This window comes from Sebastes umbrosus, chromosome 8 (assembly GCF_015220745.1).
Source record: "Sebastes umbrosus isolate fSebUmb1 chromosome 8, fSebUmb1.pri, whole genome shotgun sequence".
NCBI classification, from domain to species: Eukaryota; Metazoa; Chordata; class Actinopteri; order Perciformes; family Sebastidae; genus Sebastes; species Sebastes umbrosus.
Genome location: NC_051276.1, coordinates 1626542 through 1770720, shown reverse-complemented (window position 1 = coordinate 1770720; position 144179 = coordinate 1626542). Strand labels below are relative to the sequence as shown.

General features: G+C 42.3%; 1 protein-coding gene and 1 long non-coding RNA gene across 3 annotated transcripts; both read right to left on the bottom strand.

Moving 5' to 3' along the window:
* Window positions 1-22702: 22702 nt before the first annotated feature.
* LOC119492664 lies at window positions 22703-24602 on the bottom strand. The gene is made up of 4 exons (XR_005207831.1): window positions 24409-24602; window positions 24198-24316; window positions 23345-23459; window positions 22703-23020 (listed from the first exon to the last, which is right to left on the bottom strand). It is a non-coding gene; the product is annotated as an uncharacterized LOC119492664 (long non-coding RNA).
* Window positions 24603-27151: 2549 nt separating this feature from the next.
* On the bottom strand, window positions 27152-140576 carry efna5b (ephrin-A5b). 2 transcript variants are annotated; one of them, XM_037777259.1, is made up of 5 exons: window positions 140452-140576; window positions 51956-52248; window positions 34874-34939; window positions 34414-34494; window positions 27152-31695 (listed from the first exon to the last, which is right to left on the bottom strand). In XM_037777259.1, exons 1-5 carry the CDS (start codon window positions 140574-140576, stop codon window positions 31568-31570), a joined length of 693 nt encoding a protein of 230 aa, XP_037633187.1. In that variant the 3' UTR covers window positions 27152-31567. The 2 variants fall into 2 exon arrangements, with proteins under 2 accessions (XP_037633187.1, XP_037633188.1); XM_037777260.1 differs by lacking the exon at window positions 34414-34494.
* Window positions 140577-144179: the final 3603 nt, after the last annotated feature.

Genomic DNA, 144179 nt, shown 5'->3' with positions numbered 1-144179 from the left:
AGCTTGTTTCAAATGCACAATTTCTGAATACGGGCTGTGTTTATTTCTCTGTATATTGAGCGTTTTGATCGTTTAACAGTATTTATATAGCACATAAACCTGCTTTATAATATAAAGGACATGAAAATCTCACTTTTTACAATATGGGACCTTGAAAAAAACATCCATACATTTGGCTGTACTGTACTGTATATTCCAGATGAGGAAAAACAAGAAGTTGCAACTCATAAATTAGGACGTCTACTGTGAGGAAAAACAAACTCTTACGTCCCGCTTGGTAGTGCTCTCATTTTGCGGTGATGTATTCAGCACAGCGATGTGATTGCAAAATCCCATCTCGTTCTTCCAGACCCTATAAAAAGCGAGTATGACGGCGGCAATACTGATGTGTGACTGTATGGCCCTGAGCGCACCACCAGGTGAATGTCCCAGAAAAGCCAGAAAACACAATTTTGCTCTGAACTGGGGATTCTGTGGCCTCTTTCCGAGAAAGGGAGAGAAAACCTACAATTTCATTCATGCCTGTGGAATTCCACACATATTTCCTTTTGGTTTAAAAAGAAAGAGGGATGAATCAGTTGGAAGCTGGAAATGAAGCGTAAGGCATGATATTGACCTGTCTAGGTATTTCTTTTTGAGAAATGAAAAGCTTCCCGTCCCAGCGTTTTACACTGTACCTTGGTTTGGAATTTATTGGATTTGTTTTTAAAGGAGACCCTATAGGTGAAGGGAAAGAGACAGCATGACAATACTGGGAGTGAATCCACAACAAAAGCATTGCTCTGTGACCTTGAGATGAGGTGCTGGCACTGTGCATAGCGGGGCCACAAGAGAATGAGGGGAAGATCATAACTATTAAAGAATATAAAGCCATGAAAGAAGCGAAAGAGCGGGGGTCTAAATGTGGATGCATGTTTGTGTGCCTTTGTGGAGTGGGGGCTGGACGAGAGCTGAGGGGCTTGAGTGGTACCCCTCATGAAAAAAAAAAAACTCTACACACCTCAATTAGTGGTACTTAACAGGGCTCTAAGAGAACCAGCCTGAAAGCAGTTGAAGTGGTTCAAGCGAGGAGGAACTAGAGGAAAATCAAAGACATTTTTAAGCAGAAGGAGGCCGTATATGCTTTTATAGCCAGGCCTAGGTTTTTAGTTAGTGGGAGGGCCATGTGATGCTCGGAGTAAAGCTAGATACAGGCTCTGAAAGCTTTTTACGATGATACGGAAAGTAGATTCTATCGTACCAGTGTGTTCTAATAGGACCCACATTACCGCCATGGCAACAGAGACGCCAAATATAAAGTCGCAAAACAATACGATAGGAATATAATTGAGATCAGGAGGAAGGAAAAAAGGAAAAGTTCCCTGGATGAAGTGTATCATCTGAAGTAAAAGACTAGTTTGTGGTGTACAGTGGAAGAGCGTTCTCCCCCAAAGGAGCTTATTATCCACATATAGACACATCACTTTCCTTCTGAATGACATAGAAGATTGGGGCTAGCTAGAGTAGATCTCTCTCTCTCACACACACACACACACACACACACACACACACACACACAGACTGTTTTAAAGCAGACATACTACAGAGAGTTTCCACCATGTTTGACCACCCTGCTAATCTAAGATGATGAAGTGTCGGTTGCTCTCTGCTGTGGGAAACACATGTGCGCGAGTGTGTACATTTCTGGGTGTGTTTATACAGCTACGTGTGTGTGTGTGTGTGTGTCCTAATCTATTTGAATCTTGCTTGTTTCCTCACTGTAAATAATTGCTTGCCAAGAGAGGTTGGTTTTGGGGTGTTTTCCCTTTCTTTCTCTTTTGTAGATTTAGTGACAGGGTTTAAACGGACCTCAAACAGCCTCCTTTGGAATGTTGGATCTAGAGTTTTATTGCATCTACGGGAATGGCTGTCTGGATGAATGACCTTAAATACAACCTTTGGTGCTAAGGGTCAACAGGTACTTTCCCACTGTATCACTAGCCGAAGGAGATTCGTGTTCAGGGAAATGATCTGTTCTTGACCCAACAACTCAAGCAGGGTGGTTTTAAGTTGTTGCGGTTCGTACAACTCAGGCCAGTGAGACTCGCTGGGTTACAGTTGCATGCAAAAAATCTCAGTCATATCAATTTTGGTTTTGCATTTGGTGCAAAGTCAGACTCGCACAAGGTTGTTGGAACATTTTGATCTCAACAAAAACATGCCCACTATTGACAAGATTATGTAAATCAATATTGAGATTATTGCTTGTTCTGTATGGACAACACAATCTCACTTCCATCTCCTCAAACACCACTTGGTCAGCGCCCCTCGGCATCGGAGACCAACGCACTGGGTACCCCTCGAGTTACTTTTGGACAAAACGGTTGCGGCGTGTCAATATACGCTCGTCACATGCATTGTGTCCTTTCAAAATAAACTTCCGTTTTCACAGGAAGTTAGATTTAGGCAACAAAAAAACGTAGGTAGGGTTAGGAAACGGTCGTAGTTGAGGTTAACTTCACTGAGTGGCGGCTCACGTGAATACAAACGACTCACATGACTAACGACTGACGTGACAAACTAAGTCAATGTTATTTTTAGTTTCACACACACCGGTCTCCCTCCCGCCCGCCCTGAATGGACTCTCATACCACGTCACTTGGTCCGCGCAATCGGCTGTATTTGACGAGCATGGAGTGAGACCGGGTAAATATGGAAGTAGCCTTCTGTTGATCAATAGAGAGCCGAAGTCACGCCCCTTCTGGTGGACCCCATGCAACCTTATTTCAGAAAAAATATGAACGGTAGTCAATGGAGAGAGATAAATATTATTTTGTTCCCGTTTGAATTGTGCCATGAATCACACATATGATGTTTGTCAATTTAAAACATAATTCTTCAGGTCAAGAAAGTCGTACTTTGTCGTAGAATTATTTAGTTTGATGTGAAACTGCTCAGTGAACTACATCTGTCGTCATGCACAATATACATCACCAACTCTAGCTAGCTAGCTAACTTAGCTATGTATGTTCCACGCACAAATGTAAAGACACAGACATTGTAGCTTCAGAGAGATGCACCGATACCAATACCAGTATCGGGTTTCGGGTCCGATACTGTGCTCATGTACGCGTACTCGTAAAAAACGGCTCTGATACAACAGCCACATACCACTTTACAACAGTGTGTACTCTTTCTAACGGTTAATCTCTCGTCACCATCTTTCGGGTCCTCAAGCTCCACCTCCCCGACGGTGCAGGCGAGACGGGCCGGTGGTGCGCCCGGCTCCGCTGCTGCGCCCGGCTCTGCTAAGCCAGGATCCCACCTCAGCCGGTGCGCGCCGGCCCTCACTTTCATTGCGCCATGGGTTTTGCTCCCTCTGACTCGCGTGTGCATTAGACTCCTTGGTTCATGTTTCAAGACGGGTCGGGTGGGTTGCCGACAACGCCACAGACCCCTGGCGCCCTTTACATGAGCCGCGGTACGATGCGGTGGGGCCCCGGTCGTCAATCGCACCGGGAACAGGGCACACCGGGAGCACGGAGCCCCGTCGCGGTGTGGCGAGGTCCGGGCAGGGAGCACTGTAAAGCTGCTGCCGCGAGCCACCTTCAGCTAGCTGTTAACGAGGGTCTTTTGGTACAGAGAAGTACTCGTAACGGTACTTGATATCTCGGTGAGTACCCAAATGTAAGTACTTGTACTCGTACTCGGTCTGAAAACAAGTGGTATCGGTGAATCCCTAGAGACGTCACTACGCAACTTTTGGGTGTGTACTCTTTCTAATTCCGTATTTTCACAGTCTGATACTGCAACAGTTTTACAACAAACTGAGACTTTCTTGAATTGCAAAATTAACTTTAAAAATGCCAAACATCATATGTGTGATTCATTGCGCAATTCAAACGGGATCATAAAAATATTTATCCGTCTCCGTTGACTACCGTTCATATTTTTTTTTCAAAATAAGGTCCCATAGGGTCCACCAGAAGGGGCGTTACTTCGGCTCTTTATGGACGTCGGGGTTATTCCTTTTCATTAGATCATTCAGTTTGTGGACAGGAATATTCATTTAAATGATTTACTCATGGCAACTGGGATAATGTCAGAGATTTGCCGGTTATTAAAAACTGGATATGAGACTGAACTCAGACAGGACCTTAACCATATTATGACCAACAGTTGAGTTACTCCGTACATGTAGACATAACCATACAGTCACACCCTCCTGAACTGAAATCCCTCTGCAGTGGAGCAAGCATGCTTCTTAGCAAATTAAATCTGAAGGGAGGAATATCATTATTTCCATTCAATCAAAAGGCTTATCAAAGCAACATGCTGTAAACCTAGCGTTCACATCGCCATGTAATCATCTAAAGCGAAAGAAATCTGATTTGTTTTTTCAAATCTGATATTTCAAGCTTATTTTCCACACTGTCATGTACAAGTGAGCAGAATTAGTGCGGTGGAGTGGTGCAATTCTTTCCGGCCGCATCTCCACTGGTTATTATTATAGGCACTACACAGGCATGCATCCTGCTACAGAGGAGATTTAAATCTCACTCTGAATCCCAACGCAGCAGCAGACTGGTTTTGCTTTTGTTTGACTCTGTATGACTGTTGTTTTCAAATCATTAAGATATATTCATGTTGTTTACCACTCAAGTCACAGTTTATGACCAAGCATCACAGAGACTAGAAATATTTATGAGCCCATATTCCCACAAATGTGACTTGTATTACATCTGAAACCACATACAACAATAGCTCATTTACAGTTTGAAATGACTGGATTTCTGCCACTTCTTTTCTGACAATTGTAGTTGTAGAGTTTCCTGTGTGATGTGGATATATCATGTTACTTTTGAGCAGCAAGGTGACTAAATGGTTAGCACTGTCGCCTCACAGCAAGAACGTCCTGTGTCCAAATCTCCGAGTGCAGTTCGCATGTTCTCCCTGTCTTCACATGGACTGACAATCTGTTCATGATATTTCCCAACCTTTAGCCCAGTGAATGCTGGATCGGCTCCATGCCACCTGTGAACCTCAATAAGTGGGTGTAGAGAATGGATGAATGAACAATTAATTTCTCTGCACACCACCTGATTAACAAGCGCCTCCAGTGAATACAGTTTGGAAATGAATGATTTGCTTTTTACTATTCTTAAAAGACCTTCACTGCATCCCTTTTTGTCTTTTGGATGACTGTGGTCTGCTCAGTTTAGTTGGGTCATCAATCTCCATCAGGAGAGTCTTTCCACTTGTTTCATTGGAAATGCTGCATACTTAATGGGCATTATTTGAAAACTAAAGGGTTGCATTGCTCTAAGTGGCCAAGATAGAAATAAATGAACTGAAAACACCATTATCTGGAGGAAGAGAATAAAAGGCTTAAAGGCTGTTAGACCCAAAATAAAGCAGGAAAAAAACACTTTATGTGGCCAACGACTTTATTTCTTTCTGTATGCATGCTATGCTATGGTGCACATAAACTGATCATTTCTATAATCCTTTCAGGATTAGAGCTCTTTTAAGACTTGACTGTTTGTGATTATACCCCACGCAGTCAGCTCTGCCTGGCTCAGCCCAGAACATGTGTTTAAACACTTCATTGAGAGTTTCCATGGTCGCTCTGGCTTCCAAGATGAACTGCGATTCTGGCTTTTTTTAATGTCCCCTAATAAAAATTCACAGTAGTCCATTTATCTCAAATGCTGGTGTGTGTGTGATGTGTGCCACAGCTCTGCGGTGAGATCCAGGGAGCGTTTTTTTCTGTTTTTGTCAGGCTTTGACACAATACTTTCAATCCTTCCCAGGTGAACTAAAATTTAGTTCAGATCTCTGCTCATGCCCACCATGGTAAAGACACCCTTAAGCTTTGGTTATACTTGCGCGAGACACCATGGCATGGGCCTCCGTAGATGGAGCGTGCACTACAAGCGTGCACAGAGGCGTTTATGCTGAGCATGTTGTTCGTTGCAATATGCTCCAAAACGCCAGTAGGCGTACAAACAAAATATTCTGTGGATAGCAAGAAGTGCACCAGAAATGCAAGTAGGCCGTTTGACAACAGTTGTAAACACTAAACACCAACGTACCACCAAACATTGCATTTGTGTGTACTGTAATTATTACTTACCTCCTAGTCAAAATGACTTTTTGTCTCTCGGTGCTTCCCCCCGGGCCACCACTTATTCTTTGAGACCTTTTTTTAACTCTCATATTCTTTCACAGCCTGCAGCAAAAAGCCTTTTCTTTCCTCAGAGTGTCGCCTATTTCTTTCCAAGTATTTAATGTCATGTGACTGTCCCTGTGGTCTCTCTCACCTGTTTGGCCATTCTTCCCTCGATGGCGTCCATGTTGAAATGAAAAGCGCAGACCGCACGAAGTTACAAAAATTCCGAGGCGGAGCCTTCGCACACCACGCGAAAGCAGTGATGACATCATTTTCTGGCACGTGCACCTTGCACCAGCTTCACTACGGGGAGCATAAACCAAGCTTCACTGTATTACCACTTTCACACCAATGACCAGGGTTGGACCAGGGTTTATCCTACCCTGGTCCAACCCTCCTTTTGTCAATTCAACCCAAGCCAGTCAACCCGGGTTAAACCCTGGTCAGGACAATTCAGATACGACCGGGTCACAAACCGGGAGCAATGCATACCAATTAGCTCAGGTGATAGAAAGGGGGGGGGGGGGGTTACACCTCTGGAGGATTATAGAGAGAGGAGATGATAGAGGCATCATCAATTTGAGCAAAAACATAAAATGTCACAGAATGATGCATGTTTTTGGGATACAGTGTAAATATAATACACACAGCAATTTTAGCTTTATAAAATATATACATAATATATGTATGTATGGAGCTGTAATGTATGCAAAAACATACAGACAACATACATATTTACAGTATCTATTCATCAACATGAACCTTTTTTCCTCTGTCTATCTACAGAACCCATTTATCATATATCAGACCACATTGTGTTATCTAATATGATGATATAGGCAACATTTACAAACGGATTAGACACTTCTGAAAACGGAAATGTAGATTTCACTCACTCCACAATCCCAGCATATATTTGCTTCATATAGTAGACCTATTGAAGTTTTTCAGCTTGACATGAGGCAACTGTTGGATAATGTAAGAACTTGTCCAAATGTAATAAAATTAGTTTATATTTGATTTAGTTTGCTAATAGCTCCATAATATAATGCACTGGGACTGGGTTTGAGAGAACAGGCGACAGATGGATCTTTAGCAGGTTTATTTTGAAAGATAAAAGTTGAAAAATGTAACGTTATAAATAGAAGATGTGTAAACACGCTTTAAAAACAGATGTGCGTACAGCTGGCGGGAACCGTGAGGTGGTCGGTTTATTATTAACGTGGTGTGTTTCTGTGTAACGTAACGGTGGATGTCTCTCTCATTCAGCAGCCTTGTTATGTTCGTTTAACGTTTCACTACGTTGTCCCTCACCGTCCCGTCATCTACCGCTTTTTTCTTCCTCACCGCGGACGGTCAGGACTAGAGCTCCTACACCTCGATGTCTCGCCACACATGTTGTTCTCGTTCGTCGTTCACCTCCGGTGTGTCTGAAAACATTCCTGCTGCTGTCCCGCTGTTTGTTTCTGAGCCACGGCAATCTGTGACAGTTACGTCACGGACTGTGCGCCCTCATTTGCAACCGAAAAGGTTTGTCCCGCCCCGTTTGTTAGCGACCCTGGTCCGTGCAATTCACATCGACATCGACCCTGGTCCGACCCTGGTCTGACCCACCTCTCGACCTGGGTCGCAAAGGCGAGTCGATCAACGCGGGTTAACCACATTCATACACACAATGAACCCTGGTTCAACCCTGGTTGAGTCCTCGATGTGAAAGGGGTACAAGATAGGGACCACACACACAAACACAGCATTCTCTCCATTTTATTTGTTACTCTCTTCTTGTGCCCACGTTCCCTACATCACCATATTCATGTTCATTGATTTTGCAATATTAACATGATGTCTGTGATAGAAAAAAAAAAATCAAAGCTATATAATAAAACCAGTCGAGTGATGTAAGTCTGATCAATACTGTCGAGACAGTGGATCACAGACAGCCTGAAACTAAACAGCTTTAATGGCGTTTTGGGAGAAATAACATCTAAGGGCACTTTGCCTTTGACATCTGGGTATTATTCATTGTTATTACACTTATTTATTATCCACTGAATAAACTTTTAGACACACAACACATTAATGAGAGCATGGAGCCTTTTTTCTGTTCTGCATCAGTAGATCACAAAGGTTTATACGTGGCATATGGATTCTCACTCTTAAAGTCAAAGGTAACGAGAAGTTACCATTTTGTTATGCAATTAAAGTGACACCAAATATATGTTTTTTTTTCTGTTGTCACATCTGAGATAAATAATCGAGTAAATGAGCTTTGCTGTGCGGGGGGGGGGGGGGGTGAAATAAGGAAAAATCAATAACACTATTATAATTCAGGGAGCATGAGCGTTATTTAGAGGGAGAAATGAATATAAGTCATCTACCCTCAGGGACCAAAGCCAGATGATATCATTGAGAGCCTGTTGACGTCAAGCATCAGCATCAGCTTCAGCAATATAAAAGCAGGGTAAGTAGCACGAACTGCCAGAGTTCATTTGTATAGTGTATTTCTGTTTACATTATGCAAATAAGGGAGTGAACTTGATGGCATGCAATTCAGTAGTCCCAGGCCCCCAGGAGGAGCACTGGTCGTTGATGATCATTTTCATAGTGGCCAAACGGCGGTACTACAACTCTCGTGTCCATCACATGATGCCATTGGGCCCAAAAAAACTATTTCCCATAGACTTACATTGGGAAAGAGAAGACTGTAACTCAGCGGATAATTCTTTTGGAGGTGAACAACTTCCCAGCATGAACACTCTAATAGTCCTTATTTAAATCATGAGGTCCTAAAAGTTGTAAAACGCACTAATAGCTGAATCCAGAGTTATTTCCCTTCCTCCGTTCATGTGAATGAGACCCAGACCGAGGCTGGAGCGAGGGCTGGGAGGCGAAGTTAGAAAGCCGTGACGACAGTGTGACGGCTGTGACATCGTGACTCAGTGACCGAGCCATGTGACCCAGCGGACTCTACTGTGCCTGCTCCGTGGGCCCAATGGATGCGGAAGATCGCCGGAAGATCCAGGTACATTAAAGGTCCCATATCATGCTCATTTTCAGGTTCATACTTGTATTTTGTATTTCTACTAGAACATGTTTACATGCTGTAATGTTAAAAAAAAACTTTATTTTCGTCATACTGTTGGCCTGAATATACCTGTATTTACCCTCTGTCTGTAATGATACGCTTTAGTGCATTTCAATGGAATTGCAACGGAATTGCGTTGCTAGGCAACAGTTTGGGTCCATGTTTACTTCCTGTCAGCTGATGTAATTTCCATACACTGCAACAGGAAATAAACTGGGACACATTTAGAATGTTTACGTTTAAAACCGTGTAATGATCTATATATTGTATAATGGTGACATCACAAATAGACAAATGCGCAATTTCTGAATAAGGGCTGTGTATTTCTCCGTATATTGAGCGTTTTGATAGTTTAAAAGTATTTATACAACACTTAAACCTGCTTTATAATATAAAAGACATGAAAATCTCATATGCCACTGAGCAATTTTCATAGGAATGAACGGGGCCCCGCCTCCAACGCTGTATCCAGTTCTCTTAATACATCCATGAGAAGTCCCCTTTCCTACAAATCATTACTTTTTTTATACATTATCATTATTATACCTACTCACTGCTTTCATCACTGAAATGTTGCCTGTAGACGCACTGAGATAACCTCGACATGGAATCTGGTCAAGTTGACCAAAGCCAAGCCATGCTGTTTAGTCTCTCACATAATTCACACTACACAGCTCTCAGTGGAACACATGGCTCTTACAATGAAAATAAGCTTGTTCAATTTCACCGAACACGGAGGGTCGTACCGACTCAATTTAACCACAGTGCTACGTACATGAGCATCTGAGGGGGGGGCAGAAACAAAGAAGAGTGGTTATTGGATTGTTTGGTATCTGGTTTCAGCGACAGACGCAGGGGATAAATTACTTGTGTGAAACGTTGGTGCCATGATTTGATAGTCTTTTCATGTATTACCACTGTGCAATTTGATGTAAGAAATAAAACAACAGTTACTTCTGTTACAGTATGATAGAAAACAAAATATGCTACACTGTAGCCCTGCACAGCTCTTGTCCAATGATGTGAATTCTGTAATAAATGCCGTAGGGCAGAAAGGACAGAGAGCAAACATGTAAGTACGCTATGTGTGTGTGTGTGTCTGTCGCTTACTTGGAGCATTGTCTCTATTTCTATTAGGTCATTTACGTCATTCATTCATAATATTATAGAAACCACCGCCTGAATTTTACCTCATCTCACGGCTTTGTAGAAACTTTAATTTCCTCAGAAGTTTCCTGGAAAGCATTATGTAATTTGGTGCTAATTGTGTGTAGAAATGGAGACAGTGTTTAATTGGTACACTTCGATTTAATTAATTCCAGTTAATTGCTAGTGTAACCAAGAGCGTCTTTTAGTCAGCGAGCAGCAGGTCAGCTGAATATATTCTATAAGAAGGTGATATTTGTTTACAGGCAAGCATACAATTCAACATACAGTATGTAAATAATAAAGTTCCCACTAATAAATCAATAATGAATGGGCTTAAATAAAGCAGATATTCCTCTGGAAATCAACATCTGCTCATCAACACAACTAAATTCAACTGTATATCGACAAGTAACATTGAAGACCTTTTTAAGACCACGTTGTATTGTATTTTGCTGTCATACTGGCAGAAGTATGTAGGGAAATTTGTATAAATGAAAATAAGTCGTAGAATTACTTTAAAAGACCAGTGTGTAACAATTAGGGGGAACTATTTGCAGATATGGAATATTATATTAATGAGTATGTTTTCGTTAGTGTATAATCACCTGAAAATAAGAATCGTTGTGTTTTTGTTACCTTAGAATGAGCTGTTTATATCTACATAGAGTGCGGGTCCTCTCCACGGAGTCCGCCATGTTGCACCGTCATGCTTCCACAGTAGCCCACAACAGACAAACCAAACTGTGTTAACTTTTCCTGCTTGGGCCGGAGTCGGTAAAGTTACTCTCTCCCGTTGACGCCGCCGCTCTCTCTTTCTTGCTTCACCACTCACTTTCCACATACACACACATACACACTGGCTCTGCTCCAAATGGCTCTTAAGAGGGCCATTCACCTTTTTTGCCTTGGTCACCGTAGCTGTCCAACACACTCGGCACACTGGAGAGGCTTCAGATGATTGCAATCTGTTCACCTCACCGCTATATACCGGCAGATCCTACACACCGGACCTTTAAGTATATGAATTTGGTGTTTTGCTACGGTGTTAAAAAGTCCAGAGCACCTCCGCTTTCAGTGTTGACGTAGACCCAAACGCAATATTGAGTTTGGGTATTATAATACTGAGAGATGGCCGGCGTCTGTTGTCAAATTTTCATTGCAGCTCGATGTTTTTCACATTTGTTTACGTTGATGTGCGATTATAACGCTTTGATTCCTAATGCCCTTAATTTTAACGACTTCATACCAAGGCAGCATCAAGCTTCATACGGACTCCCCTCTGGCTTCAACCAGTATTAAACATAGTATTGTTAGTATCCATCCATACCCCCATCGAAGCAAAGTGGAGCGGAAATAGGGTAGTATGATAGTCACCATGGAGATAGTGATGCGCTTCATGGATGTGCTCGGATGTGCTCAAGTAAATTCTGACCGGAATGGAAAACATTTATTTCGATTGTGGTTCCGATCTCCTGCCGAGCAAAAAAAAATAAACTCAAACGACCCTCTTGATTATTTGCAGTTAACTAAACAGTAGAGCATTACTTTTAAGACCTATTAAATCCTATTTAAAACAAAGTCAGACCTTCTTAGGCCCACTGTAAATTTCAGATAATTTAATTCAAAACTGTTTAAAGACCCACAAAGACCCACTTCCTCTATTTCCCTTACAATAACTAACAAATTGCATAGTTCTTTTCAGAAAGAAGGCACTATAATTGCAGGTAAATACAATTGTGTTGTTGCTACCGGCTGGTCCACCTGTTTCTGTTTCATTATGTAGTAGTGTAGTATGTCATACTTTTTTCCAGTATATAGCCTAGACCAGGGGTCAGCAACCTTTACTATCAAAAGAGAAATTTTAGGCAAAAAAAAAATAAATAAATCTGTCTGGAGCCGCAAAACATTTGATCATTGTGATGAAGGTAACACAGTTTATAGTCTCAGTATATAGTATATAAGTCTAATGCAGTGAGGGCCAAAGAGACAATGTACTACAAAGTATTAGGGCCACATTGAGGGGAAAAAACATCTGAGATTTACAGAATAAAGTCATAATATTACGAAAAAAAGTCATAACTTTACGAGAAAAAAAGTTGTAATATTATGAGAATAAAGTCATAACTTAACGAGAAAAAAAGTTGTAATATGAGAATAAAGTCATAACTTAACGAGAAAAAAAGTTGTAATATTACGAGAATAAAGTCATTTCTTAACGAGAAAAAAGTTGTAACATTACGAGAAAAAAAGTCGTAATATTACGAGAATAAAGTCATAACTTAACGAGAAAAGAAGTCATAATATTACGAGAATAAAGTCATAACTTTACGAGAAAAAAAGAAAATAACACGTAAAATTACTATATCACAATATTATGACTTTATTCTCGTAATACTACCACTTTTTTTCTCGTAAACCTATGACTTTATTTTCTTAATATTATGACTTTATTCTCAAAATCTCAGATTTATTTTTTTCCCTCATACTCCGTCGTACCATAGACCTACAACAATGATAAATAAAAATGAAAATGTAAATAAAAAAACAGTTATTAATTTCCATTATTATAAATCGTCGAAGAAATAGATGCCCTTGTATTTGCAGTTTGCAGTTTTACAGTGAAAGTTTTTTTCACACCATGTTTATATAAATAAGGAGGATCAATACTTCTAAAATATTCTTGTCGGTCAAGTTGCAAGTTCCTGAGCAGAGTCTTTGGGTGGTTTCTCTTCGAAATATCATGTCTGTGATCTTCGCATACTGTACTACACTTTCAGATCCCGGCAGGGGTTTGTGGTTTTAGCCTCACATTACCACAGTTCACTATGCTTTTATGTGGAATTAGTAGCTAAGCCTACCTAAGAGGTGCCCATTTGCCTGCTTAAAGCACATCACCCTGCACACCTTTGCTATGTCATCATCCACCTACCCAGCAAACCCACAACCATCCCAACACATTCTCAACCACTCACTCAAAAGCTTAAACACACACACAGGCTTCAAGTGCACAAAATCAAATACACACACAGGCGTGCGCACGCACTTCACTCAACAGCCACATTCCAGGTGGGTTAACTCATTTAATTTTCTGCATCTAGTGCTTTGGGTGTCCTTTGTCCTTGACCCTGTTGCCGCTGGTCACCACCCCCCTGCCAAGGGGCCTGCCTGCCTGGCATATTTATAACTAGGCAGAAGAGGGACAACAACACTCACACCAAGTGCTAAAAAAAACACAGGCCATAAATCTGGGGATCTGCCAGTCATTGTCCCATTTTCAATAATTACACCAAATCAACACAAAAATAGCCACTCTATTGACGGGATAATGGAGGAGGAGTGCTGCAGGTTAAACAGAATAAAATGCGGCTCCAGCTGGAAAGAGAGTTCTGTGATGGTGACACATCCAAACATATCAACTCTGCATGGTTTTAGTCACATGAGTCATGTCCTTAAATAAAAAGCTGAAAGCTTACAAGTGCCATTACATAAAGCCCCCTCATAAACAGCAAATACATTTCAAAATGTAAAATATTGAAGATACCACACATCCTGTCAATGAGTTTTTATTGGTTTCACACCAGGTCAGTCCAAATTGTTCAGGTTTCTGCACTCTTGTCGGTGTGATCACGTTACATCAACAATGTGAAACACCGACATGACTAATCCTCCTACACCCCATCCCAAACTTTTGTATCTGACCATAAGGTTATAGTCATGACAGGTACTGAAGTGCACAGCGTTAGCTCTCACAGTGTATGCAAAATCCCTGTCATATCTGCTGCCCACACACCAAGCGGGGCCTACTGCACCTGTCAGATAACATCTGTTCATCTGTCCTCTGTCTTCCTGTGCTCTCTCTCTCTCTCTCTCTCTCTCTCTCTCTCTCTCTCTCTCAGTTAATCTCTTATAAGTATTTCTGGATTCAATTTTCATCTCTAGAACTGAAAAAGGCTATAACTTTTACACTTGTTTTTTATACCATCATACAAAAGCGTGTTAAAATATTTGTGATACGACCCGTTTGCTTTTCCCCGTACACACGCTGCTCGACATGAGTAGGGCTTTCAGTAAACTAAATAATGCAGTGTGATGTGATATGATAATTGCTCTGTTTCAACAACCTGCATGGAGGCTTGCAAGAGCGTCCAGATGTAAAATGCTGATAATTAAATCCCCACAACAACAGGACAGGACCCCATGAAAACAACAGTTGCTTTACACTTTCAGCTGAAATTGCTCCCGTAGGTATTCCATGCAGTGTGCAGAACTACATTATTTTTCCTCATTAGGTACATTGTGTATTATATAGTTATGGCCATAATGGTTCCAATGAAGCACCATTTTAGAAAATACTTAAAGACTTTTAACTTAAAGTTTCTGTTTTGTAGTACCAGAAGGATGTTAATACTGTAGCCTTGCCGCTGGTTTCATCAGCCTTACCTTCCCAGTGAAGACAGAGATTTTCAACACTTCATGAGAAATGGGTAGCAATACATTTAAATGGCTTAAAATATTGCACTAGTTCATACGTCCTTGATCTATCTTGCACAACATTCAGATAGATAGAGATAAAACACATCCAGCATTCAGTAATAAAATATATATGTATTCAGCTTTTATACCACACCAGGGATCTCACACAAGGATATGGAGTAGCCAGCCAGAGGGAAAAAGTAGCCAGCTAGGGGGTCCGGCTCCGTAAAAGCACAAATTTGGTTCCTCTGGCACATTCTAATGCTACTCTTCCATCATATACTGTACACTGATCTTAATTATTGCATGTCTTAATGAGTTTGCCTACCCGACGGTAAACATGTAGTGAATTATTGTAAAGGAGAATTAGGCTTCTTGTGCGGTTTAGTCTGTAAATAGCTATTAATATCTAAGATCACGCCTATTCCTTTATCGATCAGAACTTTTGTAATGTAGAATTATTAGACCTTATTCGTTAATATTTATCGTTTTATTGACACCTTGACTGTAAGGTTTATCAAGACATGCCACAATGATCGTAAATATATTGTTTTACTTGAAACATTGGCAACTGAAATAAACAAGACTATTTTAAGGGGGAACATGTTTTTAATCCCATGTGTCATCTAGCCGAGGTCTTGGTTTTAAATTAAAATATTTATAATATAAACCTATGCCAGAAATAACAAAAGTGCAGTGTGATTAAAGATAATTAATTAATTTGCTCATTAATTAAGCCCATAAACGTCAGTGTGGCGTATATTAAAAATGCAGTACTTTTTAATGCTTACTACGCAATCGTCAAGTTGCTACCACCCGTCTAATGAGGATATCCCTTGTCTGTGTTGTCTGTTAATTTGTTTTGTCATCAATTATTTTGCTAATATTTGTTTTATTTATTTTGAATATTTGTTAACACTCAAGACGACTCCACGCTCTCTACACGGCAGGACACAACCTCTCAGCTGAGCATTCATATAGAGCATGTGGGGGGGGCAGGACTGATACAGACAGATTTCTCCATCATCATGCTCACGTTGTTTTGAAGCGGAGGCTAGTAGTCGTAAAATGTACACGCATAGTGAATTGCAACTTGTTAACAACAAATATTTTATTCGAATCAAAGATTGATATAATAAAGTAGCCGACTTAAAGGAGCAGTTGTCTGTTTGGCCAGCAGCCGGTGCTTATGGAAAGCTCTGCTACATGTATCCACTGCGTTGAAAGTGACATACATACTGCTATCGAGGTATTGTATCCCTACTGCTGCAGAATGACTTTGCCATTCCTTTAGTGTTTGTTCTGAGGTCACTCATACTGTAAATGTGTATGCCTACACCCAAAGCATGGTGACATAGTGAGGCTGACCGCACATCAGATGGGACAACTCGTGTACTTTACTTTGGCAGTACAGGCAGACATTCAAGGCCATATTTCAATGTTGACCTTGTGACCCCTGATATTTAGAATTGACCCTCAGCAACCAGACTAAAAAGTCAGGGGTCAGCAAAGGCGCCAGTCATGTTAGGATCTGACTTCAGTGAAGACTTGCTGTTGCGGGTGCCTACAAAGCAGAAGAAGGCAGATCAATATATTTGTTTGTCTTTATTATGACTCAAAATATCCAACTGATGTTGTGTCATATTGATTAATAACACAAAAAAAACTCTTTAACCTGTCAACAAGCAATTTCTGATTCTTACATAGAGTCCCTTTAAGCATAATGTGAACTGGACCAAGTTCTTTCCAACCTTTCTTATAAAATATCATTAAATAAAAATAAGGATCTAATATTAGAGTGTGTGTGTGTGTGTTTAGGTGAAAAAGCAGAGAGAGGACAGCAGGGAGGAACAGAGAGCGGCGGAAGTTAGCATGATCATGCAATAGTCATTTGCATGATCTTTGGTAATATTGACATAGCCTCAGGCTTTTGCTAAGAATACAGATCATAGAGAAAACTGAATAATTCCCCATAATGTGTGTTCACTCTGCCAATTCAAGATTAATAAATGCACTTCTATGGTGCATTAAAACTACCATATAAGGTAGAGCTCTCACAATGAGCTTTGCCTTTTCCCTTAATTAATGTTAACAGAAGCACTTCAGGAAAATTATATTTAATAAGATCCTCTAAGAATGTGATTCCAAATGCTTAATCTGGAAAGTATTAAGCCATAACATATTCACTTAATCTTTTTATTATACTGTAATTATACAAAAGTGTTAACCATAAGTAGCAATAAAATCACTTAGGACAGAGTTGATGCAAACCCCTATTCCACATTATGATTTGATTTTCTCTTATGATGGTTTAGCAATGACATTCTCAGACACCTCATATCTTTCAAGTTATGTTGAAAATAAAGTGTGGAGTAGTGGAGATGTATGCTCCTGGAACATCTGCTTAAAGCTGCAGTGGGTAGAAATGGAGCAAATATGATTTAAAAAGTTATTTATAAATGGTCACTATATACTGACAGTAGTACATGAGACAGGTAATCTGAAATAAATCATGTGCATCTGTGTCCTCCGGTGCTCCTAATGACACCTGCAAGATGTCACAGACCGGAGGAAAACAAGCAGTAACAGCTGATCTGGAGTCTGCCGTGCAGCTTCCGTCTATGAGAGCCACGAGTTAATCACTCGAGAACTCCGACCATTTCTCGCCTCAAATGTTTTCAGAAACTTCTTGTAGTGTACTGTTTAGCTGTCAAATTAGAAAGTTTATCATTTGGCAGCCATGTTGAGATCAGTTGAGGAAGTATCAAGCACCGGCCACCAGCCGGAGCACAGCCTGGAATCTGAAATGACCTGTGATTGGTCAAAGTCTACCGTATATTTTTTACAGCCTGAAAACAGAGCCATGAGGAGCTGCAGAAGCCTAGTTATCTGTTAAAACACTTGAATTACAATATGCTGAGAGGTTATTGTGGGATTTTTGCCCAATGATGCTTTAACGAGGTGAGTTGTAAACTCTATCACGTGCCTGTATTTGGCAAGACAGCCACAATTTGCACTCTCAGTCAGGATAAGCAGTTGGTGTGAACCATGAGTTTGGTTATATGACCTCTTCTGGCAATGCAATCCGAATCTGTTCTCATATCCAATATATTGAAAGCTATTTTCCTGTCTTCACAATTTGGCTGTTGTAAAATATGCTGCACACAGGTGACCGATTCTGTTTCTAAAGGTAACACGATAACTAACTATGCTGCTAAACAAGACGCGCTTAACTCATCTCCTCAGTCCCTCCTCCTTTGTAGTTATATCTCCAGTTAGTGATATAAATATCTTCTACAATCACCCAGCAGCAAAGCAAAAAGTTTTGAGGATATAGGAAGTTGTAATCTCCTTTCATTCCCAGAGCTCAATCAATTCTCAGGACAGATAGAAAGAATGGATTGCACGATTAAGGAAAAGCTCTAAACTATGCAGGTTTAAAACAGCCAGATGTTTTGTCTTCAGTGCTATTTTCTATCAGAGGTACACCTAACAGAAGTCCTAATGATGTGCTATATCCACTGTATGTCCACAGGTGTCGCTGACAACTCACCCTGATATGAACAGAGAAATCTCTGAATGACTATGTGCTGACCAACATTGTTAGACAAAATGATCACTTGCAGGTTTTGGCAGGCCTGTCAGAGGCAGGACAAGAGGATACTCCTACTTTAAAGTCAGGAGGTGCTGTGTTTGTTTTTGTGTTTGGTTGTTGTTGAATTTGTGTCACTTTATTTCTTAGATGGAGAGGTCCATACCGAGTGCTGCTAACCACGAGAACCGCCCTAAAGGTGGAAGAGAAGCCAAAGTGGACCTGTGCCACGAGGTGCGTGAGAGATCCACACGGGGGAAACGAGTGCACGGAAGTTGCCAAAAAGCTGTTGTGGCTGGAGGAATGTCCCCATGTATGTCCCCAGGTGGAGTTCCTTAATTGTCATTCCTTAAGGAATGACAAAGCGAGAGGATAACCTAATTCCGAGGACTCAGTTGATTGCGAGGCAGACTAGTATCTTAGTCTTTCACACACGGATCAGAGTGCTTTGGCTGCAGCACCACTGAAGGACAAAATAAACTTCACAGAAGAAAACAAAGTTTATTACTGGGCATCAGGAGATGTCAAGAAGCGTAAGAAACTGAGTCTTTATGATACTGCTAAACTGGCTATGCAAATTATGATGGACTATTCCAGTAACAGAGTGTTAGGTATGTTAATAATTGCCAACTTCAGCTCACTAATCAATGGTGACTCAAGTTGCATTCACCTTATCGGATTGGGACAGTTGGGTGATGAGTTCAACGAGACTAACCAAAGTTGTAGTTTTCCAGGTCATCACTTACCTCCTTTCCCAGAGTGAAGCGGCTAAATCATTGAACTTCAGTGATAATGATTGTGCTCTACATAAGGTACTGTGTTATCGCACATAATACAGAGGTTATTTTCAACACACCATCAAACTGATTCTTGAACAGACTAATTGATCATCTAAGACAGGCTAGCAGGGGCCACACAGGGAACGTCGGCGGCGCATGGCAGCGGAACCTGTTTTTGTTTTTTTTATCTCGGCGTCCATGTTAACAGGTTAGAGCAGCCACACTGCCCAAGTGAGAAGCGCAGCTTAGGTGTGGTTCGGCTGCGTGTCAGCTGCGTCTCATCTAGGCCCAATCCCATTGTCGCCCCTAAAGCCTTAAGCCCTGAACCCTCAAGGACTTGACTGACGTCACCTGGTAAGTGCTTGATTGTGAGAGGCTGCAAGGGCTTGAAATGGTATAAATATGAATGGGACGGCACTTTGCAGCAACATATCACGTTACTTTGACGACGCCAAGGTTTAGGTTTTTTATGTTACGTTTTTTACTGCCTATTTGAATGTCTTCCAGGCTCTTGCTTTACAAGACTAAAGGTACCTGTCAAAAAATCAATTTACCTGTTTTTGTCAAGTAAAGTGAAGTTTGTTTTTGTTAAGTAAAATTAAAAGAACTAGGTGATGAATAAACCAGGTGTGTAATATAGTCTAATGCTTGCATTCCTCTGATTTCATGTGTTTTTTTATGTACCATTTATCCTTAAAATGTTAATGTTTCTGTGTAAATTTAACTATGCCTGGCTGAACACACATGTGCCGTCCTCCTTCCCTTTACACTTCCGGGCTTCCCCTGGTAACCGTGGTAATCCTGTGTTTAACATCGAAACACTTTGTATTGTGGGTAATTCCCTCAGGCAAAGTCTGCAGAAATGTGGACTTACAGAAAGTGTTCATAAAGGGCTCAAAATGTCTGCGAGAGAGCCCTCAATGACTTGACGATTTGACAGTGTGGCAGCCCTAAACACTCAAGGTGTTTGTGGGAATGCACCTCAAAGTCTGTGAGTCTGTGAGTGTGGACATTGGGATTGGGCCATAGAGATTCAAGGTCTTGCCTTTATTTACCGCGTGCCGCGCCGCGTGCAGTTCACAGCAAGTATATTGACATCATACCAGCAACATACTGTAACTAGTATATACATAGAATACATCACATACAAAAAGTATTTTACATTCCTGTCTCCATTTCAATGGTATACTATAATTTTTTTATTTTATTTATAATGATGTTTATAGTATGACTTTCTTAAAATATTTTTTTATTACATGCTATATTATATCCTTTCATGAAATGTTTTAAGACATACTATACTATGTTTTTTTCTGTACATTTTTCAACATATAATAATAAGACTATTTCATGAAATACTAAACTATGACTTTTTCAACATACTATTTTTATTTTTATGACATACTATGCTATGACTTTTTATGAGTTTTTTTCCACATGCTATTTTATGACTTTTTAAAGATTTTTTTATGGCAGACTATACTGTGACTTTTTACTATATTTCAATGACATACTGTACTATGACTTTTTATGACATTTTTATGGCATACTTTACTATGACTTTTTAAAAATATTTTTTATGACATACTATATTATATCTACTCATAACATACTATTATATCACTTTTTGGGACATTTTTCAATATACTATAAAATGGCTTTTTTATCACTTTTTTGACATGCTATACAGTCCATTTTTTTGACAGTCCATTTTTGGACTTTCTTGACATATTATACTATTACTTTTTGACTTTTTAAGACATACTATACTACTACATAACAGCCTAATGAGGGACTAGAGTTTAAAATTAGCAATAGCTATAAACTCTGTGCAGCACGTCTCATGCCCTGTATTGGAACTATGTTAAATTGCATCGTTCCTACCAAATCAAAATTCAAATCAAACAAACGGTAGTATTGCTTCTTTTTTTTCTACATATTAGACTATGACTTTTTTATAACTTCTTTCAACATACTAAATTGTGATTACTTTATGACTTTGTCTTACTTCTTTCAACACACTACACTGACTTTTTCTACATATTATTATTATAAGTTTTTTTGACAAACAATGCTATAACTTTTTCTTTTACTTTTTTAACAGACTATACTGTGACTTTTCTTTTTTTACTTTTATGGACAGACCGTAACTTTTTTTTATTGTTTTGTGATATTATACTATGAGTTTTCCTTTACTTTTTTTGACATACTTAACTATGACTTTTTTGTCACATTTTACTGACCTTTTTTTTGTTACTTTTTTGACACAGTTTACTATGGCTCTTTAATGAGTTTTTTTCGACATACTATGCTATGCCTTTTTTTTGATGAACTATACTATGACTTTTTTCGACCTATAATACTATGACTTTTTTTTTTTTTTACCTTTTTCAACACATTATATTTGACATTTTTTTGACATACTATACTATGAATTTTTTTTAACTTTTTTTACACACTATAAATACGTTTGTTTTTTTTTTACCTTTTTCAACATACTACACAATGATTTTTTTTTACAGACTACACTATAACTTTTTGTTTTAATTTTTTTACAGACTATACTATGACCTTTTATTAAAACTTTTTTCGACATAACTAAACTATGACTTCTTTCTACTTTTTGGACATACCATAGTATGACTTTTTTCAACATATTATACTTTGACTTTTTTGACATACTATACTTTTACTTTTTGACGATTTTAGACATACTATGACATATTTATGACTTTATCGAAAAAATATAGTATGTATATTTTTAACCAATCCGCACTGGAACCAGCACAAATTTCACAAATAGAAGAGAGCGCTCACTCTCCATGATTGTGCAACACACCATGATAAACAGTGTGAATATGGCTGGGGCCGTAAGAGTATGACTTTTTAATGCTATGTTTTAGGGCATACTATATTATGAATTTTGTATGACTTTTTTATGACTTGTTTTATGACATTCTAACTGTAAAGTGTATAAGTTTATTCATCTGTTAATTTTAATTACTAGTCATTTTACTTATTTTCAGTCATTGTGTGTAACATTTTCACCAGCTTGTCATCAAGGGCAGCAGGGGTTACAGGGAGGGGTGAACTTTTCAATTTCTGCTTTTAACAATTTTTTCCATCTATGTAGCATAATTGATTTCTTTTATGGACTATAAAGTTAATTACCAGCAAAATCAGCTTGGGCTTTATGAAATAAAGGAGTTTAATTCTAAGACTGAAGGACATCAGTTATCTTTTAAAAGTAAAGTAGATGGAGTTTGTATGTTTCTATGTCATAAAATATATGAATATTACTCAAACTGCAGACCAAAATGGTCTTTACATTCATACTGGCAATTATAATGTGTAAAGTATTAGCGTCTGATTTTTTTATTGTCGTGATGTCTTGTTACAGACCGAACCTTCCATAATTATGCCTGGATTAATGAAAAGATTGAACGCTAACTCAAGCTGTCTGCTCATCTGATCTCAGACATACTGCATTCTCATTTGAAATACAATATGATGCTATCAAGAGCAGGAGTGATAATCCGCCCAAAGACACATTTGCAGAGATGACGGCTTCCAAGAAATTGCGAAAAGAGTGACGTGAAATATTGTCAGAGGAGGACAGTCTTGAATTAAGAATCAGATTAAAGTTATGGCGAGCTTCATGAATAATGCAGCCAACATTTATTTCCCAGGAAGTCAACTGTAAGACATCGTCTTCTGGCCAAGTCTCCCTGCTCTCAGTCCTCTCTACATTTCATCCACACCAATAATGATGGATGGCGTTTTAAAGTAAACTAATTAAGCCAGAAAAAGAAAATGAATTGTGACAATATTTCATTGCATCAACATCATAATGGTGCAAGTGTCAGACTATTTCTTGCCATCAAAAAATTAAAAGCATAAATCAAAGGTTATGAAGGCTAAAAAGGGAGACTGGGTTTGAAAGTTATTGTTTTAACAGGATGGCAAAATCGTTACAATCTAATTTATGACCCCAGGGCAAAGACTTTTCTATGATCTAGTGTTGGCATGTCAGTGTAATATCCCTGTCATCGCTTTTGCCTCATTCATTCAATGGGCACTGGCAGGAAATACTTTCATTTCGATGGCACACTTACTCTGAGTGGAACGAGCTGCTCAGGAGATGACCAAGGCCCTCTCCCCTCTGGCAAAACTGGTAAATTGGTGTGCTCAAATTCACCAGCAGTACGCCACAAATATAGCTCATCCATTCTGTGAGGGAGGAAGCAGATCGACGTGCAGGATATAATTCTGACTCTGGTATCTGATTTCCACATAGCAAAATCCTCCGCGATAATTCAATTATTTTTTCTCCAAAAATAAAGGAAACTCGACTCAGTGCAGTTTGTATGAATCCACACCCCTGAAGTTTATTTGACAATGCTTTTGACGCCGGAATTAAATGTGATATCAGCTTCATCAGTGGAAAGAACAACTGTCTGATCAACACTTTAAATAGATGTTATTGAATAATCTACACAAAATGTGCCATGTAAATTTTATTACAACCATGTGACACTTGACAAACTAATTAGTTTTTCTCGTAGACAGTTTTGCGTGTTGGATTGTTTCAAAGCAAACAAGCCACCCACTCTTCAGCGTTCTGTTGGTTTCACGGTGAAACCTTTGGGTCACTTCTGTGAAATTAGCTGTCACTTAAAATGAGGAAATCTTCATTTCTGCATGTGTGAATACTTACTGTAACACATCAGACATGGTGTGAAACACTGTGTGAAAAACCTGCTGTTTTCATAGCTCTTCATAGCATCTGACTGCCTACACACCACACTGAAAACAATCCATCCTACTGTAGTTCACATATCACAGGGACCTTTTTTCCCCCCAATTCAGTTAAGATTTGAAAATGAGACTACAATATCAGACATACAAGCTTGATCCATTAAAACATACAGTCACACAAAGCATGTGATCATCAGTCTCAGTTCTCACCTTGCACCATCACCTTTTTCAATCTCTGTCTCATTTCCCTTGAAGTTGATATTTTGTAGTAGCGTCACATCTTCCTGTAATCCTCCTCTGGATTGGCTGCAGCCACTCATCTCTCAGCCCTGAAGGTCACCATGTGAGAGGCATCAGTAAAAGAAAATGACCTGCGTGAAACACGTTGCTGTAACCTCCACCTGAGCTGAGGGTAACCTACCTTGGATTCATGGGAAAACAGGCAGAGAATAGCTGAGGTTGATAATTGATTAAAAAACACTCGTACAAATAAAACATCTTTTAAACCTGCGTGTACTGCAGATCATTTCCCAACAAAAGTGTTTCACCTTATTGTTTACAGGATGTTGCGTTCTAGTATTTAAAGGTCCCACATCGTGCTCATTTTCAGGTTCATACTTGTATTTTGTGTTTCTACTAGAACATGTTTACATGCTGTAATGTTAAAAAAAAAACTTTATTTTCCTCATTCTGTCACCCTGAATATACCAGTATTCACCCTCCGTCTGAAACGCTCCGTTTTAGCACATTTCGACGGAATTGCAACAGAATTGTGTTGCTTGGCAACAGCTTGGGTCCATGTTTACTTCCTGTCAGCTGATGACATTAACATACACTGCAACAGGAAATAAACTGGGACACATTTAGAATGTTTATGTTTAAAACCGTGTAATGGTCTAAATATTGTATATTTGTGATCACAAATGGACAGAAATCCTGACGGCTTGTTTCAAACGCACAATTTCTGAATACGGGCTGTGTGTATTTCTCCGTATATTGAGCGTTTTGATAGTTTAACAGTATTTATGTCGCACTTAAACCTGCTTTATAATATTAAAGACATGAAAATTTCCCTTTTTACAATATGGGACCTTTAAAGCCTGAGATTGAGGCAGCTGATTTGCCTGATTTATTTAGTGGAAATTCTGCAACTCATTCATACATTCTGCAAGCTCGAGATCTGTGACTTTGTGTTTTCTCTGAGGTACTGACTCTGCAAGTACAATGAAAGTAACTGAGACATTTGGTGCGTATTGATCAAACACAGCTGAGTGTGTTAGATACATTCCGCCTGCTTTGACAGAGACAAGGTGTTTCAAATAAATATGTTTTGTGCTGATAAATCTGCTGTAAAACAATGTGCTGAAGGCTTTGTTAAAAAAACAAAAAAAACGTTTTTTCTCCAGCCAGCATTTTCTATTTTATTTTCACTTCCCTCCATAATTATTTCTATTTTTCTTTCTGAGCTTGTTCTTGAAATATGTCAAAGCTGTCATAAATCATAAATCCTGACCTTGAATTCAGTTCCAACTTTCTAACCCAGTAACACTGTGACATTCCACAGTGTGACGGAGACTCTGAAAATGTATTCAGCTTATCAGTTATTTCTGGCACAAGCAGCCACCCCCCCAACTCCCTCTCAATAAATATGGGGTTGACTAAGTTGATATGCCTCGGAGGCATTTTAAATATTCCCCAAAAAATATCTATTCATAAAGCGGGGCAACATAATTGGGTGATTTATGACCTTTTCACACCACTGGAGCGATTAACTGAAGACATCATTCAGAGCTGTCAATCAAACTGATTGTTCACATGGAAACGAAACACCATGCAGCCAATGAGGGCGCCAGCTGACTTGAGAATGATGCCTTCAAAAGCCTTTCACTATAAAGTGGCCTCTTCAAGACTGTCAGTTACGTTGTTATTGTGTTAAGATAAAACTTCTTCTATCAGAAAGCTACACTGGCAGAAAGAGAAATAGAATCAAAGGCACAGGTGAATCTGTGCACATTCATGTTGCCATCTCAAGGGCGACATGGTTTCAGCTGAACGCCATCTCGTCCCCGTGCCCTGCGCTCACTCACCGCTGGTCACAGACCTTGACTATGTTCATAGCTTAATAGCACATCTTCACATGAAGCTATCATTACCTCAGATTTAATGATCAGGCGCGGTGATTTGTCTTTATTGGTCTTCATAGACACACACACCTGCATCTCCAGAGCCTTCCTTTGGTAATAACAGCAGGAAGAACAACTTGACACTAATTGGCTCATCGAGTCGAGTGTGTTCATGCATAAAGCATTTCTTCTTCTAATGCCTAAAAAAAAGTAGCAGCTTTGGAAAAAGGATGAGATTGGAGAGGATCGCATCCTGGATGAGATTTCATGACTTTTTTGCATCGATACGTTTAACACTACTTAGTCTCCACTGTAACGCACAGTGGCGCTGAAAAAAGCCTTTCAGACCATATCAAGCCTCCAAGAATCCAGTTCTTTATTTATCCACTTTTCTTTCAAATCCATCTATTTATATGTCATATGGAGAGTAGTGTTTGTATTCTGTAAAGTCAAATTTCACTGATCTTTATAACATCGCTCCAACTGGCTTATCAGGAGCCCCCCCTTTCCCCTCCCTTGGTCCTCAGGGCTTGCTGGCTCTCAGTCTAATTACCAGAGATAATGGAGGGTGAAGCTAAATGGCGCTGATGGGGTCCAGCAGAAGGTTATTAGGTGTCCTCATTAGAGCCCGACTGAAGTGAAAGGAGGTTTAAGGTCTTATTCTGATCCTGACGGATGGTGTTCCTCTCGGTCCGTCTTCAGAGGGTGTGATTCCACAGCGGCTAGGCAGGGGCACGGATAGGGAGATACATAAAAAGGGGAGAGTGTGTGTGTGTGTGTGTGTGTGTGTGTGTGCGTGTGTGTGTGCGTGTGGTGATGGGGCATCCAATTTGGCACATGATGAGACCTGATTGTACCTGAGCGAAAGTTGTATGTTCATTTGCTGTATTAGTTACAGTAGGGATGTTTAATGTAGTATACATACCTTAATGCGTTGACAGATTTGCCAGTGCTTGTGATTACAATGATCACAGTACACGCCAGTTGTACTTTCATTCCTCTGTAAACGGGTTAAAGAAGAGGAAAAAGAGTAGCACAATGATCAAAGCAATGTATTTCTGTTTTATTGTATTACTCATAGTTGCTCAGACACGTGTATATACAAATACAGATCATTTTTTGTCAAATTTTTTGTTGTTGTTTATATACTGTAAAAGAGCAGGTTGGAAATATCCCCCACTGATGGCAAAGTGGGAGTGGGGTTCAAAGGTGAGGGAAGAAGAACAGCGGGTGGTGTGGTGGAGGTTATACAAGCACAAGAAGAATGGGACAGGACAGGCGCACGAAATGAACAAGTGGCTCCGTCGGCAAGAGGGGAGCTGACGAGAAGAGAGGCTTTGCCCTGTACGCACAGAACCTGGATCGATGATAGGCTTTACCCTGCTAACAATCCAGTTCAGGATTTGGTGGAGGGGGTGCACTAATCCTTGAACTGTGCCCAGGACCAACGTCTACCGTAGGGAGAAGTGGTTCAGGGTTGTTAAAAAGGGAGAGAAAGTGAAGGGCCCTGTTGTAGTCTCTTCGACGCCAGCAGCCGTTCCGTGTAAAAGCACAATGGCAGAAAGCGTCTTGTACACAGACGGGGCTGCCAGGGCAGAGGCTGGAGGGCTAAGGCATGGGAAACACTCTTCGTTGCCAAAGAGGGTTGCCGCTTCCCATTCACTGCGGCAACAGCAAATGAGACACGCACACACACAAACTAAAAGGTCTCACACATTTTTTTTCACACTGAAAAACGTCCACACACTGATGTATACACTCCCCAAAACGCCTCCTCTCGGGAGAGCATAAAGAGGATGAATAGTCAGAAGAGACGGACTGCAACTACATGGGATGAATTCAATAGATGGGTACAGAAAGAGTCATTCTTAGGAGAAAAGAAAAAAGTTGCTTTTGAACTACAAAATGACCGACCCCCCCACTGTAACTTCACAACAATGGTTGGTGTTATGTACATTTGTCATCTGTCACTACACAGCTTTAATGACATCACTCGAATGGGGATGCAAAAACACACAACATGAACGTGATCTGAAAATCTAACACGTCTTAAAGAAAAAGAAAATAAGAGCAAAAAGAAAACTTTCTTTTTAAAACCTTTTTGATTTTTTTTTTTTTTTTGATTTTTTTTAACATGTCATCAAGTTCATGCGCATGCCACATAATGAAACTGGCGAGATCCTTCCATTAAAAAGCAAACAGTCCGCTCATGGCAGATCTTTGAGCTGACCCAACATGCTTTCAAACACTGAAGGCAAAAAAGTACAAATAAGCCGTCCATTAAGTCCAAAGTGTTTCTTTCCAAGGCAGGATCCTTATGATGAGATGTGAAGGTTGGTGACTGGTTTGAAACATGTAACAGGTGAGCCACTGGTTTGGCTAATGTTCAGCCTTCTGTACACTGGTGTACAGCTCCCTCAGGTTTCCCCTTCATATTAGCTCAACGTTTCATTAGGCATTGAGGATCAAAGCACACAATGCATTGTTTGAGGACAGTACATACTCCGGAAAACCCAGAGATAATACCGTATTCATTTTTTAGAAAAGACATAAGAACCAAATTAATACTTTAATATCAAACACTATTTACATCAAGAAGTTTTCCTAATAATAATAATAGTCATAATCATCATCATCATAACAATAATAATAATTATACAGTTTTAACAATGATCTCATTTTTTTTCTTTTGTCCTCCAGAAAGGTACAAAACAGATACTAACCTAACACTACTTGTTTTATGGTTGACTACCTCAGGATACACAGTATCCAGTTTATAAGTTGATCCTCATTTCCCAGGTTAAGGTGTGTACAGAATAAACCATGGTAATAATAGCAATAATGACAAAGAGTAGTATTGGTAATTATAAGAGAGTACAATTGAAGCTGGTTTCTGATAAAAGTCTAATGTTAATCTGCTGACAGGCGTTCCGTTTTGAATCGTATGCGGTGCTCATTTCTTGTGGTGTTCTCCTGAAATTAGTACCTCATTAAATGGCCTCGTGTCCTATTACCCCTCCCATAGCTGAGCTGCTATTCCGCTGTAATAGCATTGTTACTGTTGCGCAAAAAACAAATGGCAAAAAGGCAGTCTTTCTGGGGAAGAAAAAAAAAAACAGAAATATAAGAAAGCAAAAACAAAACAGTGCATGCCTTTTGAGACAGAATGATAGTGAACAACAGGTTTGTCATTGGATCAGGTGGTTTTTCAGTAGTGTTGCATGGATTTTGAGCTGTTTTGTTTTGTTAGGCACTCTAGTCACACTACCTTCGACTACCTACCTCCCATGTCTTTCTGTCGCTCCCTGTGTGCGTCCCTCGTTTTCATTTTCTCTGTCTCCTTCACTAACAAATTCTCTCAAACTGCAAGGTCATTGGTGCTTTAAAACCCCCCACGGTGGAAATCTACACCCCCCTCCTCCCGAGACCCCCCAAGCCTTCCACCATCTATTTTTAATACCAGGAATAACTTCCCTTGCCACAACATGGGGTCCACATGCCTGTCATTTTGAACCTCATTAAAGAGTCACTTTAACCTGTAACACTAGGAGCTGAAGGTGGACATGCAATTGCTCCTGTGCTCCTTTTCTTGCTCTATTTCTCTCTTTCTGTATGTCTTTTCCAAACCAGTTGGTGCCCTCATTTCTCATTCAAAAACCTGGCTCTAAAAGGAAGGAGTTAATTTCTCGTTCTTATTTTTCTTTGAAAGCTAAAGAAACAAGTCCCTTTGGTTTGAAAAGAGACATAATAGCTTTCATTATGCTAGCTCACCATGTGCATCAGTGGGAGCTGAAGGACGCTGGATATCATTAGAACACAGTGAATTCATTTTCATTTAAGTGCTAACATAAACCTGGGCAGACTAAATAGAGCTGTGCATTGCCTTGAATTAAATGGATAGATTCTCTATTCACACTATGTGTTTTCAACTAATTGGAGCTATACATCAGTGCTGTAACTGCTGCACTCACTGCTGCAATAAACTGAATGTGATAACCAGCTAACTAATATTTGATGAGCTGTGAGTCACAGCTGTGGATTAAGTGACATATAGATGTGAGGAAAAGTAGGGTGCTGTGAACTGAAGTGTCTTTTCAAACACTTTCACGTGACATCTGTTATTGTCCTAATTTAAGTGGATTTCAGACAGTACAAAAAGACACAGTTTACAGTGTCCCCATCGTCAAAGACAATGTTTGGAGACACAATTGGCAAAGTAAAATAACTTAATAGTATTTTGCTGTGAATCATTTTTGAAACAATCACTTTAACAATCAATATCAGAGAAAAGAAGCTGTGGATGCAAATGTTTATGGGAGTGTTAAAATCGACTACTACTCAAATGGAACAGAGAGAACAATTGCAGCCCTGCTCAGTAAACATTGCATAAAATGACTGTGACTGTTGCCGTGAAATTGTGTGATCAACTTTCAAAAGATATCGATCCCCGATCTTAATAGCAGTCTACAAAGTGTCTGGTGAGAAAGTTTCAATTTAGCTGTTTTTGTGAGTCATTTTGTGAACCAGATGTGTTTGAGAGGTGTTTTATTGAGCCCACCGGTGTGCTCTTCACAAAGGAGGACAGGACAAGGGTGCCTCCGTAGGTTTTACACTCGCTCCCTCAAGCTCTAAGCAGCTTATCCACCTATACACTTTGTATTCAGGAGAAAATTGGGCGCTATCTTTAAACCAGGACAGTCTGAAGATCAGCGGGCTAAGGTGCATGCCATGTTTCTCAGTGCTGTGGTTTACAGTCTGACCTCTACTTAAAACCATTACTCTGCTTTTCCTACATCTTCATGTTTCTGCTTTTTACTTCACTTCCCAGTAAAATGGAGGCGCTAAAATCTGCTTCTCATGACCCAGCAGAACTTGATCAAAATATTTTCCGAAAGGCTTCTTGAGAGGTCTCGGGACAACTATATATTTGTGTATGTACAGTTCTTTCTAAGAGCTAAAATCTTCACTTTCCTACTGTGCACTGCTGCTACTGTATAAAAACCCTACTAAATCCCTACTGCTATCGACTGTTCGCGTAGTGTAGTGTTTTGTATTTGACTCTCTAAGCATGTGCTGTATGTGTGTGTGTGTGTGTGTGTGTGTGTGTGGGGGGGGGGTAAACATCAGTGCTGCAATGACATAAACATGATGTAAAGGGATGTCAAAAGTCACGGGAAAATAAGAATCACTAAGTGTCAAAAAACGGGATTTGGCATCTTAGTTGAAAGTTTAAGAGGGGGAATTGTCTCTCCCACTTCCAACATCAACTTGTTTCACTCACAGACGGAGAAAGACCACTTAAATATATTTCTGAAAAAAATAGAGGGTTCCTTGAGAAGCCTGCTCTGATGCCCAATCAAGCAAACGCACTCCACCCAAATCCCGCCCCCTTCCCTGCAGCCTCGGGCAGATTCAGGCCACGCTAGGTGTAAATGCCCTCCGGGACAGAGGGAGGCGCTATAAAGTGAAGAGTGCTGATAGGCAGACCAGCAACAAAGCCAGGAGCGGACTTGTTTTCTGCAGATGTGGCGCAGCATTCGTTTCGTCACTTCGGGAAGGCTCAGCCGGTTCATGGCTGGTATCGTCTAGAGGATGAGAAAAAGAAACAAGGGATTATTATTTATGGTACATCCTGCACTTTTGCAACAGAGCATCACAGACAAAAGACAACATGATGCAATGAATGTATTATCTGTTCAAGGTTATATTGTGTTGTACAAAGCTGTAAGCTATATTTCAAAATGAATAGCAATAGTGGAGACAAACGGTGCATTACTGATGTCTGGGCTCATGTTCATTAAGTTCATTAAAGCTTCAGTAGGCAGAATGTTTTTGGCATCATTGGGCAAAGAATCCATAATAATCTTTCAGCATATTGTAGTTCAAGTGTTCTGAAAGATAAGTAGACTTCTGCTCCTCCTCATGGCTCTGTTAACAGGCTTTAAACAATCTAGCTCGTGACGGAAGACTTTGACCAATCACAGGTCATTTCAGAGACAGAGCGTTCCTATTGGCTGTGCTCCGGCCATGTGAGCGGAGCTTGGTATTTTCGCAAAAGATCTCAACATGGCTGCCGGGTCCCAAACTTTCTCATTTTACAGCTAAACAGTACACTACAAGATGATTCTGAGAACATCTGAGGAGAGAAATAGGCATTACAGTAACAGAATATTGATTCATATTTGATCAGCGCTGCCTAGTTTGACGGTTTGGTCGCAGTTTGCGAGTGATTGACAGCCAGCTCTCATAGACTCCAGATCAGCTCTGACTGGTTGTTTTCCTCCGGTCTGTGAAATCTTGCAGATGCTGTTAGGAGCACTGGCGGACACCGGAGGACACCGGAGGAACATGATTTTTTCAGATTACCTGTCTCATGCACTACTGTCAGGATATAGTGACCGTTTTATAAAAGTAACTCTTTTTAATCCTATTTGCTCCGTTTCTACCCACTGCTGCTTTAAGTTCATTAAGTTGTAATGGTGAAGTCTGAGTTGCCATATGAACTTGGGGTTGCTATGTCACGCTTTGAATCTGTGAGCAGCCATGTGCCCTCAGCTCTACGGGGAAGTAGCTGAATCATGCACAGCAAAGGACAGAGGACTGGGCAGTTACATAACTATAAGTGTGTGTTTGTGTGTTTGTGTGTGTGTGTGCTAGGGCGTGGAGGGACATGGCAACAATAGATGACGGATGAATGTTTTAATTTCCCTCCTTTGGAGAGCGTAATAGGGGAGTGAGCCAAAGGGGGCATGCAAGGTGAGAGGCAGCCATCAAAGACGCAGGCAGAAAACCAGGCAGGAGGAGAGGCAGATGGGCATCGCAAATGTCCTACGATCTGGCCTTGTGTATGTGTTTGTTTGTGTGTGTCCCATTCAGATGGCACTCATAAACTCTGATCTTCACAGTGAACAATTTCAGAATGCAATAGAGCTCATTTCCAAATGAATAATATCCATAAATATCTTTTTAAAATGTCCTATATTTGACAGGTTGTTATATATACAGTATATATACATATATATATATATATATATATATAACCCCAGTGGGGCTGACTTTGTGTTGTTTCAGATCTCAGGGTGAGCTGTTGCTGGGAATGAGACATCAGCATGTGGGTGATGCGGAGTGTTTCAGTTCAGTGACTGGGTTAGACTCACGTATGAAGACATAAAAACGCTGTGTGTTCCGAACACAGAGAATAATCAATGCTGCACTACAGAGCCAAACAGCAACTCAGTGAGGAGTGAAACAGAACATTAACAATTGCCAAATGTATTGTTGCCATGTAAACGTATGTGTATATATATATATACATATCATTTAATAATTGTTTTTTAACACTGGTCAGATAATTTAAAGCACTCAAGACTGATGAATTGGGGCAGAATGATTTTAGTAGGAAATCAAGACGGATGTTATGGAGCATAGCATGCAGCTGGAAGTGAGAAAGGTTTGAAAACATGCACATCTACTGTATGAGAACATCACATGTACTGTAAACTGACACATTCATGAATGTGATATATATGGAATTAGTAGGGATGCACCGATCCGACTTTCTTGGGCTTTGGGTATCGGCCGATCCCGAGGACCGATCCGATACTAGTGATTCATTGATAAGCTGTATGCCTCACTGTGTGGAAGTGACTGGGGTCATTCTTTTACAGTATGTGTAAGGCAACATCAGGCTGGACTTAAACATTGTTTTCCTAACTTTGTAAAACAAAATGTGACCAATAAATAGATAGATATACAGTATATTTACTGAACTGTTACTTATTATTAAAATAATAAATCGTACACCAGCAACTTGGTAAAGAAATCTTCAAACTTAACGGGAATTACAATTCAAGTGTAAACCTTTTTAATGCAGCAACAAATTGGTCAAAAGTTAATGAATTAAAATGACCGTATATAATGTATATAGTATATAAACATAAAAAAAAATTTAATAGATCGGCCCCATTGTCACCGATATCCGATCCAGCTATTTGAATCAGTATCGGCCCGTTATCCGATCCAGTATCAGTATCGGTACATCCCTAGTAATCAGTTATATACACTGTTTATGCACTGCATATATATCAACATGCAATATAGTCCATCACTATTATATGCAGGCAACAGACACAACATCTGGAGAGGAATCAGTTGAAGAGAAGCATCAGGCAGGGATGTGGAAGGACAGATCAGCTTCCAGACAAACAGCATCAAAAGGGAAACAGGCACAGAACAGGAGACACATGTACAGATGTATGGAGGTCATACTGAAGAGAATCAAAAAAGCAGGAAGCCATACTAACCTCGTGGTTCTAATGTATTGTCTACTTTGTCGTTTACATCAAAAACGCGGTCATGTACGCCTATAGTTTTCACACAGCTGTCTATAACAGAAAATAGGGAGAATGAGAGATCATTAGAGGTTTATGCCAAATAGGTTAGTGACATTTGAAGCCCCCCCCCCCTTCTCAGCCCTGAAATTAAACATCCCAAGCAACAAAGCTCATGGCAACATTCAGATGAAGTATGGAGTGACCTGGATTTCATTTGATGTGGTCATCGATCAACCTTTTCATGTTTTCAAAAAAACAATTTTTCTTAACAAGTAAAGCAGTTTTTTGTGATAAATGAAAGGAGTATGTTGGACAGTGAGGAGGAAGTGAGGTAACCAGAGCAGTAGACATAAACTGTTTTGATTTCCAATCCAAATGTGTACTTCAACAAGCTCTATTACAAAGCCTTGTGTTGAATGCAAACACTTACTTGATGGTCGGACGAAAACTTTGAGCTTCAGGCATGTTTTCTTCCCGTTCTCAGCAATGGTGGAGGCTGAAAGAAAGGTAAAGAGGGTGTTAATATAATACATCATGTAGTATCACATGTGCACTTAACAAGTTCCTGACTGTATTTTCCCTTCATATTAAAGGTCTGCATGAGCAGATTTTTAATATATTTTGTTCCCTCGTAGAGTCAGTTATAACTGAGGTTGTTTATTCAGAAAAAAACATCAACTTTCAGATGGTTAATGTCAACTCTTAAGTGGATTTTGTAGGGTTAGTCATGGTTCTTGTGAAATTATAGCCAGAAAGTATTTACAGATGTGCTTGGGAAATGTCTCTGGGGGAAAGTGGTGTGCTTTGCTCACAGTTTAATTGTAGCATTTTAAATTCTACAACTGGCAGCAGCTTAATAAGGATCAAGGAATTTGCATCCTTTAAAAACACTCAAAGCTGGCCATGTTGTGCCAATACTTCATGTATACATTTATGTATTTTCCTTTCTAAAAAAACCTCAACGCTGTTCAGGGGGACACAAAGTTCACACGCTGAGGATGTATGTGCTGCATGTGCGGATGGTTTGCGGTTGCTGTCAGGAAATGGATCCCTTCCTGTCAAACCCGTGGGGTGTGAATCTCTGAGCTATCACAGTGGTTGTATCACAACCCCCTAAAAATATCTCTCTATGTGGAGAGAGCGTGTGTGTGTGTGTGTGTGGTTGACCACTAATGGTGTTGTGGCGGTGAGGCACCAGGTGCTGTCTCCTGTAGACGAGGATAGGGGTCAAACACATGTCAGATGGAGCAGGGTGCGTAATGTGTGCATCCGTCATGGCAGGGGGAAAGTACAGTAGGTTAAAAATATATGCTGTTGTCTTGTGTCAGGACCTCTTATCAAATGGAGAACATTTTGCTCTATCCCGGTGTAAACTAGTTTGCATTTCTACTATCAGCTCCAGAGAGACCATATTGTCCGCGAAGATGTCTCTCGGGCATCATTTTATGTCTTCTGTGGATCATTCCGCAGCTGATGCAATGAAGCCGAGCATTTCCAAAGGCTACCATTTGGGATCTGTCAACTCCTCTCTAGTGAACCTTTACCTAACCCCTCCTCTCTCCCAGCTGTGTCACCCTCTCTTCTCGTCTGTCAGCGTGGCCATATCCATTCATCAAAGCTCAACTGACTCGCCTTCATCACATCTTAAAGCACACACACCGACGAATGTGTGCACACAAGATACAGATTTTCTGCCTCGAAATGTTGCTCCCCGTCCTCTTAAATAACAATATTTAAAATTCTCTGATCTCCCCCGGTCTGTTTTACATTAGAAAATGTCTGTGCACTTCGCTGCAATCGATGTCCCAGCATCTATTTCACGTTGAAAAAAGAAGCAGTGAGCTGTCTCTGTAGCTGGGGGATATGTTCATTAAGAGAATTATTGACTAATAACTATGGAAAAGGGTCAGAAGAGATGGAAATCTATTCCTTTCTTGCACGCTCTCTATCCCAATTTACCCTGAGATCAGGATGCCAGGTTTTCATCAAATGCATACTGCATATGCTTCAATCACTTTCATTTTGCGAAGCCTTCTCTACAGCTCATCAAGCTCTCTCTCTCTCTCTATAACTCTCGACCTCGCTGTTACCATTTTAATCTTGCCGCTTCATCAGCTGTTTCTTAGTCATGTGTCAGTGTGCAAGAGAGGTGACTTGAGATCAGACGCGCTTTTTCACAGCTCAGTTCATATTCAGCAGATGCAGAGGGGGAAGAAAGTAGAGGGAAGAGAGAGAGAAGGCCTTATTATTTCGGTGTGGAGGCAGCCGATGACACGCTAATGAACCTTGACCACAGTCGCTCACCCACTGAGTTACATACCAGTACCCACACAATTTATGTCACTCCGCTTCTCTTTTCCACCACTACTTAATGCGCCCATATTCGATGTGTGCACATACTGTATATGGCCAAGCGCACACACGTCTCCAGATGTCTTATCTTCATCATCGCTGTGGGCAGGGCTGAGTCACAGCCATCGACACCAGCCACTTAGCAAAGGCAGCTGATCATGAGAGAAGTATGGCCACGATGAAAATGGCAAAAAAGCATGTGGGAGTCTCTGTCATGATGACAGTTAGCGAGGCTGTTGTGATGTTTATGGATTTGGCCATAACACGCTATCCACCTCCTACACAAGGAGAAGAATGGACATAAGGTGAAAGAGTGAACAGATGATTTCACCATTTATATGTTACATACTGGAATTCATTATTCCTATGTTTCCTTATTTGCAACGTATATGAAGAGTATGAAGCTAAGTATTTTTGTTATAAGTACAGTATAAGACAATAATGTGGCCTTTGTGATGACTGAGGTGTGTTGTTGTACATTCTTGACTACAAAGGAAAGATTAAGCTTTGGCTGTACATTCCTTTCTTGGTAGCAGCTCTTCATACGTGTGTGTGTTTGATGAGGATCCCTCCACCCGGAGCCCAAACCGTCCGCGCCAGTGCCTGTTTATTTTGGATTAACATGCTGCTGAGGGCCAGCTTATTGTTCGTGTAGGCCGTTACATCAACACCTGCTATTCTGGTTCCCATCAGGCCAGCAGCCTCAACCATCAATCCATCCAGCCTGAGCAGTGGCTGCTTTGAAGGACAGAGGCTCTGAAAAGATGTCCCAGAGACGGGAGGGGGGGGGCGAGGTCGGGTTACTCCTCCAGGCCTTGTCCCCTGGCTAGTAATGGCTGGTCCCCTCAGTACACTGCATTATGCATCAGCATTAAGGCAAATGGAATGAAGCAGAATCCAATTACGGAAGAACAAACAGGTGGGCTCAGTGTGGCTTAGGCGCAGTATTGTTTCAATCACAGCCCAAGCCAAGCTTTATTGCAACTGTAATGTTATCTGGAAAACACATTTCCGTTGCCTTTCAATGAAAGACTCAACAGCACATTCGAGGCATGAGGACATAAAACCATGTGTCGGTGATGGGAAGCTAAAAGCAAAGTTTACGCTGGCTAAAGACAGTAGATAACATCATGGTAGGATATCGACTTCTTATCCGTCATTTAGGAGGCGTAATGGCTGAGCTGTAAAAGAATACTGCAGGGCGAGTCAATCAAAATGCCAAAAGAGGCTTTTTTTCTTATTTTTTAACCATTAAATCGGGTGTCATCTGGGGTCTTCTCATAGTCAGGGAACCACTCCCAAGATGCGGACATTTGGCAGTATCACCACAACCACAAGGCTTAAAAGGATAGTTTGGGTGTTTTGAAGTGGGGTTGTATGAGATACTTATCCATAGTAGGTGTATTACTTACAGTAGATGACGGTTGGTGCGCCCCCAGCAACAAGAAACAAAAGTATTTTAGCCACCTAAAAGAAAGCCTCACCTAAAAAAATGTATATCAGTTTAAGTGTACGCTTTATTTAGAATATTTTCCGACTGTGAACTGAAAGCGAAACATATCTACACTGTTTTTGTCATCTGAGCCTGCTGGCTTTAGAGAGAGCATAGATAAGTTTCACTTTCAGTTCAGTTCTCTTTCGGAAAGATGAACGAAAGGTCTTCCTGACGGCAAGATAAAGCGGTGAAAATTCACAATATATCGTACACTTAAACGGACATCAGAGCCTTCCTTTTAGGTGGCTAAAATACGTTTGCTGCCGGCCCCGTCCACAGCACTGTATTGCTTTGCTCTGTGTTGAAGACAGGATTCTGCTTCTCCAAGGTGGGGTTGTGCCGACCATCATCTACTGTAGGATATACACTGACAAGTACCTCATAGAACCCCACTTCAAAACTCCCCAACTATCCCTTTAATGCAATATTGCAGATTAACAAGTTCCCTCTTTTGACAACTATCTTTAAGATATTTGTAGTGGTCCACTTCAACATCAGTGTCCCAAATATCCCCAAATCTTAACATACTGTGACAACAAACTGGAAACATTTTAAAGAAAACTACTTTTCAGCGAAGAAGCCGAGCCTGGCATAGACTTGTATGCCATCACGTGAACATGTAACATTAATAGCATCATGTTAGCATGCCTCTAGTTGGCGTCGGGTCTCCAGCTGGCTTTAATAATGGTGCTCTAATCCTTTGATCCCTGCTTATTTGTTAGGAGGATGGGGCGGGTTAAACAGAATGCCCTGTAATGTTGTGTCCAGCGCTGAGCATTCCTAGCGAGCTAATTCTGCCAGCTCTCTGAAAAAAAAGGCTGCTGGCCTTGTCTTTGATTCACCGAGATTAAGCATGTGGCTTACACCGTGCAAAAGAGTTTAGGTCCAGGAGTCCAGGAGTCTGAGTTTACATAAACCGGTGTCCAAGAGAGAGGACACACATTGATACAAACACACGAACACACGCAGCGTTGCTTTCAAGAACCTTTGTGCCATCTTCTACCCACGTCTCCATCCAGCTAATTAGACAGTCTGCAGCCAGAATACATTTCTTCTATTCCATGTACAGAAATCACTGCTGGGATTCATTAACGTTTGTCCTTCGGTTTCAGGATATAGATTCAGTCAAAAGAAGTCAATGTTAACCAAACACGTGGAAGAAAACCTTGAATTTAGGGAGACTAGAAGGAGTTTCAGAGAGAGAGAGAGATAGAGAGAATATTTATACTGCTGCTCCAATAGGTAATATCCACTGCTACACTGTCCAAAACAATGTCTTTAATGTCTACAATAGCATACACACGCTGTACAGTACAGTACAGTACAAACCCATGCAAAATGAAATGTTGTACAGACACACTTGAAATTACTCAACGTCCTTCACAAAATGTCCTTCCCACATTCAACCAGCAGCACACTTCTCTACCAAGACAAAAAGAGGGAATCTAATAAAAAAGATTTCAAAACTACAGATGAGCACATATTATACAAACTATCTGCATGCGTTTGTATGCCCACGCAAAATGTGCGCGTGGAAGGAGATGGAGGAGGCTATCCACTGAAGAGGCCCATTAACCAGATGCTACTACAGAGAGCACACAATAGGAGGGAATGAGGAAGCTGGGAGGAGCAGTGAAAGAGGAGGACTTGCATTCAGGCAGCCGGGGGAACATAACCCCCCCCACCACCCCCAACCCCCGGTGATAGCTGGCCTTTTGCTCTTTCCTTGCATCTTTCAACCGCCGCCAAAAGTGAACCAAAGTCATCCCTCACGCCACTTGCTCTGAGGTGACGAGGTCACAAGCAATGAGGAAAGGAGTGAGAGAAACAAGGGAAGAGGGGGGAGAGCGCACGTGAGTCGAGAGGAAAAAATTGAGTCCAAATCGATAATGCCTAATTAAACATTGCATCTAGTTTCCTCACTACTACTACTACTCATACTATTGTATATCAATGCAAGAGTGTGGGGATACAATTATTTCCCTATTATGTCAATCTACATCAAGCATCATCATTTTGTGAAAGATCACATAATGAGAATCTAACAAATTACTCGATCTTCTTGAAAATGAGAAGCGACTCGAAACCCTTGAATTTCATCAGCTCATTCACGTCTTCGCACTCAAATTACAACCAACTTGGTGATTTATTAATCTAAGGGGGAGTTGAGCTTTTTAAAGCAACCACACAATAATAAATCACTACACATAATAATGTGTCATTACTGCACTTAGTGTATCCCAGAATCATAACATTATTGTTATGGCCTGAGTATCCACCCACTGAATATATGAGAACAACTGTGTGTGTGGATGTGTGTGTACGGAGATGTGTGTATTGTAATAGAGGAAGAATTAAAAAGAATGAATAAATGAACAATAACCAATTAAACATAATGACCAATGCACTGGGTTAATAATATATGTGTTAATGGTTTTAATGGCCAAGGATAAAATGTCCTTGTCTTTGTGATAGCGAATCCTAATCAGCTCCTGAAGACGGCTGTTAGAAGCATGAATCATATTATGCTGAGAGGAACCTCGTGCCCTCTGAATCACAGTCCTCGCCTACCCTACTTTTCCTCTGATCTCTTGGCTTTTCACAGCCTTTCTGTTTCTCCTCAGACAAAGTGATGACTACTCTATTGGCGGTCAAACTCAAAGTAACTTGATTAGAGACTTTCCTCTCTTGCCTCGCCTTCTCTAGGCTGTCAACGAGTGTGCCGCGACTTAGCTCACGGTCTATTATTAGCCAAGTCTGGCCAATGGGCTAGCTCGCTGGTTGACTGTTTTCAGTTTATTTTTGAACCTCCAATGAGCTTGTCATAACCAGGCCGCTGACTGTTTATTCTCATGTTATTGGAGCCAGGGATGTTAATAATTAACCGTGTAACCATTAACTGACATTAATATTAACCGACATTAGTCGCATAACAATGCATGCTCATGGGGGATCTCTTGTTGGGCCTCTAAGTCATAGAGTACGGTCTAGACCTGCTCTATATGCAAAGCGTCTCAAGATAACTTCTGTTACGATTTGACGCTATGTAAAAAGAAATCGAATTGAATCTAATTAAAATTAAGAATTTTAACGGATTAATGCTATCGGTTAAACGGTTAAAGGAAATATTAAAAATTAATCAAAAAGCTGAGCAAAACTCAGAGGAGAGGCTTGTCACTTTAAGGAGCCCACCTTAAGAGAGTCTGAGTCAGCGTTGCAGATACAGGAAGTTGGCTCGGGTCTTATAAACTGTCCACACACTGCTACAGCTACGTTCACAGCTAGAACGCCACCAACAACCTCACACTCACACACGGCCTATCAGACACTCGCTAACGTTACGCCGCGCTGCCGGACCGTATGTGTGTGACAACGGTGAGCACGAAGCCACCAGCAACACTCCAGCTGAACATAGCACAAACCAAACAGACACGATCTGTCGGACACTCGCTAACGTTACACCGGGCAGACAGAGTAACGTTACGCCAGGCAGACAGAGTAACGTTACGCCGGGCAGACACACAGCTGACAACCTCGCAGCTAAACTAAATATAGCGGTGGAGTCTTAATGTGAAAGTGGCTGCATGTGTCCTCGACAATACACACAGCACCGTGGCTGCTAACTCTCCCTGACGGTGAACTGGAGACTCAGTTGTCTGTTGTGCTCATACACAGCAGCTGGTGCACCGTTGCATGCGACGCACAAATCTTGTCGGTTAACAGTTAATAATCGGTTAACGAGGGTCGATTATCGGTTAAAAAAGAAATTCAAAATTAGCATCCCTACTCACTTCCCATGTACACACACTCTACGCACTGGCTCTGCTCCAAATGAGCTACGCTACTCTTACAACAGCTGGCTCTAGAGACGGCCATTTGCGTTTTCGCGTCGGCCATCGTAGTTCTTCTACACGCTCAGCACACAGGAGAGGCTTCAGTTGGTTGCAGTCTGCAACCTCAATTCAAAATAAAGACGTGTCTTACTAATGAGTTAGGCCACCACGTGCTGCAAGGTTTATTGCAGCTTAACTTAATTCTACAAATTTTGTGAACCCTACTAGAGGGATGGAAAAACATTCCTCCAAATGATATTCCCTCATTTGTTTTTTTTGATAATTATGAAGAGTGCTGTTGAACTAGGGATGCTCATTTTGAAAAATGTTCTTAACCAATAACTGACCCTCGTTAACTGATTATTAACCGTTAACCGACAAGTTTTGTGGATGGTGCCAGCTGCAGTGTATGAGCACAAGAGACAACTGAGAACCCAGTTCACCGTCCGGGAGCGTTAACTTAGCAGCCACCATCTTTTGGCTGGAAGACCACATGATTCCTATCATTTTCATACACCAACAATCCACGCATTGCCCCTTGTGCACTGTATGGAAGCACCTGCATTTGTTTTGCTTCATTCAGGGTTTTCCTTTAATTTGTCAATGGTCTGTGCGTTTCCAGCGTGCAATCTGAAGGGCAAAATCTGGTTCAGAAGAGCCGCAGGGGAGGGTTAGTTTGGTAGTGCTGTCCTAAAATCCAAAGAGAGAGATGGGATGAAAAGGGGAGACAAGTAATGATGTAGTAACCAGGGCAGGCAGAGGTGGTGGAATGTCTATTCATCTATCAGGATTATAATAATGCATTCCAGACTGTGTGCATCTGTGTGGCTTTTATGTAGGTCTGTTCATGCATGTGTATGCATATTGTACATAAGTGCATGTGTATCCATGCGAGTGTGTGTGTGTGTGTGTGGCTTTCTGTCCCATTACTCCATGTTGTCGGATCATTTCTGGATCCTGATGACAGGGTTGATTTCTCATGTGAATGAATGAAAGGGCTGAGTTATGATGGTGTCCATATGCATGTTCCCTCCCTGTACCACAAATGGAGCAGCACCGGCTCTTTATCATTATTAGCAGACCTCCCAGAGCTCCAACAAAATACAGACTGCATACACCGTCCCCTGCCTCTATTTCATTTGTCTATTAATGCCATTTTCCTGCTGCTGCTGCCGCCTGCTCTATGATATCTACTCCTTTCTCCTCTCGAGAGCAGCTTGAAGGAGCATGGTGCATCACAGGACTTAATGATCAATTAGACGACAGCTATGGTCCATGTCTCGGAGAATCTGTTTGAGCTTTGTGTGTACATGTAGCAGTCCAGTAAAGTTGAAAAAGACCTTATGAGATGTTGTGGAAAAAGCCTTATGAATATCAATTCTCGCATGGTATTTATGATCAATCTTAGTCTTGTGTTGCATTTTGCATATTGGCCTGTGGCCATCCACAGAGTGATTTTCAACAATTTAGATTTTTTCATTTTGTAATCCAACATGGGTAGAATCATCGCCGACCTCTGTGTTTTGTTGGCCATTTAGCAAGTGTTCCTTTGATATCAGCCACAGACTCTCCTAAGGCCTCTGTGTTCCTGTAATATCCTTCTTTCTCGCAGTGTCAAACCCAGAAATATCTATATAATAACTCCATCCACAAGTGAGACGCAAAAGTGTTATTGATTGTGTTTTCCTGCGAGAAGCAGCACCAGCCCGTGTAGGTGAACAAGTCAGACAGCAAGAAAACGACATCTGTTCTGCCGACAATCTGCCACTGCATGATCACACCAAGTGGTTTCCTATTTGCCACACATCTTACACGCCTAGAAACGCCATAACTCGGCTCACTCGTCTCTTGCAGCGAGCTGCCGCTGATATTGGATTGCTGCCCTTTTCAGATTAAAATCACTCAAATACGAGATTGCGGATTGTGTCCATATTAGACAGACGTGCTTGCATCAGCATTCTGGGAGATGGGTTTCACTTAAACCATGAATGCACTGTGAACTCTGACCTGAGAAGTGCTCCGACTGTCCGCTTATACCTTCCGTCTGTCCCAGAGGCAGACTCTTCGGAGCTGTGACTCACTCACTGCTACAGTACAATAATACATTTTGCAGAATTGCTTGAATATGTGGCCATCATTACATTACCGGAGTCTGGTACATTTTACAACTTTAATGTATTTCCTCTGTTAATTATTTCTTTCTCATCTATGTCTTGTGTTCAACTGTAGAGAAAACACAGCTGGGTGTTGTCTCCACAAAGATCAGGCTCCTGACTGACTCCAGCTATCGTCTCGTCTTCAATTACCTGCCAGAGAGAGGAGGCTGACACTAACAAAAATGAAGAATTATGACCTCCATTTGAGTAAATTCCCTCCGTCCTGCTAGCGTTGATTAAGCTGTTTCTGTTGTTGAAGCAGATGACAGCAGAACCCTGTCTCCTCTCTTTAATTTTATCAGAGATGCAACAAATCAACCCTCGACCCGCATCGAACTCATAGGGCGAAAACACCATTAACGGGCATTTTCTCCGCTGGAATATGATTTGACAGCTTAATTTTCATCTACAAACAAGAACGCAAATCAATCACGTCACCGAGGGCAGATTTTTCATCCCCCATTCCCTCAGGTCATTTAGCTACAGAAAGTTATTAGAGATGAGGCAAAGATTAATATTCTGATACTGTGTACATGAGCACTGTTTATATATAAGGTCTCTGCTGTTCTGTGTGTGGTTAAACGTTGGTTACTCTAAATGAATACATGAGTTAAAGGTCCCATATTGTAAAAAGTGAGATTTTCATGTCTTTTATATTATAAAGCAGGTTTAAGTGCTTATAAATACTGTGAACGTATCGAAGCGATCAATATATGGAGAAATACACACAGCCCGTATTCAGAAATTGTGCGTTTGAAACAAGCCGTTAGGATTTCTGTCCATTTGTGATGTCACAAATATACAATATTTAGACCATTACACGGTTCTGAACATAAACATTCTAAATGTGTCTCAGTTTATTCCTGGTTGCAGTGTATGTTAATGATATCAGCTGACAGGAAGTAAACATGGACCCAAACTGTTGCCTAGCAACGCAATTCTGTTGTGATTCCGTTGCAATTCTGTTGAAATGCACTAAAACGGAGCGTTTCAGACAGAGGGTAAATACAGGTATATTCAGGCTGACAGTATGAGGAAAATAAAGTTTTTTTTAACATTACAGCATTCTAGTAGAAACACAACATACAAATATGAACCTGAAAATGAGCACGATATGGGACCTTTAAATCAGTGACATATTGATTGTGAATAAATATTCTGTTTTTATTAAGAATGTACTTCTACAGCAGTGCTATAACACCGAAGAAATTATGCATTTCATGGATTCCCATAGATGATATACTGTTATTATGTCTCAAGTGCATGAGCCCATTCGCAATTAACTACTGCTAACCTCTGGCTCATGTGCTCATGGATAGTGGCCTCTGCCTCTGGACACACTGACATTTCTGTTTAGTGCAGGTGAGCAGTATGGCCAGCTTGAGCGGGTAATGATGCATACGATTTTCTCTGTTAGCTACGCTACACCACGCATTCACACGATGGAGGTAAATGGGCTACAAGGGCAAAGACTGACTATTGGGTGTTGTGCTGAACTGCAGATTATCATCATACCTTATACTGTACAGTAGAAATGCCTTTGCTATGTTGAAGCTAGTAGTTGTAGGCACTGTTTGTGCTGTAATGTCCACATTAATTGAGTTTAAATATTGACTTACTGTAATCAGTCACTAATTACTTCATTATTTAGACACTTGGCCTTGGGTACTTAAACATTTCTATGCACAGTAGGAGATGATAAGATGAATATTTAATGATGAAAAAAAGTGTAAATTCAGGTTGTGCACTAGAGCAGGCAAGGCAATAAAGGACATTTGACTCCCCCACTTTGTAGGCCCTAAAGAGTATTAAACTAAAATATTCTCATTTCAATTCATTCAAAAGTGATATCTTCACTTCTATAAGCCTCGCCGCTCAAGTGTAAGTGCAAGGCTTATTTCAAGTGATGACAATTTCAAGCAGGAGACATCATGAGCATTATGTTGACTCTACTGTTTGCTCAAGTCACATCACAACCATTAAGAGTTGACAACTGCCCAACAGTATCTTTGCTACAGAAATAACATGCATGCAATCATGTCAGGTTTATTGTTCCTGGACACAGACACTGTTTTCTGTCTCGGGTCTGGCTGAATATTGTAAGCTCTGACCGAGGTAACCCAATATGTTGACATACCTATCCGGGGCCAAAATGTGAGCGAATATTGAAATTCAACAGGTAGCGGGGAAATTGACTCAAGTGGGATGGCCATGTTGCTCTGTTTCTGCTGGATTATGGAAGCGATGCTATGAAATGTTTTGTTAACATGTAAGTCAAAAGAACTTAAAGCTGCAGTAGGCAGTATATTTTTGGCATCATTGGGCGAAAATTCAATAATAACCTTTCAGTATATTGTAATTCAAGTGTTCTGAGAGAAAACTAGACTTCTGCTCCTCCTCATGGCTCTGCTTTCAGGCTTTAGAACATCTAGCCCGTGACGGGAGAATTTGAACAATCACAGGTCATTTCAGAGAGAGAGCGTTCCTATTGGCTGTGCTCCGGCTGGTGGGCGGTGCTTGGCATTTCCTCAACTGATCTCAACATGGCTGCATGATCTCAAACTTTCTCATTTTACAGCCAAACATTACACTTTAAAATGATTCTGAGAACATCTGAGGAGAGAAATAGGCATTACATTAACATAATATTGATTCATATTTGATCAGCGCTGCCTAGCTTGACCGTTTCATCGGAGTTTGCGAGTGATTGACAGCCGGCTCTCGTAGACGGTCTGTGTAATCCTGCAGATGCCATAAGGAGCACTGGAAGATACAGAGGCACATGACTTTTTTCAGATTACCTGTCTCATGCACTACTGTCAGGATATAGTGAACGTTTGATAAAAATATTTTTTTTTTATAATATTTACTACATTTCTACCCGCTGATGCTTTAATAAGAGGATAAATGGAAATGCTATTTTCACCATCTAATTCAATGGAGTTATTGTGAGAGTGGAGGAATACCCATAAAACAAACTACAGGAAAAAGCAGTTGGACCTAGTTTGGTGTTGTTAAGTATGGGCATGTAAGCATACAGTACACTAGGGAAATAGAACTTGAAAAATCTGCCTGAAAAGTTGACACCATCTCAAATGACCAGATGTTGCAAACAGACCTGCTTCTGGTTCACTGTGGCATTCAGTTTTGCTCTTTTAAAATGATTCAAGATACAAGATTAGAGCTAATCAAGCCTGAGCAAGTGTTTTTAATTTATTTTTTCGCCACCCTGAATATTTATAATAATAATAATATGTTAAGCTAAAATGTAATCCCTGAGATAATAATCAATACTCTTTTGAAAAACTCCCTGTTTTGATTTAATTTTGCAGCCTGTTTACTTATTCCTCAGTTAGAAAGTTGTATTTATCACTGAATTAAAGGAGAATAAAAATGATGTAACCCAATGCAAGCTGAAAGGTCTTGCATGCTTCTACTGCCAGGGCATGAGGAAGACTCCCCCAGGTGATGATGATGATGATGATGATGGTAGCAACAGATGTTGCTGATAAATTGGCAGGTGTAGTAATGTAACTACCTCTCTCCCTCTCTTTATCTTCCTCCTTCAGCTCTACATTCTGTCCACTAAAGACACTGTCTAATCCATCAGCAGACCGTCTTCCCTGCTACGTACGGACAGGCCGGACACAATGGCGGTGGGAAATCACATGTCAGACGACTTCATGCTAGATGACTTTAATATCCGCCACAGTAGCCAGAGAGGCTATACGCTAGAATCATTCAATAGCCAATGAAGCCGCGGGCCACTAAACCAATATGGCGTGCTACAGCAGAATGGATGTGTTCCATGGAAGCCCTGTCGGTCGCAGTGTAATTTAATCCAGCCCTTAGGACAAGCATCTCTCAACAGAAATGGAAAAAATATATATATGTTAGAAATAGAGACTTGAGGGAGTGGATGAATTGCGTAACCCTTCCCTAACCCCCATCTACGTCCCCCAACTTCCATTTTTCCCTTGTTTCATTTAGTATGACTGTCAATGCAAATTGGCTATAAAAGCAAAGGCAAATCTGGTTACTTTTAAACAGACAAATGGCCAAACACCTGGTTGTTGAAAGGCTTCTGGAAAAGATCTCAGGCTATTTGTTTTGTGGACAAGCTTGAGAGAGAAATCACCTATTCACCATGGAAACAACGGCAAACGTTAGGGAGGCACGCTGTTGTTGTTTTTAGTCCAGTCTTTAAAGTGTAACGGAGCAGCGAGAGGGAGAGCGAAACACGTGAAACGAATACAGGACAGAAGTCTTGGCTGGCTGTCAGGTTAACTGCTTCATAAAAAAGGTGCCAATTTAGAAAACAGATCTCAGCGTGTAGAGATCGTCTCAGCGACGCTCCCGACTCTTTCCACACTGTCTCTGAGAGAAGAAGAAAACACAAAGATGCGGGGGGTTTGACAGCCATCTAGAGCTGCGTTAAAACCACAGGCCAAACTTTACAGATAAACAGTATAGCATAACCAGCAGCGTTTAGCAGGAGAGTGTTAACTGTCAAACACTGACACCCCCTCGCTGAGAAGGAATTCATATAGTTTTTCCAATACATTGGCCCACAAAGTGTCTTTAAACTTCCCTTCAACAGCTGAAGCAATAATGTATTACACTGCATGATACTGCACTAATGCCACCGATATGAGAACATAACCATGCTTCCCATTTAGTAATATCAGCGTATACGGCCCTGTGACCAGGGTCTGAAATCATCACCCGCAACTTTGGCAGGCAGGGAATACGCTGGGGATGGGAATAGAGAACCGTAGTTGTCCGATTCCTCGGCATCTCATGCCTCAGTGACTATCGATTCCTCTTATCGATGCTTTCCGTCAGTTACGCTGCACAATGATGCATACTCACGCTGTATCATGTTTCAGTTTGTTTTGGACCGGAGACACGGCAGAGAGAAAAAAAAGCGCTCAACAGCATGGCAATACTAAACCTGAGGGGGTGCATCCTATTTTTCCCTGATAATGCGACAGTGTGAACAACAAATCTGTATTAAAATCAACAGGATGAGAGTTAATAACGTGACCTGTTAGCAGCCGTTAGCAGCACCGTCCTGATTGGTTAATAGCGGAGATACTAACGTTAACGGAGGTGACATTCAGTTATTATTATGTGTTCAAAGTCTGCTCAGGAAAAAGGACGATTGGGCGCAGGTAAATTACAACGTTATCATGATGTGTTCAAATGTAATCTCGTAAAATTAAGGTTTTGGCGAGAAACTTGAATAAATCCAGTTGTTTGAAGGAGATGTTTTCACAGCAATATAAAATAGATATTAAAGAGAGAATTATGACCTGTTTAACTTCCTAACAACTTTCCAAGATTTTTTTGAATCAAAGCAAATATTTAAATATTCATAATCATTTGAATAGTGTGTTTTTATGACAATAACAAAGTACAGTACAGTACTGTGTACAGTACCCTCCCTCCACGGTGTAATTTGAACACTGTAATTTACCGTGTATATAATGTTTTTTATGTAAAATATGTCGAACATTGAATGACTTCAGATCTAAAATCTTGTTCCTTCATTTAGCGCAGAGATTTCAAAAGTGGCAGATAACATTTCTGAGTGGCAGACTACTCGTCTGCCACAGTGGCAGGAAGTGAAAAAAGTTCATTTCAAACCCTGCCTGTGACAAATGTGTTTTGAGCGAGTGGCGGCGACTGCGCCCACCGACAGTAACTCCTCCGTATAGTCGGTGGTGGGAGGACCAACTCTGCTCAATTCCACTCTCTCACCTTGCTTTGATAAAGCCTCATTTCCCAGGGGCTTCAACTTCAGATGAACTCAGTTAGGCTCGGTTTCTATGCCAAGAAGTAGACAAGTTAACATCCAACGCGAGCTGAATAAGAGCATAATAACATAATGCAGAGAGGAGGGCACTCCTTTTTGAGGGATACAGTATTGTGCAGCAGTGAGGGAAGTGAGGTATAACTTTCAAACTGTCTCAATTTAACTCCCCCGTGAATTCCATTGCCATTTTAGGGAAGAGTTCTCCACGAGCGATGAGAGCAGCGTGAAAAGCTCGGCTGAAAGCACAGCATGAAAGCGTCTACGAGGATCACTGTAATGCCACTCTCAAAGCTCTGTGGTGAAGTTGTGAAAACATGGGTTAGGAGTAATGTGTGTGTGTCTCTATCTCTCTTGCTCTGCTGTTGTAAAGGAAAAACATGAGGTCAGGAAAGGGCCATCTAGGTCTGTAATCCATGTCAAGTTAGATTATTTGGCATCGTATTTTTCTGTGAATGCATTTGGGGTTTTGTGCAATTCTTGGAAACATATCACACACATACTTCTAATATTGATATGAAAATAATATTGAGATCAGCTCATAGACTGTATATATGAAGTGGACATAGTCACCGTGACGTCACGCATTGGTTTGTGGACTGCTGTTTTGAAGCCTTGAGCTCAGCATTTGGCTGTCGCCATCATAGTTTTTTGCAACCAGAAGTGACATGAGAGGGTGGAGCTAAGTACAACCGAACGCTGAATTAAACATTTTTAGGCGACCAAAAAGGTTAGAATTAACTTTCATGAATTGAAAACACACTGTGAAAGGGGCAACTCCCAGACCGGACGACGGCGTGGTAGCAACCTGTCAATCACAAGGTAGCCGCGCCCTAAACCATCCCCTGTCTATTTGACTCTAAATAGGACCATAATTTACTAAATGAACATCATGCTGTATTCAAAAAGACTTGAAACTAGCGATTGAGACCATAAACTCATGTTTACAATGTTTACTGAGGTAATAAATCAAGTGTGAAGTAGAGATGTGACGGTGAGGAAGTTTTCCCATCGGTTAATAAACTTGTGAGAACACCGGTGATACCGGTTACCCCGGATATTTTACAAGTAAAGATGACGCTCAATGTGTGTAGAGCGCTTACTTTGATCTTTAACGTCAGGTGTCTGTGTGTCTGACCTCCCCGGTAGAACTTTCCCTGCAGGGCCGCAGGTTTCCACCCGGTGCTGCTCACACCGTCTGTGACCGCTGCGTCCTCCTCGCGGCGATGACCTCATTAACGTTATGGTTCCCTTATAGCATTGGGTTTGAATCTGAAATATTGCCAACTAGGCGCTTTTGTTTTTCGTTTCGACACTTCTCTTTCAGTTTGTAGCGTTTGTACCGACCATGTATAAATAACATGGCGCTGATACGCGAAAATTAACTAAATGGGTTTTATTTCTGTAAAATAAGCTAAATGATGTTGGGGGGGGGGGGGGGCGGTGGGTCCGTAATGTAATTGGAGTGTGCCAAGCCACCGTGTAACACCAGTAACACTGATTACCACGGCAAGTGAGAATTAGGCTTATTTTCTCATAGACTTCTATACAATCAGACTTCTTTTTGCAACCAGAGGAGTCGCCCCCTGCTGGCTGTTTGCAAGAATGCAAGTTTATTGCACTTCCTCATTGGTTTCGTTTTTCAGACCTGGAGGTTGCCCACTGGACTAGTTTCATCAGTATCACTGCAGCTCCTTGATATGTTACTACCGTTACTGCAATCTGTTGTATCTACAGACGGGTGATACATTAAAGGAAAAGCCCAAATAAATGAGACGAGGCCCAACACCTTACTAAGACATTTTCCTGTAATTTTTCACCCATCTGTATGTATGGTGTGCAAAAAGCAATGATGACTCACATATGTAGTAGTACTCTCTGCCCGGTCTGAACTCGAAGCCCAAGGAGAAAGGAGTGAATAGCTGGAACTTCTCTGAAAACTTGAGCGGCCCGTTCGGGGAGTGCGGCCTGTTGCACTCCCAGCGTTTGAAGCCCTTGGCAGTGTGGTCGCACGTGCTGTAGCCGTCGTAGTTGACCATGTAGAGGACGTAGCGCTCCGTCCTCTCCTCAGGCACCGTGTCTTCATAGTGAGGACAGTAGACATCCAGGTAGTCGTTTATGCACACGTCAATGTGGTAGTCTCCACGATGGAACCTGGTTGGAAAAAAGAAGAGAGGGGGAGACAGGAAAAGGTTAACTTTTTGGAATTGATACGTTATTTAGACAAATGTTATAATCTAAAAGGTCCCATATTGTAAAAAGTAAGATTTTCATTTTTTTTATATTATAAAGCAGGTTTAAGTGCTATATAAATACTATGAAAGTATCGAAGCACTCAATATACGGAGAAATACACACAGCCTGTATTCAGAAATTGTGCATTTGAAACAAGCCGTTAGGATTTCTGTCCATTTGTGATGTCACAAATATACAATATTTAGACCATTACACGGTTTTAAACGTAAACACTCTAAATGTGTCCCAGTTTATTCCTGGTTGTAGTGTATGTGAACGACATCAGCTGACAGGAAGTAAACATGGACCGAAACTGTTGCCAGGCAACGCAATTCCGTTGCAATTCCGTTGAAATGCACTAAAACGGAGCATTTCAGACAGAGGGTAAATACAGGTATGTTCAAGCAGACAGTATGAGGAAAATAAAGTTTTTTTGAACATTACAGCATGTAAACATGTTCTAGTAGAAACACAAAATGCAAGTATGAACCTGAAAATGAGCACGATATGGGACCTTTAATGCAGTGTGAATCTGTGTGTTTATGCATCAACATTGCTTCAATTATCACAGATAAAAAGGCTGTTTGAATTCAGCACAAATGCAGAGAATGCAGGCTTGATCTCTCAGTACTCTTTCAATGCTGTGTGGAAATTTACAAGCAGCAGCGCTCTCATCTTCTGGCTTCAATAAATTTGGGTGGGCTGGTTTGTCTATAAATCTATCATTGCAGCAGATATTTACTCACACATACACACATCTGCCTTCCCAATGATAGCAAAGTCAAGTATCCAAGTCTGAGAAAATATGCTTACAAGAAAACAGTTTTAGGTCTCTTAATTAAAAAAAAGACACATTTTCTTGAGGATCTTTTTCACAAAGAGAAAAAACAACAACATACAGACAGACAACCAAAATGATCACGGGGGATACAGGAGGGTTCAGACAGTAAATGTCATGATAGGAAAAATACAGAGCCTGGCTGTCCCTGAGGGCTGTGCGGTGAGGCATCTTTACAACTGCAATGATCTAGAACAGGCCACACAGGGTCAGAGGGCTTCAATACATACAGGCAGATTCATCAAAAGGCCACACACTGTCACAGGCTTCACACCCACACCCGACCACACACACACACACACACACACAACCACAATTTCCTCTCTGCTGCCCACAAAATAGGTCTCTCACCTTCGGAATTTTCACAGCAACCAAAATTAGACAGCAATTCCTGTGTTGTGAGTTTCTGACTGGGTCTGGATTGTGTGACCCCTAACCTCGGGATCATAGGGGGCCTCACAGAGAAAACATTGAACACCTGTAAACTTGCTAGGGATGCCCTCAATTTAGCACACACACTTGAAGCGTTTTTAAGAGTGACGATGTCAATCACGCACACACACACAGCTGGTGTCACTGACTCATTTCACCCAGAAGCCAGGTGGTGGTGTGAGTTCATAATTGAGATCCAGTCTTTAGTGCTGTAAGAGCACAACCTGACCAGAGTTTTGACAAAACTTTTAATTGAAAACTTCCACTGCTGTCTATAAGAAGGGCTCCTCAATCTCCAGAACGCAACAAGGGGAAGAGCGTATAACAGGCTAAAATAATTTCATCCTGAGGACTCTGGAGCCTCAGGATTAACATACTGGAGCATCGTGACCTCTTTCTCTCGCCATGCAGTCTGTTGCGTTTGTGCAGTCGCATGGCTCAGGTTGGCATTCGCGGCACCCGGAAGTTGTAGGGCAGTTGTTTACAATCTATCTTTAATTGTGTCACCCTGATTGTCCATAGTGTAATTTTACTATGTTGGTCTATTCTGTACACACGACATCTACTGCATGTCTGTCCGTCCTGTAAGACGGATCCCTCCTCTGTTGCTCTTCCTGATGGTTTCTTCCATTTCTATGGCACTGCGCCGGTGACAGCCATGGCTGGAGGCATTATGTTTTCTGGTTGTCCATCCCATTCTTGTGAACACAATATCTCAGGATTGCCTTGAGGGAATTTCTTAGAATTTGTAACAAAAATCGTCTTGGACTGATTCCATTTTGGTGGTCAAAGGTCAAACAGTGACCTCACAGAACACATATTTGGCCATTACTCAAAAATTCATATGCTACTTGTGACAATTTCACACAAACGTCTAATAGGATAAAATGATGACACTTTGGACAGACATGGATGTAAACTGTAACTTGACTGGTTGGCTGAGGCGTAATTCTCGTTTTTTTTCTGAATCTTAGTATAGAGGGTGTCATATACTGCACAGACTGTAAAGCCCCTTGAGGCATACATTTCACTTGACTTTTCTGTTGCTCTCATGTACAAAATGTCTATTATGTTGTAAAGATTTTGCACAGAAAGCAACAATTCGGCAAGTGAGCTTCAAAAGAGAGAGACAATTCTTGCATTCGGTCTAAAAATACCAGTTGAATCTTGAGATGCTGATGAAAATACTCTGCTGCACAATGGCATAAAAACATCTATAGTTTTTTTTTTGCCCCCTTTTCCGTGTCGCTGTCTTTCCACCCACTTATGTGCTTTCTCTATTCAAAACTAAAGCTCTGCTCATTATCTCAATGTTTGAGTTCTGATTGTAAAGAATGGATTTTCTGAGATCAAATCGCTGTACATGTGCTGAAAACGCTTATCCTTCTTGGCTGCGTTTACCACACAGAATTGCAATCACAATGCAAACTGAACCACTTGTTTTGAAGATCAAATAACAATTTGAGCAAAATCTGCTTTTTGGCAGCTTCACTTGTCACTTCATTTGCGTTGTTATTCCGAATGATTAATGTCATAATCAAAAAGCGACAAAACGAACTACAGCCATTTCTCATTAATGCGATCATGTGTGTCTACTGGCTCTGCTCTGTGCATTTATTTATATGCATGTGTGTATGTGAGCATAAGCTTGCATGAAATGTTGGTTCTCTGTGTTTACCCGTGTAGGGTAAATACCAATGTGAGGGTGTTTACAACCAAGGCATGGAGTAGCTCATCTGTAACATCTCATTTAAAACATGTCTGTGGAGGTCCAGGAAGAGCCATGCATCTCCCTCACTGCTTTAAAATGTCACCGACTTAATGGTCACATCCTCCCATCCGCTCGCCCCAGCGTGAATGTATGTGTATGTGTGTGTGTGTGTGTGTGTGTGTGTGTGTGTGTGTGTGTGAGAGAGAAGAATGAGTGTGTGTATGTATGTGCATGTGTGTGTGTGTGTGTGATGTTTCAGCTGCCCTTCTCTCCCTGCCTCAGCAGTCAGAATAGTGGCTTGTGGCCCTGACTGCAAATGAAGCAGAGGATGTTTGGGTGAGTGAGCACATAAAAGGGACAGGACAGGCATTTGTAACATGTAACACACTCACTCTCACATATTCTGTATAATGCAACAAACACACAGCCAGCAGCGCACGCACGCCTCCATGCACACACACGCACATACACCCACGCACATACATTAGGTTTGTGTTATCAGTTCAGTGAGCTCCCTGGCACATTGGCAAAGGAACAGCAGTGAGACAGCCAGAAGCTGCTAATGGCAGCAAGTGAGAAAGAGAGCGAGGGTGAGAAACAGACAGGGTGGGAGAGAGAGAGAGAGAGAGAGAGAGAGAGAGAGAGAGAGAGAGAGAGAGAGAGAAAGGGACCTGATTCCAAAAGAAGGTGAGGGAATACAAAAAAGAGGCAGCAAGACTGGATAATGCAGATAGTATTGCCAGGCTCCCAGTGAATCCAAGTCTTTACAGGAGTTATTCAAGCATGCATTTATCATTAAAGGAGATTCTGCTAAAACTGTATGTGTATGACAGTGTTTGCAGCCAAAGCTGTACATTTTCCTCCAAGTCTATTCAGCGTGGGATTATCACCGAGATGTCTCCCGGAAAACTTCTTGTATTTTGAAGAAAACTGTGTTTATTGTCCTTATAAAAACCCCGTTATCAAGGGACTAATGTGGGAGTTTTAGATGCGGCTGGTGTCTTGTTTCTAGCGATGGCAGCTTTAATCGGCTGCTGCTGTTCTATAAACAGTCTTTGCACCAGAGAGAGGAGAGAGCCATTCTCCACATAGAAATGGACGCGCGTTGTTCAAACATACATCAGCCTCTGTATAGGACACAGGAGCACCAAGAGGTTTCACCGATGGAATGTAAATCAAGGCTGTGCTCTGTGAGAATCACAAAGAGTGAAATATGTAGGCAGTAGAGACGGTACAGTAACACTGGGGTCAATAGATGAGAGTAATTGCAAAGATACTGCAGGATCAACTAATCCAGCGGGCACAAAAGAAAATGTAAATGAAAGCTGCATCAAAATTGGCTGTTGGGTCAGCAATATTTATGTCTGGAGCGTGCTTCCAGAATAATTATACATTTTCTCAGTGTTTAATGATAATCAATTAATAAACTTAAGCAGTTATATGTTGATCAATTACATTTACATTTAGATAATGGATTAAAAATATCATTAAACTGACCAATTTAAAATCATATTTGCGTATTCTGTCTTTAAATCGTAAATGCATATTACATTTTTGTTGTTTGCTATTGAGCTCTGACACAATGACCCCCCCCCCCCCCCACACCTCACCCCCAACCCCACCTGTTACTGTGTACAAAAAAAGCAACAATGTGACAACACATAACAACTGGCCAATCAAAGATAAATTTGTACAAAACGAAAGCTTTAAAAATTAAAGCAGGCAAATTCATTGTGAGATGGAATATGGAAGGTTGACACATTAGCAAATGGAATAAATGCAATTTTAATTGCTAAATGCTTTTTTATGCATCACTTTAATAAGTGTTTTAATTATTACATGTTATAAGTAAACACTAAAAAAGGCAAATCATTTTGGTGGAACACTCCATAATCCATACAGTAGGGCTGTGAATTGGCAAGATTCTGGCGATACGATACGTATCACGATGCAGGGGTTATGATTCAATATATTGCGATATATTTCCATACTGTAAGTAAGGCGATATATTGCAAAATCTAATTTTAGGAAAACTGTCATAGTATAAAGAACATATCACCATTGCATAAAATCTGAGTAAACACAAAAATACTTTTTTATGCAATCAGAACAGATGGATCTGCATTTGCATTTACATCATAGCTCTACTTTGAGAGGACACACACACACTGAGAGGGCACATATCTTTGCAAATGAAATAAAGTATTGACTGAGTTCATCTTTGCATGTAAACTATTAATTAAAAATCGATAAAGTATTTTTGAGAATTGATACAGTATCACAAAATATAATATCACGATATTCCATTTTTTCTATATTTCCTTCCACCCCTACCATAGAGTGATACCTATCTCCATTAATGTTCCTGAGGCCAGAGCTAAAAGCTGCTACAAATCCCATAAGAAATTGTCCAGATGGAGTTGGCGCCGAGTTGCCCTCGCTCCTCCGCCGATGCCACACGCATGCATGCACTCCACCCAACCGCCACAATCACTCCCTATTTTACGACACACTAATGGCAACAGCGTGAGCGACAATCTTTCCTATTCTTGTGAGTAAAGAGCAGCAGCTGAGAGTGGCGGCGGAGGCCTCCGAGCTGTAAAATAGGTAATTAAGAAGCAAAGTTGGATGGTAGGCTAATTGTCAAATGGTGATAATTGCATGTCTTTGTCCCGCCACAGCTGTCCCAGCGAGCTGTGGGTCACAGCACAGAGCCAGGGAAATCAGCTGGACACAGAGGGTGGCTGCATATGTGTGTGTGTTAGTGAATAAGTGAGTGAGGGAGAGTGAGAGAGAGAGAGAGAGAGAGAGAGAGAGAGAGACAGAGAGAGAGAGGGAGATAATCTTTACTACAACTGATTACATTTTCACACCACCTCCTCAGGCCCTCAGGGCTGAAACTGAAGGGCCAAGAATTGTCAGCACAAACACACACACACACACACAGATACATAGAGACACTCGCAAACACACAGTAACAAACAGAGAGAGTGAGTTTGGGAGAGCTGCAACAGTGAAGTGAATGCAGGCTAAGGTGGCACACCACTGCAGTCGCTGATTGGCTCATTTCCATTTCAATTACACAGCCCAGTGACATCGCTGTGCACTCACAGAGAGACAAACACACACGCACAACTATGCTCGCGTGCACGGGGCTCCTGCGCGCACACACACACACTGTACCCAATGAACTCCCATCAGCCACCTCTGTGAGCTGTGCACCGGCGGCTGCAGACAGAAAGCAGGAAGGACAGGGACAGATAGCTAACCTGAGTGAAAGAGAAAGACAGAGAAAAGGAGGAGAGCAAGAGCTCAGTGGTAGGTAGAGGCAGGGAGCAATCTGACTTATCTAACCAGTTGAATAAGTGAGATTCAATAGAAAGAGGAACTTTTCAATGCGCTGCCATACCAGCGCGCTGCTCTGAATGCCACCGCTCAAAGGTGTGACCCTGGAGAGTCGGAGAGTGATTACTTACACTAGATTTATAAAGATCCTGTACAGAATGCTTCCTTGTTTGTATTGGAAAATATACTCTAGGAAATTCTCACTCTTCAATGTTTGTCTTCCGTCTGTATGTTGTTTCGACATGAAGGGCAACAAGGTATGAACACCATACAAGCCAATATGTACTTCTCAAGGCTAAACCTCAGGGCATCTCCGGATAAAACAGCACACACTGCGAGAGAGATTGTCATTGTTGTCACTGCAAAACTGTGATGACAAAATTTTGACTTTAAGGATGGACAATTGATGAATGCACACTGACAAAATAGTATAAAGATGGTGAGCTTTTTATGTAAAAAGAAATGCCTGAAACAAAAAGCTGCTGAGACTTTGACAGGAACTGTCAGGACCGCAGCGCTTACACACTGCTGACAGCTGCATGCATTACAAAGTCAAAGCCTCTACCTGAGTAGAAAAGATCATCTTTGTTTGCCTCTACCTCTTTTTCCCTCTGCTCTCTCTCTGTATTTCCTCGCTCCTACCCCTTCTCTTTCCTGATCTTTTCCGCCTGCCTGAGTGTCTCGCTCGGCCCAGTCCCGCTCATGACCCCAAATCAGATCTATTTACATTATTTCACCTCTCCACGTTGAAATTCATACATCTGATATATTTTCAATTCAATATCCTCAGGCAATGTTCCGTTGCCTGATAAATCAAATCACAGAAACCCAGAAACTAAAAATGCACTGGGACCTTAAAAGGCAAATACCCTGTTGAGTGTGTATGCTTACGCGGATGTGTGTGTGTGTGTGTGTGTGTGTGTGTATGTTCCTCCGGTGAAAGATCATTTGTTGATTTTGGTCCGGAGGGAAAATATGTTTAAGCCAAGAGGAGATGAACTCTGACTGAACCCCGACTAAAGTACACATGTAAAGGCCTATTCAACAGGACCTTTCAACACATACGCCACAGACACACATCGCAAACACTTCTCCATTTAGTTGGTGCAGTTGTCTAATTACAGATGATTGGTTTGGTGTCAAGAGGATGAAAGAGAAAGGAGAGCAGAAAGAAAGGCTTGAAAGACAGAGGGAGGCAGATTGCGATTGATCATGCTTGATCTTAAAGCAGCAGTGGGTAGAAATGGAGCAAATATGATATGTTGTGTTCTGTTATGCATAGCAACGGTCTGTAATACAGAAATTACAGACCGCAGAACGCCGTGATTGACCAATCAGAATGGAGTATTCAACACAGCCGTGTAATAAAGCCTGAAAACAGAGCCAAGAGGAGGTGCAGAAGTCTAGTTAACACCTCAATTATGCTGAAAGGTTATTATGGAATTTTTGCCCACTGATGCCAAAAAGTAGTTGCCTACAACAGCAGTCACAAAAGGACAGAGAGGTATTCACCTTGTTATTACTGATGGCAAAGGAGTGTAATGGAAGAGCGAGGAAAGGGGTGAAGAACAGGTAACTGCACCCAATGTCCCCCCCCACCCCCCCCCAATCATCTGTACTTTAAAATTAAATTCCTCCTTAAATTTTTTTTCTTTTAGTCTGAGGGACGGGCAAGAAATGACAATACCACCCTACTCATATTACAGCTCATAATACACAACAGACTATTTCTCTACCAGCATAACGATCACACGAACCGGTCGGCAACAACCTCGACTCCTACACTGCTCAAAGATTCAATGTCACAAAAAGGGAGAGGTGGCTTTAGAAGGATCATTTCGGTTTATCACAAAAACAACGTACAACAAAGTGTCATGGAGTCATGAAACACAAGTGTTCAGACGGGTTGTGAACAAGCCAAAGGTTTAATCACATTATCTAAACCATGTTAAATGTTGGTAACAACCCCTCATTACAGTAAAATATGTGTGTGTAAGTAAGGTGGGTTATAGTTGAACAAGAAGAAGGTCTGTATGGACATTTGGGCGCTGATTTTAAGGGTCGCCCTCCAAAAAAACTGAGCAAGGTTTTTTTTTTTAAAAACCTGCATTATCTGACTGCTTGTATTTCTATTTAGTGAAGTTGTTCCTAGAACCAATTCACGTGCTGATTACAATGCACAATTAGTACCGATAGGATTGATGGCCAAAACAATGGAAATAAACCGGATTTGTCCTCTAAAATATATATTATTTCAAGTTCTTGCTCTACTCTGATTTAGTTGAAGAACATGATACAACTAGGGATGCACCGATACCGACACCGGATCGGATATCGGGCCGATACTGACTCAAATAGCTGGATCGGGTATCGGTTACAATGGGGCCGATCTATTCAATTCAGATATAGTATGTTTGTATACTATATACATTATAAACTGGAATCTTTACCAAGTTACTGGTATACGATTTATTATTTTAAAAATAAACAACGATTCAGTAAATTTACATTTATGTATTTATGTGTTACATTTTGTTTTACAAAGTTAGGAAAACAATGTTTAAGTCAAGCCTGATGTTGCCTTAGACATAAAAGAATGATCCCAGTCACTTCCACACAGTGAGGCATACAGCTTATTAATTAAACACTGGTATCGGATCGGTACTCTGTATCGGCCGATACCCAAAGCCCAGGTATCTGTATCTGTATCTGTATCGGTATCGCGACTGAAAAAGTCAGAGCGGTGCATCCCTACATACAACCCCGTAAAGTATTGAGGTAGACAGGCGGCTAAGGAGAGAGCCCTGAAGTCAGAGGAAGAACATGTGAGAGTGTCGTTTGTTACATGAGTTGACAGCCACATTCCTTGTTGGCTAACTGGCTGATAGGCTTACAGCACTGAGAGGGGATGGGGAGAAGACACGCAGACATCAGACCTATAGAGTATCACATAGTAGTGGTATTGCCTCCGGGACATGGTGGAGAGCTGGTGTGTGTGTGTGTGTGTGAATGTAGACACATTTTCATACATTTATACTGTAATGAACAAACACACACACACACATATATATGAATGCATAGCTGCTGGTCATGGTGCATTTTACTGTGCCCATCTGCTGTAGCTTTATGGAGGGTGTACTGCAGGCTCAGAGCAGGTGGTCAGCCCAGTATAATATACTGACTGTCAGCAGTGAGGGACACAGGGACGTACCCATGCATTCCTTCTTCTCTCTTTCTCACATGTAGATTCATTCAACCTCCCATCTCCACCCTTTCTCCTACACTTCTCCCCTCTGTTTCTGTCCCTCTCCCACATCTCTCCATCCCCCGCTTTCTCTCCCACCGCCACCGCCACCCTTGACTGTGATCTTACGATATTCATTTCTGCCATTTATGTCTGTCAGCGCTCATTTTGCCCCAGGGAGACAATGAATTAAGAGCAGTGACAGACAAGTTCTTGTTCTGCTCTTGGTGCTGAGTGAAGCAGCGAGATGTAGGGCTCCAGCGAGTGTTTGATGTAGTCTGCATTAGCATGCTGCAGCTCAAGTCCAAAACAGAGAAGAAGAAAAAAAAAAAGACAGACAGATACTTCCTCTGAGCTCATCTACTCGCCGCTCTGCCAAACAACCATTTTTATGGGTGTATAACACTGATGTGTGTGGCTATATGTGTGAGTGAATGGCTGAGTGTGTGTGTTTGTGGGTCTGTGTGTACATCTCCCTGTGTGTAAAAGGATTTCTTTATGTCTCCGCTCGTCACTAAGGGAGTCAGGGAAAAATGACACATCCCCCAACATCCTGTCAGACCCCGGGGCCATTCTCCTGAAACATTGCTGCCCCAAACCCACTTCAATCCCTTTGTAAATACAGTACGCTCTGACATGTTTACCGGGACCAGAGTGGGTGTGTGCATACCCGTAGATGCATGTGAGTTTATGCGCGGTCACACATGGGCAGTTAGTGTCAATTAATAGCTATACATCATTGAGCGGGAGAGACGTGTTTGCCATTAATCATAAGTCATTGTTTTATAGTGACAAGGTATTTGGCAGCTGAGACAGAACAGCAGCAATGAAACGTCTCTGAGCCGTGTAACATGTCTTCTTAATGTGAGAGAGAGGCAGGGTGAGAGAAGGACACCCTATACAGATAGGGACAGAGCTGAGACCTTGCTCTGTTGTCTACTCCATTACCTGCACTGAGCTCTGAATAGCCAGCTAGCTGTGAATGTCTTCTAGGAGGTTAGATAAACACAAACAAGCCACATGGCTGCTACAAGGTGTGTCTGCAGCAATTATTAATGCTTACATAAGTACAGGTTACACAACTAAACACTTTGATGGGCTGTGCTGGCATGCATGTGTAAACACAGATACCAGCAAACGTTGCATGTTTGCATTGTAAACACTTCATAATGATGCAAACCGTGAATAGAACTAAAAGTGGTCTAAGCAGCTGAAGCAGTCACTGGATTGTAAAAGAAAAATGCACCATTTTCCATCACTTTCATTTCTTCTCCTACTATTCAGAAGATCATTGTACTCACAATACAATGCTTGTGGCGCATTAGGCGACATAATGTCCCTGGTGTAGACCTTAAATGGAACTAAAAGAGTCTCTTCACAAGCTGTGGCTGGATTAAATAAAAGGCGTTTCTAAATTAAAATGTGCACTTACTTTTGAGAAGATCACTGCACTCAGGAAACAATGCTTCTGTGCAAGAAGGCCAAAAACTCCAATATGGAGAATAGAAGACTTAAATCCAATGCAAGGATTTAATGAAACTGAGACCTTCATCTGGGCAAACATGCACAACAGCTCAATAAGTGGAGTTTGAACAATAAACACCTTAAAGGGATAGTTTGGTTTTGAAGTGGGGTTGTATGAGGTACTTATCCATAGTAGACACCGGCACAGAAGCAAAGCAATGTACTGCTGTGGATGAGGCCGGCAGAAAAAAATATTTTAGCCATCTAAAACACAGGCTCACCTAAAAAAATGATATCCGTGTAAGTGTACGCTGTATTTAGAATATTTTCACAGCAAACTGAACTGAAAATAAACGTATCTATACAGTTTTTTTTAACATCTGAGCCTGCTGGCTTTGGAGAGAGCAGACATAAGTTCCACTTTCAGTTCAGTTCCCCGTCAGAGAGGGCTCTTTGACGGCAAGATAAAGCAATGAAAATATTCTAAATACAGCGTACACTTAAATGGATATTGATTTTTTTTTAGGTGAGCCTTTCTTTTAGGTGGCTATAATGTGTTTTTCTGCCGTCTCCGTCCACAGTGCTGTATTGCTTTGCTCTGGTGTCGGTACTTCTGTCTGTTTCTCCAAGCTGGGGGCATGCCAACCGTCATCTACTGAAAGTAATACACCTACTATGGATAAATACCTCATACAACCCCACTTCAAAACACCTGAACTCTCCCTTTAAAGCATCAGGAGATAAACATAGTACATTTCCATCTCCTGACAGCTGAATGACTACTGCACACCCACACTTACACCCCTTTCAGACTGACACAATAACAGTGGATCTGAATGGGTTGACAAATCCTCTAATCCTTCCTGACCCGGTTTGAACACAGACTAAATACTGCTCTGCTTTTGTGAACAGTAGAGATGGGCCGATCGATCGGCCACCGATCAAAACCGTCCGGTTGTCGGTTGCTTGCCCATGACCGGTGACTGGCCAATCGCCTCATATATACCATTTTTTTGCAGGTCAAATTTACAGACAATAACACCGTGACCGCGTCCTAACAGCACAACTATCGCGTAACATCGGACGCTCTCTGTCCACATTGAATCCATTACCTATCAGCGGTGCATTCGATTTCAGACGGATACGCAACCACTTAGAAGAGAGGTGAGTAGCCTACTTGCTACACTTTTAATATTGTGATATTTACTGGAAATTACATAAAATATAGCGAACATCAAGAGGTTGTTAGCAGCTCCCTGGCGATCTCCCTCCAACCAGATGTATAACGTCACAGTCACACACACACACACACACACACACAAACACAACATGTGCTTCGCTCACACAGTAGTATTGCATAGCCAGACCTATCTCCACAGTACAGCTACACACGCACATCATGTCGTAGGTGTGGAAGTTTTGATGTAAATGCCATTAGGTGTGTTGCTGTATAAATATGTTGCACCTGTATTCTACTGGGAAAGTAATACATGTTAGATAAAGTGGGATATACTGTAATTCATTTTCAGGTGGAATTTATTTGTCCCGTAACCTGGAGAACTTTTATTTTGAGATTTGTTTGAGTGACAGTGAGAAGAAGGTCCTGTAACTTGGTCCAGTTTCGGAAAAAACTTAAAGTTTTTTGAATAGTCAATGTTTTATTATGAACACACACTATTAAATTTAAATTTTCCATGAACGAAAAGTTACAAACATTTTTGTGTATGCTGTCAATTATAGGTCTGACAAAGAAAGACAATCGGAATCGGACAAGAAAATTGCAATCGGTGAATCTCTATGAACAGCATTTCTATTAATTAAGAACATTTGATTTCTCAATGACATTCTATAACCAACTTCCAGATTTGTCTAAAAATGTGTTCAGTAGACCTACGTCATGTCTCCTGTAGGAAAGGGCTATTACGCACTTTTGACTTCATCCTCCTCATGTGGCCCACCTGTATATATGGCACATTACAGAAGAATATCAGCCCACTTTTCTTCTGTTGTTGCTATGTAAGCCCCCCCCCCCCTCACTCCCTGTCTCACTCTGTCTCCCAGGACAAATGATCAGCAGATGGATGGAGGAGTGAAGTGAGTAGGAAAACTGGCAAAAAGGGCAGATGGACAAAAAAAATAAAAATGAATGGAAGCATATAGCATGTGGGAGAGGCCTTGTGGGAGGAGGGGAAAAGAAGAAAGGCATGTATGAAGGTTTAAAAGCTGCAGAAGATGGTCGTGAACATTAAGGGAAAGGGTAAACGTGGGTAGAAAACATGGACGCAAGGATGAAAAGAGGAAAAAACAAACACGTATGTGTCGTGTTTGTTTCATCTCGGCGAGCATGTGTTTTCACCCATTAAGTCTGGCATCACAGCCATGAACACACATGTGCACACACTCACCCACGCTGACACCCACATATATATATCCATACACCGAATGCACACGGGAAAACCACGCACTGACCTTCAAGGTAGGTTGCCATGGAGCTGTGTCAGGATGTTATAATGTCACCACTTTCATAAAACCCTGGCCCCTTTCACAGTTCACAAACCACCGCCTGTATACTGCTGTGCTGTACGTGTTACTGCGTGCACGTCAGGCTTTCTGTGATTGCAGCAGATTTGGACTGAGTTAGCTATGTAACATTTAAAGAGGGAGGCCATGGGAAGCCAAATGGTAACTGCCATGTGTTTATCTGTGGGATGTAATTGCTTTACTGACAGATTGTGGCTATAGTTGTGCCCGTCATACATCACTGTTGTCATGTGAAACCCTTGTAGGTTTGATTGCACTTATCAAGTGAGATAACTCTACAGTTAATATAACCTTTTGCAATTCCTTCAGATAAGATCAAAAATGTATAAAATGCTGTTTTACTTCATCTGTGCTCATAGATCTCCAATCCAATCTAGACTCAAATTTGACTCAGCTGAGAATAAATGTGTGTTTGCTGTATAACTGCAATGATTAATTGTTTGGTGGTTAACTATTGAATTAATCGCCAACTATTTTGATAATCAATTAATCGGTTTGAGGAATTTTTGTAAGAAAAAAGTCTAAATTCTCAGCTTCTTAAAGGTCTTATTGATGACATTTGGCTTTTCCTGAAAAAAAAATATTATGATTGTAAATTAATCATTTCAAAAAAATTTGGCGGGTCCAAAATGTTTTGTTTACCTCTGTGGACGATATCTGACGTTTGGTTCCCACTTTGAACAAGGCTTGTGAGCCAATAATAAAACGACGCTGGTATCACGTGGTATCCCTGGATCTTCAGAGACTGACGGTAAGTGCCTGGCAATGACTTGTAGTGAAGTGAATGCAATGGAACGTAGGAGGGAGAATGCGGCATCTAGTGGCTGAATGTTATCAATGTATCAATAGCACCTTTAATATGTGAATATTTTCTGGTTTCTTTACTCCTCTATGACAGTAAACTGAATATCTTTGAGATGTGGACAAAACAAAACATTTGACAACATCATTTTGGAAACACTGAACGACATTTTTTTTACCATTTTCGGACATTTTCTAGACCAAACAACAAATCGATTAATCGAGAAAATAATCAACAGATTAATCGACAATGAAAATAATCGTTAGTTACAGCCCTAGTTTGCTGTTTGCCTTTTGAAAAGCGGTTCATATGAGATTCCTTTACATAAAAATTTTGTGTGGAAGTCTGGAAGTTCCAATACAGTACAAATGAACTGTAATTGTGACATTATTACAAAGATTACAGTGAAGGTAATTCAAGTCTATGTAGAGTATGTGGACTCATCCTGGCATGCTGCCATTTTCCGAAATGTATTGATCTACTGTACATTAAATTGTGTACATGCTTATAAAATGGTGAGCAAGTACAGCCGGGAGCTCTTCCGGATGTAAACAGTCTCGTAGGTTAATACTCGGTCTTCCTCCCTCGGCTTAACTCTCATATTTCCAGGATCATTCCTAGACTTCAGTCTTGATTGCTCCTGGATAGTTTCATATTGCATGAGCCCGATTTTTATCTAAACCAGACTTAAATGTTTTGTTAGGCATTAAGTACCCGCCCCGCTGAGTCAAAACTATATGGCAAAGCTTGTTGGGATTCCTATCATAAATGTTTGCTCTAAGTTGATTTTCTCACAGTTTCCACTATAATATATATATATATCTTTTCCTCCTCCAGTCTTCCCACGCTTGTGCCCCCTTGTAAACGTGTAAAAGTGTTTCATTTAATGGATTTAGCTTGTTCACATAACGAGATGATGTGTCAACCATTCATTTTTACACTAATTACTGTCCTAAGGCAATACAAGTGGGCTGTGAAGGGAAATGCAGTACAACATTGGCATCTTACATTAGAGAAAAAGCAGCCCATGATATACCCAGCTCATTTCAGAATAGTCTGATTCACTTGCTCCATGTTGCTCAACAGACAGAGGAAGGCTTGAACTCTGCCAGCGTTTAGTTTTATTTTATTCCCACGGATGCTCCTAATGAAAGTGTATTATTTCAGTGTGCTGAAGGATTAATTGAATAAATACTTGTGCCAACAGATTACGTTATGTGCTCACACGTTTTATCACATCATTTCATGTTTTGCCTCCTATTATCTGCGTCGGTCTAGACAGTGTACACCTGTCTTAGTCATAGCGTAGTCTCCACACAATACAGCCTTAAGAGACAGTGTTGAAACATCCATAAAATAACAGACAAACAGCAACATCCCCTGATAGCTATCATCCTGGGAACCATCCAAATCAAGTTTTGAAACTAGGGTTTACAAACTGCTAACACATCCTTTCATTTCACTTTCATTCACAGTGAACACAGTGATAACAATCACAGGGGGGGGGGGGGCACTCATGGCCCCGTCTTCCCTCCAGTCTGATAACAACTTTCAAGTTCAATCATAAGTTTTAAAGAACAATCGAAATTGGCCAATGTCCTCAGCGTTATGACTCTGTTATTGAGCCGCAGATCTGGCAGACGAGAGAGGTGGTTTATGTGGCAGCGGAGGGAAAGAGGAGGTAATTTCCAGAGCATCTGCTGATTGTAAAAGGCAGAGTGTTTTAAGAGCAGATGGTTATGGAGAGATGATGGAATTCCTTCATAACCAGCCTCGGCACAAGGCAACAGCAGCAGTGTTTTCCAACAAGGGACTGCTGTTTCTAGACATGATAAAGATTTGTTTTAATCATTTGCTCAGCTGTGAAACAAGCACGTATGCATACATAAATGCAATAATAATCATGCATAGTCTGCATGTTTGTAGTGTATACATGAATGCTTTCAACTATCCTATCATCAGTTAATCTGTCTATGTTCTTTTCAGCATATTGATTAATCCTTTAGTCTATCAATTGTAGGGGTGTAAGAAAATATCCAAAATATCGAGTATCGCGACATTATGTTTGGGGATACTGAATCGATATCAAAAACAGTTTAGCAGTTCTTAATTAATAGTTTAAATGCAAATATTAACTTAGTCAATACTTTATTTTTCATTTGCAAAGAGATGTGCCCTCTCAGTGTATGTGCCCTCTCAAAGTAGCGATATGATGCCGGATGTTACAGGGACTGTGATAAATGCAGATCCCACTGTTCTGATTGCATAAAAAAGTATTTTTATTACTCAGATGTTATGCATATGTTGGTGTGTTCTTTATACAATATCCCTAAATCCCTATCCCCAGTATCCCTAAAATTAGATTTTAAAAATCGCAATATATCGCCTTGCTTACAGTTTCGCAATGTATCCCGATATATTGAATCGTAACCCCCCTCAGGATATGTATCCCCAGATTCTTGCCAATCCACAGCCGTAATTAAATATGAGGGGAAAAGGGGAAAAATGTCTATCACATTCTCCCAGAGCCCAAGGTGATGTCTTCACCTTAGATATTCCATTTGCAATGATAAAAAAGGGGGAAAGCAGCAGATCTTTATATTTTAGACACGAGAATCTGTGATTGTTTTTGTAGAATTTGTGTTTACATACAGTATATTTCAAGGTCTAATTGTGCATGTGTTTTGTATGTATGTGTCAGAGGGAGATATATAGAGGCGGTCAGGAGGACAGAGCGGTAGCTGTAGAACTCCAGGGGGATCAACAGTGTTGCTGTCAGCAGGGGGCTGCCACACGGGCCTCTCTGCTAATTCCTCATGCTCGTTTAGAAGCTGTATGGTCCTTTAGCTCCTACCCTGTATACGCATGTGTATGCATGCATGTGCAGAGTGCAAGTCTGTATTAATGCACCGAGGCTGTGTGTGTGTGTTTGGTATGAACAAAGCATTTTCCAGGACCTTCAGGGTCAGCCTCCTATGGAGAAGCTGTCAAGGTCCCAGGCAGGGGGTTAAGCGCTGTGTCGGAGTACTTGTGCTGTGTGTCTTATGTGGGCAATGTCTGTGTTATACAGGGCAGCAAAGGTCACTATATAATATAGACATGAGCACTCACACACCCACATACACACAAATCTGAATGCATACATACACATGACACACATCTGCACACATAAATCCCTAGAAGTTAAACTGTATAGTTCAGGGCCAGTTTGTAGTTATCCTTGTATTGCTCTCATTATAAATGACTTACATTACTGAGGCCATGGTCTGGCTCCAATTTTTGTATTTATTGCAGAGACCTTGTTCGTCGTTAACATACAGAGACACCCTGCATATTTTGTGTGACTCTATTGGACAGAAAATGATTTAAAAAGCAAAGATGTTTTAAAAGAAGCATAAACAAAGTGCTTTATTAACCTTATGTTGTTAATAAAGTAGCTGTGGTGATCAAAATGTGTTGCAGTCTCACTGTATATTTGAATTCCTATTCAATTCCTGTTCTATTTATTTTTACAGTAGCAGATTCATGTTCCAGATTTAAAAAAAGTTTAGTCAATGCATCAGAGCAATTTGAACATCTCACCAGCGTAGACACGTTCTCATCCCAATTTGTCACATACGGCCGCTTTGTCACGCTCCTTGGCATCATTTGATTTTTGGCATCAAAACCACTATAGTTACCCCTTGGTGTCACTTTAGGATTAGGCAACAAAACCACTAGAGTTAGGTTTAGGAAAGAACTACATGGTTGGGTTTAAAACTACTACGTTTGTACAGTGAAAGTGACACTGAACGTTGTGAACACGGACACGAACTAACAGCTGATTGTAATGTGAAACTGAAACTGAAAACGCATGGGACACGAACAGCGGTCTCCTGGATGAAAGCCTTGTGTTTGTTGGAATCCTCCACCTCCCCTCCCAACCGCCTACTATGTGTCTTTTCCCTCATTAAACTACGTCACCACACTCCATTCTCACAGTGTTTACTGTTGCCATGGATGCGTTTACATTATAGTTAATGGAACATCATACCGGCGCTAAAGGGTGCCTTGCGCGGTGGTACCGAATGCCGACGGCTGTGACAAAGCATCAGTATTTGACACCCTGGGAATGAGAACGGGCTGGAATGACCTCCAAGTCAAAAATGTTACGAATTGACAAGGTTTCTTTCCTCGTTGGTTGTGATGGCACCTGCTTGTGAATACTTTGCACGAATGGTGGAACTTTCCTTTCCCTTTCTGTCTCCCTCTGTAGAGACTAAGTGTGTTTCTCTTTGGAAAGAGCACCAAACAGGATCAAACCGTGCAAAGTGGGAGCAGTCAGTGCTGTCCTTGCCTTTGATCCCAACTCAGCTCTGTTTAAAAGGCCCAGTTTGACGGAGCAGGAACTCTGTCAGTTTAACGGAGCTTTGTGTCACGTCAAACAAGCTAAAAGATGCTCAGCGGGCCTTTGTTCTGCCGTCCTGGAGAGCGCGCCGCAGGCGATTAGTGATACAAACACGCCGTGTGTGGGGGGGTGACCTTACGTATGTGTCTGTGCATTTGTGTTGATATCTTTGGGTGTCTCTTTATCTCCATTTGCTTCACAACAAAGAAAACTATCCAAACTATTACTTAGGACGAGGAGAAAATACATAAAGCAAGGCAACACTGAACATCCGTGTGTTACCTCCATGCGCACACAACCCAAAACCTCATCTTTCCACTTATCCAAATATATGCACTCACAGCCCCCACACACACACAAATCCCTTCCCAAATCATCCCTCTGATAATAGAGATCCTGATTGATTCTCGCTGAACCGAAACTAGTTCTGCATTCAAACTAATTGGCCTGGTTGAGTTTCCCCGTGTGTAGAGACACAGAAGGCGTTGGCACTGAAACAAGGTCTGTAGGTCATGTCTTGGTGGGCACAAGCTACATTCTGTTCACACTTCCAAACTGTGAGTTGGTGAACTTTTGAACTCGCCTCGCAGGGCAGGAAATTGAAACAATAAGCTTCTGGAAAGAAAATGAATTTTCAACACAGAGACAGGATTTGTTACACTAGCAAATGATTTGGCCCCTTTGTGCTGTTTATTTATGCTCTGTAGTTGGTTTGGGCAAATAGAGAAATGCTCGCACACACACACACTCACGCACAAAGTGGGTTTTATGGGAGCAAGTGGTGACACGCTGTGGACAGGTTTTGGGAGGTTTACCGACATGTGTGGTCTAAAGTTAGAGCAGTTGGTGAATGCTTTCCGTCCTTGCGTCCATCCATCCCTGAACATGCACTCCTCCCCAGCTGTCTCCCTCATCTCATCCTCTGACCTGAGCTGGCTGTCAGGGCCTCCTGCTCCAACGCAGCATACTGCACGTTCACCACATACCACGGCTGGGTATACTGCAAGACCTCATAAAACAAAATGACTATCAATCAGTATTATAAAGAGGGGTCCGATTATTACTAAACGACTAAAACTGGGACCATATGTTGTACTGCATGTGGTACATATGGTGTATTATTACAACAATCTTTAATAGTTTGGGGCTGCATTGATTTCATATCATTTCAAATGTATTTTTCAACCTTCTCGCAATTTGATCGCAGTAATATTGTTCATATTTGCATTTACAACAAAATAATAGTCGTATTATCCCTCCTGCCTGTCCTCCATTTTGTGCCTGTCTCGCTCCACCTGCTGCTCTCTCTCCACACTCTGATGCAAGTGTGTCGAAAGCCTAAACCGCCTGGTATTGATGTCCCCATCAGGGCACAGCAGGGGCCCCTTCATCACAGACACACACACACACACACACACATACACACAGATGCCTGGGTGAGATGTCCCAGTTGAGGCATTAGTCGAGAGTGTGTGTGTGTGTGTGTGTATATGTGTGAGGAGATGGTCCATATCAAGTCAGCAGTGCAGGCTTAGGGGTGGCTGAAACCTCCCACAGGTGTTAGGGATCAATTCAAACACAAATCATCTCATACACTAATCCCTACCTGCGTGTTTTACAGTTTCTGACATCACACAGCTGTTAAGAGATCCCGCTGTATCATCTCGTTGTTTTTCTACTGCCTTTTTCAAGCAATGAGATCAAAAAAAAAAAACATGAATTCCCATAAATACTGCTGACCTTTTGTCTCTGTTACAGGAAAAAGAAACATCAAGCAGATATTTGGGGGAGTGAGCAAAAAGACAGATCAAGATAAGGAAAAGAAGAAAATGATCCAAGACAGAACTGTAAGACTATTTCTGTGGTGAAAAAAAACCCATAATATTTCAAAGATTATCAAGGGTGTGAGCAGAAGAAGAAATATGATTATGAAAAAATGTCATAAGGTATCAGAGAAAAGAAGTGTTAGAATTAAAATCAGATGTTGCTATCTAATTGACCATCTCTGAAGTTCAGCACATCAGCATGCAGTATGAGGCCTACGTAGGGTTTAATATCACACTCTGGTTCCATGCTGTTTGACTGAACGAGCTCATGTGAAACACAAACTTTCAGAGACCGAGAGAGAGAGAGAGAGAGAGAGAGAGGGAGAGGAGGCATCTGTTAAACTACAGAGAGCACTTGCACATCTCATTTAAGCAAATTTGACAGATGACAACGGATCAAAGTAATACCAGAAACAATCAGTGTTTCACAAAATACTACAAAAGTCGAGGCTGCTGTTAAAACTCGCTGGCTGCTGACGTTACGGGTGGTCTTTGAGACACACACACACACGTAACGTCACAGACACTTTCATTATTCATCAGCCCCGACTCAATATATTTCCCGATGACTGGTGAAATATTTGAAGTGCATCATGAATAAACAGCGGAGGAAATGATTGTGTGGAAAAGCTTATTTATCGGGAGGATGCGACAGCCGGGGGGCGGGGGGTTGATGGGGACGGTAAAGGGAGGGAAACTTGGGATTTGGGGAAAGGGATTGTGGGTAATATTTCCACTGTCACAGTTGGTTGGCCTTAAATTAAACTGGCACACAAGAGGGCACGCCGACGCATTTGAGCATGCATGTACACAAGAACCAAAATAACATGCGTACACTGTACAAACAAGAATTTTAAACATGTGCAGACAACCGACGGACTGAGTGAATCAACAGAAATGTGTTTATATACCTACATCCAATTGAGCCACTCGGATTTCCGTCATCATCGGCGTCTACGCTAAACAAATACTCTCTCTCTCTCGTTGAAAACAAACTGATGACCGACCGCCGACGGGCATCATGAGGGAAAAACACGCTGAAATGCACACACTTAGGGAACGCTGTAATATAGCAGACGTGCGCTCCTGAAGCCGAGCGCGTGCTCTTGCATAAAACATCAGGCGTTGAGCATTTTAAGTGCTTCTATTGTAATCAGGCCAAAGCCATAACAGCTCCCATAAAGGCCTGGTGAGAGTGGCTGAAGGTCCATTTAGGCGTCCACAACAAAGAGCATCACTTGATCAATAGACAACCTCGTTAGGGCAATATGCTGCGGCGGGCACATTTTGAGGCACAAGGGGGGATGATGGGAGGCGGGCGGGACAAGGAGGGAGGGGGGGGGGGGGGGGGGAGGGGGGGGGTAGATGGACGACGGTCTCTGTGGTGTTCCTCTATGCACATGATGGGTCTGAGCAGAAAAGGAACAGTGTGCAAAATGAATATACAGATGTGAAATAACGTGCATTAAAGACCATCCAATAATCACTAACCAAGTGCTTTGTGCTTGTGAAAAACTGTAATGAGACCTGTGTGTACGCATGTGTGTGTGGGTTTGTGTGTTTGTGTGTGGGTTTGTGTGTGTGTGTGTGTGTGTGTGTGTGTGTGTGTGTGTGTGTGTGTGTGTGTGCGTGCGTGTGTGTGTGTGTGATCGAAAGCCACTAAAAGCTCTTTAGGGGCACCTTAGGGAGCGATCCTTCATGACTTATCAACCAGGCAGACAGGCAAAAGTGTGCGTACACACACACACACGGACGCGCACACTTACATGCACTTATACACACAAAGTGGATCCTTAATGAACCCTTGTCAGTTTGAAGGGAACAAAGGTTAGAGAGAGAAGAGAGGGAAGAGGAGCAGAGGAGTGGAGAGTAGAAAAAAAAGAAGAATAGAGTGGAGGTGAGGGGAGGAGAAGGGAGGGGGGGGATCCTCTCTGGGCTGTTTGGCCTTGAGATCGATCGCTTATCACTGTCACCTAATCTGTCCATCTCTCCCTCTCTGTTTCTTTCTCCCTCTCTCCCTTCCCTCCATCTCGCTCTGGTGCAGAAAGGTGTAGAGAAAATGAAGGGCAGACAGAGATATAGGGAGACAGAATGATGGAGTGTGCACCTCTCATGAATAGAATTAGAGAGGAGAAGGAGGGAGAGGAAGTCAGTGTGGAGATGGAGTAAAAAACAAAGGCAAATAAAGACCAACAGAGAGGGAAGTAGAATGACAGTAAGCACAGAGTGACTGAGAAACAGAGAGAGAGAGAGAGAGAGAGAGAGAGAGAAAGAGAGAAAGAGAGAGAAAAGGGGGGCTGTGTAGCCTACCAACAAATCTTCAGTAAATCTTTTCAGAAGCACAGCAGCACCCTTCAGATATATGAACAAAAGAAAAAGACTTAAAGAAAAACACTGAAGGCACAGACAGGTATTTGGTTGGAACTACAGCACAAAGCCTTCCATGTCTGATCATATAAATATGGTAAAAAATGATATATATAAACACTTATCAATCACCAAGCAAGAAACTATTTAATTGAATCTATTTATAAAATGGAGAAAAAGAGAGAATGAAACCTCACACAAGAACATCCTCCCTTACACAGCTGTTGGGTCCTAATGAGCAACAGGGCCAAGAGGTGATTGGCAATAGATTCAATTAAACAAAGCCAACAACAAGGCCCAGCTAAATCAAATGTGGTAACCAATGGCTAGAGGTCCTACGACTAAGAGTAATGAAACCCTTCCTTTCTGAATGATAATGACTAAATTTACCTCGCAACCACGAATTGGCCTTAACTCGTGTTAGAACCTCCAAAAACTGTATGTAGAGTTTTAAACTCTGCCTTCCTGACAACATTTAGATTACTGCATTGATAGAAATATCTATATTCGGTGTGCAGTATACGAATGTGTTAACAGAACAAAAAGACATATTTTGAACTACTCTTTTAAATGTGCAGTGTGTAAGATCTGGCGGTGAGGTTGTAGATTGCAACCAACTGAAAGAGCCAGTTGTTGTAAGACTAGCGTAAGTTATTTGGAGCAGAGCCAGTGCTTAGAGTGTGTGTGTGTACATGGGAAGTGAGTGGTGAAGCACGAGAGAGAGAGAGCGGCGGCGACGGCAGCGAGTAACGTTATCGACTCCGGCTCAAGCAGGAAAAGTTAGTCTGTCAGTTCTGGGCTACTATTGAAACATGGCGGTGCAACATGGTGGATTCTGTGAAGAGGACCCGCTCCCTATGTAGATATAATTGGCTCATTCTAAGGTAACAAAAACAAGATTTTTATTTTCAGGTTCAAGAAAACATACTTATTAATATTATATTCCATATTTGCCAATAGATCCCCCTAATTGTTATACAATGATCCTTTAAGAGTTGAACAGAACTGTTACATACATAGAGTATGTACCTGCTGTATACACCACAGTTACAAAATTCCATCAACCTAAAATAAAAAAACAGATATTATATGATGTTCTTTTTCCACCATAATTCAAAATGTAACAACGTCTTAAACTACACCTGAGCTTTCTGGATGGCCACAGCGCAGCAGGTGAAAACCACCGCCCTGTACTTTTCTCAACTCCCCTCTATTGCGCAATTATTACACACTGCTTCCCCATTTCTCCCTCTATCTCCCTTCCCATCCTTCCTTCCTTCCTTCCTTCCTTCCTTCCTTTCCTCCCTGTTATTACCCCGCTCCTATTCCCTGCCTCCTGGCTGTCTTTTGGCAGGACAGGAGGGATGACAGATGAGAGGGAGGAAACAAGAGACGGAGACATCAAGGAGAGAAAGAATGGGCTGTTGTCTGTTGTTGCGCCTCAAACATCTTACAGTAAGCCATGAAGATTTCACTCCCTCCCATGCTCGCATTCAAAGTCCTGCAAACAATAGTAATGAAACAGCTCTGGGTGACATTTTTTTCAAAATACACACCAGCTTTAGAAAACTGATATATATCACAGCAAATGTGCCAATAACCTTGTGCGAGAGAGAGAGAGAGAGAGAGAGAGACGGTGAGACAGGAGATGTGAAGTCGCCCACTGTATTTCCCAGAGGGTTGCTTTGAAACAATAGAGGACAGATGACGGTGTGAGACAAAGAATAAAGGACATTAAGGATGGTGTGAAAATTCCCTCTTTAGCTGCAGAGGGGGCTCCACTTAGGGCGGCAATTAACCTGAACACTTAACCCCCATCAGGGAGAGACACAGAGAGATGGAGGCAGAGAGAGAAAAACAGTCAAAAGCTACGTTTTGTCAGACAGCACAGAATGAATTGAAACTTTGTACAGACTTACCACACGTGTGCCCATTAAAGAAAGAAAGAGCTGACCGTCAAATGAAGAGAAGATCTCTCTTGAATTGAATGGCAAAATTGCACAAACTACATCCACAGCAAGCAAGCACTCTTGTCTTGTCTCTTGAGTGTGTTTCTCAACACGCCACATTAAAAGCACACTACGACAAACCGCCAAGCCCGCAGCACGTCTCCACTTCAGACACAACTGATTTCTACTCTGCTGAATTTGTTATGACTCTGACGTGGCTTGTTAGACGTCTTCCTTTCACTCTTCTTCCCTCGGAGAGAGGATTTGTTACTTTTTTTTAGAAATATCCTTTTAAATCCTCACATTTTATCCGAGCCAAAAATCGGAGAATAATTTCTTCTGGCAGGGTGATAAGTTGTTGAAGTATCACCCTGACAGCAAGAAAGGAGTCTCTCCTTTTGTCGTCTTGCACTCAATTCTGTCCCATCGAGTGAGGCTTCCATGGCGTGGCCATTGATTAAAAGTATTGCCAGAATGCATCGCACAGGGGAGCGCAGACAGGACAAAGATGTACAAAAGAAGAAGAAACAGTAAGCAGACTGGGAGGGTTGTTTGATGTCAGAAGGTTTGAAACAGAGACAACAAAGTGAGGACAGACACTGTAATACAGTTAAGTTTCAGTCTATTCTTCCTACTCTGTTCCTCTCTCCTTCTCACAAACACTCTTTCTTCCTGGCCTTGAAACAACTCTCTGCACATCTGTCCATCCATTCCCTCCACCTGTGCGAATCGGTCCAAATGGGTATCGCCACTTCGCGCTCTGCCTTGCCACTCTATCACACTTTCTCCTTGTCATTATGTCACACTTATTCATCCTCTTACTACTCTCATAATGCAAAACAAATGTATATGCACACACACGCACACAGTGGGAAGCCCTCCTAGCTGTGGTTACTAAGAAACTTAAGGGAGAAAGTGGGCAATGTATCAACAGTAGGGATGTGATGGTGAGGACATTTTCACACCGCTTAATAAACTTGTGACAACACCGGTGTTACCGATTACACCAGACATTTTAAAAGAAAAGATGGCGGTCAATATGTGTAGCGCGCTAACTCAGATCTTTAACATCGGGTGGCTGTGTGTCTGACCTCTCCGGTCCAGCTTACCCTGCGGGGCCGCAGGTTTCCAGCCGCTCTGCAGCGCACACCGGCTGTGACCGCTCCATCCTCCTTACGGCGATTACATCATTAACTTTATGGTTCCTTTATAGCACTGGGTTTAAATCTGAAATATTGCCAAATAGGCGCTTTTGCTTTTCGCTTCGCATCCTCTTGTCTGTCAACTCTCTTTGGTCCCGTGTTTGTGAAATATGCTACTCTGTGCTGAGACTCCGTACGGAGCAGACACATTCACTGTCAGCTTTTAGTGACATGGTGATGCGCTAGAATGAACTAGATGGGTGTTATTTCTGTAAAAAAAAAGAAGCAAAACGACGGTGGGGGCGGTGACTAAGTAATGTAATCAGTGTGTGCCCAACCACCGTGTAACACCGGTAACACCAGAGTGTTAAGTATTATTACTCATAATTGTACAAATGCACAATTAGCCCAAAAGCATTGAGAAAGTTCTATTTATCTATTTAGCTTTATTTATTAGTCACCGACCCGTTCTCATTCCCAACTCATCACATACTGAAGCTTGGTCAGGACCACTTGGCGACACTTTCTAAAGAAGATCATGGTTTGGGTTAAAATGACTGTTTGTAAAGTGAAAGTGAAACTTAATGTTGTGAACAAAAAGACAGACAACACGTTGTTGTCTTCACACAGGACACCAACAGCAATCTCCTGGGTGAAAATCCTGTGTTAGTTTGTCCCATCCACCCTCCCATCTTTTAGCAGACGGGTTTACTGTACATTGTAGTACCTTGAAAGCCTGGTGCGTCTCATCCAGGCGCTAAAGGGTGCCTTGTGCATTGGTATCAAACACAGAGGGGCGTAACAAAGCGACAGTATTTGACGCCCTAGGAATGAGACCGGGCTGTAGCCACTGGTCGTCGAGGCTATTTGGTTTCTTCCATAAAAGTGCCCAGTGAAGAAGCGAACGAGGGTGGCTGTGTCATCGTTTCCAAATGTCTTCATCTCTGCATGTCCAGACTAAAAAGCACACCCGAAATTTTCAAACTAAAAACAGCAGTGTTTTCAAACAACTCTGTTTTAGGGGTTAGAAAACGCCAGGGGGCAATGTGGACGCTGGGCATAAATATGGCAAAAGATCTGTGTTTTAAAACAAAAAGATACTGGATGTAGCCTCAGTGTCCACTAAATGTCTGTCCTCTTGTTTAAGTGCCAGCTAGACACTACTGTGATAGGACAGACAGGCCTCTGTTTAATTGCCCTACCCATGCTCCTGACCTCGTCTGGGACATCCCAATCATTAACAAACACGTCTGACATTTTCATCAGCAGCCCTGTATCGCCAGCAGTAGAATGAGCTGCGTTATCACTCAGACAATATCAAGACGGAAATTATTCCGAGTGATGTGATGTGAGATGTCCCCCGATGAAAGAACATGCCTGAATTAAGACATTGGCACATTTTGTATCACCTCACCACCTTCAGTTCCATTTGAACCTGAAGTGTAAACTGAATTACATGCAACTACAGTTAATACAATACTGTTCCTAAAGACTAGGTTTACTAGTTATTTCATGACGTATCATTATCATTAGGTATTTTGAGAAACTTTATACTGACTTCAAAAGGACGCATTATACAGAAAATCAGACCATTACCTAATAGTAAAGTGATGTTTAAAATGCTCAATGACTTGATCTAAAACCATCAAGATAGTAAACAAGGATCTAAGATAAAGCTATAAGTAAAATGTTGGAGTAACTGTAAAATCATAATAAGAAGAGTCATTTAAGGTAAAGAGAAGTCTGAAGAGTGCTTCAAAGTAATCCGACTGTAAGCAAGCTGGAGCATTTTCTAATCTGGGATGGATTCATCATGTAATGAGTAAAGAGTAATCTGAGAGAGCTCATCGCCGTGATATATTACCAAATACCATCTGGCAGGGAGGACCACAGTTAAATGTTGACAGTAATGACAATTTAGTTCACCGGCCTTATTAAATAAAGAGCTCATTTGTGCAGACATATGGCCAATCAACTCATTGCCTGGCACTTCATCATGCACACACACCCCCACTTGCATGTACACACACACACGCACAAAGAAAAAGATGCAGATGACGAGTTTTTAAGATATGCCTTTGGCTGAACACCTACTGTGACATGTTTCGTCTGAAGCCAAGTACCTTTCGCTAGAAGATTAGTATAGGACACACGCTAGCACATGAAAACATTCAGTTTGTTGGTTCACATGCTTGTTAAAAAACTGATTTTTTGGCATTGAGGCATGATCTTCCATTTCTTTCCTCACCAAACACCAAGCATTTGCCCCATTTGCTACCAAGCTGAAGCCAGGGATGGGACTATTATTTAAAAAAACAGAACCAAATCCAAGAGGAATATTGGTCGTATTGGTCCCATGGGCCTTAAAGGGAAAGTTGGGGTGTTTTGAAGTGGGGTTGTATGAGGTATTTATCCATAGTAGGTGTTACTTACAGTAGATGACGGTTGGCACACCCCCAGCTTGGAGAAACAGACAGGAGTACTGACACCGGAGCAAAGCAATACAGTGCTGTGGACGGGGACGGCAGAAAAACCTATTTTAGCCACCTAAAAGAAATGCTCACCTAAAAAAAATCGATATCCGTTTAAGTGTACGCTGTATTTAGAATATTTTGCCATCAGAGAGCCATTTCATTCTCCTTTCCGACAGGGAACTGAATTGAAAGTGAAACTTATCTCTGCTCTCTCAGAAGCCAGCAGGCTCAGATGACGAAAAACAGTATAGATATGTTTCACTTTCTGTTCAGTTCGCCGTCAGAAAATATTCCAAATATAACGTACACTTAAACAGATATACATTTTTTTAGGTGAGCCTTTCTTTTAGGTGGCTGAAATACTTTTTTCTGCCGGCCCCATCCACAGCACTGTATTGCTTTGCTCTGGTGTCGGAACTCCTGTCTGTTTCTCGATGCTGGGGGCACCCCGACCGTCATCTACTGTAATGCACCTACTATTTGATAAGTATCTCATACAACCCCACTTCAAAACACCCCAATTATCCCTTTAAGGCCAAAGAGCAAAAAGATTTTATAACACACAGACACACATCACTCATGCAAGCATTTTACCAGAGATTTTAAGACTGTGCAAGCAAAATGAAGAGTTGTGTGATTATTGGTCCGGGGATTTGGAGAGAGGACAGACAGACAGCTGGGATGATCTTTATTGGATTCCACATAAACACTCCCAGTGTTTGTGAGTGTGTCTGTCTGTCCGTCTGTCTATCTTCCACATGCCTGGTTTGTGGGGTGTGTGCAGGTGTTGATCTGTGTAAAATGCTCATGACGCAGCTCCTGTTTTCCACACTTGCAAGTGGCATTCAGCTCTAAATGAGTGAACACACACACGCACACACACACACGAGTGGAAGAACATGAGAGCGACAGAAGGAAGGTAGAGGGAGGGAGACAAATATCCTTTCTGTTCTTCCAACACAACCAACTGCATCATCCATCTAATCTTTTCTGCCGTTCTATCCATTCTCTGCTCCTCTTTAGCTTTCAGCAGCCTCCAGGAACACAATGTGATCATCTATTAGCTTGTTGTGTCTGTGACAGGAGGGAGCAGGTTAGCACATTGAACGGAAAAACAATACGGGACGAAACTCCAGCAAAGCCCTACTGTACATACTCATTTAGATCAGGCTGTAAACATCAATAATGTTGTCACAGATTTCCCTCTTTTTAAGCCAACACGACTGCTTTTGCATTTGACTGTAGTCTTATCACAGCAGCTAAGAAAATCCCACATCATAGCATTTCTCAAACAAAAGGAAATGTTGCACTTAACTGGTTCAAGGAATTGGCATGAAATCCAGCAATGTTTTCCCAGTCTTCTTTGCTCATCTTGTTCTAAATGCTGACTCACATTTTTGTATTCTGTTGATTCACAATAGTAAAACCTGTTCTGCTCTGTGTGCTGCCATTCTTACGCTTGGCAGCAATGCTGGCAAGCATTTCTATGTTTCAGTTTTGGGCGTGAGTGAAGGCAAGAACTATGTCTATAGAGATGGTAGCACTGCTTTGTGTGGGACAATAATTAATATGATGATTATTATTTGTTTGGTTAAAAAAAAGTTTATTAAGATATATTTGCATGATTTCAACAAAGATGTGGACAACACAGTTTTCGGGATTGAGCAAACCTTGTCTGTATTCATGGCAGTCAGAAAACCTCGTGGTAGATTTTACTCACAGATTGTCCTACCTGATAACATACAGTGTAACTATTGCTAAGCGTTCAATTCTTCTTCTTACACCATGTATTCTCCTGTTATTTCAGTCACTGTTTCCTTACTCGCCAACCCTTCTTTTATCTCTTTCTCATCTTCACACTTCTTACATCTCCATTCCTCACCTATCAGCACGTCATTCCACGCTTCCTTCCATCTCTCCTGCACAGATTCTCCATCTCTCCGTTTTACTTTCTGCATTACTCTTCTCTTTCTCTCTTTCTCTCTCTCTGTTCACGCCTCTTTCTCCCCTCTCCTCGCCTCCCTTTCTCCTCCCCTCTCCTTAGCTCTCAGGTGCTGTTTAGATAAGGCTAGAGCAGGGGATTAGTGAGAGCTCTCTGCCATGTTTGCCTTTGGCACAGAGGACAAAAGAACTGGGACGTTTTCACTGCTCTGCCATCTCCATTCACCTGCCTGTGTGTGTGTGTGTGTGTGTGTGTGTGTGTGTGTGTGTGTGTGTGTGCGTGTGTGTGTGTGTGTGTGGAAAACAGCCATGCAAGGACACACATACACTCACACTCACCTGTGTAATGACTGTGTCACCGTGCCCCAGTTATGAACTGAATCAGCATAATCCCTTCACACTCCATTAATCAAGAAAAGGCTAGGTGTAGTCTCACAAAAATGCACAAACACATACACAGAAATGCAGTGCTGACACATATCCTCACCCTGTGTGGTCTGCCAGTCTCAGCTGGTCCCATTGGGCTGATGTTACTGGTCTACTGAACCAAGTCAGACACAATAGCATGCGCAGTCTACAGGTGAGTACATGGTGGGTTTTTAAGCGCATATGTTTTTAAAAAAGGATATGATTCAAGGTAGCAATGCCGACATACCGTGCAGGGATATTACAATATGATTGGCCTTGTTTTCACTCCAGTGCCTTGCAGAGCTCAGCATGTGGTTGTCATTATTGTAATATCTGTCAGCATTGCTGTGATTCTCTTTTCATCTCGTTTCCTGCCGAGATGATTAGTCAGCTCGCACTTCAGCCTTTAATGAAGAAATGTGACTTTTGATCATGTGCTATAAACATCTGATAAACATAGCGCTGGCGCGCTCATGTCCGTGTGACCGCCGCAGAGACAACCAGTCATGTTCACAGTGGCAGTTCCCTCATAGTACCTGTCATTCGTATCACTCCTCGCGGTGCCTATTACAGCTCAAATACTGCAATTGCTCAAGCATGTGTATATGTGCCAGCCGCTGTCTGCTGGAGAAAGCGATGTATCTCAGAAATGTGGACTTTTCAGCATCGAAGAAAAGCAGTCATGATTTCAACTTTGTGATAACGCTTTTTAAAAAGTCCAACGGGCTCTGGATGTACTGACTGCAAAGGAAATTCTAGAGGAGGTGCGAAATCAATGCAAACACACATGTGGACACAAACAGACACATAAATCCACTCTAGGTGGTATAAATGAGGTGTAGACGCTTACGCCGAGGCTTTATGGCACCGTTCCACCACCATAAAAGGGAGAAAAAAGAGAAATCTGGAGAAAAACAACAGAATGAACTGGAGTCTGTAGTAAGTTCTGAGATCAGCTAGTGCCTGAGCTGTCACACAAAAATGTACAATGTCTGCACATACATTGCTAGTTAGCTAAAGAGTCACAAATCACATGAACAAAGCAAGCTAGAATGTAGGCATGCAATGGTGGTCTGTGTTCTCAGATGCACGTTGCCTGGGACAAAAGCGTCTTTTAAATACATGAAAATTGTTACACCGTGTTCGGGCATAAACAGATAACATTACTTGCCCATCGTTTTGCTTTTTTATAAAAAAAAATAAAGTGCATTGTTATCAAGGACGAGGGAGAGTTGACAGACAAGATGGCGGATGGCGGAGGATTTGGTGTCAAAGCAAAAAGCAAAACGCCTAATTGGCAACATTTTTGGCATCATCGGGCAAAAATTCCATAATAACCTTTCAGCATATTGTAATTCAAGTGTTCTGAGAGAAAACTAGACTTCTGCTCCTCCTCAAGGCTCTGTTTTCAGACTTTAGAAAATCTAGCACGTGACGGGAGACTTTGACCAATCACAGATCTTTTCAGAGAGAGCGTTCCTATTGGCTGTGCTCCGGCTGGTGGGCGGTGCTTTGTATTTCCTCAACAGATCTCAACATGGCTGTCGGGTCTCAAACTTTCTCATTTTACTGCTAAACAGTACACTACAAGATGATTCTGAGAACATCTGAGAAGGCATTACAGTAACAGAATATTGATTCATATTTGATCAGCGCTGCCTAGTTTGGCAGTTTGGTCGGATTTCGCGAGTGATTGACAGCTGGCTCATAGTCGGAAGCTGGACGGCAGACTCCAGATCAGCTCTGACTGCTTGTTTTCCTCCAGTCTGTGAAATCTTGCAGATGTCATTAGGAGCACCGGAGGACACAGAGGCACATGATTTTTTTTCAGATTACCTGTCTCATGCCCTACTGTCAGGATATAGTGACCATTTTATAAAACCTTTTTTAATCATATTTGCTCCATTTCTACCCACTGCAGCTTTAAACCAAATGCTATAAGGGAATTAGAACATTAGTGAGGCAATCGCCGTGCGGAGGACGGAGTGGTCACAGCCAGTGTGCGTGGTGCAGCGGTGCCGGGGGGGGAAACCTGCGACCCCGCTGTGAAAGCTGGACCGGAGAGGCCCGACACACAGCCATCCAACGGTAAAGATCAAAGTAAGCCTCTGCATATATTGAGCGTCATCTTTTCTTGTAAAATATCCGGTGTAATCGGTAACACTGAGTTTTCTCGCCCTCACGTGACATCCCCAATAATACTGTTGCATTCAATCTGGACACTCTTTTAGAAGTAGGAATGTCTGAATATTAATAAAGACTGAAGCCACAACACTGACTTATTTCAGGTAAGAGAAAAGCTGCTATATTATTTGTTACGATCACTGACTCGTCTTCATCATTTGCAGAATGTTCATTTTCTATTCCTCCTCCTACATGTCTATAAAAAAACAACAAACCAGTGATTCTCTTGTGAAGGCCAGTGATGACTAATCCTTTACCAATCATCACTACAGGGACAACATCTCTGTTAGAAGGTCAAGTGAACATCCATATTGTGGTGCAAATTCATGCTGGAGTATTTTTCAAGCCAATAATGCCGCCCACATTGTTAACTATCTACTACCCGACTGTCCATCTATCCGTCAGTGTGTCAGTCCCAGCTGGGCAGAGCCTCGGGGCTGAATTGGTCGGTGGTCCAGAGCAGACTGTAATCTGGAGCTCCCATCATCGGGGATCCGCTCGTCTGCCTGTGTGATCAGGCACACAGAGCGCTGAGCATTTGATCAGCGTGATAGCGAGCCCAGTGGGCACTGAGCCACCGCGGAGAGACACGACAATCAGTGGAATATATACACAAGACCAGAGCACATAAATACGGATTTACACACACACACACACACACACACATGCAAGCCACAAGAAATGGTATACATGGAAATAGACTGATCCAGTGAGTGGGCAGAAACAATATTGAGTTAGTGAGGGAAAAACAAAGACAGAGAAAAAGAAAATAAGCAAGGGAGGAGGATGAATATGTGTGTCTGGGTGTTTGTGTGTGTGTGAGAGAAAGGACTCTTGTATTTCTGTTAGCTATCGGGCGAGAGTGTGTTGTTTTTCTCGCACCCACCTATCAGTCAGGGCCTGCAGGCAGGGAGCAGAGCAGTGTGGGTAGGAGAGGTGCCAGCTAATCTGCTGTGATTGATGTGCGAGTCCCGAACTGATGAAACTTCACTGTACACCGCAAAGGTCTGCGTAGCGTCACGCACAGACGCGCACGTCCGCACGGTGAATAAGTGTTCCTGAGGGATGCACAAAATCATGCATACATGATAATGGCACGTGCAGCCTGATCTACTGCACTCACAGCTCATCTCTAAGCCTCCATCTGTGTCCTCTAAAGCTGGAGATTTCCTGCCATAGCTGAGGTTTTCGCTGAGACATGTTCTCCATTTCACCTAATTGGCCGTGAAAAATGGATGACAAACATAAACAGCGACTGTCATTATGTGTGTGCGCGACCTGCGTGACGAGACGGACGCGTTTGCTCGCGTGCGCGCCGCGTCGCTGTTTATATATGGAAACTGGCAAGCGTAAACCCAACGTATTCTATTTGTTTTTAAGCCTAATTGCCGAAATAACAATGTACTTTCAAACGGCGCCCAGATGTGGTTGGAACACCCACACAGAACTGAGAGAGAAATAAACACGGGCAGAACAAAAGAGAGAGAATTCTTCTTTTCTGTCAAAAGTTGGTTTTCAGAAAGTTATCGCTGAAAATGAATAAAGATGGAAAAGAAAAGACACCTCATCTCTTCCCTCGTTTTATATCCTCAAAAGCTTATTCTCCATTAAATGACTCATGAGCTATAACTTCCCGAATATCACACACACACACATACACACACACACCTTTTACATGCATAAAATACGACCTCCTAAGTGGTGACATCATCAGAGTGAGGAGTGAGCAACAAGTACTGCAGACAAAAGTTCCATGTTTTTCTTTGTTGACTATGATTCATCTGGATAGCTAAAGAAAAAGAGCATCATAAATATGCTGAATGCTTGTGCTTTGAACAAGTGAACAAATATCTTTAAATATACGCCTGAAACTATTTACATAATGACTCATTCATTTGTTGTTTTCTAAAGAGTACGTTTCAAAATCACCATCGCAACACTCTGCGTTTCTTGCTAATTCCTCTCTCTCCCCTGGAGGCTCTGAATCCTAACCAGACTTTGTGTTGGATTGTGGTCAGCCGCTGTGCAGCACAGATACAGTGTCCTCTGTTCAAACACACACAGTATTACACAGCTGCTATCTGAACACAATCTCTGTAGGTCAATGAAGGATTTAGTTTTCTGTACAGTACAAATGCAGACACACACACACACACACACACACTGACAGCAACTGAAGCAGGTATGTGAGAGAGGAGTACACTGCAAGCAGGGCTCAACAGCAAGGATTGCCCGGGGCAAGTAAAATGTCACGTTGGGCTCGTAAAAAATTAAATGAAACCCATCCTTTTTTTTCCAGAGCTGATGATGGAAGTAGCTAAGGAGTGAGCCATCTCACTTCCTTCTCATCTCTGTTGAGAGTTGCACATGCGCAGTACTAGGCAACTTGCGAGAAAAATGGCAGCGGGTAAAGTTTATGAGCTGAAACGCAAGCGAGCATTTCAATTATCCAGGATTATAACAGGAGTTTAGTTGTGTGGCGTTAGAAACTCCAGATTAATTTACTTTAAACTGCAGTGGGTAGAAATGGAGCCAATGTGATCAAAAAACGTTATTTTTATAAAACGGTCACTATATCCTAACAGTAGTGCATGAGACAGGTAATCCTGTCCTAATGGCATCTGCAAGATTTCACAGACTGGAGGATAACAAGCAGTCAGAGCTGATCTGGAGTCTGCTGTCCAGCTGCTGTCTATGAGAGCCGGCTGTCAATCACTCGTGAACTCTGACCAAACGTTCAAACTAGGCAGCGCTGATCAAATATGAATCAATATTCTGTTACTGTAATGCAGCCGTGTTGAGGTCTGATGACTGCACGCTTTATAAACAGTCAAATCCGACTGAAACCAGAAGACAGAAGTTGCACGGTCACGACAGGAAGACAATAGGAACTGCTGGTAGGAGACAAAGTAGGTGTCAAAGTATGCATCCAACCATCTACTCCACTCTTGTCCCTATAACTTTTTGCGGTGCTGTAACAACGTCACGCCACTTTGCGTCTGTCTTTGCTCTTGGGAACGAACCATCATACAGAGCACTTCTTAAGATATAAGACACGTTGCATGTTGTCTTTGTATCAGAAATGGATAAACTCAAAAAGCAACAAACTTGTGAGGACAGGCCATGAACCCATGCAAACCCCATTTGCGTGTGTGAGAGAGAGAGAGAGAGAGAGAGAGAGAGAGAGAAAGAGAGAGAGCGTTGAGTGGGGATGCTCAGAACTGAACATTATGCAGGAATGTTTTTGTTCTCATTTTAACCAAAACCAAATTCCCACCAGTACTTACAAACACTGTCACACACACACACACACACACACACACACACACACACACACACACACACAAACACACGTTTGAACACATGCACAAAGTACAGGTCCTCTCTTTCTTTCTTTCCCCATTGCAATTAAAACTTAGAACACCAGGCAGGCACAAAACAAGGAGCCCAATGCAAAAAGGTCCTGCAAATTTCAAAAGCCTCCCAAACAAATCTTTAGTAGGTCCCTAGAGAGAGGGGGGGTGGAGGGGGCTGGGTCAGGATCAGAATCAGAATCAGTAGTAAGGGACATTGACATTCTACACGAGGTTTGGTGATGGGAAACGTTGGCAGGCTTGTTCGGTCGTGCCGGGCTGGAATTCCTGATGAGTCGATGTTTATCTCATCTGGGGAAGATAGTCATTTCTGAAGTGTTTTTACATCAATTCAACTAATTCAAATGGGGCCTGGACAAACAGCAGCGCTGCATCCAATCAGACAGGGAATGCTGTCACACATAAAAACCACAGACCGGCCTCGCAAACGCGCTCACGTGCAAACACATGCCCTTAACGGCCAAGCAAAGCCTAGTAAACCATGTTCCCACTGCAAGTGGGATGCAGAGTGAGAGCAGTTAACAGCGCGGCCCTTCTGCAGGACACGAATGAGGAGAAAGTGTCCTCCTTCAGCAGCAAGTCTCTTGAGGGCCAATTAGTCAGAGGAGCCATGGTTAATGTTACACAAGCCTCTTCTCTGCTTTATTTCCTCTGAAGGCTCCTTTACCTACTATTAAAACATGTACAACAAAGCAGAGCAAATTGGGGTAGACAGTCGTTCAGAAAGCGTTTTACACACGGTGAAAACGCACTTCTTAAAAACCAGATTCAGATATTGTTTTGTGGATGTCATGCAAATGTGCATTGTTTTTTCTGAACGAAGCATGTAAATTATTCAACATGTATTCTGAGGATTGTTGTGTCTGCCTTCCAAACTGTGCGTATCGATACGTCTGACGAAGCTTTAATCAGAGGTCTAACACCTGATTGGTTCTCGCTGGCTTCCTTCCTGCTCTCTACCGGCATTCTTTCCTGGTGCAACAAAAGTAATTACCAGAGACCTCTACCTCGCCCTCGGGACAGAGAGGAGAGCATATGCTATCAGACACACACACATACATCCTCTCAAACACACATACACACTCCGAGTAACACTGTCCAATACGTGTTCACCGTCTCCAGCTCCCCGGCCACTGAATGACAGCCTAGCTAATTAGAATCTGATTTACCCATTTAATGAAAAAAGGAATAATTAGATAGCCAGATAGCAGCCAGGAGACATTTACTCTGTATGCGTTTGGAGTCACGGAGTCACTCTCTATGTGTGTGTGTGTGTGTGTGTGCGTGTGTGTGCGTGCGTGCGTGCGTGACCTGGGGGGATAGAGTTTTGAAATGGGATGCGTGATTGCACCGCCCATCTAACTGCTCGCTAAATGAAATTACTGTTCATTAGATACACATATGTAAACGCTCATAAGCACTCCCTCCCTCTCAGACGCACACACACACTCGTACAGTATACGCACCAATGAAAGTAGCAGAGCGTTGTATAAATATGTAACTGTTTTCCATCACAAAGCGGTTACACTTCTGCCTCTGCTGTGTAACAGCCCAGACACACCAGGAACGTCAGGAGTGCGTGGCGGCTGCGTTACCTGTTGTTTTCTATTTCGGCATCCGTGTTAATAGGTTAGAGCAGCCACACTGCCCGCGTGACATACGCGTCTCACGTGCGTCTCACGTGCGTCACACGCGCGTCTCAGCTGCGTCTCAGCTGCGTCTCTTCTAGAGAATAGAGGTCTCGCCTATTTTTGACGCGTGCCGCGCGCGTCTCACAGCAACAACAGATAGTGAAAGTGATCTATTGACATCATACCCGCTACATTACTACAGTTTCGATGTCTATCTGTAGAATATGTTACGGAGATGAAAAAAAAGTAAAGACTTATTTTTAAATCAACACTTCCTGCTTTCATTTCAAAATAAAAGCCCTCAAGCGTTTTTTTTCTGTGGACAGAATTCTTTCATTTGTTAACACAAGGCTGTTATTCTAAAATATGTGCCGGACAGTGTTGTAGAACATGCAGTGACTTAGAGAGCTCCATGAATGAATACAGTATGTAGTTTTAATTGTGGATTATTCCTATTATTTACAAATTACCACACGTTTCTGAACCTTTCTCTGTCTAAAATAAATATAAATGATATTTATAAAGAAATGAAATGGTCATTTAAGGCAAACTCTATGTAGAAAGAAAGGGCTGACCGCAGCAGCTGCAGCAGCAGAAACGCAGCAGAAATGCAGCTGGTGCGAACGCCCGACGCGTGAATCACGCAGCCATCACACCACGCAGCCACCACGCGCTCCTGACGTTTCTAGTTTGTCCAGGCTGTGACAGTGACAAGACACCTCCTCCTTCATTGTCCATTTCTTATTTCCATATAGCTCTCTCTTCAAATTGGTGTGTATTTCCGTATCAGATTGTGATTGGACACAGACTAATTTGATTTAGGCATTGGGAATTCATTTTGTCTTGCCACAACTTGTGTTCGAAGTGTCTCTAAATGGGCAGCATGCAGCTTCTTGAACTCACAGTTCTCTTGCCTCCACGATACACACACTGCGTTTTGAGGTTTTTGTCATAACAAGCTTGGATTGCCTGAATCCATAGCAAGAATTTAATATCTCTAGAGGGAGTGACATCTTTTTGAGGAAATGAAGATGAGCATTATTGTCTTAAATTCAGTAAGGGATGATGGATGGGATGAAGGTGGCGGTGTGGATAATACAGTGCACTAAGCAACATTTGAAACATAGCTGTCACAGTTGATAGTTAAATTGTTAATCCTGACTGGATTTGAAATGATGTGTGTAGTCTTAAAGGATTATACTAAACTCTAGGCCTGTGTTTAAAGCAGTGGTAAGGATAGTCAGCTCCTTTTAAAAGGAAGGCATGAAATTAAAAAATCTTCAAAAAGCACAAACTTTATGTTGAAGCATCCAAGTTGGGTTTTTTTCATTATCGAATTATAGCTCATAAAATAAGCAAAGCACATTGGTTATTGGATGAATGTGGTGTGTTCCCTTGCTTGCAGCAAGGTTCAACATCCAAGATTCAACAGTCAGCTGCCAAAAAGCATTACATTCACAAGTTACACTGTCAGAAAATCAATTCTGGATTAAAAGAAAAAACATACATGGATGATTTGAAAAGGATAATGAGAATTTGGTCGTTTCTTGCAGAGGAAAAATTGCTGTTAAGCAGCAGAATCTTAAGTTTTGGATGTCAGTTTCAAACTGAGAAAGTTTTCAAAACAGTCAGGGTCGCGGGGGGCTGGAGCCGATCTCAGCTGACATTGGGCGAAGACAAGGTACACCCTGGACAGACTATTATATAGATATAGAATAAAAAAAAAGATATATATATAGAATAAAAAGTGAGAAAGATGGCTTATGGTGAGTAGGTCCAGCAAACACAATACTATTAAACCAGGAAACCGGTGTTCGAGACCGTGTTTTGTTTTGCAAGTTACAATAGTGATGTTTGTCACGTGTTTTTTAGTGACGTGTTTTCCGTAAATATTTTACTTAGTTTACGTACTTATTTTAAGTCCAACCATGATGTTTTTCCTGAACCTAAGTGGTTTGCCTCAACCTAACTGCGGGCGTTACCGTAGTTTTGATGCGTAGCGTAAAAATAATATGCCAAAAGACATGCGGAATGTCGTTGTAATGTTGTACTATTTACGGTTTGAAAAAAAAATGTGTGGACAACGTATAGTATGCACTGACATGAACTATGCAAGATTTGTATAATTGTCTAAAACATGCAAAATAACCAGTACAACCCTTTAAAGCAATACAAGACAATCAATGACATTTGAGTAAATAAACAAATTAATGCAAACTACAAAAATATGTACACAGATGGAGTGAGAGACGCCTGCCCCTTGTCCTTCAGCATGGTGCTTATGTAAATAAATACCCATAAAGGGCAGCTTCCAGGTGTGAGTGTATGCATGTGTCTGATCCTTCCTCCCTTTGCAACCCTTCCCCTGGCCTTTGCTGTACATACTAATGTGAACCAGTGAGCTTAGCAGCACTAATAAGAGCTAAGATTTCACATTAAATTTCAATGAGAAGGTCAAAACTATTTGGGATGTAAAATGAGTCCAAACCTTCTTTTACCCTTCTGGCTCCAAACTCTCCATATGGTGTAAACAAACACAAAGAAGGACATTTGTTAATGAGATGGCGTTGGTACAGTTTCTCAAGTTGTGGGCATTAGAGGACTCTCTCTCTCTCTCTCTCTCTCTCTCTCTCTCTCTCTCTCTCTCTCTCTCTCTCTCTCTTTCAGGGCCACACGCCGCCTGACACAAGAGATTATAACTAATGTGCGAACGCGTTGGAGTGAGACAAACAGATTGTCACACGGGCAGCCTTAAAGAAAACATGCATATGCACAGTTTGCTGCGATGGACACAACAATGTAGGAATTGTGTCAAATGCAATGCGGCACACTGTGGCTTCTGCTTTTTTATTTGTGTGTTTTTTTTATTTATTCTTGGCTCTGCTTTGTGGAGAGAGCACTGGACGGTGGGTAAAAAGAACCACACAAGCCCAATGGCTTAAAGTGGAATGCCAAAAAAAGCTTTGTTCCCATCCAAAACCTTCCAAAGGACCACTTTCTATGCTGGAAGTTTGAGTAAGCTGCTCTCGAGGCAGAAACACCCGCCCATCCTCAGAGAGTTGATGGAGCATTCACCTTATGCCTCATTGAGCTGACTCACTGTAGCATTGCAGAGGATACAGCATATGGGAGGAAATAAATAAACAAATGCCCCAAGTGTCCTCTCTCCGTCTTGGCTCTGTGTCGGCTCAAGCGGCTGCCGGGCCCTGCGTTGATCCATCATGGTTCATCATCATGCTAGATCAACCAACATCCTGGTGCCTGAAGAGCCGCGTGCCTCACAGAGAAATCTGTCACACTCGTCTTTCTACTCCTGCCTAACTCTCACTCTCTTCTTCCTGTCTCACTCCTTCTTTTCCCCCTCACACACACACACCTCTATACACACCTGGTCAAACAATGCATCCCCTCTTTGCCATGCCCTGCAGCTTGCCTGTCAGGAAACTGTCTCACACTTCCAAGACAAGCACACCAACACCTCGCAAATATCCAAATACACACAATGGAAGTGGTGTGCCACCTGGGAAACAGGTAAGGTACATGGCAGAACAGACAGATAGACGGTTGTGTCCTCGGGGCCACTGATTAGGTGACTTACTGATGGCAAAGATCGTGGCGGGTATGTGTCATGTATCTTCCGATCACAAGACCTTCCTTGTTCCTGCTGAGGCTTCAAAAGCATCCCATCACGATGCGAGCACAAGAAATAGTTTGCGTGGAACTAAAAAAGAAATGGGATGTGTGTACACACTGTGTTGTTTGTGAAAATGCAACCGAGAGCTGCCTGGCGTGCGACGACAAGCGCTCCTGCATGTGAGCGCAAGCTTCGACACAAAGTCTGAAACTTGCCCGGGGCAACACGCTGGCTCAGAGTTGCAGCGCTGAGAGGGAAGGAGAGATGGAGTGATTGGCATGAGGGTGTTTACAGTAAACAAGAACAAGGGCTGGCAGGCTGGCTGGCTATTACGCAGGAATGCACCCTGCTCTCATCTTCATGCTTTTTGTGTGTGTGTGTGTGTGTGTGTGTGTGTGTGTGTTTTTGGCTGGCTCTACCCAGCCCTGAAACACCAACCACAGCAGCATATTGTCACTCTGTGACATATGTGTGAATTATCTATGCGGTGCCTACACATGACAAGGCCAACCACAACAGTGTCTGTGTGGCGGCGTGTTGAATATACAGCACTTAATTAGTGGAGAGTTAGCAAAGTAAGGTTAGACTATCTGTCTATCTAAAAAACGGAATATCTGAATCCGGAAATAGTTTATGATGAAAGTGTGAACAAACAGCGGATTAGACTGTTGGCTGGCTATTAAAGAGGCTTTATCGGTCGCTATAAGCACCATATATGTGGGTCAATAGGGGCCTACTACACCCACTAGTAGGTTTTATCATCAATTTACATGGTAGATCACCAAAAGAAGCTATAAAAGAACACGACAGAGACCTCCAGCGGCCGTAGTTATTACGACAGGAGCACAAGACAAAGTCAGGATCTGTTTTATAGACAGTGTGAAACTCAATAAAGTTTGTATACCATGTGAAACGTAGTTAGTTGTGTTCGTAGTTATTTTAACCCAAAACACAATGTTTGATGTAAAGAAGGTATAGTTTTATTGTCTAAACCTAAAGAAGTTGTAGTTTTATTGTCTAAACCTAAAGAAGTTATAGTTTTATTGCCTAAACCTAAAGAAGTTGTAGTTTTATTGTCTAAACCTAAAGAAGTTATAGTTTTATTGTCTAAACCTAAAGAAGTTGTAGTTTTATTGTCTAAACCTAAAGAAGTTATAGTTTTATTGCCTAAACCTAACTGGGTTTTTTTGCCTACACCTAAAGAATTTGTCGTTTTGTTAACCTAAAGAAACCTTTTTGTTTGTGTTCCAAACGTGACGTTTCATTCAGTTTTACAACATGTTGGAACGTGTTCCTTTTAAGTTTCACTTTTACTTTTACAACACAGACATAGTAGGCCCCTACTGATCCACATCGATGGTGCTTATAGCGACTGATAACGCCTATTTAATGGCCTGATAACAGTTGAATCGGGTGCAGTAAAGATCTTGAGACACCACTGGGAATTTCTCTTCCTATACTGTGCTTGACTATTAATAATGAAAACCCTACTGATGTATCTTGTCTTTTTCCACAACTGACAAACAGGTGTTACCGCCATCATTTGTAATCATTATCTCCTCTTCTTTGAAGTGGCTCTCAATCAAACAAATTCACAAACACATTTATATATATAGGTGTATGTTCACTGGCACACACACACATACCCACCAGTGACTGTCTTTCATTCAGCTTCCTCACATCCATCTGCCAAGTTTGTCTCTCTATCTGTCTGCAGGTACGGGTGTTAATTATCTTAAGTCAAGGGTGGCACCACCAAGCCAATTTTGAGATATGATCTAATCTCTCCTTCTTTGATCCCCTTCCTTCTCTTCCTGTCTACTTCTGCTCCACGCCAACGGTGCTCACTGTCTTCATCAACACATGACATAGTACTGTTTTTAAGCAATGACTTTGGGGCATCATTGCTATAAAAGTGTTATTTATAGTTGGCTGTATTTGCTTTGTAATTTTTGACTCACTGTAATTCTCCTGAACAACCATCCTGTGTGTTTAATAACTGCTGTTTACTGTATATTTCTGATCCTATTATCTATTGTTCTTCCAGGAAACGCTCTTCCACTTATCTACACTATTCCCCTCATGCTAGATGAGATGAATACTTAAACACACAGAGCAATTACACATAAGCTTACTCATATATACAGATGGTTTCCCTCTGATCTCTGAGCTCGTGGTGTCCCAGATGAGTTCGCTCACTCACAGTTTGGATTACAGAAACTGCTATTGTAACAAAAGCCAAAACTTAACACGTCTGCATGTGCAGTACACATTGCTTATAGGGCAAATACGACAAAAGTGCGGACATATGCACATGCACGCACAGCCATTTATCCTCATTTTCCTTGCTTGGACACAGTGGTTTTGTCCTCATGGCACATCAATAGGAGGAGAAACGCTAAATAGTTTTGGCTGATCATGGGTGTTTCGGAGCAGTGGTGTGGTGCATACAGGAGAAGGCACAGATAGGGGAAGCTAGTGCAAGTTCTTAATTTATTCCCATTTGTCTCTTCCCTCTTCTCGTCTCCTTTCCTGCCTTCCTACCTTTCATCCCTCACCCTCTCTCACCTCCACCCTCCCTTCCGTTCACCCTTTTCTCATCGCCCCGTCATTCCAAAACGTCTGTTCTGGTTTACTCTCTGGCCTACATTCCTTTGCTCTGCCTCAGCCCTCACATCATTCCAAGACAGGTCCAACTCCTCTCTCATAACAGGGTGTGTCCTTTTGTCCTGGTTTCGGGCCAACCCTTTTCATCACTTTCCCCTTTTTTTTTCCTGTATACTATCCACTTCCAGTCCTCTCCATCTCTTCCCCTCATCTCGTTCCCCTTATAGCTCAGCCCAATCCCTGTTGCTGTCCCTTTGCTGGTCCACAGAGAATGAAACCACAGTACCCTTTTTCCTAATCAAAGTGTATTTTCCCCTTTCAGCCTTTTAAAGGAAATCAAACAAAGAGAGAAGAAATGCATAGCTGGTCCCGGTTGCTAGGAGACCCTGTGTCCACGCTTCAAGCAGCTATTCCAAAGCTTTTATTTACTCCTTTCTCTCTCTCTCTCTAGCTCTTTCTATTTTACTCTGATTCACTGTATCTGTTTATTGTCCTATTACTTCATCTATCACTATCTGGCAAACTAAGAGAAGGACAGAAGGCCAGATAGAACAAGAGGGAGAGATGGCTCTAAGACGGTTTCTCCTGTATGTTGTAGAAAAATGAAAGGAAACTTGAAGAGGAGGAAAAGAAAGTCAGACTATTGATTTTGTCGCTCTTCTCCTCCCATATCCTGCTTTGTGTCACACAAGGGGGCAGTTGTGAAATCAAAAGGCCCCGTACCATTTATCTTTTTTTCTTATTTTCGACACTTTTCTTGTTCTTCTTACCTGTTTTTTCCTCTCTTTCTGTCCACTCTCCAATATCAGAATCCCTTTGCTCTGCCAGGTTTCTACCCTCATCTGTCTCCGCTCCCCTCCCCTCCAGTCACAAACAAACCCTCCTCCCTGTATATTTTTCGGTCTGACAGCAGCGCCGGGGGCCTGGGGCAGTTGAAGGGAGGTGTGGTAGCCATTAGCCAAGCACCTCTAGTCTGCTACAGGGCGGGAGGATGAAGGAGGAAAAGAGGAAGAGGAGGAGGATGTAGTGTGGTTGATTCGAGATGATCTCAGTCGCATGTTTCCTCCTCTGTTCTGTTCTGTTCTGTTTCGTTTTGTCCTTCCCCTGCATGCTCCTAATGGCTTCCTAATGACAGCTTGCAGGCACAACACACCCAGCCATTTATAACCATCTAGACAGAGAGACTGTGTGTGTGTGGAGTGTTTAGAAGACAGGGGGGAACATTAAAAAGCAGATGCACCTCATCCGCAGCACACACATGCTGTTAGCCATTAGCCTGCGCTGTCCCTGTTTAAACAACAGCAGCCCGGGGCGGCTCTACATGAACCCAGAGGTGACACAAAGAGATTTAGCATCTTACCAAGAAGATGCTATACATGATGTGTGAAAACCATCATTAGAAAAGGCTAGTTTGTTTAAATACCCGCAGGCTATATTTACTTGCAATCAACAATCTGGCTCTCCATCTCTCCTTCTTTCTCCACACACAACTCACACAGAGGTGCAAACTAACCAACGACATGACACCAAATTGTCAGATTTTTCGCTGCTGGTTGCGAAAGTAAATGTTGACCTGTGACTAATAAAGCAAGAGGTGTGAGACAGCAGGTTTATGCTTGCCGTAGTGTCCCAGGCGTGAGGGTTCGCAAGCCACAAGTGACGTCATCACATATTTTGTGTGAAGCGCTGAGGCCCCGCAAGTTGTGAACCTTTGTAAGGAGGTGCCCGATGCGCACGCGCAGGACTTTTATCTTAAAAAAAATCTACATTTGAGTAAATATTTTGCCAGATGAATCAAATTGTTCTTTTGTTTCATTACAATACATTTGTTGTTCCATATACGTTCTACCTCCTTTCTTTACAGGGATTGTGTAATGTATTTTATTTGTCCCCTTGAGGAAATGTATTCCTTCATTCTGTTGTTATTTTTCTTGATTTACACACATGCACATGCATCAATTGTAGAGAGATGTCTGAATGATGGGTCGCCGCAGCACAGCGCTCTGAGCAGTTAGGGGTCGGGCACGTCGGCAGCACCCAGGAGGTAAACTAGCACCTCTCCAGCTACCAGTCCACACTCTGTACCAGGTCCATGATGGACTTGAACCGGCTACCCTTCGGACCCTACGGACTGAGCTACTGCCACCCCGTATAAAGGCGAATGAATATTTGAAATGAGATAAGAATTTACAGTTAATTACAATTCCTCCTCGCCATTGAGGAGTTGCATGTTTGGTCTATGGCGTTTTGCTGGTAACACTCTGACTTCTAGGCTTCCTAACAGAATGTTTGTGCGCCCCCTGATGTTTCGGAGAATACTGAAATGAACAACACGTTGAGCATAAACACCTTTGGCGTGCTAATAACTTGCGGACATCTATGGAGGGGCCCCATGGCGCTTAGTGCGAGAATCGACCTTTTCATTGTCATTCTGTTGCTAAAGCAACAGCTTTGGTCCAAGGCTACTTCCTGTCAGCTACTGCACTAAACATTGCAACAGGAAATACAAAGGGACCATTTAAAAAGTTTATTTTGTGAAGTTTGAAAAGGTCTATAAACAAAGCTTTATGTTCTCTTTGTATGCCAGTTGCCCTTCAAAATCCACAGTTTAGTCAAGAGGATTGTTTACATGGTTACTCTTGGCGATGTAGGGTCTGCTGTCTGGAGTACTGTCTGCATTAATCCAGCAGCACGCTAAAGATTTAACTCAGCGCACAGGGGTAAGAGAAGACAACACAGCAAACGCTTATTATTGACATATGGATTACATAACTTCCAGAGACGAGGCTTGCCACGGCAAGTATAGTGTTTCATTAGGAAATGGACTACAGGAAGCTCGGGTGGCGGAGGCAGTACCCAGCATATCAGCAACAATAGCAGTGTATGTCGAGTAAAAACCACAGGGATGAATGAGGAGCTGAGAGATTCAGTAGAATGACTGATGTAAAGTGCCGAGCGCAGATGTTTTTTTTGCCTGACTTGTTTTTTGATTATCAGCTGGTGAGTGTGCACGACTTTGAGTATTGTGTCTAAATTCAAACAATGTTTCACTGACTGAAGACAACCGTGAACTTACTGTTGAAGGTCATTTCAGGAAGAGATGTTTGTGGAAGAAAGGAAACACCATTGGTGCTTTGAACCCCGTCTAATATGCATTGACCCGGCAAAATAGGTCTGGCCTCCAGTTTGTGAATGTCTGTGGTATGCTTACATATTTTTTCCAGCTAGATATCACTAGAATTGAACGTGCCGCCATTTGTTGATTTCAAAATAAAAAGCTGTTGATCATTTTAACGAAAAAAAGTATCTAGATGCAAGCAATAAAGAGGCATGCACACAAATACAAACACAAAAAGGTGAGCTCTATATTAACATCTTACCTGCATGGTGTATGTGAGACAAGTGAGATCCTATCTGTGTCTGAAAATCATTAAGTACATTCCTCCCGGGCTGAGAGGGAAATCCCTCAGCAGATAAAGAGAGTGTGTGTGTGTGTGTGTTTGTGTATTGGGGTGTGGATGTGGGATCAAATCAACACCTTCTCACAGGCTCTCTCTCTCTGATGTCTGAGCATGTGTTGAAAAGGTGGGCCACCCCAGTCAGACACACAGAACCAGACACACCATTTATCTGAGAGCAGGATAAAAGGTTTCCCTAACATCAGTTTGGTGTTTGTTTGTTTGTTTGTTTGTTTGTTTAAGACCTCACATTTTTAGTTAATATTCATATTCATGATAGAAAATAGCTAATATCAACCTGTCCTTATTTCCAGCAAATTAATCTCTCAAGCCTGTGATCCTCCTGAGATTACAAAACACAGAGTTGCCATTGAAAGAGCATCCTCAGCTGTTAGCAGTGCCGGTAGCAGCCATATGATCACAGTGTTGACAGCTCTCCATGACCTCATCCATTTAAGTCCATTTTCGGCTCAGAGGCAAAAAAAGGAAGAGTGAATAGAGGAATTGTAAAAAAAAAAAAAAACTAAAGAAAAGGGTAGGAAGACAAATGAGGAGACAGAGAAAGGGTAAAGAGAGTCAGAGAGATACAAGGAGAAAGATTCAGAAGAAATGCAGAAGGGAACAAAGGAGAGAGAAAATGAAGAAGAGACAGAGAGCACCTGGCAGCCAGTCGCAATGCAAATACACTTCAAAGCATTGCTGCAAAAGGTGGGATCAGATAGTGAACGCTGCAGAGAGAAGGGGTTCTAGGAGGTGACTTGGAAACTAGGGATGCTATTTTTGAATTTTTTTTCTAACAGATAACCGACCCTCTTTAACCGATTATTAACCGTTAACCGACAAGATGAGTAAGTGTCATGCAGCTGTGCTACTTGTAGTGCCTAACAAGTCGCCCAGCTGCAACGAAAAGCCGTTCATGTCTTTTATATTATAAAGCAGGTTTAAGTGCTTTATAAATACTGTTAAACAAACAAAAGGTTCAATATACGGAGAAATATACACAGCCCTTATTCAGAAATTGTGCGTTTGAAATAAGCCGCTAGGATTTCTGTCCATTTGTGATGTCACAAATACACAATATATAGATTATTGCACGGTTCTAAACATAAACATTTTAAACGTGTCCCAGTTTATTTCCTGTTGCTGTGTATGTAAATAACATCAGCTGACAGGAAGTAAACATGGACCCAAGCTGTTGCCTAGCAACGCAATTCCGTTGCAATTCCGTTGAAATGCACTAAAACGGAGCGTTTCAGACAGAAGGTAAATACAGGTATATTCAGGCAGACAGTATGGGGAAAATAAAGTTTTTTTTAACATTACAGCATGTAAACATGTTCTAGTAGAAACACAAAATACAAGTTTGAACCTGAAAAAAAGCACGATATGGGACCTTTAAGGTGGGCTGTTAAGGTGGACCAGCTATTCTGTGACAAGTGACAAGCTGCTCCTCTGAGTTTTGCTCGGCTTTTTATTTAATCTTTAATATTTCTTTTAACTGTTTAACCGATAGCAGTAATTGGTTAAAATTCTTTATGTCGGTTAACGGTTAAACGGTCGATTATTAACGTCCCTGTTCGAAATTTAACCTGCATCTGCAAAACACATGCAAACGCTTTTGTGCACCTGAACAAGCCACAAGCACACGGAAAATAAAAGGAATTCAGAATATCTAGGCGGAGTGCATGATGAAGTTGTGAAGGTTCATGCGAGGTAATCAAATCCGACACGTGGTGGACCGAGAGTGTTATTGTTATTATTTTGTGGACGTTTGCTAAACGCCACCTTAATGCTCTCTTTAAAGACGTGTCAGCTGCTCACGCTGGCTGTCTAATCAGCCTCTTCTCTTTCAGTTCTAATTCACTTAACATGGCCTGAGATGAGAAAAAAGAGCTGATGGGCGAGATAATGGAGCTGACTCGCAACCATGAGGCTCCCACGCACACACACACACACACACACACATATGCATGCACATTCGCTCGAAGATACACTCGCTCATGCATACACCTGCAAGCGTACAGACAGATGCACACGGCCACAAGACGGCGATCAGGATGGAGTGGATAATGAAACTGCTTCTGACCCGTCCACTTATGATCCTCTGTCCATTACCCAAATGGACACCACTCTCTCTTATTGATCACGGCCCCTTCTCTTTCACTTCCCCGTTGCTCTTTGTCGTTTTTTCATCTCGTTACCTCTCCGCTCATCTGCATCGCTCCGCTGATGGTTTCCGTGGCCGTTGATGGGACGATAAATCAGAGGCCGCGCCTAGCGATTATCACCACGGAGACCAACTGAGCACACACTCCCCGACCCTGAAAACCCCAAATGTCCTCGTTGGGCATGATGCACACCTCCTCAGACATGCACGATGGGTGTCCAACGGGAGGGTGTCCTCTAGCTCAAGTCTACCTTTTGGGAATAAGTGGTAGACAATGTGTGTGTGCGCGTGTGTGTGTGTGTGTGTGTGTGTGTGTGTGAGTTATGAGTTACGAGATAATGGAATCCCTTCCTTGATGTGAGGTGCTCGGCCCATTCCAAGTCCCGTCAACCGTGAAAATGTCAGCCATGATCTAGAGGGTCTGGAGCGGGTTTATGACATCATCAGTGCGCTGCCACGGCAGAGATATGGCAGAGAGAGAGAGCCCCGACAGCCTGATCTACGCACAAGGTCTCAAGTCACGCAAACAGTCACAAAATGTTGGAACACCACTTGTTCATTCTTTCCCAAACAGAATGAGACACTTCAGACAGCGAGGCAGCGTGGAGAGCGGTTTGAGCTCGATCAAAAAGGTGCACGCTGAAAGACAAACAGGAAACCTACGAGTGTGTTGTGGGTGAGACTGAGGGACACTGGATACAGGCATGTTAGCCTGCTATTTAGTCTGTGGCAGGGGCTTTGCTACTTGTCTGGTTTCTGCCACTCTCGGTGCCAATCTAAGCAAACTAGTGAGGCTGTAATCAGAACAGGAAAATCACAGGGGATTAATACTAGCATACACCCATCACCACATGAGCACATTAAGACACTTAAAAATATGCAAGCATGTGCATGGGCGTGCACACAAAGGAGCCCACAGATGTACACAGTGGGCACTCTAACCCCGAGTCTAGCTCCTGATTTCTAAACATATGGTTGTCTCCATTTTGCCTGTGGAAATGCGAGAGGCTGAGCTTCTGGAAATGATGTTTCACTCACTGTCAGGAGACTAATGTAAATAAATGTTCTCACAACAAGGCCTCACACCCACAGTTGATTTATTTCATTTATGTGGAGAAAGCATCGCCTCCCAATTAGGGATGTTAATAATTAACTGTTTAACCGTTAACCGACATTATGAATCTTAACCGATTAATGCTATCAGTTAAAGGGTTAAAATAAATATTAAAAATGTATTAAAAAGCTGAGCAAAACTCAGAGGAGCGGCTTGTCACTTTAAGGAGAATAGCTGGTCCACCTTAACAGCCCACCTTAAGAGAGTCTGAGCCGGAGTTGCAGGATACAGGAAGTTGGCTCCGGTCTTGCATGGATGTATTAAAAGAACTGGATACAGCGTTGGAGGCTTGGCCCCGTTTATTCCTATGAAAGTTGCTCAGTGGCGCATTATGCCAAAATGGCTCGACTTCCGTCTGGAAAAGTACCCGGATCTTCCCGACGATTTTCCGCATCCATTAAAATAAAAATAAGGCCCATTAGAGTGTTCGTACTGGGTAGTTGATTTACTTGTGAATGCAGCAAATACACACGGTCTGTCGGATACTCGCTAACGTTACACCGGGCACACAGAGTAACGTTACGCCAGGCAGACACAGAGCTGACAACCTCGCAACTAAACTAAATGGTGTGGTGGAGACTTACCGGAAAAGTGGCTGCATGTGTCCTCGACAATACACACAACACCGTGGCTGCTTACTCTCCCTGACGGGTGAACTGGGGACTCAGTTGTCTGTTTTGCACGTACTCTGCAGCTGGTACACCGCTGCATGCAGCGCACTAATCTTGTCAGTTAATAATCGGTTAACGAGGGGCGGTTATCGGTTCAAAAAAATCGAAATTCTAAATTAGCATCCCTACTCTCAGTGTATTTTGGACAGACTAATGATGTTGGTTGCTATTCAAGACCTCAGCCACCGGGCGCTGTTTCTTCACGTGTGTCGATGTGTTACTTTTCACGAGAAAAAAAACTGTGTAGCCTACTTGGAAATGAATTTTTATAATAACACCAGGACTCTTGCGAGGATGCAACATAACACTGAAGACCTCAGGAGAACCACAGGTGGAGAAACGGAAAGACATTGAGGAAAAATGAGAGAGAAAGCAGAGAAGGGGGGAAATAAGGGAGGAGAGAGAGCACGAAGGAGCAGGACGGAGAGTAAAAAGAGCACTATGTGGATAGTGGTAAATGATAGGGTGCAACTAAATGAGGCTATGTAATTTGGGGTGTTTAGTAATTACACTGGTTTGACAGAGCCATGTCAAACCATCCCTTTGTTGATCTCCCACTGCTCCACTGCCTGCTTCTCTGCCAGCATCCTCATGTTTTCCACATTTAGCTCTTCTCACTCTCTCCCCCTCCTGCTTGCTTTAGCTTTAAATGCTCCACTCCAGTCAGCAAGCATCAGTCAAAAAGTTTTACCAGCTGCATGTCCCGTCTGCCCACTTCATTTGACAAGCTCAAAATATAGAGGAAAATGTTAATATATGTTTTCTAGTCACTGGCCAGGTCTATGAAATTCATTTATATTGCTGGATGCTGTGCCAAGGAGTTGACCGGCGGGTGCGTGTGATCTCGTGGTGATTTATTTTATCCCAAAAGCATATTATTATGAAGTGTGAACGTGGTGATTGTGTGTGTGTCTGAAAGAGAGAGAAGCAGTGTTTATGTGTTTATATTATACATCACTTAAGTCTATGTGTGTCCGAGAACATATCCCTAAAGCTTGAGCACCAACTGTGTGACGGAGGGTTCGCTTGGAATTTTTCAAAAAAGGGGAAACGTTACTTTTCGCTCAAACATCAATATCCACATGCTGAGTTGATAAAATCCACATTAGCCAGGCAGGAAACCGGCAATAAAACCCAACACATGGAAACAGTCAGGCTCCTGTGATTTCGCAGTAGTATATGGGCTCTCCAATGAATATAAACTATGATATACCAATGATGAAAGACTAAACGGAGAATAAAGTGAGGTATAGAGGGGTAAAGAAATAAAGGAGGAGACATATTGTGTGAATGTGTGTGTGTCTGATTATCTTGGATACAGTAACGGTTGATGTCACCGAGCACTGGTGTCACGAAAATACAAATCCCTGTCCGTCTCTATTGAAGAGTATTTACAATTTCAAGTTTTTGTTCTTCATTTACGGTAAACACATTTAAGTTCATTTGGCTGTTTCCATACGCTGATACCAAAGGACACATGATAATGAGCCCCTGAAGCAATCTGGAACCAGAGTAGCTACACACACACACACACACACACACACACACACACACACACACAGAGAGAGGCAGGTAGAAAAGGAGTGAAAGGGTGTTGAAATGAACATAAAGCCGGCATTAGTTTAACCACCCTAAAACCCTGGGAGAGCCATTCTTTTAAACCCACGCCCTTATTACATTACATGACCACAGCTTTTTAACAACTGCACACACAAGCATATAAACACATATCCACATATCCAGGCTCGCACACAAAAACATATGCTGCTGCCCAGTTCTATTTGACTGCCCCGGGCCCCGGGCCCCGGGCCCCGGGCCCCTTACAGTGTTTGAACCCTGACCTTGTCACATTCAAGTGGGTCCAAAGGGGGAAGGGGGGGAAGGGGGGGATTCTAAGGGGTTCGATTTTACATGGAGGAGGTCGCGGAGAGCCCGATCCTCACACAAAAGCCCCGGTTGTGGCGGGTGTCTGCGGGTCGGGGTGGGGTCACGGGTCAGCCCCACACCCTAACCCTCTTTCTGTCTCTTGCCTTCTTCTCTTCCTCTCTTCCATCCATCTCTCTTTTCAATGGGGAGGAAGACCCCGGAGGAACAATGGCCTTCTTCTGCCCCCACTATCATACCAACAGTGGGGATGCATACTGAACGGGGGCCACGGTGAGCCGAGGGGTTCCTCTCTCCCTGCTTAGCCTGTTTTCTCCTCGACTCCGTGCTTTCAGCTCCCCTTGGCCCTTAAACCCCCCCCCCACCCCCATGATACCCTTATTCTGCCTCTACTTGTTACGATCTGAAACAAACTAACCGATGTTGTTTTTCTTATCTGAAAGCATCACCTTCTTCTTCTGTGTTATGTGATGAAATAAAGATTGCACCATCAGATAGTAAATCTACGCTGCCTCTGCATCATTGCCTGTAACCCACCACCGCCACCGCCGCCGCCTCCCCACCTTTCATTCATTCTCCCACCCCCCCCCGTCTGCCTATCCAGTGGGCCTCACAGGCCTCTCTCCAGCTGGCACTACAAGCTGACCTTTGCCACAACAAAACAGCTAGAACGCTCTCTGTCTCTGCCTATACGCGCACGCAAATGCACGCTCACGCAAACACACAAAGACACGTGGGCCTACTACTACAGATGCAGCAGGATTGCCAGCAGGAGCACGGAAGAGGCCATGCTAGAATACAAAATGACAGCCTTGTTCCTCTTTCAGCCGAGGGTTAAACTAAAGCGTTCCCCCTCTTCTTCCCCTCGGCCCTCCATTTTGTGCCTGTCTGACCCCTCTAGTCCTTCTAGTTGCACCTTAGCATGGGGCTCACTGTGAAAAGTGACAGCCAATCTGGGATCCAAATGTGATTAATTTGCCGCATTCACCAGGGTTGTTCTCCACACACAATGGAAATGGACTGTCTAGGAGTCCATTAAAAAGCCTCACAAGCCAGAGGGCCCCCATCCCAGGCACTTGGCAACGACCACGAGGTCACACACTGCAGTCAAGAAGTTTTTTAATAGGTGGGTGTGTGTGTGTGTGTGTGTGTGTATGTGAGAGAGCGTACACGGCAGGGCGTGCATGTGTGTGCACTTTAAAGTTTCTTTAACCAGAGAAATAATATTTTGATAGGCTGGCACGTCACAATATGTGACAATAATTCAGCGTAACAAGAGGTGCTTCTACTGTGTGATGGGAGCCCATTAAGAGGAATTCCTGAGGTAATCAATCATGAAAGGCGATTAACGCGGAGGAAAGTCATAGAAAGCTCTTGTTAAACTAACATTTTCATATTTGTGCTGTGCAGTTTGTTTTCCTGCATGTTATTGGAGCTCCAGCTCGGTCGGAGATGATCATCTCTGTTCTTGAAAGCAGCACATTTAAAGCTGCAGCGGGTAGATATGGAGCAAATGTGATTATTTTTATATAACGATCACTATATCCTGACAGTAGCATGAGACAGGTAATCTGAAAAAAATCATGTTCCTCTGTGTCCTCCGGTGTGGACACTAATGGCATCTGCAAGATTTCACAGACCGGAGGAAAACGAGCAGTAAGAGCTGATCTGGAATCTGCCGTCCAGCTGCGGTTTATGAGAGCTGGCTGTCAATCACTCTCAAACTCAGATCAAACGGTCAAACTAGGCAGCGCTGATCAAATATGAATCAATATTCTGTTACTGTAATGTCTATTTCTCACCTCAGATGTATTCGGAATCATCTCATCTTGTCTTGTTTGAAAGTTTGTGACCCGACAGCCATGTTGAGATCAGTTGAGGAAATACCAAGCACCGCCAACCAGCTGGAGCACAGCCAATAGGAACGCTCTCTAGGAACGCTCTCTCTGAAATGGCCTGTGATTGGTCAAAGTCTTCTGTCATGGGCTAGATTTTTTAAACCCTGAAAACAGTGTAGTGCAGAAGTCTAGTTTAACACTTGAATTACAATATGCTGAAAGGTTATTATGGAATTTTTGCCCAATGGTGCCAAAAACGTGTTGCCTACTTAGCTTTAATGCTGAATTCATCCTAGAAAGTGCAACAGTAGGAAGTAAATTCACATTCAAAAAGAACATTCTGTTTAAATAACAGTGATCAAAATACTGGGATTCCCCTGATGCATGAAGAAGCACACGGAGAATAGATGCACACTATGTTTTATACACTGCACATCTTCCTTTGCATTTGCATTTGCAATCTACTCTGCTCATGAAGAGTCTCTCTCTCTCCCTCTCTCACCCACTCAGTCTCATTTGCTGGAATAACGCTGAGTGCTGAAACAATGTCATAATTAGTCCTGATTGATGTAGCATATTAAGCAGCAAACAATTAGCATACAGTGTATTGCTACCCTGGCCATCTGAGAATGACTGATGTGACTGACCCGCACTAAGCACAAGCTCAATAACACAGTGAGAGAGAGAGAGAGAAACACTCAGAGGAGAGAGGAGGAGAGCGCTGGTTCAGAAGCAGGGCCACACATTCAAGCACATTATGTTGGAAACTTTTTTTGTTCTGTTGTTTCTCACACAAACAAATCAATTCAATTGGTGAGATAAAAGGTTGAAAGCTCTCATGAGTCATTTTAACCCTGTTTTGAATACTAAATTTTAGGTAATATCGGTTCGTTTCATGGTGACTGGAGTGAAAGATCTTCAGTTTTCACGAATGATTTACAATTTATTATGTCGTTTTATTGTACATACAGAGAGAGAATGATGTAAACAGCAGGATTTAAGAGACAAAGATGAAGAGATTAGGAGCAACAAGGTATGTCTCAACTCTAACCAAGCATGTTTAATGTTGCTTATTGTTCTCTCACTGAATACTTCATTCACACAGAGGAATGGGAAAAGCCTGCCTATTGTAAAGTTGTCCATCAAAGCTGAAAGTTTACACCTCGGCTGTATAACAAAGCAGAAAAGATTACAGGGTGTACATGTTCAGCTACTGAAAGGCACTCGGCAGATCAGTGAAAACGCACCATGAAGGCAAAAAGACAGAAATGACACACATGGCTTACATCTACTCACGCACTGATTTAGTTCAATCAGAGTGAAACCAGTGTGCGAGACATTTTGTTTGCATTTGGGCCTGTTTGAATGCCTGCGTGCGTGAGCGTGATTACGCTTGTCAGTGCATTCATGTGGACACGTGTGTGCGCAGGAAGAGGCCTGTGTCCGACAGGCCACATGAGCCGCACTGGCGAAACTGAAGGGGGTCAATTATCCGGCTTTGTTCTTAGCATGGGACATCATCTTATCCCTGTACAAAGCAGAGGCCGAGACAGGGCCTCTGAAACCACTGCGACCAATTGTTCTCTCTCTGCCAGACAAATGGGAGGCAGGGGTTCGTATATAGGAGGGGTTCAAGGCATACATGCTGCGGGGCTTTACATTTACATTCAAGCAGTGTAAATTTACAACTAATTACAAATGTTTATGATCCTAAATGTGCACAAAACCACTTATTCTGACTCTTTTTTCCTCCGTCTATTTCTGCCTGCTCTCCTCATACATCTCTCTGTGGTGCAATACCAGACCTTGTGCAGCTACTGCAGGGTCTCTAGAGCTTGCAAATCCCTGCGAGGGCTCCCACGGCAGCTACAAGCCCAGCCTAGGGCTCCCTACCTGGGGCTCTGTGCTTTGGATGTCTCCTTGGGGACTCGAAGACACGGGGGAGGCAGGCTGGAGGGATAAACACAAATTTAATACTACTGTGAGGATTTAAGAGGTGAGAGTAAGGGAGAGAGCACCGGAGGTTATGAAAGCAGATGAAGTCAGAGAATAAGTGAGTGAGAAAAGTGGAGAAAGGCAAGGGGGATGAGAAGAGGATAAGTGAAGCAGTTGCTGGCAACCCAGTCTTTTTCTGTGATCAAAGTATGCCGCTGTTCCCCATAGGCATGGGTAGGTATGACTGGGCAGGTTTCCCAAATGCAAATTAAACAACAGACGAGAGCGAGAGAATAAGGTGTCTTTCTTAAAAAGAAGAATGGCTTGCTTAGAACACCCAGTTTGTTTCTGCATCTTATAAAGCCGTCCAGCCTGTTTCTAGTTTCAGCTACAGCAGAAGATGTTTTATTATCACATATTTCAACTAAACAAATGTGCCTTTTTTGTATCTATTTGTTGCATAAATGCAAACAGGAGCGCAGGACTGACACCTATAAGCGTTGTCCATTTTATATATATATATATATATATATATATATGTGTGTGGGTGGATTACTGCATTCTGCCATTTATTTGGTGTTTGAGAGGATGCTGATTATGCCTTGAATATATGCATGTGTGTGTGTGCATCTGTGAAGCACCGTGGCGTTGAAAGAATGCTAGCATAAAGCCACAGGGGACGGAGGGCACTCCTCATCTCCCGCCAACAGAAAAGGTCAAGCTCCTCAATATTAACTCTGGCTCAGGTCACCACACTGATTACGCTACAATAACCATTTTACACACCGCATCCGTGGACCCCCTACACCCCCGCACACACACACACACACATTTTTTACCCGTCCTCACACGTCCATTTGGAATTAAAACCCACCCCGAGGGAGAGCCCCGTTGGCGCCCCATACAGACATACGTAAACACGTTCTCACACAATCGTCCGCAATCACGATCCTTTATAATGGTCTTAGCATAAACCCCGGAGCCCTCGGGGACCCCCTGCTCCCTGTGTGTTGTCACACGGTGGAAATATAAGTTGATATGGTAGAAGTGTGAAAATGCAGACGGGACACACAGACTGCTAGAGGCATGAACGCAATACACCATTAGGGCTCAAAGTTTACACGGGGGACTTGACTTAACCTCGAGCCACGGCCCAATCTCAGCATTTCTTCACACGACGCCAGATTGGAGTTAGATTAGACTAAAACCTAAACTCCCTCACCCCTCCCAGTACTTCTATCCCGCCTTTCCAACCAACTCCCCGACAACAAACATTACTTTTTCCCTCACCAAACTTCAACAGAGTGAGGAAAATTGTCATCATGAATTAAGGCATGCTGTAACATTTTGGGAGAAATGACGCAAAACTGTTTTGATTTATGATTCTGACCAGTTATGAAATGTGGTCCCCGCTTCACTGCATGATCATGTAAACTATTTGACATGAAGTAAACTGTCTAGATGACAGTAAATCACGGTTTCTTGGCAAACCTGTTGACGGTGCAAGCTTCTGCAGGCTTCAAAGAAACCAGTAATGGGCATGTGTGAGTGTTTCAAACACACCCACACCCTCCCCTCATGTCAATAATTACAGAGATGGAATGGACTAATTTTCTTGCAAATTGGTGGTATTCTGATTGCTGCCACATTGGAAAGAAAGACTGGAATTAAATAAATCCATTAAAACTGTGAGGAATGCAAAAAGGAGATGGGGGGAACAAATGCGACGAGGGAAAATATATAAATAAAGGAAATAAAAAAGAGCAGAAGTCATCACGAGTGAATTAATTTTGGCTCAGCAGTGGAGCTGTATTAAATGACACCTTGTGAAACGTGTGGCTAAAGCTGTCATCTGCGGCGCCTCCTTTCTTCACTGAATCATCCTAATCCTGTCTAATACTGTACTGCTAAATGTCGCTCTTTGCTGCCTACAATGTCTTATATTAACTTAGTGTTGTGTTAAATCATGTGGCTGAGCTTTTCCTCTTATTATGGTACCAGAGGAAAGGAATGCAGTGGAGTGGATAGAAATAGAACATGATTATATTTAATACTATTATGCCATCATGGTCATAAGATGTCCTGGTGAATAACAGTTGGTTTTTACATTTTCTTTCATTTTTCTTTCTTCATTATTTTAGTTTTTTTTAGTTTTTTATATCATACTGTAGCTTCCCAGTGGTGTTCCTTCAGTCGCATTTTGATCGAAGTACCTATGTTTTAACGTCAAAATGCTATTTTCCCAAGCCCTTCTAAAAACGTTTTTACCGGAATGGAAGCTAAGCAATGTCCTGCTGTGTGGACGCCATGTTAGTTCGGATCCGAAAGTCACACAATAACACAAACTAGACCAACAACTCCGGTGTTCTGCAAAGTAAAATTACCGTTTCTGTGAATGAAGTCTGGTGGCTTTGAACAGAAAGACGTCCCTTTCCGACGAACTGAAGCTGTTATATTGCTCTCTTCAAAGCCACCATACTCCATTCACAAAAACAGTAATGTTACCTTGCAGAACACGGGAGTATATATGCAACCCCACTTCAGAAAATCTGAACTAACCCTTTCAGTTATTTCCAAACTTTGCACAGGTAACTTTGACTCAGCAGGTTGTAGCGTTCACATTCTTCATAACCTTATTGATTAGCTTGCTTTGGTACCTTACGTCACTGCTTTATGCTAACGGCTGAGTGGACGTTTCCATTTGAAAAAAAATGAAAAAAACGCAGATGGACCCGCCTTTCAAGTATTCTAGTCAAATCAACAAAACCTCCCTCTAAAAAACTGCTCTATAAAGTGTTTCATTACTGTTTTACATAACTTATTTTCAAATTACACATACTGGACAAAAACAAAACAGGACTGACTATATATCTCTCTTCTCCGCACACACAAATGGATTTCTCAATTGATTTTAACACTAAAAATTCCCCCCGTGTTCGACCGGAAGCGTCTTCATTCTCATCACTGCTGATTCAGAGTTGAGCCAGCAGATAAATCGGTGTTAATTGTGAGTCTGGCTGCTCCTATAGCCACGTTGGCCGCCACCAAGCTTAGTGGATAAATCACATTTACCATTAAGAGACGCCACGCTCGCCTATCTAGGAGCTGAAAAATGAGCTCCAGGTAGAAAGGGGAGTTGTGACGGATCTCCTCCCCGGTCTCATATCTGCTCCTACTGTGATCCGGGCCATCCATGGGTGAGGTATGAGACTCGGGGAGCATAAGAGAAACACTTTGTCATCTATGACGATGAGAAGGAGGAACTGTCAGGTATAATCAGCAGGGTGACAGGGGTGGAAGCAATGAGGGGCACCATTTGAGGATGGATGAAAGGAGGCTGGCATCCCTCTTGTTAACACAAATTATTAATCCCGCTCTGTTGGCTGCAGAGTTTAGAGTAAAACAAGAGGGAAAGCAATAATTTACCTGTCACGCATTTTATTTTTCAACAAATTGCCCACCGGGTGGAATCACAACGTCTGGTCTGACACAGTTTGTCCACACTACTGGGATTGATATTTGTTCCTGTGACCGTGACCTCTACATGACCACATTAAACAAATACAGGTCAGGTCTTATTCCAGTTGCATAAAGAACACATTATACAAAACAGTGGACACAACTTTGCACATGAAGAATTGTCATCACCTGCATGTTTGACTAACTATCTTCTTTTCCTTTCAAATGATCTGCTTTGGAGGCCGTCATTAAGGTTAGCAGGATGCCAGGAGGTACTTGTTTGCTTTAGGAAACTATAAAGAGATTCAATATACAGAGTGACATGTAAACTAGCAGACCATCTTTTCTTATTTGATATCATTTTTCCCTAATTGCTGGCCAAATAGAGCCTATGATATTGACTTAAGTTAATTTTTTTCCCAATGGGGAATATGGATAAATAATCTCTGCCAATAAACAAGCTTAGAGTGTACAGACAGCATAAGCAGCGAACAAAAGGGGAAAAGGATCACTTTAAGCAATCAATCAGCTCATTTGATTCCCCGGCTGTAACAGAGACAGTGTGAGCCAGGAAGCCCCATAGGCAGACCATGATATGATTCATAACGGTAGAGAAAATATGAAAACAACACAGTGAGCATTGTAGGGACCCAGCATCTGGCTGGTTTCAAGTGACCTCATGACCTCAGTAACCTGATCCTTGACCACAGGACTCATCTCAGCTCTCATTGGCTACAGTAACATTTCACCCAGAGGTGTGAAATTCACACAGAACAAAACCAGAGGAATGTCCTTTGTTCCTCCTCTTTCGACTCTTTGCTCTTCACCTCCTGACACAAGCTGACCAGCTGCTGGAGGTGACCCACAGCTCTTTCTTCTCATCTGCTCATCTCTCCTGACGTGTGAGAGGTGAGCTGCTGCGCTCTCTCTGCTCTTCATCTCCTCAACCCAGGCTGACCTGGTTGAGGTGAACGGCTCTCAAGTCCAGAACTTGCAAAACAGTTCTGGTTCTGATCAATGGCCTGTTAGGAAACAGCCATTGCAACCAAGGAACCAAACAGCAGACGACGCGAGTGCTCTGCCCTTTTCACCAGCTAACTTCAAGCTATCAAGCAAAGAAGTTAGCACCAAACTAACAGCAAAGACGACATCTTTGATTGGGAACCACAACTTCAACACATGGAATCACAAACCCTTTTCTTCCATGGATTGGTAACGTACTGGGCTTAACTTAGCATTAGCAATCGCACAGGGCTGAGCAAGACTGTCCAACTTTGATTTCTAGAAAGTACTTGTATTGATTTGGTTTAATGTTATTCATTGAGTTTGACTGTGTTGATTTATCTGTATTTGATTTTTGGGTAACTGGCTTCGCCACATCTGATGTGTTTAGTTTATGCTTCACATAGACAAGGTTTTGCATGCAAACTAACCATCTTTTCTAACCCACTGCATATCTAACACACATTAAGATCACATACAGAAATTGTGAATTAGTTAAACATAAACATACAGCTTCAGATAATCTTAACCCCACATCACCCCCCTCTCTGTCGTAGAACAAAGAGGTCATGTGATGACATTCTGATGGCCATCTTCGATTCCGCCATCTTTGATTCAGCCATCTTTGTAGTTTTACAGTGCTCGCCATTTTGTTTGTAGGCCATACAGACATTTTGAAACAAGACGCCATCTTGTTTCCCCCCCCCTCTCTCTCTCTCTCACACACACACACACACACACACACATGCTTACACACTGTGTTTGGTTTGTTTAGTTTAGTTATTTAGTTAGATTAATATTGTGTTTTGAACCTTTATTATCTTGTAAATAAATGATTGTGGAATATACATGCTGGTCTCTTTAATGTTGCACAAGAGTGAATAATGCCAACCTCTGCTATGTCAAGAACTCCGATATCCTTCAACCTTTACTATCTATTTTGGTTATAGTTATTAATTTAATTATTAATCAACATTCCAAATTGATAGTTTAGCCTATATAATGAGACTATATTAACGTTTTGGTCATTGGTCCCTGATTCCAGGGTGGTGCCCCGTTTATTATTAATGTTTATTGATAATCTTTATTAATATTAATAATTATATTATTATTTATTAATTATTTTGCTAATAACCAAAACCTACCAAAGTAGAACCCCTACAGCATGCTACTGAAGAACTGAACGGAAACACAATGAAAAGGACATCTTGGATTCATTACAATCACACACCCATGTAAATAAATTAAACATATACTACAAGATTGCACAGAAACTAGTTTTCACCATATTAGATCTTCATATTGAAATTCATCGAACATCACAGGCTTACATTTCTGTTTTATATACATAATATTCAAATACATTCTCAATTATACTGCCTCGCCTCTATAATCCCCCAAGTCTCTTGCACTTTCACTCTCTCAAGTGTGCAACCACACACACAGACACACACACACATACACACTCACAAAAACAGAAACCTGATGTGCTGGCCACAAGGGAAAGAATTCTTTATCACAGCAGATAAGGAGTGAATAAAATACCTTTATTAGCTTATAAACCGCTGCTGCAATTACTCTATAATTATACCTATCTACACTGAACCAAAAGGACACACACATATCAATAATCAGGTATGTACACACACATGTTCTAATGCTCATGTGCTCTTGTCTCTAACCTGCCTCGCTGTGTTTAAGAATGTGTGTGCATTAGCAGAACAGGATCTGTTGACCCGTTCATTAAAAGAAGAGCTCGACATCCAACTAACTGAATTTGCAAAGCAATCCCAGGCTGGATCTTATTTTGCTGCTGCAAAGCACATTTCTTAATTTCTATTGATTGAGGAAGATTGACGAGAAGAGCAGAAGTGCAGAACAATGATTCCACCTTTCTGTCAGGCTTGACGAGAGTGCAGCGTGTAATATGTGAAAGGAGAGAGAGAGAGAGAGAGATCTCTTTTTATCTCTTTTCCACTCCCTGACCTCCAGATAGAATCAGGGAGCTGTCGTGAAGCACAGAGCCCAAAAAGGGCAGAGGTTCCTGGGCTACCTTTTCACCGCGCGGACCCTCCGACCACTGTCCCCTCACCGGGAATGAAAGAGGAGAGACAGATGAAAGCAGCAAAGAGGGGATGACTCCCATGATCCCCTCCTGTCTTCTCCGTCACCCACCCGGAGGAAAATTTAATAAAGTCCACATACCAAGAGCCACACAAGAGAGAGATGAGAATACATGAAAGAAAAGATGGAGAGATGGAGAGAGGAGGAGATGGAGGGGTGGCAGTGATGACTGACCCCTCTCCCACGGTGTCATCTCTGACCTTCAGAGAGCATTGAAGCCCAGGAGGCAGGATGAAACACAGAGATGCCACACACACAAACACAAACAACGCTGACACAAAAATAGAGCTTGTGCACCAACACACTTACACACACACATACCGCTGACACAAGCACACTCCCTCACACACACACACAAGTATGCACACATTTATTTAAGTTTAGCATCAATTCCTGTGAAATTGGTCTGCAGATTATATGCCAATTTCAAAAATAGGATTTGAAAAATGTGCCTGTGATTCAGCAGAGAATGAGCCCTATTCATGAAGGTACAAGAAAGCAGGAGTCATGGGATCAGCAACAGATCTACACGCACACACACACACACACACACACACAGCGTATGGCCCGAGTGACTGTGACCTTGAGGCAGGATTTGGTGAGTGTGTGAGGAGGAGGTGCTGGGGGGGAAACAAAGTGGGCCATGTTGGCATCATGGGCCACTCAGACAGCGACACACACACAGAGCAAACTGTGTTAGCTGTGGTAACATTAATGTGTCCTCTTTCATAGATGATTACTCCCAGCAGGAGAGGGGGCATCTCTTTAATGACAGTCTTTCACACCCAAACACTCCCACCAGACAGGAGGGAGGGAACGGGAGGGGTTGATATTTAAGGAGGGAGGAAAGTTGAGGATAAAGGACACGAGGAAGTGAAGGAGAAGGATAAAGAGAAGGAAGGGAGGGCAAAAGAAAGTGCAATATAGGAAAGCAGGAGAGGGATGCAATAAATAGTGGCTGCAGGAACGGTGAAAATAAGATTAGGTGAAAGACTAAACTAAAAAAGTCAGGAAAGATGCAACAGATGTGTGTAAGGTTGTCTATGTGTTTGTGTGTGTGCAGAAGAAGGCTATGTGTTTGTCAAGTGCCAGCCAACAGATGGTGGCTAATCTATGGATGGAGGACCCTCCCCCCCCCCTCCCTTAAGGGCACAGTGGGAGCTAAGGACCCAAAGTGGTGCACAGTCATCAACCACCAATGGACTAAAAAGACACAAACACACACATGACTCATGCATTCAAACACATCAATGTACAGTATGATTGTATAGACATGCCAATAAAAGGGTCACTTCACGCAAAATACAAAAAAAAACCTGTTTTCTCATTTGCCTCTAGTGGTCTATAGCCATGCACATCGTTTTGCTTTATTTGTTTTTTAGATTTCATGTTCCAGTTACTCTGGATAATCCACTGAACACAATTTCAACATTTCCGTTTTTATTGGAACTACTTTTTACCAGAGAAATAATGCCAATGAAAAGTGTCGCCGGGTTTATGGATTATCCAGAGTAACAGGGACACCGCTGAGTGGGTAGGAGGCAAAAGTCTCAGAAAAGGATAACTCAAAACCACCAAAATTTAAACTTTTTGCATGACCAGATACATCTAAAGGTGAGTGATGAAAATATGTTTTTTGTAATTTGGGTGAACTGGCTCTTTGAGTTTGAGGTTAATTCACTTTTTCATGGAGTTAATTCCAGAGGTGAATTTACTTCAGAATCAAATCACTAAAAAACGTTTTGCCATCAAATGGCTGTCATATCCAATCCGTCACGAAATTAGGTCTGTTAGCCGACCATTTTACCCTGTTCAGATTACGATGAATGAGCAGATTAGGGTACAACATCAGGAGCACTCAACGCTAAACATTGGCTGCCAAATCTGCAACTTCTTGTTTATGGCACCATCTCTCTAACCGCAAGGTGAAATAATACAGAGAACGCAGCTACAGCATACATTTGGTTGAATACAGTATAAAGTGAATTAACCTAAACCTCTGATGCATGCTCAGACACATCATGCACCCATCCCCCCAACCCACACACACACACACACACAGAGCATAATGTCTACGTGGCTGTGCATGGTGTCTGTCTGGCGTAGCCCCCAGTGCTGATGCTGCTGTGACAGCTGTCTGAATCAGCAAGATCCAACATTGACTGACTGACTGGGGAAGGTACAGCCAAGCAGGAGCCGAGGGTGAAGGTGTGCGCTCGCGTACGCATGTAAATGTGTGTCTTTGTCTGTGTTTGTACACGACTGATCGGGCAGTGGGCGCGCCAAGGTTTGATCTGTGATGTGTGTGCGTGGATGTGAAAATGAATGAAAAAAAGGGCAAGAAAATGAGAGAAGGAACCATGTGGGATGAATTAGGCATTTCTGTTTAAAAAATGGAGGTCTTGAAGGCCTGATGAAAACCTTGGTGTGAACAAAGAGGAACTGTTAGTCACACCGGCCCCCCTTGGGCTGCCCGGTCCTGTGACAAGCAGTGAATCAGAGGCCATTTACCCGGTAATACACAGAAATAATAGCGTCTCCAATCAGCTGCTATTCTAATAGGACTAAATTACTCAGAAATACCTCCCTGTCAATTTTGAAGCAAATCATTTTTTCCTTGAGCCAAATGTCTGACGGTAACCTATGATTCCAAAGGACTCTGTTGCAATTGCAATAGTGCATTCACTCGACTAAATGTCTAAATATTGAGCTGTGATGAGCTTCATTGTGTTAAATAGGTGTGTCTATTTAATTGTGTGTACTGTACACAGATATGGGTGTAACCATCGGGTGGTGTTGCTGTGGTGTCGCAACTAACTGTCACCTGTCATCACATCTGATGCTTTAAAGCTTCAGTAGGCAACAAGTGTTTGGCATCATTGGGCAAAAATTCTTTCCTATTGGCTGTGCTCCGGCTGGTGGGCGGTGCTTGGTATTTCCTCAACAGATCTCAACATGGCTGCCGAGTCACAAACTTTCTCATTTTACAGCTAAACAGTACACTACAAGATGTTTCTGAAAACATTTGAGGAGAGAAATAGGCATTAATGTAACAGAATATTGATTCATATTTGTTATTGTTCATTTATCAGCGCTGCGTAGTTTGACCGTTTGGTCGGAGTTCGCGAGTGATTGACAGCCGGCTCTCATAGACGGCAGCTGCTCGGCAGACTCCAGATCAGCTATGACTGCTTGTTTTCTTCTTGTCTGTGAAATCCTGCAGATGCCGTTAGGAGCACCGGAGGACACCGGAGGACACCGGAGGACACCGGAGGACACAGAGGAACATGATATTTTTCAGATTACCGGTCTCATACTCTACTGTCAGGATATAGTGACCGTTTTATAAAAATAACTTTTTTTAATAATATTTGCTCCATTTCTACCCACTGCAGCTTTAACTACATAATTCATGGTACAAATATACACATTGCATTTTGTAAACAAAGTAAAGGTGACTCAATGAAGGTGAATGAGTCTCTTCAAAGGCTCCATTTCTCACAGATATGGGTCATTCCATCTCTCCTTAACCGCCTTCCACTAGTACCTTTTTTAAATTCAGTCCATATAACCGGGCACTTTACACTATTAAACCCTCCCTCACCCCGCCCCCACAGCAGCTCCCTGCGTCTGATCTAGAGACACAGGTCATTTGTCATCAGAGAGGGGAGCTTGAGGAAACAGCAAGCCCAGCATGGGAGCTCCGCACTGGGCCTGACAGCTCTCTCGGTGCTGCTGCACAGAATCGCTGAATACAGTCAAAGGCAGTCAAGTAGCAGTCAGAGAGGAAGAGAGACGGCGATGGAGAAGTGGTGTCAGTGTGTCTCCGACTGTGTGTCGGTCCTTCTCCCTGACCGCTTTACTGTGAGGGGTCCGTGTGTGTGTTTGGGGCTACATGTGCTTCTCTCAGGACGTAGCTGGACTGGGGACAAGGAGAAGGTTAAAGCGGAGAACACTGCAGATAGAGAGTCAGCTCTGCATATATAGTGTAACCGACACACACACCCTGAATGCACATGCACTTACCCACGCACAAAGCAGGGTAAGGGGTTATAATGGTGAGTGTCCTGCTCTGTTGTTTGCTCCCACTGACCCCCATAAGAACTGATATCACTCTCATTACTTACACACACACACACAACACACCCACATACACGCATTCAGACTCTCATTACAAGCCATCCCAAGGAGGTGGAGGAGGCAAAGAGGAGAAGAGGGGCACTGTAAATGCATTTTCAGTCTCTTAACTTTCTCACCCTTGTGCATTACATCTTTGCATCGATGAGAGTGAGGCAGTGAGGAAGGAGAGGAGGCACGAATGAAATAATCAAGAAGGTGGGTGTAGAGAGTGGATAGACAAGAAGAGGAGGAGGAGGTGGAGGAAAGACACAGGGAGGGTGCACAATAAGCAGAGAAAACAGGTAGAAAAAGATGAAGAACAAGAGGACACTTGGCTTCAGAATAGCCAACCCCCCGCTGTGACACTGTTATGGTGTGCGCTTGTATTTTATCCCAGTGTACATGCAGATACTGTATCGATTTGGGCTGTGAGGCAATAGGCAATGGCAGAGGGGTATTAAATAAAAGAAAGGGGGGGAAAGAAAGGATGAGAAAAATCAATTCCTTCTGCTTTAATGGCAGACTGAAAAAGAGGAGGGAAAAAGAAACAGGGGAGAGAGAAAAAAATAAAGGAGAAGGGAAGAAATAAAATAGGAGTGTTGGTCAGCGAGCCCAGCCGCTTCATTTGAGCCAGCAGGCTGTTTATGGTGGATCTACTTTCTCTGCTCCCTTCGCCTCCCTCAGCCCACGCTCCTCGCTCCTTTTGTCGCTGGATGCTCTGGTCAGCACATTCTGCCTCTTTGTCTGCAGAACCTTCACCTTTCCTTCTGTTGTCAATAACCATATTGCTACCGAGGGTGGGTGGAAAGGCACTGAGCCACACTTGAATCCACAAACACACACACAGGTGGGAAACACACAGCAACACACACTAATGGACATGGATACAGACAGGTGCACAAAATCAACAACATAGCTCACAGGTGCCCGCCTCAATTAGGCTGGAGGTCAGTAAGATACTGTTTTCTGTGTCACCAAATGTCAAAAGTGTGTGTGTGTGTGAATGTACAGTAGGAGTCTGTCTACAAGCTGTGTGTGTGTGTGTGTGTGTGTGTGTGTGTGTGTGTGTGTGTGTGCGCGTGTGTGTGTGTGCGTGTGTGTGTGTGTGTGTGTGTGTGTGTGTGTGTGTGTGTGTGTGTGTGTGTGTGTGTGTGTGCGTGTGTGTGTGTGTGTGTGTGTGTGTGGAGTTGAAAACATTGCGTGCCAAGAATCACCCGGGGAGATCTTTTTGTGGGCCCACCACCACGTGACCCAGCCTACCCCAGCCTACATCGACAGCGTAAGTCAGACATCGACCACTTATCTACTAGCCGCCACCCATCTCCTCCTCCCTCCTCCTCCTCCTCCTCCTCCCCACGCCCTCCTCCCTCCACCCTCCACCCAAACCCCATCAACGACACAGGACCAGGCAAGCGTGAGAGAAGGGCTGGCGATAGACACGAAATGTGGCACGAAATGCAGAAACGGAGCCCCTCAGACACACAGCGAGTGGAGCACACAGACGTCTCAGCCTTCCAGCCGAGCCTGCAGTGTGGTTAACTTCTGGCATGCCACGCAGGACCAGAGGCAGCTGTTCTTAAGAGAGAGACGCCATGGCTGGATGGAAAAAATCTTCCTGGTGTCAAAGCAACCAAGAGGACTATTCCACTTGCGTCTGAAATTTTTCAAAATAGCACAGTATGTACCTAAAATACACTTTGTGCACGGTAATACAGTAGTGAGATCTTATTTAATTCAAATCACGTAATGAAATGATTTGCATCTTTTTTGAAAGGACATATTTTATACAGTGTAATCTAAATGATGCTTAAAAGCAAAGTTTGAGCCCGATTTTAAAATTCAATTTTCAAATCAGTTCGTCATGCAATATTCTCCATCCAGATGGCTAATATAATAACAGGAAAATTACATCTTTATGTCTGCGGGTGGGTTTGGATAACCTTTAAATCTGCAGTACGCGGGTGATCTCCTGCTACTCTGAAACACGTCCCCCTGACCTTCCAATTAGAGCTCACTACCCAACAGCGGCAACACACTAAATCTCCCTCAGGCTGCAGGTTTGGACACCGGTATAAAACAGCCTGCTATAAAATCATTACTAGGCTGTAAAACACTGGAAAAATTCACAATTAAAAGAGCAACAGAGACACAGCAAAAAAAAAACAAAGGCAGAAGGAGAGGAATTACTGTGTGTCCAGATATGTGGAAGTAAAACATTTGCACAACAGACACAATAACGTACTATTCTACTGGGAGATCGGTGAGGACAAAAGTAATGTCTTCTCAGTGGCTTTCAAGGGCACAGAGAGAAAAAAATTGAATTACCACTGAGATATAAACTTGTATTCTAATAATGGAAGTGTTTATGCATAAATCTGTATGATAAGCCATGAAAAGCAAATAATAATACAACATCAATCACAAATCTATTGCCTTTTCAAATTCTCATACATCATGCCATGCTCTGTGAGCAAATAAACATACGGCTAATCTGAGCTTTGCGGTGACATTTAATTAATTGGCTGTTTACGTGAAAAACTGCACATAAATAACACATGTTCACACGAACGTATCAAAAAGACAGTAGCTCATCCGCCAATCAGCCACGTGGGTATTTAAACTAAATGCCAGCCGAGCCGTGGGCATTAGCGGTGGCATTTCCTGATGAGACTTTTTCTTGATAATGCACTAATTAGGTCTAGAAAATTGCTCATCACAGTGTTGCAAAGGGGAGAAATAAATTTCTATTGCACTGCTGCTGTATGTAAACACATAAAGCCATGTAGAATGATCGCACAGTTACATGTAAATATGCAAAAGCAAACCGTTAGTGAAGCAATTAATGGTGGAATAGGATGATGACACATCTAACTGCTGTACACTCTAATTAGTGACACCGTAATAAGCCATTATATCATATTAATGACGTTAATGGCGAGGGGGGGGTTATGAGATGGGCTTGTTTCAGACGGAGCGTGTAAAAGGTCACAAAGAAGTGATTTATGGGATGCAGTCTCATTAGTTTGGCGTCAGAAATCGTCGACCGGGATTAAAAGTGAAACTGTTGTGCTGTAGTAAGCTGCAGATCTGAGACAGTCTCCGTCCACTGTGGGAGGAGGATTCCCTCAATTAACTTCACAGTGAGACAGAAAAGGCTCTAATCTATACCTGCTAGTGCCAATAGCATTCCAGCGCTGGCACGCTGAGCCGAGCTGTAAATAAATACCAATATGAGCTCATCTACACATAAACTGGCCTATTCACGTGTCCTACTGCTGGTGACCGAGACGGTATCTCACAGGGGGGGCCGCCACTATTGTTTCCACGCACCAGAGCAGCCACGTTGTTTACCTAGTATTGGGTTGATTATTGAAGTTTCCTTTAATTAAAATTCTTTTCTCATTTGGGATATCTAAAAACGAATTAGTCGCATATAAAAAAGAATAGCATTCTGGTCCTCACAGTTTCTCTTTTAATAAGATAAAGGCGAGTCTCTTAAGAATTTAAACACTACAAAAGATTAAAAAAATATATATATATTCATTCCAGAGAACGACTGCAAAAACAGCTCAATGCAGCGTTTAGCCTGTAGGAAGAAAACAATAACACAAATCAATGGTAAGCTTGTAAATGCTGCAATTTTAGTTTGAAGAGGAGAGTCTCAATTGGAAATAACTGGGTGAGTCCACGATTAACAGGCCCTCTATCACTTATCGATCCACATTTATTACTTTTAAATGTGGGTAATTGGGGAGAGTTTGGTGCAATCTCCGTCTGCATCTTTATAGAACGGCTCCAGTAGGTGTATGGGCCTTAAGTGCACTCGTAAATTGGTTTTATGAGTTTCTGAGACATATCGCTGCTAATGTTTCCACTCGACGCTTTTATGGCCACGTTGCAGCGACTCATGGTGAAAGATACTTTCTAATATATTGCAAAAGTGATGTTGACAAAAAGAATATATATAGCTTGGACGTGGAGCTAAATGATAACGCCGTGTAGGCACTGCTACTAAAGTCCTTGTTTTAGGAAAATAAAAGAGAGCAAAGAAGAAATACCTCCTTCAATCTGAGGGAAAATGAATAGACCACTATTTGTTAATTTATTTGTGCGGTCAGTATATTTGCATACATGTAAAAACTGAAGTAATTGAGCAAATCATTTGTTTTGTTGTGATTAGAGGGGGAATCGCCGAATTAATCAGCGTAATCATAAAAAGAACAGCATGTAATGTACTGCTGTGACGCTATTAGTGTGTGTGTGTGTGTGTGTGTGTGTGTGTGCGTGCGTGCGTGCGTGCGTGCGTGTGTGAGTGAGCATTAGTACACACTGTGTACAACTCCCTGTATTATTCTCCAGATGTTCCCTTTCACAGCTCCGTAAAAAGACTACCGGCATTCAGCCGCCTTTCTATTTTCCGTCATCCCCGTTATTGCTCCTGCTCGCACCATCCGATCCCTCCATCAAAGCGAGGCCACTTTGCCAAACATGATCCCTGCCTGTTGTGTGTTGGTTTGGTTTCGAGGAGCGGATTAAACAGTTCCCACCAACCTCTCTGATGTGGACCTTATCTCAGGTTTCTCTCGACACTGGCGGTGCTGTGGTGTTATTAGAAGCTAAAGGGCTTTGTTATGGAACACAAAAGGCAGAGCTCGGCAGCAGTTAGTGAGGCTTTGTTAAGGGTCAGAGAGGTGTTAAATAGACTACACCTGGGGCTGTGTTAACACCTTCACCTGAGACGTTCAAACCTCCACGGAAGGGTGTTCCGTTCAATTGAGGGCGCTCACAGAAATGACTGGCTGGGAGGTGTGAGGAGGCAGAAATATCAAACTATATAAATATCCAACTCTAGAAAATACTGTAGGAATAAATCCTTTGAGGAATTACGTAAAGATCCATCCACCCATTATCTGTAACCGCTCATCCCATTGGGGGTCGCGGGGGCGGGGGGGGCTGGAGCCGATCCCAGCTGACATTGGGCGAAGGCCAGGGTTCACCCTGGACAGGTCTCCAGACTATGACATAGAGACAGACAACCATTCATGCTCACATTCACACCTATGGGACATTTAGAGTCAACAATGAACCTGCATGTCTTTGGACTGTGGGGGGAAACCTGAGTACCCGGAGAAAACCCATGCTAACACGGGGAGAACATGCAAACTCCACACAATTACGTAAAGATATGCAGTTTAATTTAAATAACATATGTACAGTAACAGTCAGCATTTTATTCTGTTTCTAAGAGTGGAGTGTTGTCTTGAAACACATTCAAAAGGTTGCCTCACTCAATTTCCCAATAGATGGCCTCTCTTTACAATTGGATCGGGGCCAATCACTGCTCTCCTCTGGAGGCTGCTGTTTATCGATCATTGTATCGCATGCTTGTAATGTGATGTCTGTGCCTCTCTTACCTGCCTGAGCAAGCAGGTAATGAAAAAACTCACTGGATTAGGTCCAAAGGAAAACCAAACCCGTGAGTACAAATCTACCGTGCAGATAACAGAACAGTTGTGATTACGTCTCCACAATAATTTAAAAGACAAAAAAAAAACTTTTTTCATTCCGAAGTCGAATTCAATTCAATTTCAAAAAAATATATTTGCCCACAGCGGAGCCTCAGAGGAACTCTGGGGGAGAACAGACCACATTCTGGGCCGGCTCAGCGTCAGGCCTTGTTACTCTGGATCCCCATCTCCTCTCCCTCCCACCTCCTTTCATCCCCCTCTTATCCCCCCAAACCCGCCCCCCCTAGACTAGTCTGGCTGGCCTACACACGCGATCCTCACGCTAGCTGGACCTAAGCCCCGTAAAGGCTAACACAAGCTCAGTGTAAAAACTCCTATAGGGGCCCACCTCCATCCCGCTAACCCCCTCGCTACCCCACCAATCCCCCTCGTCCCTTCTTGTGCTGCCTGACTACACTTTCGCTTTGCATTACTTCTGCTATTCTAACTTTTCCACTTCTGAGCACTATCAATTATGCACTAGAATAACAGTGGGGCCAGACTTGGCAGCAGGACATAAAGGCCGATTATGGGTGTGAATAATTCAGCCATCTTCGTGCCATGTTCCTCTTACCAGTGATACAGGCAGGAAGGCTTTGCTGCTAATGTACGACGGCAGACGCAATCTGACCCGGTCTTAATGTAAGGACAGCTCTCTACATCCCAGAGACGGAAGAGGATGGAGAGCCGGAGAGGACATAGAAAGTGTGGCTGTGCTGCATTATTAAAGCAGCCGTGAACCTGATGTCACTCAGGTTGACGAGTCTGACACCGTCTGACACCTGTGAACCTACAGTTATCGTGGAAACTGGGAATCCAGAGCCAAATTCATCATGATGTTTATGTTATTTATCAATTTAAACAACTTTCGGAGAGTACTAAAAAAGTTATAAAAAAAAAAATCAGTCAACATGAATGCTTCGGGTTAAGGTCACACACGAACCAGACAACCTTCCATCACATTCATGCTCACAACATGTCTACCTTGACTCCATTTTTCATGTATTGCGTGCAAAGGTTTGCAAGTGCTACTCTTCTTAGAGATCACAAACAGTAATGAATATTTCATCACTCCACCCACAGCCAGACACGCACTCTAATCCAATGCGAGGAATATGATGCATCTCTTTTCCCACAGGCTAATAATCCACTTCAACTCTGTACCTCATGAAAAATAATGCCCCTAAAACATCAGCAAATTGTCTGGCTTTTCCATAAAAAAAGGTGTAATGAACAGACGGCAATTTAGCATTTTCTAAAGTTAAACCAAAATTTCAAATTCATTAAAATTGACTGGGGAAAAAGATGTATTAGAGTGTCACTTTACCCCTAGGTCTGAGTCTAACTCCACCAATGGCATCATTCTAAAAATATGCAAAACAAAGTAGGTAAGAGGGCTGAGAAGGGAGGGAGGGGTTAGAATGTGTGAGGCAGGAATTGAGGAATTAAGGAGGGCGTTAACATCATTTTTTAATATAAATTTCATGACGTAGATAAGTTCCATTCCGAACCGCTCCACTCTATGCCAGCATTGGCCTTGCAAGGTTCAGGGCTGATTTATTGGCATGTTTTCATGTTTCCATTTTCAACCTATGAAATGCAGATTTTTATAAATTTGGTAAGAAATGTCAATATTAACACCATCACCGTACATTACTGTCCTGTCATTTAGTTTACAGCTAAAAAAAAATTAAAAACATGTTTAAGTGTGCATAACCTCTTTAATGAATATCTATTTGAAGAAAAACTAAACCTGAAATTAGGAAATAATTATTCTATGTAAAAAGAAAAAGAAATACATATACACAAATCCATAAAAGAACGGTAGTATGGTATGGTAAAATATAAAAATGTATTGGATTGCATTTTACTGTAAGATGTTATTTTGTCAACCACTACATATGAATATTATCAGTAAAAGCAAAAGAAAAATTGTAACACAATTTTGAGAATTTCTCTATACATGATTATATGTTATTTTATAACAGCAGCTGCTACTTCTTCTAATCAATTTGTCATGTTTTTTGTTGTTCAATTTTAAACTTTTTTTAATAATTTATGTTTGTTTTTAATGAGCCAAGATGTAAATAAATAAGAATTAGGGCTGTGTACTGGCAAGAATCTGTCAATACGATATGTATCACGATACAGAGGTTACAATTCAATATATTGCGATGTATTTTGTTACTGTAGCAAGGATGATATATTGTGATTTTTATAATCTAATTTTAGGAAAAATATCATAGCATAAAGAACACACTACCATATGCACATCTGAGTAAAAACAAATGCAATCAGAACAGTTGGATCTGTATTTGCATTTATCACAGTCCCTGTAAAATCAGCTCTACTTTGAGAGGACACATACACTGAGAGGACATATACACTGAGAGGACACATACACCGAGAGGATAAATACACTGATAGGACATATACACTGAGAGGACATATACACTGAGAGGACACATCTCTTTGCAAATTAAATAAAGAATTGACAGAGTTAATCTTTGCATGTAAAGTATTAACTAAAATGTATACAGTGTTTTTGAGAATCTGTACAGTATCACAAAATATGATATCACAATATTAAATTTTTTCAATATTTTCTTACACCCTGATAAGAATATGAACTCAACTACGCATACTGGCCTATTCACATGTGTTAATGCTGGATGACCAAGAAAGTATTTCATTCACAGGCGGGCCGCCATTTAATTATATTGAAGTGTTTCAATATTAACAATTTCACTTTTTAAAATTGTGCTTCAATAACAAAATAATGTAGGAAATTATGACTGAATTTCTCACAAAATGTTGTAAAAATGTCAAAAGGCATTAACCTTAAAACAGCCAGGCCAAACGCTCTGTTACTTCTGAAATAAAGCCCCTTCGCTCGCTCTTATTTGTGCTTCCGTTTGCCGTGCACGCTCTAATCCTGGCTGGAATGTCTCACGTCATGGCGTCCTGCGGCCCAGAGGAACAGAACAGCAGGTGAAACTGAACTCTCTGAGGACTTGTCCCGCCTCACAGCTATTCCAGTAGTTCTACTGATTTAGTTAAACCAGACCCTCTGAGCACAAGAGCCCAAAATATGCGGGAAAAATATTATTTGATGTTTTCTCTGAAGCAGGAATATAAAAACAATTTTTTTTTTTTATCTAATCAATGAACTTTTCCAGTGTATTTTTTAAACAAACTGGTCTTCTTACTGTAAATGTCTGTCTGACCCCTGACATCTGCACCTTTTGAATTATGGGCAGATTATTACAGATTATAGATTATTTCATTTGCCTAGGAAGGTTATCCTTGCTAAGTAGCTTTAATCAATGTTGCCTCATTAATCCAATTTTGAAATGTCTCAAATGTGGAACATTTCAAATCCAAAACTGAATCAACCATTGCTGCCATATTTACCTCTTTTTGTCTGACTGGTGCCATATTTTTATTTTTCTCGGTTTGGCTAACCATTTTTCATCACACACACACATTGTAGTTATTGTCTCTCTGTCTTGGAGGTTAGAGCTTAAGTACAAATGGGGAGGGGGTTAGGGTGGTGCATGTTTTTAAAAAAAGATTAAAAGAAAAAGAAAAACAGACAGAAAAGCAGGGGGAATGAGAAAGAGAGCGTAAGCGACTGTCAGTCAAGTGCTGCAGCCACAACATTGAAGCTAATGCTGACAGTGGGCATGCTGGGTCACCTCAGCAGGACCCCCAGAGCCGAGGACGTGGACAGTACAGTTAAAGATCTGCTAATCCCAGAGACAGGAGAGAGGAAGGGAGGGAGGACGGGGAAAAGAAAGAGAGGACAATATGGCACAAAGAGCAAAAGAGCGGGAGGAAAGCGGCTGGTCTATATTCCAGGGATACATGGCGGGGTGAGGAGCAGAGGGCATGAGCTGCATGGGTGGGTGGGGGTTAGGACAAAGGAGGGAGTTATCGAGGAAAAGATCTGACGCTGGTCAGATTCACAGATGCACTAGCTTCTCAATCCAGAAACAAACCAAAATGTCATCAGCACCTCCATTTACGAGGAAAGGTGATGACTTCCTCTTAAAAAAGTGGTTTTCAAAGCGCAACAGTGAGATTAAGGACATTAAAACCTTTTGTATACATGACTATGCTGGAAAAAAAACACCACTGAGGATGTAGCCATAGGCAGCGCTCATCACCTCTGTTTATCCGCAAGGCTTAGGCCACTTTGGGGACTCCCCTTAAGTCTCACTTATCTCATTAGACCCTTAAAACTGATTAATATGAATGCCAGCAGAGGCCAGCTCAAGGCATTCTTAAGAAAGGAGGGAAGGAGGAAGAAGAGAAGAGAGGGAATGGGGGGGGATTTTAGAGGAAGGGGGTTTTTGTGTCTCCGGACAATGAGCTGATGGCTTTTTAAGCCTCTCAGTGGCTCTGGGTTAATACCCGGTGCTGCAGTCATGGGATAGGCCGCGGTTCAAAGGCTGCTGCACTCCGAGGCTCGCTGCTCGCTGATTTAGAGGAAGAAAATAAACAAGCAGAATAAATACCACATCTCCTGCAACTTGAACCTCACTAAAGAAATAATGAACTGCCCTTCCTAAACCAGAGTGTGTGTGTGTGTGTGTGTGTGTGTGTGTGTGTGTGTGTGTGTGTGTGTGTGTGTGTGTGTGTGTGTGTGTGTGTGTGCGTGTGTGTGTGTGTGTGTGTCTGTCGGTCTATGTTCTTTAGGGTGTCATATTTGGTTTTGTGGGATAATGTTTGGAGTAAGCCCGACCAGTCAAAGCTGGGCTCAGATGAGAGGAGGGGGTGAAGATGGGATTTATCACACATTCCCCGGATCAATCGTGTTCCCTTCAGGGGAAAAAAATACACACTCCGTATAGTTTCACACAGAAACACTAACCACCACACATAAACAAAGACATGCACACGCACGATGCAACTTCACGAAATGGGAAAACTATCAAGCAGCTCTCAGAGGAGCAGGCTCAGAGAATTGGGTCAAGAATAGTGCTGTGCTCTGCTGTAGTAACGGGTGTGTGTTTCTGCTGCTTCATTAAAGCGGGCCTCGATGCCAAGGTCGGCTCAGGATAACCACGCATGCACACACAAACACATCTACGCATGCACACGAATAACTACGCACATGCGTATGCGCACGATTTGCCAGCAAACATATACGGGCATGCCCACATGTGGGCACATGGATACCCACAAACGCAAAACACTCGCTCGTCTAAACATCAAACCCAGATTGATCTGAAGACGTCAGACTTAGTTCTGTGTTATACATTTTTAAACATGATTCATTATCTGCTTGATTCCAGACTCTTCCTAGAGCTCAGATCAGACGAGCATCTGTTGCCTAATGAAAGGATCCAGGAAAAAAGTAGATCTGAAAAAGAGCTTTTCATGCCAAAGTAGCAGTCGTTCAAGTTCAGTTTAGCTGATTTTACATTTTGACATATGAGACTTTTAATATACGGTGTGATAGATCTAAAAATAATTGTAATTTTGCATTTTGTTTTTGGTCAAAATCCCACTTAGCCTTATTAGACCCCAAGCCTTCAAAGTGATGCAGCGAACGAGACGAGCCGAGTCAAAGACAAATAAGAGGAGATTTGTTACAAAATGAGATATCCACCGTTTGAATTACAATCGTGCATAATTATACACATTATTCATCACAATGAATGGAACGCATCATTTTATGACCTTCGCTTGCAAAGTAGATCTACTGCTGAGGGAAAAAACAGCTCATTCTTATTGCACCAATTTGTCTCCACAGCAGATATATAGCATTGTGGAATGAAACCCTCCATTAAGCCGCTACATTACACACATCCTGGCATTCCGACTGCGATACATGCATTTCAGCGGGAAATGCACTTTCAAGGGCACAGCGTGCAATGTGTCACAGTAGTTAAGAGCGAAATGCAACTTTAGTGCCACAGCACCAACCCCCAAGTAAACACAGCCCTGTGTGTGGGAGCCTTCAGTGTCAAAGGAAACAAAAGCAGGGTGTCTAAACCTGAGCGGCCTTAATCCTGTCTCTGTAGAAAATAGCCCCAGTGTCACTAAACACGGACCGCAAAGACAGCACCTCCTCGGGGTGAAGGCCCAGGGTCCGACCCCTGGAGAACCAGCGCCGACCGACCGGCCACGGTCACCGCCGGGGAGACAGAGAGCCGCATGCATCTTTAAACCTTGGCAAGGACTGACAAGGAGGGGAGGGAGGCAGATGAGAGAGGATGGATAAGGCTAGTTGGAAATGAGGGAAACTGCCACTTCTTCTTCTCCACACACTGTGTCACTCCTGGCTACTACATGCCTCTCCCCTCGTGTCTGGCGCTCGCATTATACTCCTCCTCTCCTCCCTTTTTCTGTCCAAAAGCGTACTACAACTTCAGCTGTGCACTCTCCCTTTCCCCCCCGAGCCATTCACACCATTCTCCCTCGCTCCTCTCCTTTGCCCTCCCTTTCTCTCTCTCTCTCTCTCTCTCTCTGTTTAAAGCGAATGCATTACTTTCAGCCCTGGCTATGTGGAGTGGACAGAGAGAGCAGAACAATGGCTGCCTTTCAGTCTCTCGGCCCAGCATTGGAGGGGGGGGCACTGGCTGCTAGTATTTTTCTCTACTGTCAATTCAAACAGGCTAATGCAGCTAGCTTATTATTGGCATGTCTGTCTCGCCACAACGGTAGACTGAACACAGTGAAAGCAACATTGTTTATTTATATTTATGTCAGTTGGGAAGCTTAGCAGCAGTGTGGGCTTTACAAAGAGGTGTTCGTATTAAAAACAAGGCCAGGGAATCAATTAGTGCTTTCACCTTTTCATGACTTGCCAACGCAAACAGAGAAACATCAAACGAAGAAGCCGTATACGCAATCCATGGAAACTGGAGGAGGCGATAACACCATCTCTGGCTATAAGCAGCACTTTATGATTTCTGAAAATTCTATTTTGGGTTATAAAAGTTTGGAAATAAACCAAGTAGATTGTCTCAATTCCAAAGGGGAAAGCAGACCACACAATTGTACAGTCCCTCAGTGTGTTTCTCAGTCTGTCTGTGAAGACGAATTACCTCATGAGTCATTTACAACTGGCTACAACCCGTCAATTAGGTCTTTATTCACGAGCTGGAGATGTGTTCTCTTCTGGGATCTATTCTCCACACTGCTGCCCAGCTAGAAAAACATCCAGTCACTCCCCCGCAGCCCCCCAAGTTAAATAAGGAAAACGGCAGAGTAAGGTCCGAAGCCAGCCTACCATGAAAGGAATTATCTGTGGAAAATGTGTCTGGCAAAAAGCGAACAGTCTCAATCGTTCCCGTCACATTTTCCAGTTGAATAGTGAACGGTGACAGTGAAAGAAAACATTTTTTTGAAGCCCATCAGTAGTTTTTTGGCCTTTACATGCTGGTGTCGTTCCTGTAAATATATAATATGACGTTGACAGTAAATGAGTTTAACGAGGTCAAATCAAGCAAAGCAGAAAGAGCTGGTTTAAATCAAGCAAAATGGATGTAGCTTTCACTTGAAATGCTTTAGGCTGAGAGCAGAGGGCACAAGCGGGTATCAGACCTCTCTCAGTAGCGCCCCTTTCTGGTCGGGGGTGATAGATCAGCCGAGCGTTACTACAGTAACAGCTGCTTCTATAAGCCTCCATCTTACAGAGGAGAGCAGAGGAACTGAAGGAGGATACGGTAGCGCCATTTTCAGCCAGGAACGAGGATTTATAATACACGACAGCGAGGTTCCTAGAGCGCCGTTTGGACCTGCAGTAGTCCTGTATTCCTGTTAATCACTCCTATTTGGGCTCTTAAAATGAAACATAAGCTTTTCTGATATGGGAGCCGAATAAACCCGACTGCAAAATACTTTATTCTCTTTCTCCGTCTACTCTGTTCATATCAAGTACAAATCTAGTGTATACAACTTTAACCTGCCAGATCTCTACCCAGAGTAACTTTAGAAAAAGCAGTTAAGTAAGAAAACTTTCTACAACTTTGAAATTCTGGGTGAAACTGAGAAAAATGAATAAACAAACACATACATCTAATAGCAACAGACAAGCAAAAATTAGAAACATTATTTGTTGTCGAGTTTTGCACATGTGGGCGTTGCTGCACGAGCTGGTTAATACTTTATTGTTTCCAAGTAGAGCGATACGGAGCGTTCCCCTGAAAGCCACGGGTTGAATGAGGGCTAGAAGAAAGATCACTCAGCTGATAGCAGCGTTTCAGCACTCCGTCTGACCTTGGAGTGATTACTCTGAAAACAAAAACCTGGACATTAAAATCTGGTTCCCCAGGCAAGGGAGGGAAACATGTGCAGCTGAAGTGAAGCTGCCATTCAATATTGTCCATTTCTGTCAGTATAATATAGGATCCCGTCCACCCTTTGGTGGAGAACCAAACATTTTCTCTCGACGGTGGGATTTTTTAAGGCTCTTAGTACCAATTCAACACCGCTAACCTTGGTCAGGCTATGAGTGATATTTATCTAATCATGCGCAAACACGGTTGCTATCGGATAAATAAATCACCCAAATCAAGGTCGCAAAAGAGTAGCAATTGTTGAAGGCATATTTTAAAAACATAAAATGTTTTGCTGTTTTTATTTATTTACAAAAACTATTGAAGAACAAAATTTGTTTTACATAATTATTTTTACATAAAAAAAATAAAAATAAAATTAAAAAAAAGTATAAATATAAATAAATCAATAATAATCCAATTTAAAATATATATATAAATATACCAAAAAATAATACATGTTGGGAATGTATTTTTCTATCCAGTTGCAGGCTGCCTTTCCGTCAGTAGGATTAGCATATCCAAGACTACAGCCTGACCACCAGTCACCCCCAACGACAGGGCTGCTTCTGTCCACCGCATAGCACCTCCACGAGGGTCACGGTCAGCAGTCCTCCCCCTCTTCCACCGCGCGCTGAAGAACAGCTGCTCTGCAGAGCACATTGACTAAGCATTGACTACTGCCTGCTGGGCTCATTTTCTAGTTAATAGAAAAAAATTTAATTTAAATGGAAAGTGCATTTACAGGTCTGGTGAGAAAACACAGAGTGCCATTTAAACCTTAATAGAAGTATTACATCACACAAACACCATCATTACAGTTTGCTGGTTTTCCGTCAGGTCCTGTGTTTATTTTCTCTACATCCTCTCAGCCTCGCTCTCTTTGTGTTCCCTACGCTCGCGGTCCCCGCAGCTCGGCCGGTGCTTGTGCTTGCCAATGCCACGGGCATAAAAGAATGACAGAGCAAGAGGTCATTAACGAGAACTAATCAGCCCTCAGACAGAGAGACGGAGGGAGAGGACGAGAGCCGGAGCGGAGCGGAGGAGAGGAGAGGAAAGAGTAAAACACGGCCCCAAGCGAGTCACTATAAAAATGATAAGGGGCACAAGAAAGACTGACATGGGGTCAAAAACGATCCACTTTAGCAATGAAAGGCAATACTAACTTGATTTTAAAATCTTCGGTTTTCAGAATTTTAATTTGAAATAAAATATAATATTGTCATATATCATTTTCACATCTGTTACAGACAGAAGGGTGTATGGACTGACTTTCCACTTCCATGCGTACGTGCCTTTGTTAGTGTACAGTCAGCATTTGCACACGCGTACACACACACACACACACACACACACACACACACACAAGCACAGATTGACACAATGCGTATTCATGTCCCATTGGTCTGTGACAGGTAATGAGAAGTCCAAGGGAGAAAGATGTAATTATTCTGGTATCTATGAGTCTGAAGGAGAGGAAACAAGCCCTATATAACCACGAGGCTCGTTTGGTACGTTGCATGCACACACACACACATGCACGCTGAAACATAAAAACGTGCACATGCACAGACAGAGACAAGCCACACATGACTGCAACAAAGGAAAATTGTCTTTGATACGAACAACCAAACTACTACACATACTGTAGGCCTCCAGTTACAGTATGAATAAAAATGTAAAAACTACAACGAGAGGCAGCACGTTATGCTTCCCAGGCTGTTTGTTTTTGAGCTACAAATTATGCAGCCAAATACAAATCACCCTGAGCCGTTTGCATGACCACAACTGTTAATGTTAATAAAACCACCCACTTCAAGGAGAGTTCTAGTTACTACAAGTTTGTCATTCGCAGGCCAACTTTCTGCTTCGTTATTCCTCGCCGTATGTGTATGACCTCTCCCTGAGCTCCTCACAGAGTGTGCCTGACCTCTGCGCGTCTTTCTCCACCATCAGCCGTGGAGGGACTCCCGAAATATCTAATTGTATTCATTCATTTTCTGTGCCCGGCAAGGAGGGATAGACAGAGAGAGAGAGAGAGAGAGAGAGGGAGGAAGGGAGGGAGGGAGAGTGAAAGAGACGGGGAGAGGCAGGGCGCCGAGAGGCAACACGGCAGAAAGGCGAGGAGGAATATGGGGAAGAAGAAAGGGTAGAGAGGGAGAAAGGAAAGGAAGAGAAAGGCCGTCTCTTCGGCATTACAGCTGAGGCACCATTAGAGCCACTGGCTGTCCCCTCATTAGAATAAATACTCACAAGCAAAGACAGTCAGCGCGATAGCAGAGGGCATAATCCACACAGAGAAAATGTGCCTGTATTTTAAGTTACTGCAAGCTGAGGAACTCTTTACGGACAGATAAAACTTCAAGAATTCCTGCACTTCTCTAAACTGTCCAACAAAATAACTTTTTCATCAGCTAAATGCTGAAAAACTATAAATAAAAAAAACATGAAGAGAGAACTAAAAGAGAAAGTGTGGGAAAGAGAGAGATAAAGGTGTTTAAAACAAAACAGTTAGCAAGTTTCTGGTTTCATGCTGGAGTCGATACACAACGGTGGACTGAAGCCAACAAGACACCATGGAAATCCCCTCAGCCTCGAACCCCAATCACCAACAACACAAACAGCCAGCAGAAAGATCCGAGGCACCGCTAATGCACTAAACCAATGTCAAATTACACACTAATCTACCATTTTCTTATAATTCTGACCACAGCAAAACCAAATAGAAGAAATTCTAAACTGCAAAAAAAAACGTTTTTTTGGAACTAAAGGTTCCATTTCGGACACATTCATCTGAGATTCCCCATTCAATACTACTGGTAGTCTAAGCTGTAAAATTGTTTTGTCTACCATTGACCGAAACAACAGCAGAAGTAGCCCTTTCGCTTATTTTATCTAGATCACACTTTCTCCAATCATTTTGCAATATAAAATTAAAAAGAAAATATTAGTTTTGAACTTCAAATTAATTGTAGGAAAACAGGTGAACAAAATTTGTAAATAAAACAGTTTTTCGTTGGTATTTCCACACATAGGTTTTCATTTCTCTCTGTGCATTTCAGCTGATCAACGTAAGCAGAGCATTACGTCGTATTGCACACGCTGATGTGAAACATCCAACTTGAGTGCAACCATTTCAAAGCAAAACAGATTTTGTGACAAAACCAACCTCAAACTACAGCTTTAGTGTGATGGATTATCTAGCTGGGGTGATTTTCAAGTCTGTGGAAGCTGCAGTTTCATACGGGGCAAAAATGAATGTCGGCAAATGGCTTTTAGGTAGTAAAACGAGCCCTGAACGACTGCGTTCAGACACCAACAAGAAAGAATGTAAAGAGTATGTCAAACTAGAAGGAAAAAACAAATTTGAAGTTACCTGCTAACATTATTAATGACAAATTACATTATTAATTTTGAGTTATTGCTATAATAAAGTAACATGTCTCAGATGGACCGGTTTATGTGCGTGGGGCGTTCATAGTAAATTCTTGGAGCATGCCGAACCTTCGGTGTGACTGTGGAGTCTCAGAACAAAGACGTAGGCAAGTTACGTAGCAGTGCCACACCAGCTTTCTACTGTAGCCTAATGCATGAAGAAAGGGACTCAATATTTATTAACCGAGTCATCAATAAGACAAGTTTGCTATCTCTCCCTCTCTCCGTCTCCTCCTGCTGTTGTTGTGTTACCTCTCTGGCTTCCTGCCTCGAGCCAGAGGGGTGAGAGTCAAACAAACTCTATTTAGAGTAAGTAGAACGGAGTGACTGGTGTTAGCAGCATTACAGACTCTGTGAAAACCTGTTTCCTTTCCTCGGGCAACTCAGGGCTTCAGAAGCGGATGAGGCTCTGGAAGCTATCTATTTCTCAGATTTAACTTTGGACACAAAGAGAGTAAAAGACACAACATGCATGAAGCCAAGTGGATCACAAAGTTCTTGTTTTCTCCCCTCTCGGTGTGTCAGATCTGAGATTAACAGATTTACTTAAATTTCACTTTTTTTCTAGCTTTTTTTTCCTTCGCTGAAACTGAGAAAACTTTTCAGCACATCTGGAAGATATCAAGTTAACTGAGCGACCGGTCAAGTCAAAACTTTTTTGTTTAACAAAAAATTGTACTGTCTAATGAAAGTCTATCAACAGCAGGAATCTAGATTCAACTCAAAATTGTGTTTGCCTCTATTGAAGAAAGTGGTCCATAAATAAACAGCCGGGGCGAGCCAGAGTAAAGACCTAGACCACAACAGTCATGGTCTACGGTATATCAGGCCCAGAATCTACGCACCCCGCTAGACTGGCCCCGGCTTCAGGAGAGGGCTCACAGTCAGCCACCCGTTTGTACCACTGACCACTAATTGCTTCAAGCAATAAATCAGGTTTTCCGAAACTTCAAACTGAATATAAATAGTTGTGCAACAAATTCAGCATGTGCTATTAATGGCTTTGTGCACACTTGGGGGCTAAGCTGAGGATTTTATTCAACAAATACTAAGTGCCGTTGGCAGTTGAGTGAAAGATCTCTGTAAACTCCAGCAGCAGTGTTTAGACTTAATAAGCCGGGGACAAGGCTGTACAGTCTGACTCCATAAGGGACTGTTAGTGGGAAACGCTGCCTCGACAAACACGTACACTGAACACTGAACACTGAGGTCGACTCGAGCCCGGCCGAGCAGAGAGGGATCGGAGCACGTCTGAAAAACTTTTATTTTAACTTTGCTGACGCTCTCTCATGTGGCCCATCTGGGTCACATAAAATCCTCACTTCACTACTAACAGTGCTGAGTCTAATGTTGAACACACACACTTGTCCTTTTATTAATATAAATGGAAAGTAAAAAGCATACAATTTTATTCCTAAAACATTTAACAATATTTAAATTAACTATTTGAGTATTTTTATTTTGAGACATTAAGTCAAGATATGACTTGTGCGTCTGGATTTATGAATGAACAACCACTCAGGCTCAAAAATATGTAAAATATATATATATATATATAAAAAAAAACAATATGTGAAGTTTAATTTGGGGAAACTTTGTCCCTTTTAGAATGAGGAAGCTACACACTGTCAAAAGTTTTGAATGGGAAAGTCCATGGTTTCCACACTACACTTACAGTAGTGGAATAAAACCCCTTTCACCGCATTCAACAGTTACACTACACTGGCTTTTATTATCCAGAATTTATTTGCATTGTTTAATTTGAGCAAATCTATTATTTGATATCTAAAAGCTTAAAAACGTCCTAACCAAATTTCATTGATTTTTCTACTTTTCTTTACTACAATATTGCTCAATGATCCAACATTATAATGCTGTACACAATAAACTGTACCCTATTAATTTGCTCAAGGATTTCTTCAAAGAAAAAAAAGTGTTTTAATAACAATTTTAAAGATTAATAGTAGAAACAAATTACCAGAAACTCAAAGACGAGTTAGTCATTTTCTGTCATGTGTATGGCACCTTAATAACATTAATGAAGCACTCCTATTTATACTTTTAGGTGTGCTTGGACTGCTGTATGCCCATAAATTGCATTATGATATTGAATTTGGTGAAGGAGCTTTTTAACACTGACTGACACATTATTTTCTCTCTGCCTACATTTAGTTTCGTTAGTTAGTGCTGAAGCCACAAAAAGACTCAGGCAGGTCTGACACGTTTAGCCCACAATTTAAGTTTCCCCAAAACAAGGCAATGAACCAACAGTCCACAGTCTGAAGGGAGTAAATAAATGGGCATATTTAATGGACTTTGTGGTGATTGTTAGGTGCTTAGCCTAGTTGAGACTAGTTAGATACTGAGCTGCTAATGGGTCCAGAGGGGTCAGCCTGAGTCCGGAGTCCGGACAACAGCAGATAATGTTCCAGGCTTTAGAGCCTTTTATAGTCTATACAGCTACAATAATTCACAATGAATTCTCCTGTGATATTGACAGCGGGTGCAACACCAGACCATGACTGGTGTGTCCAGACCTTATTACGCACGGTTTGAATCTATACTTTCCTCAAAGGGACGCGCTGCTAATGAGCAGCCACGGATTGGAACTAAAGAGCCGGTAGCCTAGTCCTGGTCCTGGTCCTGTCCTCAGCTAGAGCCTGGACCTAGAGCTACTGGCATTATGCCCTCACTGCGGAGAACAAACACCGACCTGCTCCAGCTAACCTGCGGGTTCATGCATCATATACGCGAGGAGGAGACAGAACATCGCCGACTCTCCGCGGAGGAACCCGCCCGGTGTGTGAGGCCACTTACTTGGCGTTGGTCCGGTTCCAGAAGACGGCGTAGCGGTCGGCCACCACTTTGGAACTGGGTTCCTGGCTAAATACACACATCAACAGCACCAGGCACACGAAGATGACCATTTCCATTTGCAGCATCACTACAGCGAAACTTCGGCACGTATTCCTCTTCAGTGTCGGTCGGTCGGTCGGTCGGTCGGGTTGTGTTCGGGCGCTTCTACCGGGACAGGTGGCGCGTGCTCGTTCACATGTGTCCGTGTGTTGCTGGCGCAGTTTGCCAAACAAATAGAAATGCGCACAACATGGAAAAGGCAGAAGGGAATAATAGCGAGGACGTGACCATTCAAGGGGACACTTGAGAGGACACTTGTTCAGGTGGACGTGGATTTAAAGTTACAAACCCGACGCGTCACTGTGTCGTCTCTGTGATGCGGCTCGAGGGTCCAGATGAATCACAGCACGCTTTATGGCATGCACGATGTCAAATCCGACTCAATATGTCTCCCACTAATGCACAACCGGCACACACACAGATGCGCAGCCCAACAGGCAGTCAGTCAGTGTCTGGTGGGTTAGTGTCCACCTTCTGCAGGCACGGAGCTACTGGATGGAGCCGCTGGCAGGGCTAATGACAACTGCTCTACACTTGTTCTTCTTCTTCTTCTTCTTCTTCTTACTCCAACCCAGAGCGCAGGGGATTAGTCAGTCCACGGTGTGATGGAGAGAAGAGAGAGAGAGAGAGAGAGAGAGAGAGAGGCAGAGAGAGGCTCAATGTGTCCAATGACGCCGTGTGGCGCACGTCAGATGTCCATGTTCTCCATGCAACTTTTTAAAGCCGTACAGTCTGCCAGTCAGCGGCGGGTGAACGGTATAATGTCACACTCGCTCTTCCGTCTCCAGCGGATAAAAAAGGCTGTTGTCCTCTCCCGGTGATGTACCGGAGGTGTCACGGCCGCGGTGGGGAGGAGTCCTGCTCTGTGTCGGAGAGAGGACGGACAGCGGTGTGTCTTTTCTCCGTGGAGACGCTTGTTTATGTCCGCATCCCGAAGTATCCTCCTCATATAGAAGTCCTCGTGCGACGTGCAGGATTTAGAAAAAAAAAAACCTTCTCCCATGTGCGCGCGCTGTGTAGTCTTCCTCTTTTTCTTGTGTTTGGGTTTGAGACGCCGGGACGCGCAGGAGGGTGAGGGCTCGAGACAGGAAGGTGAGGGCTCGAGACGGGAGGGTGAGGGCTCGAGACGGGCAGGCAGCTCCAGACGCAGACTGAGAGAGAGAGTGGGTTCGGTTCCGGAGGAGCGGGGGACCGCTTCATTGGTCGGGATCATCTGAAGGGGCGTCACTCAACAAAGACAAGCCCCGCCCACAACCAAAACACAGCTAATTCAATTACCGAGAGGTAGAGCTGGAAGGGAGCGGGGGAAGAGGTTCACGGGACAGGGACAGGGACCGGGACAGGGACCGGGACAGGACAGGGACAGAGATAGGACAGGGAGCGGGACAGAGACAGGACAGGGACAGGGACAGAGACAGGGACAGAGACAGGGACCGGGTCAGGGACCGCTTTTACAAACTCCACTGTCAGATCCCACCGATAAGAGCGCGCGGCGCTATTTAATTATATGCACACAGACGCAGCGGAGCGCGCACTCCGGTTACTATTGAACTCTATTCAAATGTGCTTTTTTCTAATACCTGGACAGAGTTTTGGTAATGTAGACTTAACAAAGCCTAGGCTAATTAATAATATATTTATTAAAAATATGAAATACCAGTTTAACAGATATAATAAAGACACATGTTGCAATTGGGCTTTTCGACCTATTCAATATTGTCCATTAATTTCCCCCCAATATTTCTAATTCCAAACTATCATATTTAAACTGTAATTGTGAGGAATTCAACTGTTCAAAAAGGTCCCATCTCTCCACAGGTTGATGAAGACAGAAAGGCGGAGGGTGCCTGTGTGTGATGGCGTAATGCTGAGAGATGCTGGCCATGCAGGGCTACGGCTGGATGTGACGGGGGGGGGCAGCCAGCCTGTTGCCGGGAGTAGACAGACTGAAGCGGGTTCGAGGCGCCGCTCCAGCGCCCAGACGCCCCGCAGTGGCGAGCAGGCGGGATAGCTGACTCCAATCGGGGACAAATCCAAGTTGGAGTGCGCCAGGGGGACCGCGTCTGTCGTCGCCTTAAATCAGACAAGTGCTCATAGGAGGATTTATGAAAGTTTAGAAAATGAGCAGCAGGCTTTTACATTCAGGTGGGAAATCCCTAACGAAAATAAGTGTAACATGAATTCATGCGGATACAGTGTGCAGAACGTCAGGGGCGAGCTGGCCTCATGGCATGTTTCACTAAAAATCTTTCTCCAGATTTAGGACTGTTAGGTGGAATAAGCTTTTTTTAGGTAGCATATTTGTGTGTGTGTGTGTGTGTGTGTGTGTGTGTGTGTGTGTGTGCGTGCGTGCGTGTGCGCGCGCGTGTCTGTGCGCGCGTGTGTTTTAAAAATGGATTCGATAGGGATTCGATATGACATACGTTTTTGAAAAGGCATGTGAAGTTATAAATATCCTCTTCTGCCATGAAAATTGTCATGCCATGTCATGTGGAGCAACAATACAGTTTAAGTAGTAGAAAAAATGTCTGAGGTTGCAGTAGGAAAGTGTTAGCGCATACTCACCCAGAGTAGTGGGAGTTGAAATATAAATCTAAAAATAATATGTAATATAAAGTTATAGAAGCAATAAAAAGATAAGCATAAAAGCTAAAAGGTTCTGATTCTGAAGAGGTTTTTTAGTGTGCTCCTCTTTATCTCCTCTTACTTCTTCTGACATGCGTCTGTCAACCATTTAGTACAAATAAACACAAATTAAGAAGTAAGAAAGACCTCGACTTTTACATCAATATTTATTCTTGTATAGTCAAGTAATCAGATGCAGTTAGTCGTAAATGCCTGTGTGTGTGTGTGTGTGTGTGTGTGTGTAACAGGTGCTGTTTGCCGTCTACAGGAGGAGAGAGAAAAGACAGAGGGAAGACAGAAGGAGGGAGGAAGAGGAGAGAGGGCAGCTAATATTTTAAGATAATCCTCTCGACCTCTTCCCTTGGACTCTTGTAAATTCAGGGCCACTCACTTACAGCTATCAGCACACACACACACACACACACACACACACACACAAATACACACACACTGCAACCACACACACACACACACACGCTGCAACCACACATACACACACGCTGCAACCACACACACACACACACACGCTGCAACCACACACACCAACCCCACGACCACCGTCACACAAACTCCGGCAAATATTATCGCGTACCGACAATTTTTTTTTTTTGCGATGCACACACACACACACACACACACACACTAGGACCTCCAGGGGAGGAGGGGTGGGGAGGTCAGCCTGGAGGTCAGTGAACATGGCTGTTTTCACACCCACTTTACAGCCATGACTGCATTCCTCTCCTGCTGCGTCCCATCTCTCTCTCTCTCTCTCTCTCTCTCTCTCTCTCTCTCTCTCTCGCTCTCTCACACACACACACACACATACAAAAACACACTTGATAACAAGCATATATGACTGACTAGAGCGCACAGCGCAAACCCCCAGCTGCTTTCATTTTCTCTGGTATAGAAACAGAGCTTTCCCTCCCCATCCCCTTCTCTTAACCTGCTGTCACTATCATAGTGGGCTGCGTTGATTACTTCTCACGCGGGCCTATTTCCTC

What these genes read in the sequence shown, in the direction of transcription:
- efna5b (XM_037777259.1), bottom strand. Translation starts at nt 140,576, where the DNA reads ATGCTGCAAATGGAAATGGTCATCTTCGTGTGCCTGGTGCTGTTGATG. An exon ending in TGGAACCGGACCAACGCCAA is followed by an intron (nt 52,249 to 140,451) that starts GTAAGTGGCCTC and finishes TTTTCCAACCAG; the next exon opens with GTTCCATCGTGGAGACTACC. An exon ending in AGTTTTCGTCCGACCATCAA is followed by an intron (nt 34,495 to 34,873) that starts GTAAGTGTTTGC and finishes TTTCTGTTATAG; the next exon opens with ACAGCTGTGTGAAAACTATA.